A 144,179-nucleotide genomic window follows, 5' to 3' on the forward strand; every position below is an offset into this window, starting at 1 on the left:
CCCACTTGACATTTGTGCCCTTACCATGATATGGTAGTGAGTATCTAGTTATTTTATTTTATTTTTTTTTTTGACTAGTTTGAGAATTTATCTAAAAGGAGGGAGAACTTCTGGTGATTGACATTAGGAAAGCTTTAGAAATGGTATTATGCTGAATTAACTAATCAACATAAGATTTTCCTGTACATTTAATAATTTGTCTAATTCTGTTTTTTAAATTACATAGGTTGATTGGGCTTCCATCGCTACTAAATACCCAAATTCCAGCATGCTACCTGTTGTGACTCACATTTCATGAAAACTATAGTTCCCATCAGTTTATTCTCACTCTTTTTGATCTCCATTAAGTTCTAAATCAGATTCAAGACTTTTCCTTTGTCTTCCTTCTAAGGCTTCTTTTACTTTCGCCTCCTGATATTGCTGTGCTTCTCACCCAACCTTCAGACTATTATGGAACCTTCTCCTGGTGACTTATATTTTCCTTTATTTAATTCTTTTTTTAACTTCATTTTCCTTCGGTTTTCTCTCATCTTTAAAATGGTGGTAACATCAGTTTGAGGATGCAGGATACAAATGTTGGTTTAATTTTTGTTCTATTGGGTTTAATATTAAACGTACAGTTCCATAAATACAAGAAGGTTTGGGGTTGGGGATTTTTTTTTTTTGTTAGTTTTTTTAATTTTGTGACTTCTAATAGTATTATTTTTACTATATTGGGTACTTATAAAAATGCTATTTTTTTAAATATATGATTTTGAAAGGCCTTAGAATCATTCTTAAATGTGATGTTACCATATCAATATGCCATGTTTTGTTTTTTTTTTTTTTTTTACAGTGCAGCAATCTGATTTTATAGTGTAAATCAAAGGACAATTTACTTCACAAAAGTTTCCTTTACAGTAAACTGGAATCCATCTCTTCCAATGAGGGATACTTACAAAATAAAAGCTCACAAATTTAGGCTTCTAAATTTGGTGATGAGAAAACACAGGATATCCTGAGCTTTTTGCTCCTGCCGAGTGTCAAGAGTGGCAGCAGCCAGCATGGGCTGTCCTGATGATAGATAGACATTAGGGGTGATGAATGCCTTCAGCTTTAATTGAGATTCATTTATGATGCAATTTTAATACTATCTAAATAACACTAAGCAAAAATGGTACCATAATTTTTAGAGAACTAACATTTATGAATTTATTTTTGCTGAAAATACTTTGGAGAGGAGCCCGATTTATTTTAGGTGCATTATAACTTCCTTGAAATGAAATTTTAAAAATTCTCATAACTAAAATGTTACTGCATTTTTTAAATGTCTGCTAAAATTTTAGGAATGGTTTTAATATTTTAAGAAAATCATATGATGAGAGAGACCTAATAGAGGCTGAATTCTGCTTAACAGCTCCTGAGCCAAATAAAGGCATAAACATAATATCTGTTGAGCAGCTATTTACAATTTTTTATGATTGAATTAAATGCTTAGTATTGATTGTATTTAGCATTTAATTTAATGCAGTTAAAGCAGTGGCAAGGAGATTTTAGTAATAGGAAATTCATTTGTTATCTTAAATAGGTGATAGAAAGTATTTTGTGAATGTAGCTTCTTAATGGGACCCTGCCAAATTCTAGTATGACTCATATTCTAGGTCATAGATTTAGAATGAAATAGTATCATAGATGCCTTCTAATCTAGCTCACTCATTTTGCTTATGAGGAAATTGAGGCACAGAAAGATGAAGGAGCTTGCTAAAGGTCAAGTAGAGGTAAGTAATAGAGGTAAAATTTAACCAGAGCCCTCTGACTCCAAATCCATTATTTTTTCCACCACATATACAGACACCCTTCTTTATAAAAGCTGCAATAACAATACTTGGCTTAATATGGATCTTCAGGTGCCCATTTATACTCTCATTAGTATTATTAAGCTAAAAGTGAAGAATACTAATTATATATATTATGTCTTATAATACATAGATAGAGGTAAATTATATTTCTAAGCTTAGTATTGGCTATATTGGTGCTAATAAAAATAAATTGGACTAGCTTAAAGATGGTTATCAGGATCAAATTATAATGTGCTCTATAAAACTTTAAAAAGTTTTGTCTATACCTATTGGCTATTGTCTCTACAATAGGTATAATTACCAACAGAATTTCCCTTTCACTGTTTAAATTTACAAATGGAGACATTATTGAAATCCACTGTTGTACATGACAGAAGAGAACCAGTTAATGTGAATTCTATAAGGGGGTTTATGGCTAGTTGTCCAAATTGCAGATTAATACAGCCACTACAACAAACAGTCAAGGTACAGTTGTGAGACTGTAGTTTTTTCCTGGGCTATGCTTGATTTCAAAGTGTCTAAGAATTCAAAGAATTACCCAGAATTCAAGGAGCTATCAACAACAACAACAAAAAAAGGAGCCACATAGTATGAGCCCCTCCTATTTAGTTGGAGTCAAAAGAAGGAACAAAGGCTTGCAACATCTTTCTATGTTTTTAAGTATCCATAGTATTTTTGGTATGATTTATCAATATGAATAACATAAATCTGCCCTACAAACATGGAATACAGTGGGAAAAGATACCAAAGTGAAAATTGTTCCCTGTGTTCCAAGATCCGCCATCCATTTTCATTTATTAAGAGAAGGAAGGGATAACATGCATAGATTTTTTATATGAAAACATTCAGAGTGGATTTAATGTGAGGTGGCACAGTATAGAGTATTAGGTCGACATCTTCCTGGGTTCAATCTCATCTTAGGTAATTATTAGCTGTATGATCCTGGAAAAATCACTTACCTTCTGCCTCAGTTTCCTCAACTATAAGATGAGCTGAAGAAGGAAATTGCAAACCAGTATCTTTGCCAAGAAGAACAAATGGGGTTACAAAAAGACTCAACTGAACAACAAAATCAAGAGTCTAAGTACTGATATTTCTGGAAATTTTCTGTAAAGTACCTCTGTGCCCCTTAGTTGATCTAAAAAAATTTATAAGAATGTCTAGCCTAGGAAAAGTACACATAAAAGTATTCAGCTCAATATATATATATATATCTGTTTAAAATAAGAGCCATATAATAACAACAAAAGACTTCTGGATAGTCTCAGGTGGTCATAAGTAAAAAGACAAAAATTGTTTTTAAAAATAGAGAATTCACAGGTGCCTGGGAACACTTTGTATTTCTAAAACAGGGCAAATTATGCCTTTTTTCCTCAACAACCCAGGAAGGCATCAATAGAAGTTTCTCTTATACAAGATACCAAGCTGGTTGTCCTCAGGGAGCTGAAATGTCTACTATGTGCAAGGCATTCTGTCTTCAAAGTATTTGGTAGGCAGAAATACAACATGAATATAGATAAGTAATACCAGATAATTTGAGGGGGAGAAAGCACAACTTGGGGGAGCCACTAAAGGTTTTTGAGCAGGTAAAGGGTATGGTCAGACCTGTATTTGGGACAGTTATTTTGGCACTTACACAGCATACTGACTGAAAACAAGACAACATTGGCAGAGGTAGGTAGATGGAAGGAGCATTAAAATAGCATTAATAAATACTGAATCTCTACACTGGAGTGATGGCCATGTTATAAAGGATAAATGCAAGAAAAGTGACCAGATTTGGTAACTAATCAGATTATGGCGGGGGATGTAAAATCTAATTCTAGGTATCAAACAACAAACAGAAAAGGTTATAAGGAGCAGGTTTAGAAGGAAGAATGAGTTCTATTTAGAACATGTATATTAGATACCAACAAGACACCTAGGTAGAAACATCCAGAAGATATGATGCTGTTTAACTGGAGTTCTGACAAAAATGGAGCTGGATATATAAATTTGGAGTCATCTACAGTCATAATTGAAATACGATGAGATCACCCAGAGAAGAGTTTCCAGGAATGATTATCTCTTGATAGATTGATGGATGATATAGCAAAGGAATCAGGATCTACCGAGACTAGGATTAGAGGAAGCCAGGGATGAGATAGGGAAATGGGTTTAAGGGATAGGACAAAAGTAAGAGAAGAATATAGCATATGGCTTCTAAAGAATAAACTATTTGACTAGAATGGAGGATCTAGTAGATTGTAAACACTAAACCTTTAGAGGAGAAATTATTCCCCAGATACATACTGCCTAGTCTCATATATAGGACATATAACTCCTTGATGTTTTCATTACTGAGATAAGTGCTGTGATTTCAGCCTACTGGGGCTTCAAGTGATGCCAACTTGCTTTTCTATTTTTGGAAGCCTTCTCTCTCTCTCTCTCTCTCTCTCTCTCTCTCTTTCTCTCTCTCTCTCTCTCTCTGTCTCTGTCTCTGTCTCTCTCTCTCTCTCTATATATATATATATGATATGCATCTTTCCCCTATGACCTGTTTTTGCTGCTCTTGGTGTGTAGGCATCTACAATGTCCTCTCTTTGTTTCTAATTTGATGTACACTTAGAAAAACAGATAAGAGGCTCTAAATGAGGGTGCTGTCCACAAGTGAAAATATATGTTTTTCTGCAGGGTCTTTATGACATTTATTTTTAAAAGTGTGTTTTTAATAAAACATTTACTATCCATGTCATCTTGGCCAAGTCACGAATCAGCCTCAGAATCATAGACTTGTAGAAGTCTATGGAAGGAATTTTTGAGAGCATCTAATCAAATTCTCTTGTTTTACAGATAATACATTGTCTTAAGATGCTTTTCTGGCTTTATTTCTTCTCTGTAATATGCGGATAATACTTGTGCAATCTCACAAGTGAACAAAGAGCTCCTGTAAAAAGTGTAGTATGATAGACTATAAGAATAGCTAAATTAAGGGGTAGTCTGGAAATCTTTTATTGCTTCCTGGTTCTTTTGCATCAGATAGATGGAAGCAAGACTGTATCCAATGAGAGAAGAAAGATAACATCAGCGTCAAAACCATTAATAATTTCAGGGTGTTGGCAGTAGTGTTGAAGAAAAGTAGCTATTAGAGCAGCCATCTACCTGAATGAAGTCCTCAGAGAGATGTGCTGAAGGAAGATCAGAACTTAGTGTCTCAAAGGCATGGGTAAGATTTGGAGAGGTTAGTGGGAAGGAAGTAGGTATTAAAAACCAGAGTAGCTTTGTATCATTAATACAAATTATTTAGTATCTAATTGTCCTTTGTCGTGGGATTTTGGAAATACTTCGGAAAATACATGCAAAATCTTCATATAACCAGGAATAAGTATGAGTCAAAACACTGGGCTTGAAGTTAGAGATACAAAAAAACTATTGGTTTCAAAATAAGCCTTTTCAAATCACATTTATCAAGAGGCTGTACACTCCCGCCACCAAGGTTGTTCTTTCACTAAAACCATCTCGTTACCTTCATTCGTTCCCAACTTTGTGATCTCATTTGAGGCTTTCTCGGCAGATACCGAGTGATTTGCCATTTCGTTATCCAACTCATCTTTACAGATGATAAACTGAAACACACATGCCCAGGGTCGTATAGCTAGTAAGAGGCCAGATTAGAATGCGGGAAATTAAGTCTACTCCAAGCCCTGCACAAAACCATCTCAAAGATGATGCTAATGTAGAAATGTGAGAAGACATACGAAAAACATTTTTTCTTTTGGCGAAATGAGGGGTGGTGGGTGTGAAGTATTGCTTAAGTCCAAATTGTAGGTAGATTGGTTTTGCAGAAGTGCTTCCCTCAATCCCCATTTGTCCCCTCCCGGGGAGGGAAAAGGATGGACATATTCATAAACAAAAGTAAAGACAAAAGATATGTTTAAGAGGTCTTCTTAAAAGGAAACTGCTCCGGGCATGCCGGATTTTAAACCAAACAAACAACAAAAGGAAGGAATCAAAAATATATATATATTCCTTTTAAGAAGGACTAAGCACAGCGGAATTTTCCCACGACTTGGATAGTTCGAGGACTGCAGAACGGAGAAGTTCGAACGGGTGCTGCACGGTACTCTCGGGAACAAGGCTGGCGAGACGCGCGTCTGAGGGGTAGGGGGCGGGCAATTGGGCACGCCACTCGGATCTCCGGAAGCTGGGAGATGCTAGAGAAGGGAGAAACCGAGCAGGGGACCCGATGATGACTACGGACTCCTCCCCATTCCCTCCCAACAAAAGGGCGAGCATGCGCACAGTCCTTCGATGCCACTCCCGGACGCCCAGGGGTACTTCCTGCTCAGCGAGCCTGCGGGGTTCGGGCACAGATGGTCCTCTCGGAGCTGGCTCTGCGCCTCAACTGCACCAGTTACAAGAACTGGGTCAAGGCGGGCCATTGCCTGCTTCTGCTGCGGGGCTGCCTCCAGGGCTTCATCCGCGCCGAGCTGGATGCCTTCCACCAGCGCATTCTGTCGGGGGCCCCTGCCCTGGGCCGCCGCGCCTCCTGCAGCGGAAGCGTGCGCTGCACCCCCCGGGCTCGGCAGGTGAGAAGGGCATCCCGGGGCTGCCCCGCCGTCTCTCCTCTCCCCTTCCCAACCGGGCCGCCTTCTCTTTCCATGCCCACCGTTTGTCCCCAGCTTTTTTGAGCCTCCGCCCGGACAGAGGTAGCCGCGTTGGCGAGAGGAGGCGAGGGACCCGAGGTTCCCACCAGTGACCGAGCTGCTCTTGGAAACAAACTTGTAAAATTTCAGACCCCATCCCCCATTTCCAGGTTTTACGCCGCAGACCACCTACCGTCTCAACCACCTTGATTTCTCATAACTGTACATCTCAGCTCCCGCAGACTTAATTAGATATATCTCACCGTAATGTCTCCCCCAGCCTCCAGGCTCACACCTCGAACTGGACGTCCGGTAGGCATCTCTCCCCGCGCTCCTCCTGCCCCAACCATACTTTCTTCCTAACCTTGCTATTACTGCGGAGGGGACCGCCGTCCTCCCGGTGACTCAGGCTCACTATCCAGATGTCATCTTTGAATCTTTATCACAGATTTGACCCCATCATCCCTGTTCTGTAAATTGCAGCGGCTCCCTGTCACCTTCAGAATAAAATAAAATAAAATAAAAAGCCTGGTCCTCCTCCTGCCTTTCTAGCCACCTTAACACCCGACTCCCGCCACCCACGGTACAGCACTCCGCTCTCCTGGGAGGAGGAGCTCTGTGTTGCTAGACACTGGACACTCCCTCTCCAGAGTAGGCATTTTTTTCTGTGTTCTCCTATGCTTGTAATACCCTTTTTCTTCATCTCTATCGCCTGCCTTCTTTGAAGTCCCTGCTAAAATTCCACCGGGAAACCCTTTCCAATTCCCGGTGATGCTAGCGCTGATGACTCCAATTTCCTGTACCTATCTTATTTGTACTTTTGTATTTAGTTTACATATTGTTGTTACTCCACCTCCCACACCCCGAATATGAGTGAGCTCCTTGGGACGCCCGGTTATCTTCTGCCTTTCTTGATATACTCACGGCTTAGCCGCCATACCTGCCTGTAGCAAAATGCTTTAAAAATGCTTGTCTACTGATTTACCTTGTTAAAGTCTGGAGACAGAGTCCCAGCTCTCCTCATTCTTCTTGGCATGGGCTTGTCAGCTAAGGTAGGTGGCGGGCGCTGCCTCTTTATCCCAAAGGGATGAGATACTTGGGGATTAGGTGGAAATCCTGTGGACTACCTAGTCCAATTTTAAGTGACTGAATTTTTCCCTGAGGCTGCTCTTGTGGGACTTTGTTTTTAATGGATTGAATGTCAGGTGCCGAACTACAGCCAGTCTTCCAACAGCAAACTTCCCCTCAGCTGTTTGCTAAACTAACCTTTAGTGTGGCAAAGGAAGGAGGGGGGAGGGAGCGGAGGCATTTGGGTTCGTATCCAGGCTCTGGCCTTTCCTAGCTGTATAAGCAAGTGACAACCTCTGAGCCTCCTTTTCTTAACTTATAAAATAAGGAAATTAGCCTAGATGACTTCTAAGGTTCTTTGCAATTATAATTATCCTTGTGACCTAAGCTGAAAAGTGATGGCAGACACTTGCTTAAGACCACAGGTATTTATTAATCACTCACTACATGCTGGCTACCATTCCAAGCAAATACTTTTCGTCTGGAGTATCCCATTTCATTTCCTCTCCCTTATCCCTTTTAGTTTCAACCTCAATGTCAGTTGTGTACAGAATGGAAAAAGGAGATTTTGAAACATCACACCAACAGAAATGGAGACATCTACTGGGGAAACTGTAAGCCCGAACGCTGGCCTTGTGATCCCTGGGAACTGGCAAAGGTAATTTCTTGTTAGCTGAGACTTTTTTTCTAGACGGACTTATATTAAAGTAGCCTCTTGGAACAAAGATGTGACCCAGATATAAAGCTGTGAGAGTCCATATATGAAGTATAGGTGGGATTCAACTCAATTCAATCGGTCAATAAACATTTATTAAGCATCTACTAAGTGCCTCCTTTGGTATATAGCCTCTTATGAACCAGGCACTGTGCTGGCTGCTGGGACTATGAAGACAAAAATGGCACAGATCCCAACCCCTCAAGGAACTTACATTCTGCCCCATGGATACTAGTAAGTAACTTAGTAGTCACATGACTGGAGACAGATGAGTACCTAGATACATATGAATACAAAGTAATGAAAAAAGTGAAGGATGCCATTCACTGGAGTATAAGGAAGGTCCTTGAAACTGAGTTGTGAAGGGAGTTTAGTGTTCCAAGGCAAAAGTGAAGAGAACACTCCAGGTGTGGGGGAGAATTTACGAAAAGATGGAATGTTGTCTATGGGTTGATAGGTCCCTCTGGTTGAAATGGGAATGTGTAATTAGCTCGCAAAGACAGGCTGGAATTAGATTATGAGGAGCTTTAAAATCCCACAGAAGTTTGTATTTTGTTCTATAAAATATAGGGAACAGCTAAATCTGAGCAGGGATGTGATCTAAACAAACCTGTGTTTGTCATCGGTGTGGAGGATCAATTAGAGGGTTCTGCAGGCAGGCTAAATGAGAAGCGATGAGGGCCTGGATTATGTTGGTTGTAGTGTGTATAGATGGGGATAGGTGCAAGATTTGTAGAAGGCCAAGGAAACTTGGGTGGCTGAGAGAGTAATGAGGTCTTTACCAACAGAAGTGAAGAAGAGGGAAGAGCTTAGAAAGACAGAGATTGAATTCAGTTTTGGACATGCCGAGTTTGAGGTGATTCTGGGATTCCAGTGACTCAGTGGCACAGGACCAGTAACAGCTCAGAGTTTGGGGGCTTTACAAATGGAAAAAACCTCAGGACTAAGAAGATAATGTGGGTTCTCTCCCACATCCCCAGTTGAGCAGGGACTATAACAGTAACTGGAGTTATTCCACTGACCTAAAAAAGAAACTTCTGGTGTGTTTTATAAAGGCTGATGGGGAAGAAATAAAGAACAGAAGGTAGGGTGAAGGACTTCCAGAATATATTCCATAAATAAAAACTTTAGGTCAAGTCCAATTGGCCAGCACTAACCATTTCTGGGGAGTAGGAGAACAAAATTTACCCTAAGGATTGATTTGATAGTCCTAAGGAGATACAGACTAATTTATACCTGATTAACTTTATATTTCCTGTGGCTTTGTAAAATAATGGTGCTTTTTTTGTAATAGCAAAAAACTAAAAGTGAAAAAAGGGGGTAAATTGGGGAATGGATAAATAGTTTCTCAGTTAGACTCATAAACAGATTGTTTTTGTATCATATTAATAACAAATATAAGGCATTCAGGAAAATGTGGGAAAACTTGTATGAAATGATTCAGAGTAAAATAAACAGAATAAAGGGGTTATTTGATGACCATATAGTATGATCACAAAAATACAAAGAAAAATACAGAGACATCATAATTCAGACCAGTATATTTCAGCTCAATCTTGGTTGATGAGGACTAAAACATATTTCTAGTCTCTCAGTTGAAAGGTGGTAGACTATAGGAACAGAACAAGGTTTGCTGTTAGAAATGGTTAGCGTTTGTTTTAGTTTGCTTTTATTTTCTTTTGTTAATACTAATTTATTATGAAGAGAGGGTTATTAAGTACCAATATCAACTCAGAAACCATTTTGGGTTTTTTTGGGACTCTAATCTCATCCAGCTATGCAAATAACAATCACCACTGTTTATCCTGTGTCCCTTATCCACATTCTTTTAAGAGGTAATACTAGATGATCCTTGAAGTCCTTTCTAGTTCTGTGTCTATTATCCTGTATTCCTCCTGTATATTTTCCATAAACCACTCACCCAAAGTACTGGAGACCTTCACCTAGATCTTCAGTGGAGCTGGTAGGTCATTGAGGATGGCCTGAATTCATGTGAAGGCATCGTTCTATCCAAAAGTTTTTGTAGAGATGGGTTGCAGAGTTAGGATTGCATTTGATCCAGTAGTTATTGCCATTTTCTTAAGTCTCATTTTTCAGTAACTACATGATTTTCTCTCCCAACTATTTATTATCCTCCCTTCCCTCTTTCAGGTATCTTGAAAATTGATCCCTCAATTTTTACCTCTAGCACAGGCCCCTTCTAGGTGTAACATGGACTCACCGAGACATTCTGTCCATGTTGTTTTATTAGTGTCTGTTCTGCTTCTTCACACAGGAGCCAGACATGACATAGCTATACTGCATTATGGAGAAAAAATTTTACTGAAACAGTGTCTTTGTCCTTTTTTTTCCCCCTCCTTTTTTATTGTTAACTGCTTTTCAAATAATCTGGCATAGTTATGGTTCATGCCAAGTTTTTCTATAAATTTGTCCTTCTTTTCACTGTTTCATGAGCTGATAGTGCTCATAATCATCCACCATCTTCCTCTATAAGATTTTACAAGTGTTTATAGTCTGCCAGTATTGCCTTTGGCTGTTCTTTCTCTTCCCTTGGCAAAGAGATCAAGTATTTGCTGTTAAATCAGGTTGAAGTCTCTTTCTTGTGATAATTGATTTACATCAAGTTAAACTTCCATAGGAAAAGCTGATAGTCTGTAAACTCAAAAAGAAACAATAAGACTTAAATACACAATAAAACATTAGTGAATTGGAAAGAAGAAATGAGGAAGAAAAATATGACAATCAAGTCTTAGGACCATGTCTACCATGAACTAGAGAATTTGTGAAATTCAAAGATTTTTCTCTTTTCTATTATATGCAATGTGATTTTAAGAAGGGGAAAAAAATTGATTTATGGAGTGAAGGGGAGAGAAACTAGGCCAGGTTAGTAAGAAACACACTATTTTACCTTGGTCTTGTTTTTTTAGTAACTTATAAGGCACATAAAAAAGTTAAGATCAAGATTAAATTTTCAAAAGTTATGTCACCTTTAGCACAAACATCTTTTGTGTTCTATATGGTCTACTCCAGCCACTCTTTGGATTTTGTTTTCATGAGTAAAATATAGATAGATATAAATATTTGTGTGTATATATGTATAATCTTTTTTAGACATCTATTTTCATTTCTGTGACACTGAATTATGAGCTGTTGTAGGTTGTATTATATAGATGTTTCTTTTACTTATCTAATATCTTTACTTTTCCACTATAGAATGTATCTATTTGGGGCCCCAAATGCTTTACTACTTTAACAGCACAACCACTAGCATTTAAATGAAAAAACCACCTTACTATTAGAACTGTGAAATGCACAGGTTACTAGGAGAAGTTGTAAAATACTCTTAAAGATATTAGAAAATTTCATGGGTTTATCATTTTTACTTGGGGTAAAAAAAAAGTCAGATTGGATAAATTCTTTCCTTTGAGGTTTCTTTCAGAAAGTTCTATGATTATTTAAAATCCTATTGTCCAGCTTGTACTTAGGATTCACCAGAAACCTGATTCAGGCAGATTTCTGTTTGTTATTTGAAGATTAAAAGAACTTTAGTTGTTAACCTTAGAGAAATAGAGTTATGATGAATGATTTGAAGCTTCCTAAATAAAATGAAAATTTTACGGGCTCTGTACTGCAGGCTTTTATGCCCAGGGGATTGGCAGACAAAAAAGGACCTGAAGAATGTGATGCAGTTGCTCTTCTAAGTCTTATCAACTCCTGTGATCACTTCAGAATTGACCGAAAGAAAGTTATAGAGGTAAGCACTTTAGAAAAAGTTCTTAGGTACTTCTAAGCATTTAAATTGTCTGGTATAAAATTTTAAGTCAACCTTAAATGCCAGTGAGCTTGTTAGTTGAGTAGCCATCTTCACTGGAAAATATCAAGTGTAGGAAAAACTTTTCCTATTGAGATCGTCTGATTAATAGAGGAAAAAAAAATGAAGGATTGAAAAAAATAAAGCAACTTAATTCAGTTTCTGATAGGATTGAGGATCAAAAACAGAGTTGTGTGTGTGAGGAACAGAGAAAAGGCCAATGTGGTTAAATCACAAAGGATAATTCAGGAAGTAACTAAGGAAGGGGAAAATAACTATTTACATAGCACCTGCTATCAGCTGGCAGTGAATTTCCCTTTACAAATATGATCTTATTTAATTGTCACAATAACCTTTCAAAGTAGGAAATGTCATTGTCCCTACTTAACAGTTGAGGAAGCTGAAGCAATAAGAGGTTACATTACTTAGTAGTAAGTGCCTGAGGCCAGATTTGAATGTAGGTCTGCCTGACCCCCAGCCCTGTGTAGTATTCACTGAGCAAGCTTGCTGCTTCTCTGAAGGTACCTAAGTGAAACTGGAAAGATAGATTGGGACTAGGTTGTCAAGAGCATAAAGACAGGAGTTTATATTTTATCCTAGAGGCAATAGGGAGTCAGTTGTATAGAAATGAATAGAAAAATATATTTCAGAAGTGATGAGGGCCTGAATTAAGATTGGTAAAGGAGCTAGATCTAGGCAATGCTATGGAGGTAGAAATAGCAAATTCTAGTAACTGATTGGATATGTGCGCTGAGAATAAGGAGTACAGGAAAATGACTATGATGAAAATCTGGAGTACTGGAACAATGGTGGTAACGTTCAACAGAAACAGGCTAGTCTGGAAGAGGGGAAGTTGGGGGAGAGGAGCAAGATAATAAGTTCAAGTTTGTACATGTTATGTTTGAGATGTCTTAATAACAGACATTTTGAAATGTACAGTAGATAATTGGTGATGCAGAGCTAATGTTCAGGGGAAAGGTGCTAAATATACAGATCTCTGAGTAATCTGCATAGATGGGTAATTAAGCCCTTGAAAGCTGAACATTTCATGTGATGATGCTCAAGGATTTCTCTTTGGCTCTCTACTGCTCTTTTTTTTATCAGTAACTTGGAAGAAGAGAAAGGCAGCTGTATCAGATTTATTGATAACACAAAAGTGGAAGAGATTACCTATTGAATGATAGGGGTGGGGGTAACTTTTTAAAGCTACAGTGGACCATATCTAAAAATTTAATACTTATAAATGTCAAGTCCCATATCTGAGTTCAAAAAAATCAACTTTACAAATCAACTTTCCCCAAGATGGGGAAATCTTGGCTAGATAGCTGCTGTTGTTTGTCCTTTGTTCTCGAAGACATGATCTGTAGGACATGATGCTATGACATGAGTTGGATTTAAGTGAGGGAAAACTGTGCAAGGTCACTTGCCTCACTTTCTCCTTCAGCTAACTGAGCTCAGGGGTCTGATATAGATCAGGAGGACTGGAGATGGCCCTGGATGCAGGCAGCAGGATTGGCCTTTTTAAGCTAAAGTCTCTGTTTAACTGAGGCTGCCCCCATTCAGTGATTAAGGCTAGATAGCAATTGAGGCAAAGCAATTAACATGAATAAGACCTTGGGGCTTTGGTAGGTTGAGGTAAGAGTGTAATCTGGCTATCAAAAAAACAAACAAAAACCTAACACAAACTTTAAACTTCTTTAAGAGAGGTGAAGTATTCAGAATAAAAGAAGTAATGGTTCTGTTTTATTTTACTCCACCCAGTTCACATCAAGAATATTCCAGTTTTTGAAGTCATATTTTTAGAGGGATATTGATAAGCTAGAAAGCATACAGAAATCTTATTAAAGTTCATATCTTATTAAAATCAGTTTAAGTCTGGGAATGTTTAACCTTAAGAAGAGAAGGTTTGAGGCGACATTATTTTCTCTTCAATTACATGTAGGGCTAGCACATAGAAAAAGTATTAGGCTTCTTCTGGTTGGTGTAATGACCTGAACTCCGAACACTTGACAAAACTAAAGGAAGCAAGTTCCATCTTCATGTAAGGAAAAAACTTCTTAACAATAGGAATTATTCAGAAATAGAGGGACTGATTTAAGAGATAGTATGTTCCCCAGAATGGTGAGGATGATGCGGAGACATTTTCAGTCGAGTATGAGTTAGATAGGTTTAAAGTTCTATACAAACTTGAAGATTCTGTGATTCCTTTTCATTTTTAGGTGATTAAGTGTCGTAATGAAATCATGCACTCTTCAGAAATGAAAGTCTCTTCTGCATGGCTAGAAGATTTTCAGAAGAAGATTCAAAGTTTTTTGAATGAATTCCGAAATATCCCAGAGATTGCAGCCACAAGTGCCAGAGTAGAACAGGTAAAAACTTATGATAAAAATATGATACATGGAACAGAGAAGAAAATTTTAGAAACATCTGAAGTTTGGATCATATAGGGCTTTAATCTCAATTTTAGGATTTTGATAACAGAAAAAGAGAAGTTCTCCAGATAAGGTCACATACGACCTATACATCCTATATGTAGATGCTTTTTTTCTGTCAAAACAATATCAACACATCCTGAATTAATAGCTTTTAATAATTATAATTCTTGTCGAATGATTTTTTAAATCTATGTTTTGAATGCAAATAAATTAATATATGTTTCTTTTATGTAACCAACTAGCTACTGACATCTGATTGGGCTGTCCATATTCCTGGGGAGGATCAGTTGGATGGAGCTGAAAGTAAAACCAGAATTTATCTCAATGAAAGTGAAATTAATGAAATAGAAATGGAATTATTAAGGGAAAAACTTGAAGAGAGTTATTTTCAAGCAGAGGAGCAAGCAGTATCAGCTGAAGAGGTAAAAAGCACATGTTGTGTATAAAAAAAAATTTTTTTAATCCATTAGGAAATATTATTAGTCTAAGGTGTGCTTATTATGAACATTTCCTATTCTGGTTTATAAATCAAGTACTTACTAGTTATGAACCTCTCACAAATACAAATTACTGTGTATACTTTTAAGTATGAATCCTAGTTGGTATGTCAAAAATATGTCATTCAGGCAACAAACATTTATTAAGTGTCAGCTATATACACTTTGCATAATGTTGGGTATACAAAAGGAGGCAAAAAAAAAAAAAAAAAAAAGGAGGGAATACCTGCCCTCAAGAAATTCACAATCCAATATAGAAACAACAGACAAATATGTTTAAAAAAAAAAAAGTCATATACAGGATAAATGAGAAATAAATGAAAGCAGGCACTAGAATTAAGAAGAGTTGGTGAAGGCTTCTGAATGTAGAAGATGAGATTTTTGTTGGGACTTAAAGGAAGTCAGTTAGCAAAGATAGGAGAGAGAGCATCCCAGGAATAGGGTAATAAGCCCAGTACCAAGAAATGGAATGTCTGGAACAGCCAGGAGATCAAGATCACCAGATTGAAGAATACATGGCAGAGTGTGAGGTATAAGAAGACTGGAAAGGTAGGAGAAGAAAAAGTAGAGGCATCTGTTGTCGATGACCATTTCAAGGAGTTTAGTCACAGAGGGCAAAAGAAATATAGGAAAATAGTGGGGATGAAGAGATAAAAGTGAGGGTTTTTTTTTTTAAATGATAGCTTTTTACTTTTCAAAATTTTTTTTCAAAAAAATAATGCAAAGATAGTTTTTAACATTCACCCTCGCAAAACCTTGGGCTTCAATTTTTTCTCCCTTTCTTACTCCCTATCCCTCTCCTCTAATTAGCAAGTAATCAATAAGTTAAACATGTGCTATTCTTCTTCTAAAAATTCTAAATATCTTCTAAGATAAATATTTCTGTATTTATCTTGCTATGAAAGAAAAATCAAATCAAAAGGGAAAAAATGAGAAAAAAATAAGGAAATAAATAAATAACAAGAAAGGTGAAAATTCTATGCTGTGATCATCACCCCAAACAGAACATATATGGAATATTGTGTTCAGTTTTGAATATCACAGTTTAAGAAAAACATGGATAAGCTAAGGAACATCCAGAGGACAGGAACAGGATAATGGAAGGTTCATACTAAATGGAAAAACACTTACAAGAATAGAGATGGTTAGACTGGAGAAGACTGGTCTGAATTGGAAGGGGGAGAGTAGGATATTGTACTATCTTTCCATTATTGGAAGGACTTTCATATGGAAAAAGTTCCCAGGGGTCAGAATTAGAAGCAATGTATGGATGCTGAGAAGAAGCATGTTTGGGAGATGTTCTCTAAAATCTCCCTAAAATTTCAAGTTGTCCAAAAGAGGAATGGGCTGTCACAAGAAGTAGTGGATCCCTTCCCATTGAAAGTCTTCAGACAGAAGATTGATGACAAATATCCACATCTATTCTAGTGGAGATTTTTTTGCATATGTATCAGACTAGATGCCACTCATTAGAAAGTGAGTTCTTTCTAATCCCAAATTCTATGATTCTTTTCCTGGGTGTAAAAATTTAAATCAAAGGTCTTATTCTGGGGCCCACGAACTTGGATTTTTAAAAATATTTTGATAATAGTATATCAAGAATATTAGTTTTCTTTGGAGCTTTCTGAATTTTATTTTATACATTTCAAACATTATTCTAAGAATTGGTCCCCAGGTTTTATCAGACCACTGAATTATTCCATGATACAAAAATGGTGAAGAATTTCAGCTTTCTCCCCTACTTGAACCCACCATTGCTGTGGAGAGGCAGGGATGAGGGTAGTAGGGCAGCATCAAAACAGTAAATTTTTCAACAGCAAGAAACTCCAATGTTATTCAAAAGCAAAACACAACTTTTTAAAGAAAAGATATTAATATGGAGAGAGAGTTTCTAAGGAGAAGGGGAAGGGAATAAATATTCATATAGTGCCTACTATATACCAAGGACTATGCTAAGCACTTTTACAAATGTCTCATTTGACCCTCACAACAGCCCTGCAGAATGGGTGCAATATAGCTGAGGAAACTGAGACAAAAATTAAATGATTTGCTGCCCAGGGTTACACAGTTACTACTAAATATCCGAGACTGAATTTGAATTCATCTTCCTGATTTCAGGCCCCAAACTATCCATTGGATAATTGCCTCCAAGAAATATATAAGATAAACATGATGGAAAATCTAGAGAGTCGGAGAGATTCTGAAAATAAAAGATTTAAAACTCAAAAATACAGAAAGGAGAAAATTCATTAGGAGAAATACACAAGACAATTTCTGATTAAACACAAGGAAGAGTTCTTAATACTAATTATGTGTTATTCACTTAATGACTACTTATTGACAATAAATATTTAAAATCTTAAAGATTCCCAATTTTATTTTTAGGTCACTGAGATCTCTTTCAGTCTGAAATTCTGTGATCTTGTTAATGAATATTAAATTACTTTAAACTAGGAAGGATTCTTAACCTGGGATCTGTAAACTTGGTTTTTAGAAAATATTTTGATAATTATATCAAGATAATTGGTTTCCTGTGTAGCTTTCTAAATTTTGTTTTTAAACATTTTTATCTTATTTTACATATTTATATTTTAAGAATTTTGAAATATTATTCTGAAGAGTGGTTCAAACTGTAAAAAGTGTTCCATTATACAAAAACAGTGAAGAATCTATTGGAATTTTTTTTTACTTTTTTATGTTTATTTTGTTTTATTGAACTAAATACAAAATAAGAAAAAAACAGAATAGAAAAAAAGAAAAGGAAAATAAAAAACCAAAATAAAACATTGTCATGAGCACAGCAGAACATCAGGGAGGTTTCAAAATATATAACAATAAATTTCCATTTCTAGAAAGCATATATAATAGATTGTTTTCATGACTGTCCATCTTTGCTTCCTTGTAGGTTATTGTTTTTGTTGTTCTCTAATGTGCACTTTTTATTTTATTCGCCTTTCATTCCCTCCCACCTCTCCAAGCAAGCTAGAGTTAAGCACAGATATATTTAAATATATGTGTATATATATATGTATATTCACACCCACCTACACATGTACAAATATCTATACCCACATACATATACCCATATGCATACATACCCACATTTACTGAGACATATATATATATATATATACATATGCTTTTACCTATATGTAAATGTGCATCTAAAATAATATTAATATGGCTGACATATAATGTAGATTTCTCCCATTTGAATTTTTGACTTTGAAGTTCACTCATTACCAGCTCTACTTTTTCTAATAAATTCTCCTGATCCTTGTTGTAGGGTTTATATATTATTTCCTATCCTTGCTAACTCTTGAATTTTTTTGCAAAATTTTTCCTTTGATCTGGGAGTTTCAAAATTTGTCAATAATATTCCTATGTGTTTTCTACAAAAGATTTCTTTGAGGTGATGATTGGTGGATTTTTTCTATTTCTACTTTCCCTTCATTCTCTCATTTCAGGAAAATTTTCTTTATTTCTTGCATTATTGTATCAAGGTCCTTTTTTTTTTTTTTTTTTTTTTTTTTTTTTGGTCACACCTTTCAGGTAGTCCAATTATTTATCTTTTTTCCAGATCTGTTATTTTTTCTTATCAGGTGTTTCACATTTTTTCGGTTTTTTATACTTTGTTATTTTTTGGTCTCATAGCTTGATTGGCTTCCCTTTGTCCAATTCTAATTTTCAAAGAATTGTATTCTTTAAAACGCTATCTCCTTTTTTTTTTTTTCCCCGAATAGTTTTTTATTTTTGTTAGTTTTTCCTCAACCTTTCATTCATTTTTAAAGTCTTTTTTTGAGTTTTTCTAAAATTTTTTCTGGGCAGGTAGTCATTTAACATTACTCTTTCGGTAGAAGCTTTCATTTATACTTAAGTAAACTGAAGATGAACCCCTAACCTTCCCTAGTCCTGTAGTAAGTTTCTATGATTTGGTTCTTTCTTTGCTTATTCATTGTTATTATTGTAATGTATTTTTAGTGAGAACTATTAGTGTAACTACCTCTAATCCTGGGGTGGGGAGAGACCCCAGACCAAAACCTCTGTCCTCCTGCAAGTGTCCTCAGCCAGCAGCATCCCACTGCTTCTGTACCCCCTGTGTGTGCTAATCAGTAAAGGTTCCCTCAGTTTTCTGGGATTTGGACTCTGATTCCCCACATTATTGAGGAGGTGAAAGTTCCTGTGGTTCCTGCTGAGGTTGCAGCCAAATCTGTAGCCCCAGGGTTCCCTGCTTCTTTTTTATGAAGCTAGCCTGGAGGTGTTTACACTTCACAAAGTTTAAACACAGTTCTGTAGTCTTTCTTCTGGCCTTCTCTGGTTGCCCCTAGAGGACCCCTGATGTGCCCCAGGTCATCTTTTTCAGCAGTCTTTGTTCACCCTGAGGAACAAATTTGTTGTTAGTGAGGGAAATCTGGAGAGAGCTTGAAATTTTCTGAGGTACTCTGCTAATCTTCCCAGAGTCCTATCCAAGTTTTTAGAATTTTCTTATTTTTAATCACAAATCATTTTTATCTTCAATTAAAAAGGGATTTGCTATTTACCAAATCTTCTGTTTTTCTAGCACATCTTTAATTCTGCCTTGCTATTTTAAATTGACATTTAAGTCAGCATTTATTTTCCTTTGCTGGAAAGCCCTGATGGCAGATGTGAAAAGTGATACCTTATGTGCTCTCAGCTGTGGAATGCTAGCATTAGAAAAGCCCACGCTGGGACATTCATCTCCACTGCCATCGCCACCATATTTTCTCATTTTTCTTCTCCAACACCTATACCCAATTTCCATGTTCATATGTCTAGAAGAAAATGATGACAGAGCAGAAGATGGGGACACTCCTGAGACACTATAAGGGAAGAGTTTTCCCTTCCCAGATGTTTGCCATTCATTATAGTTAGGGCCCAAAAACTTTTCCCTCTCATACTTAATAATCCAAAGTTTCATTCTTTTCAATACCAATAATAGAAGTGGAATGAATTGGGACTGACTTGAAACAGGTCCATTAGATCCCCTGGAACTTTTAGTATAAATGTTATAGTGGTATGTGAATAGAATGTGTGAAGTCTCCTTAAGGATAGCAAAGGACAGGAGAGCAGCCATAGCTCTTAATCTTCCATTTTTTTATAGTTTTCCTGAGCTCTAACAATACATAAAATTATAAATAAAGGGACTCTATTAAAATAGACAGCACATGTAAACAAATGATTGTAGAAGACTTTCAGCAAAAGAGCCAAATGGGATCAGCAGCTGTTCAGGCTGTTTGAATCAAGTGACAGCTGTCCAAGTGGTATGTTCATCAGAATGCAGCTTCAGGCTTAGTCGAGCACTATGTTGGATTGGGCTGGAGCCATAAGGCATCTTTCACGTGATCTTTCAAAGTGTGAAGATGCTCACCGCTCTTTTTATTATTTAGACTTTTTAATAAATCCTGCTAAAATCCTCTCATAGAAAAATTAAATGCCTTGGTACTCCTGCTCCAATTCAAAGGCACACAGTCTAAGGGTAAGTAAATGAAGGGCAAAGCTAATTTCCCACCAGACAGAAGTGATGGACTAAAAGTGCTCTTAGCCAAGATCTGCCTTGCTTGATTCTGCTTATCTGTTACAAGGGAGAGCATTTAGAGGCTTGGGGTAGAAAGAAAATGAGAGTCTGGGGTATAGTGATGTGATAACCAGAAAGAAAAGAGGATCAATTTTTAAAAAAAAAATTAATTGAATAGAAGAGCAAATTTGGAGGGAAACATAGCTCTAGAATCAACATGTTGAATTAATTATGTTTTATATGTAACAATGTATATTATGTATTATATACTGTAGGATATACTTTAAGACTTTAAGAAGAAGTGTACACAGCAAAATAATGTTTTGGTCATGTATACTTATTGTGTATCTAATTTATATTTTAATGTACTTAACATCTACTGGTCATCCTGCCATCTGGGGGAGGGGGTGGGGGGTAAGAGGTGAAAAATTGGAACAAGAGGTTTGGCAATTGTTAATGCTGTAAAATTACCCATGCATATATCCTGTAAATAAAAGGCTATTAAATAATAAAAAAAAAAGAAGAAGAAGAAGCTGTACATCCGTAATACATTGTTTCATATTGTTCTTGTTTTTGACTTTGAATGGAAAAATGACCATATTTGTTGTGTTTGTCAAGTCAAAAATAGCTAAAAATTAAAATTCAGGAGAAAAAATAGGGTAGGCTTCACCAATAAAAACATTATTCTTTAGCTATTAATATGGGCACAAAAGAAGTCATAATAATTCTATAGTACTTGTACTGGTTGTATCACATTTGGATGATTAAATTCAATACTGATGTATTAAGAGAGATATTGACAAGGAAGACTAGAGGCATGAGAGGAATTGATACCTTGTTATGTGGACATACAAACATAGAGAAAGATAGATGATTATCTGCTAGCACAAGGTAACTTCCCTTACCCCTAGGACTGAGCTTAAAATGAAAAGTTTGTGATTGTAACTTTCAATTTTCATGTTTTATTGAATTTCTCTATTTTAGGTCATAAGAAATGCAGAGGCAATGAAGGTCTTCCTAAGAAACAACAAGGATCTTAGAATTCGTTTTGAAGAAGAAATACAAAAGTTGGAGGATTTTAATCCACAGAATCAAAAAAGCTGTACAATGGAATCGGAGAAGTAAATGCTTTGAACTGCTGGAGGTGAAGGTGAGTTTTAATGCACCTTTCAACTAAGGGACAGGATTCAAATGATGTTTGGATTTAAAGATTTCAGTTGTTTACTACTGCTGGAAGATGACTTTGTAAGCCTGTAGAACAGGCTGTGTCCTTGATTTGTTTCAGATAATGGTTTCTTATGTGAAAAGCAAATTGACATATGACAAAACTTGGCAATTCTTATACAAACTATATTGTAAACAAACAAAACTATTGTTTTACTTTCAAGAGAATTAACTTTATATCCATAATAGATTTAATGGGGGTGGGAGGTTATCTCTGAAATTGCCATGTAATAAAAATGCTTATTTCTTAAGGAAATTGTAAAAAGAAGAATTGAAAATTTTTTTAAATATTTGTTATTATTCTATGAAAACAAACCCAAAAAGTCACCTTTAGTTTTTGCCTGCCCTATCTTTTGAAAAATTAATTTTTAAACCCTTATTCTTTATTCCAGGGACTACTTTAGTGAGAATAAAATACATTACCAAAAGGTCATCTTGATTCCAGTCTCTTTATTGAGGCAGCAAGGTGGAGCCTGGAGATGGATCAACTTGTATTCACATCTGATCTCAGGCACTTACTCGCTGTGTGATTGGACAAGTCACTTAATCTTGTTTGCTTCAGCTTCCTCGACTGTGAAATGGAAATAACAACAGTATCTGCCTTTCAGGATTGTTGTGAAACTCAAATGAGATATTTGTATCATGCTTAACATATAGTAGGTGCTGCATAAATGCTTAGTCCTTCTCCTTCTTCATTATTGGAAACTTTTATTCAAGGAGGAAGAATATCCATAGCAGCAAATCGAAGTATTCCTTATTGTAACAAGAAGGATTTTTCTTCAAGTCTTTTTCTTTATAATTAAAAGTTTGAGTGTTCCATCTTCTCCACAAATCAGTTTTTAGAAGTTCTTATACTCTTAATTTTCTCCTACCTAATAGTTATTTTCTTATGAAAAGTAAAAAGGCTTTTCTTTGGTCTTAAAGAAATCTATAGAAACGTCTTTGCAAAGCTAGTTTTTATATATGTTAAGTTAATGGATTTGTCTACTTCCACAGCATTGCTCTTTCTTACTGCCTTATCCTCACATTCCTAAACTAAGAATTAATCATGGATTAGATACAAAAAACCAGGTTTTAATCTGTGATTAAAATTCAGATATGTCAAGTGGATACTGCTCCCAAAATCAAGCTAAATTGCTTAGTAGGGCAGTAGTAAGGCCTACTAGTGAGAATAAGAATAGCTAGGGAGTTAAAAGGGGGAAAGTAACTACACAAGAAAAAGTAAAGTAAAGTGCCAAACTAGGTAAAGTGTGCTCAGGAGATCTATACAAGTGGCAATACCATTTTGAGGATGCTAAGAGATAAATTCTCAAAATGTCTATAAAAGGGAAAGAGGATCTAACACTTAGGGAAATAGGCCTTATTATAACTCAAAAAAGACAATCAAGAAATTAGCATTAACTTCTAATACATATGCCTCTTTTTGAATCTCAATAAAATTTTTAGAAGAATAGCCTATATATACATTGAAGGAATCCTTGCTGGAGGCTTGAGAAATGAACAAGCAAACATTAGCACAAAATATTCTATAACAAACCAATATTTTTTTTTTATTAAAGGTTTTTATTTTTCAAAACATATGCATAGATAATTTTGCAACATTAGCCCTTGAAAAACCTTATGTTCCAGTTCCCCCCACCATTCTCCCATTCCCCTCCTCTAGATGACAAGTAGTCTAATATATTAATATATTAAACATGGTAGAAATATATTAAATCCAATATATGCATACAATTTATGTAATAATTATCTTGCTATACAAGAAAAATCAAGTCAAACCAGAAAAGAAAATGATGAAGAAAATAAAATGCAAGTAAACAACAATAGAGAGAGTGAGAAGGCTATGTTGTATGGTTCATATTCTGTTCTCACAGTCCTCTCTATGGGTGTAGATGGCTCTCTTCATCACACACAAGTGTAAGTGGTTTGAATTATCTCATTGTTGAAGAGAGCCACTTCTGTCAGAACTGATCTTCGTATAGTCTTCTTGTTACCGTGCATAATGATCTCCTGGTTCTGCTCATTTCACTTTGCATCAGTTCGTGTAAATCTCTCCAAGCCTCTCTATATTCATCCTGCTGGTCATTTCTTACCGAACAATAATATTCCATACATTCACATACCACTATTTATTCAGCCATTCTCCAATTGAGGAGCATCCACTCAGTTTCCAGTTTCTTGCTTCTTTGTAAAGAGGGCTGCCACAAACCTTTTTGCACATGTGGGTCCTTTTCCCTCCTTTAAGGTCTCTTTGGGTTGTAATCCCAGTATAAACACTGCTGGGTCAAAGGATATGCACAATTTGATAACTTTTTGAGCATAGTTCCAAATTGCTCTCCAGAATGGTTGGATCTCTTCACAATTCCACAAACAATGTATCAGTGTCCCAGTTTTCCCATATCCCCTCCAACATTCAGTATTATCTTTTCCTGTCATCCTAGACAATCTGACAAGTGTGTAGTGGTATCTCAAAGTTGTTTTAATTTGCATTTCTCTGATTAATAGTGATTTAGAGCAGCTTTTCATATGACTAGAGATGGTCAAACTACATTTTTAATAGACTGAAGTTGTCTGAAAAGTTACAAAGAAAATAAGATCCCACTCAGCTATTAAAAAAACATATGACTCAATACAGCAAAACACTGCCTTACATATTTCTCCAACAAAATGGGCACTAATGCATATGCTGGGCCTTGGAGTCAGGAAGACCTGAGTTCAAATTTGACTTTATACACAACCTATGTGACCTTAGCCAAGGTCTGTTTTTCTGTTTCTTTAACTGCAAAATGGGGGTGATGATAATAGCACCTACCTACCAGTGTAGTAATGAGGGTCAAATGAGATCTTTGTAAAAGTCCTAGAATAGTGCACATAGTGGGTGCTATATAACTTATAAATATTTAAATTTCTTGGAAAGATGTAACACAAAAGATCCTGTTTAATGGCCCTCTTCTGTTCAGTACTATTGAGCTGTGGAACCCTGATAAATGGAATCCTTGTTCAAATTCATTCCAAAATTTAGCCTAACTACATACACATTGGAAAACCCAAGTAGCTGAGTAATGCCTATTTTCCAAACTATGTTAAAAACCACTCATTAAATCAGTCCATCGATACAATTTTTTGGGGAAAATAAGCTGTATGTAAAAGAAATTCAATTTTGTGTACTTTTTCTATTCTTTTTTTTTTTTTTTTAATAGCCTTTTATTTACAGGATTTATACATGGGTAACTTTACAGCATTAACAATTGCCAAACCTCTCGTTCCAATTTTTCACCTCTTACCCCCCCCCACCCCCTCCCCTAGATAGCAGGATGACCAGTAGATGTTAAATATATTAAAATATAACTTAGATACACAATTACTTTTTCTTTTCTTAATATATGACAGTGTTCATTCTATTGTTTTGTTAAGTTTCAAATACACTCACACAGGTTTCTTGAACACATTGCAAATAAAGAATTGAGCCCAGAATCTGAGGAGGAGAGTTTGCTGGTTTGCCTTGAGGCGATTCCACAAGCTTTTAATAACCCCAAGTTTCTCCCAGAAACAAAGACCTATTTTTTAAACATCAATATTCTTCAGGTGATGTCTTATGGCTGAGTTATGGAAATACCAGACTGAAAAATTAAATTTGGAGGACATCCAAACAGCAATAATGAGAGGTATTGCAGGTGTTGAACTGTAACGTATTACCATCAAGGAACTACATGTATGCAAAAGAGAAATAACATAAAAGATGTCATCAGGAAGATGTATGACCTCATGAGTTGGAAAATAAAACCCCAAGGTGGTATCTGTGGACAACCTCTCTGGTCCTCCTGTACCCATGTAATGTCACAATAACTAGAGAACCCTCCAGCATGCTCGATGGACCCACTTTGTTGAATTTATGGGGAGATATGGATGAGTCGCACAAAATGAAAAAGGTTGGGTTGGGATAACTGCATTGCTGGAGTACTCACATCAGCTGAGGTCATAGATCCTTTGAAGTATGCTATCAGTATTACCTTTTTTTCCCCATCTAAATGAAATCTTATTGCTTTGTTTTATTTTCTTTTGACACATTGAATATGTCCTAACAAATTTCTTAGCACATCTACTTTAACAGAAAGGAGGATTGTGCCCTTTCACTTTGACAATATATTAACTAATATTGATGGCTATATTTCATCATTTTGTTGCAGTCCTGTGCTACCAAAGGCTTAACTAGCATAGGACAAATGAGTCACAGGGTGCTGAAATTGGAGATAGGGAGAAAGAAGGGTAGGGAGCCCTATTCCTCCCCATAGCAAGTGCCATTCTGAGAGCACCCCCCCCTCTTTCCTCCAAAGTATAACTGCTCCCACTGTCCCAGGCCCTGCCTTTCCCTCTATCCCCTATGCATGTGAAATAGTCAGTCTCCTAATAAATTCACACCTTCAATGGGATCCTAATCTAGTGTTCTATTTAAATCCTACTTTCTTCATTCAGCCTCACTTGATACAAGTCTAATTGTGCTTCTCATAATTCTACATATAATAGCTGTACTTAGACTTAAATATTAAAATGTGAAAATACTAGTTGAAGCTAATCCTTGCTATTAGATTCCAAGTGAAAAATTTTAAACATACTCATGGCAAATCAAACCCATCAGAAACAGGAAAACCTTATTGAAACAAAAATAGTTAAAGTTGATAACAAGAATGTGCCTTTTGACTCTTCACAGTTAAGAATGTTAATTTTTTTGTGACTCAAGATGCATTTTCATAGCTTTTCGCTGTATTTGAAACTACTTCCTTAGATCTAAAATATTTTGCATCAAAAATGTCACTTTTTCCAGTCCACAAATATTGCATGCTATTCTGTATATCATATTGCAGGACAAATTTGTTCCTAATTATCCTAATCACAGACTAAATTTCAAGAGCAAAAAGACCAGACTGAATAACAGAAGTATTTTCTTGCCTTCTTAGGACTCTAATTAATCACTATCTTACTTATATCCATTTAGAAACCAACATGAAAATATGGTTCTTGACTCATTTAATTGCCCATAAGTTTATATACCCACAAAATTGAGATAACAGTTTTTAGTCTTTTTTTCTTTTAATAAAAAAGTACATTTTATTATAGAAAATGTCTGGATGTGTATGTTCTCTCTCTGCCTATTTTTCTTCCCACATGCAGCTTGGTCTTTGGTCTTTCACTTCCTTAGAAAGAACTTTCATAGCAAAATATCAAACCTTCTTCAAGTCCACCTACCTAAAAGAATAATAATCTCAGCTTTGGAAAGAGATTTCAGTATCTTGAAGGTCTTGTATTTGATATCCTATTTAATTTCCATACTCCATCCAATTTAGGCCTTAACAAATAAAAGTTTCCATAGCATGTCTTTAGAGATAGCTTAGCCTTTAGACTTTTGAGATATGGGTTCTTTTAAAAATATGCTTGTTGAAAGATTAGAAGGGAAGCAATAAACTGGGAAAATATTTTTACAGTCAAAGGTTCTGATAAAGGCCTCATTTCCAAAATATATAGAGAATTAACTCTAATTTATAAAAAATCAAGCCATTCTCCAATTGAAAAATGGTCAAAGGATATGAACAGACAATTCTCAGATGAAGAAATTGAAACTATTTCTAGTCATATGAAAAGATGCTCCAAGTCATTATTAATCAGAGAAATGCAAATTAAGACAACTCTAAGATACCACTACACACCTGTCAGATTGGCTAAGATGACAGGAAAAAATAATGATGATTGTTGGAGGGGATGTGGGAAAACTGGGACATTGATTCATTGTTGGTGGAGTTGTGAACGAATCCAACCATTTTGGAGAGTAGTTTGGAACTATGCTCAAAAAGTTATCTAACTGTGCATACCCTTTGATCCAGCAGTGTTACTACTAGGCTTATATCCCAAAGAGATTATAAAGAAGGGAAAGGGACCTGTATGTGCACGAATGTTTGTGGCAGCCCTTTTTGTAGTGACTAGAAACTGGAAACTGAATGGATGTCCATCAGTTGGAGAATGGCTGAATAAATTGTGGTATATGAAAATTATGGAATATTACTGTTCTGTAAGAAATGACCAACAGGATGATTTCAGAAAGGCCTGGAGAGACTTACACAATTGATGCTGAGTGAAATGAGCAGGACCAGGAGATCATTATATACTTCAACAACAATACTAGATGATGACCAGTTCTGATGGATCAGGCCATCCTCAGCAACGAGATCAACCAAATCATTTCTAATGGAGCAGTAATGAACTGAACTAGCTATACCAGAAAAGAACTCTGGGAGATGACTAAAACCATTACATTGAATTCTAATCCCTATATTTATGCACACCTGCATTTTTGATTTCCTTCACAAGCTAATTGTACAATAATTCAGAGTCTGATTCTTTTGTACAGCAAAATAATGTTTTAGTCATGTATACTTATTGTGTATCTAAGTTATATTTTAATATATTTAACATCTACTGGTCATCCTGCCATCTAGGGAGGGTGGGGGGTAAGAGGTGAAAAATTGGAACAAGAGGTTTGACAATTGTTAATGCTGTAAAGTTACCCATGTATATATCCTGTAAATAAAAGGCTATTAAATTAAAAAAAAAAAATGCCAGTGGGGGGGGGGGAAATATGCTTGTTGAATAAGCATCTTCACTCTAGCATTCTCAAGTCACTGTCAATATGTCATCATCAGCAACATTAAAATAATCAAACTGAAATAGGAAACAAGAAAAAACAAGAAGCCCTGAAAAAGACTGCAAGGACAAGATGTAGAAAGAAACATCTGGAGAAAATTCAAACTGTACATGTATAATCAGTCTACCCTGGAAAAATTATCATAGCAGTATCTAATCAACAATATTCTAGGGACACTTTTCCATGATTTTAAGAAGAAATGAAGACTGACTTATTGGAAAGGCATTGATTTTGCATTCCTGAGCCAGTCTTTTCCCCCCCAGGGATGTCCCTCACATTTCCTTCAGAAAAGAAAATTTAAAATCTAGAAATCTTACTGATTTCTAGTTTGGAAATTCGGAGAAAATAAGTTGTTTAGTGGTACTGTTCTTCAACTAAGAGTAATTTTTTTCAGTTATTTTCCTTATTAGATAAATTAGGCTTGAAATTCCTAAGATTCCCAATAAGGTTATGCTACAAAAGATAAAATAGCCAAATTCTGGGAAACAATCTGTGTGGATCAGTGGTAGCTGCTTAGGACTTAGACTTATTAGCAACCTAGCAATTTTTAGTTTGTTAAAGGGTATGTAGACCCATTAGCAGCTCATAGCATCTTAACTTCCCCACGAACAGAGGATTTATTTTTTTTTAGGTTTGGGAAAATTGTGTGAGGTTGGCTGTCCAAATAAATAATAAAAACTATCAAATCACTGAATATTAAAAGGTGGTATAGTAAATAAAAAGCCAGACTAGAAGTCAAAGATCTATGTTTAATCCTGTCTCTGATATACTTAATTGATCTTCATCTGTGAAACAGTGGATAGAGCACTGGACTTGAAGTCAGGTTTAAACCCAGGTGCATATGCTGCCTCAAAGAGCAGATGTGAGCAAATGATTTAACTTATCTGTGTTTCAGTTTCTACATCTGTTAATAGAGGGACCTGGAAGAGAGGACCTCTAAGGTTTCCTTCCAGCTCTAAATAAGAGATCCTATTCACTGATGACATATTACACAGGTCTGAACCTAAAATAAATTGAAGGAAGCTGGTAAAGATCAGCAGAACAACAAAGTGCTAAGTCTGTCAAGCATGCTGCAAATTAGAATGCAGTTAAGCATTACAGGTTGTTTTCATTATTTCCATTTATGAGTTTGCCCTCTAAATAAAAAAAACAAAAACAAAAATGACTCCTCCTCATATCCAGACTAATAAAAGCTCACCCATTTTGAAATTATTCTGTAGCCAGTGACCTTTTAATGAAATATAATTCAAATTACTTTTTTTATGAAGCATGCTTCTATGTTCTATGTTCTAAAAAATACATTTTACTTGAGCACTAAAGAAATATATTAATTTCCAGGACCATGACATTTAGCGGAACGGGAGAATGTCCTTGTAGTTTTATATTAAAAATAATCTTGAAATGAGTTGTTTCATAAAGGTTCTGGTCCTCTTAGTACTTTCAAAATGGGTTTTCTGTTCATTGAATTTTAGTTCAAAGTATCTAATATGCTAAGAAGATACTTCTATTTTGTGTCAGTTCATCACACATGCTCATTAGTACCATATATACCAGCTTTGCTCATAAGCATATGGTGTGAAAATTAAGAGGCTCAAAAGAAATTTTATATACTTTTCTTTACACTAATCTTTCTACCCTCCCCAGACTTCAAAATAAACAATAAGCAAAAAAGGTAATGTGCATAATAAAGAACACTGAGTTTGGAACCAGGAGCTGGGTTTTAATCCAGTTCTATTTAACCACTTTTTGGATCTTGGGCCTCCTCATGAGTAAAAAGCAGGGATTGGACTAATTTCCTTCGAAGCTCTCAAATCCTATTATTTTATAATTTATATTAGATCCCAAATATATTAATTACAGAGAGTTTTATGGTCTCTTGGACTAAAGAGATAATTCTTTCAAAAGTTACAAAAGTTACAATAAAAGACCATTTTATAGTGGGTAGTTAAACATTCTAAATTTATCTGCTGAGCTATAATATAAAAGAAACATTTTTTCAATTGTTAATGTAGATTATTTCAACAATATAGGACCTCTGCCCATCACTAGGAAGCAAGTCCCAGAGAGAGAAGACACATCGATGGCAGTAAGAGGTACAAAGGATAGAGTGCTATGCCTATATTCAGGAAAATCTAAGTTTAAATGAAACTTCAGTTACTGTGTTATTGTGGGCAAGTCACTTAAAACTGTCTGCCCCAATTTCTACAACAGTTATATTGATATCATAATAGCAACTACCTCACAAGATTGTTCTGAGGATCAAATGAAATAATATTTGTAAAGTGCTTAGCACATAATAGGTACTTACTAAATGCTTATTCCTCCCCCTCCACCTTTCAACTTCTAATATAGGAGTGAAAGAAAGATCTTGGCAAATAGACTAAATGAGTGAATTACAAAATCAAATATTTGGGCATTATCTCTTTTGCATTATCTTTACCCTTTATTCCCTTTTTTCCCCCTCCAAATTTATGTAGGTCATTTAGAATTGGTTATCATCACTTTTTTAAGTTTTTAAAATGATCTAATATGGGAGTAGAAAAAAGATACTGGTGAGTAGAATGTGTTAGCGAATTACAAAATCAAATATTTAGGCACTATCTGCTTTGTATTACCTTTAACTTTAATTCTTTTTGTTCTCCCCATTAATGTAGGCAATTTATAATTGGGATTTTTAACATAATGTTTATTGTTGTAATAAAAACACATCTTCTTGAAAATAACATGAACTTGAAAACTATCTATCCTTCTTTTCCTCTGAAGTATATAAAAGTTTACTTATCATATTCAAGACGTTGAGACATACAAATATTTTTGAGATTCTTTTGTTTTGTCTTTAAGGTGGACCTGAGGCCTCAGAAAAGTGACCCCTGCCATAGTTTAGGGTTTCAGTTCCAGGAAAACCCCCCTTGTTCATATCCTTGCTTAATCTCACTGTTTTTTAATCTATAGTCCCCCTTCTCATACCTTAGGGTTGGGTAGATTCCTGGGACAGCTGGGCCAAGTTCAGGGTACGAAACACCTGCTCTGTTGCCTATTGGGTCTTACTCTACTAGACTATGCTAGTGGACGTGACGCCCCTTTCCTGCAGGAACTGAATAAACTGCTTTCTGCTTTGGCTCTGAGAAACGTCTTATATGAATCATTTTGGGTTAGTAGTCGTTGTCCCACACATCTTCTTAAAGGTTAAAAGAGTTCAAGCCATTTAATATTTAACAATTTAATTTCTTCACTACCATTGCTCTTGGATTCCTTTTCATCTCAGGATTGCTTTTCGTCTCACATTTCCCAAGAGTTCAGTCTTGGTAAAAAAGTGACATTAATTAGAAATCCTTTCATTTTGGGGACATAATGTGTAGAACTCTCAATTAAGAAATGATTTAACATTACAATGACTGTTGGGTGTAGTGTTCTTCTTTTCTAAAATATAATGGTTCTCTCTGGGAGCAGGTTTCTTGGGAGCTTCTGGAGGCAGCCTTAGCATTATTAGCAGAGTAATAATCACCTCAAATGCAGCCAGCTGTTAAAAGTTCAAATCCTTTATTGTCTCTTCCAAAATAGCCTGGTTAGTTTTCTTAGAGGCCTATTTCCCTCCTTGGTTCCAAGAGCTCTTGCAGCTTGTCCTTTGTCTCTTCCAGCTTCAGCCTCCAGTTCCCTCTGAATCTCCCATTCTACTCACTCCTGACTGAGGCTCGTCCTTTTATATGCTCTTTTAGAGGTGTGAACTCAAAGGTTGATTCTAACTCCGAGAGTGGAATTGTGGGTTCCTAACTTGTGAATCTCTCGAACTTGTGAACTCTAATGTGTGAGCTAATGTGTGAACTCCCAAAGGTGTAAACTTAAGTACATAAGCATTGTTTCTATCAATTCCATTGAGTTAATACCTTGTTTCAAGTTCTGGCCCATAACAGTTGGGTTTTTCTGGAATTGTTCAATCCTGGTTTCTTGATCCATTAAGATGACAACTACAAAATATCTTGGTGATAAACTTGTATCTTACTTATGGGTACAAATGTATGGGGGGAGGGGGAAGCATAGTTATTAGACTGAGGTCCTATTCCAGAGATTCTTTTTTATTAGTATTATTATAGAGATCCTCAATCTTCTATGTGTCATGGATCCCTCTCTGATTGTCTAGAGAAGCCTACAAATCCCTTCTCTGAATAACATTTTTAAATAATTGAAGGAAATGATAAGTTTCAGAAAAGTTAGCAAAAAATAAATATGTTAACTTTTTTCCAAAGTTCACAGATCGCTTCCCTCCAAGATCTGTCCATTGACCCCATTTTGGGAATCCCTGTTCTAATCCACTGACTTCCAAGTGAGTAGTTTTATCTCATCAATAGCCCAAAGGAAGGGTTCAAATTGGCGAAAAACTGAATTGGGATGGTTTATCTTGCTGAAATGACTGTTTATCTTGCTGAAATGACTAAACTAAAATTTACCTAGTAAAAAATCTGGCCCTAGGAAATGCATTAAGAAATCACTGACAAGAACAAAGGGAAGTTTCAAAGTCACAACTTCTGCAGTGGGCAAGATCTTCATATTGATTATACTTATTACATGAAGGATAAACTAGCTCTAAGAGTTCTTATTTAAAAATAATACTCATCCAATGCTCCTATGTTTTGACAGAATACATAAAATAAAAAATGTTTGCTTTTTAAAATACAATTTTTGTTTAGATGTAGAATCTAATTTATTTGTAGGAATAGGGAGTAGAAAAAGTATGGTAATTTTATTTGTACATATTCTAATAATAAATTAATGCCTTTTTCAATTTTTCTTAAAACTGACTTTGGCCTCCAATGCATTAGAAATTTTTAGAAGAAATATCTTCCTCAATCTTATAAAGCCTTGACGATCCAACTTGTTTATATTTCAGACTATTATAGAAAGATAATAGATTTTAATTCTTTTCAGAACTTTGGAGTTCTCTTGTTCCAAAACCAGGCACTCAGGTCCTCTGATTCCAAAGCCGTCCTTCTTATTTTAACAATTCACTCACCACAGAATTTTTGAGAGGAAGGGATTGTAAGATCTTCATCAATTCTGTATTTTTTTTTTTTTTACCATATTTCCTGTTGAAAATACAATGCCTCACACATAAGCAATAAACATTTTAAAAAGAATTAATCCAAGAGGCATTGAGTAAGGCAACAATATAGGCAATGTACTTAGAAATACTTAGATTTTACATAATAGAAACATTCACAGGAAAGAATTGAGGAAAACTAATAAGCAAAAAGGGCTTTTTGTGAAATGTGTGTAATAGTATCCACATATTCCCACTACTAAGGACTACAAAGGATTGTGAACCACAATTTAGCCTATTTATTTATCTATCTTCAAACAGGCCTAAATTTAACCAGATTCTGCAAACTGCTAACCACTCTCCTAAACCAAAAGGAATAATTATTCACCAAAGGATAGTTTACCTCTCAGATTTTGGAGAAGGAAGGAATCTATGGCCAAAGAAGAATTGGAGTACATTATTGAATACAAAATAATTTTGATTATATTAAGTTAAAAAGTTTTTGTACAAACAAAACCAATGTAGATTAGAAGGGAAGAATAAATTGGAGAAAAAATTTCCATTCAAAGGTTCTGATAAAGGCCTCATTTCTAAAATATATAGAAAATTGACTCAAATTTATAAGAATTCGAGCCATTCTCCAATTGATAAATGATCAGAGGATATGAATAGACAATTTTAAGATGAGGAAAGTGAAACAATTTCTAGTCATATGAAAAGGTGCTCTAAATCACTATTGATCAGAGAAATGCAAATTAAGACAACTCTGAGGTACTATTTACACACCTGTCAGATTGGCTAAAATGACAAGAAAAGATAATGAGGAATGTTGGAGGGGATGTGGGAAAACTGGGACACTGGTACATTGTTGGTGTTGTAACCTGATTCAACCTTCTGGACAGCAATATGGAACTATGTCCAAAGGGCCATCAAACTGTGCACACCCTTAGATCCAGCAGTGTTTCTACTAGGTGTGTATCCCAAAGAGATCTTAAAGAATGGAAAGGATCCACATGTGCCAAAATGTTTGTGGCAGCCCTGTTTGTAGTGGCCAGAAGCTGGAAAATGAATGGATGCCCATCAGTTGGAGAATGTCTGAATAAATTGTGGTATAGGAATGTTACGGAATATTATTGTTCTGTAAGAAACAATCAGCAGGATGATTTTAGAGGGGCCTGGAGAGACTTACATGAACTGGTGCTAAGTGAAGCAAGCAGAACCAGGAAATTATTGTACATGGCATTGCTCTCATCAACAATGAGTTGATTCAGTCCATTTCCAATGATCTTATGATGAAGAGAACCATCTGCACCCAGAGAGAGGACTGTGGGGACTGAGTGTGGCTCACAACTTAATATTTTCAGTTTTTTTGTTGTTTGTTTGCTTTTTGTTTCCTTTCTCATTTCCCCCCCTTTGATCTGATTTTTCTTGTGCAGTATGATAATTGTGGAAATATTGTACATGTTTTGCCAAAGTAAACATTGAATTACTTGCCGTCTAAGGAGGGAAGGGAGGGAAAAAATTTGGAATACGAGGTTTTGCAAGCATGAATGTTGAAATTAGGTATGCATATATTTTGAAAATAAAAAACTTTAAAATTAAAAAAGGATGTCCATTTTTTTTCTAACTTTTTTTGTGTCACAGTCCCATTCCCCTCTTGGGCAATCTGGTGAAACCCATGGAACCCTTTCCAAAATATCTAATTCCATCCCTTCAATTCTCAATTTCAAATAATGAAAATTAGGATGCGCTCAGATTCACCACCATTCAAAACCACCAGCCCTATATTAATTCTAGTGTCTTTTTTGGGAAGCCACTCAAAAGCTAATCTAATTCGAATTCTAACCTAATTCTAACCCCAAATCTTTAAAATGTCATTACCTGTTTCATCATCTTAGGCAGACATTTCCTGCCCTGTTTGAGATAATAACGATAACATTTTCAGACCCTATAAATGACCAGGACTCGATTTAGCTTTTCTTTTTTCTTTCTTTCTTTTTAATTAACTAATAACGTGCTTAGGACTGAGAATGAAAGAAAAAAACCTCCTGGGGAAACAAAAGAGATTCTCAGGAGTGAGTTTGGGTTCTTTTTTTAGAGGGGGTGTTTTGCAAAGTCAGTCCCACACAAATTTCTAGTCTTAAAAAAAACACTAAAAAAGCAAACAGGGCGGGGTGTGATTCAGCAGGACGTGACAGCTTCAAAAACAAATCCCCTTTCGCGGGAGGCGCGCGCCCAGGCGGCCACTGCGCCCGCGACGCCGGCCAGGCCTACTTGTGGGCGAGGAAGGGGACGGCGGCGGGCTGGCCGCGGTGGTGGCGCACGTAGCGCCGCGCCTGCATGCTCTGCGCCAGCACGTTGGTGGAGTGGCACGCCAGCAGCAGCCAGTTCCGGGGCTGCACGCGGTAGGCGAAGCGCATGAAGGCCAGCGAGTAGCACATGAGAGCCACCGTCATGCGGCCGCTGATGATCTCGGGCGACGCCCTCATGTCTTTCAAGGCGGCCAGCGGCAGGCCCCAGTTCGCCGCGGGGCCCCAGAAATGCGTGCTCGTCACGTAGTCCTTAAACTCCTTGGTGCGCAGGTATGCCTTCACCTTGCCGAGGATCACTCCCACCACCGCGGTCAGCATCTTTTTTGGTCCTTTCCTTCGCCGCCGCCTTCTCCTCCCCCGCAACTGGGGCGCCCCGGGCCGAGCGATGTGTGCGGGAAGGGAGAACGAGGGCAAGTGGGCGCAGGCTTCGGTTCCTAAGTTCTCGCAACGGCCCCCCTTCTCCTAGGATGCTGGCACCGCCTCAGTCACAGGGCCGTTACTAACTGGAACCTTACAACGGCCGGGAGAACCTCTGCCCCTGGGGAGGAAGAGGAGCGCGAGCGCCCCCTAGTGGGGGAACCACTGCCCTCAGAGGACAAAGGGAGCGCAGGCAGCGGAGCGAACCGCTGCCCCCAGGGAAGAAGAGGAGCGCGAGCGCCCCCTAGTGGGGGAACCACTGCCCTTAGAGCAGAAAGGGAACGCAGGCAGCGGGACGAACCGCTGCCCCCAGGGAAGAAGAGGAGCGCGAGCGCCTCCTAGTGGGGAACCACTGCCCTCAGAGCAGAAAGGGAGCGCGAGCTCCCCCTAGTGGGGGAACCACTGCCCTCAGAGCAGAAAGGGAGCGCAGGCACCGGTTCGCCTGGGGAAGAAGAGGAGCGCGAGCGCCCCCTAGTGGGGGAACCACTGCCCTCGGAGCAGAAAGGGAGCGCAGGCAGCGGTTCGCCTGGGGAAGAAGAGGAGCGCGAGCGCCCCCTAGTGGGGGAACCACTGCCCTCGGAGCAAAAAGGGAGCGCAGGCAGCGGAGCGAACCGCTGCCCCCAGGGAGGAAGAGGAGCGCGAGCTCCCCCTAGTGGGGGAACCACTCCCCTCAGAGCAGAAAGGGAGCGCAGGCAGCGGGCGAACCGCTGCCCCCAGGGAGGAAGGGGAGCGCGAGCTCCCCCTAGTGGGGGGAACTACTGCCCTCAGAGGACAAAGGGAGTGCTGGCAGCGGGCGAATCGCTGCCCCCAGGGAGGAAGAGGAGCGCGAGCGTGAGGCGTGCGGCCCTCGCAGCTTCCAAGCTTTCCCTCTTCCCTCCTTGGGCGTCAGAGAGAGGAGTGCGTGCGCAGGCTCGAAGGCGCCCGTGGTGGGTGGGGGGAAGGGAAGAAGGGTGAGGTTCGCCACACTTGCAGCAAACATTCGCTGGGGAATCTGTCTGGGAACCCCCCGCGCCGCTTTCTTAGAGAGGGCCCCAAGGAGGGAAATAGCGGATGGTGCGGAGAGAGAGAGAAGGGGGGAGGCAAAGGGAGGAGGGAAGAGTTGGAAGTTGCTGAGCACCCAGACTTAAGTCTAACTCAGTTCTCAAAGTATGGTCTAGAGAATCCTGGGGATCTCTGAAACCCTTTTAGAGGGTCTACAAATTCAAAATAGTTCTTATTTCCAATATGTAAATGTCTATAAATATAACCCAGATAAACAAAAACGCTTTGGAGAGATCCTCGATAATTTTTAATAGGATAAAGAGACTGAAAACAAAAGTTTGAGAACCCCTGGCTCTAACTTATCTGAAAGGAATGGAGTTACACGATTTAAATAAAAATTAAAATACAAAAATATATGCACATGTTATGTGCATATATTTATTTAACTATATCTATACAAATATATATCATTGCATATTTAAATAAAAGAGCCAAGCAGGGTGAGAGAGGAATTTTCAGAACAGCCAGACAAAATCCTTGAAGAAATGAATCTTCATAATTTAAAGTTTTTTAATAATTTTATATTAGATCTGTATATGTAATAAAAATATATAAACGTTTTATATAAATATCTTCTAGGTTTTATGTAGATATTTCTCTTTTGTATAAGTTCGTTTTTGTAAATATATTTGTACAAATATAATTATTTTACTTTATATAAATATATAAAAATAAAAGAGCAGAGCAGGCTGGGATTAGAAGACTTAAAGAATACCCAAACTGAATCTTCCCTTGAAGGGATGGATCCTCACAATTTAAATTAAAAAAAAAAAACTTTAAAAATATAAAATGTTTACATAATGTATCATTTAAATGTATTTGTTATTCACCTAAATAGGATTTATATAAATATTTTGCTTACATATATTAATATGTTATTTTAAGTAAATATAAATCATTTTAGCCAATGAGATATTTTAATAAAGTTTCATTTTAAATTTTAAGTTTTTTTAAGTTTTAAAAATAAGTGAGGGGCAGCTAGATGGTGAAATGGATAGAACATGAGCCCTGAAGTCAGGAGGAACTGAATTCAAATATGATCTCAGACACTTCAACACTTCCTAGCTGTGTGACCCTGGGCAAATCACTTAAAACCCCAATTGCTTCAGAAAAAAAATTAAATGAGCAATTTAATTTATGAAATTAAATTAGCTTAATTTTAATTAAATTATCTTCATTTTAATGGCTAAGAGGGAACTGGGAGAAAAATTAATGTTTATTGAGAAAAAAAAAGTTTAAAATTTCACTGCCTCTTGAACTTTTCAAAGTGAATAAACTCCATATGTGCAAAACAGAACTTAATTTTACCCTCTTCAGAACTTCTCCATTACAGCAGAAGGCCCTACTACTTTTCTACCTTAGTATTCTCCTGAATTCTCACTCTTTCAACATGTGTTGCCAGATCTTGTCATTTCTAGCTTCACAACATCTCTTCTATGTTCCTTTTTTTCTATCCACATAATTACCTCTCCAGCAGAGCCTCTCTTGTTTGTTCTCCCCTGATTCAAGACCTCACCACCACTTTTATACATCTTCTATTCAAATACCAAGTAGATTTTTATTAAAGCTGGGTCATTCTCCTACTCAGATGGTTGCACCAGTATATTTGGCATTTAAATATCTTCATAACCTGGTCTTTCCAATTTTCATGACTATATTTATTCCTTTGCACTGACCGTATGCTGGGAAGATTCTGCTCCATTACCTCTGGCTTTTAGTTTCTGTGACTTCATGTCTATGAGTCTTGATGACTCCATTTAGGGTTTTCTTGGCAAAGATACTGGAGTGGTTTGCCATTTACTTCATCTCATCTTATAGATGAGGAAACCTGAAACAGTGTTAAATGACTTTTCCAAGGCCACATAGTAAAAGTTGGTTAGAAAAAAATTTTTCAAATTTAATTCTGATAACTAGCCACTCATGTAGACATATCTTTCCTTGTCTGCTTAGGATTTTCTTCCCAGAATTCCTCCCTTTCCTGCTTCTCATCTTTTCTTGGAATGGTCTTGAATATTGTTGGTTCATTCAAAGAAAGATGGAAATAAAAGAGAATATTCTTTGTCCTAGCCCATTACTCCCACTCATCCTAGAAACTAATCCCCATGAGCTAATTCCAAAAGCTCTGTGATTTCTTCCAGATGGGTACTAAACAATGATCAGAATTCCTCCCAGCCATACCTAGTCATCCCCTTTAAACCCTCATCCATGTCTTTCCATAAAGTCTACTGGAGACCTTACATTTCTCTTGATATTTCAAGATGCCAACAGAACATGTAACTCTCTGTCTCTCTGTCTCTGCCTTTCTCATATTCTGTGTCCAACCCTCCTCTTCATTTATAATCATAATATACTTCTTTGAGGACACTCTTTACTCATCATCTTTTTCGTAACCCTTTATATTATGTTGCAGCTTTCTCAGACCCATGAAGTGCTCTTCTTCGTCACCCTTTGGGGTCATCCTCAATTCCAATTGTATTTGTGCATGGCTCTTAGTTTGCTTATTTGTATACCAATTTCCAGAAATAGCATTTATGTATAACTGTCTTTCATTATGGGGCTTAAATGATGGGGCAAATATGGAATACAGGGTAGCATTATGGGAGCCCTTTCTCTCCCTGTCACTAGTGCCTGAAACCTCAGAAGGGACATGGAATTGACATTAGGGACAGAAGCAGCACGGGAGAAAAGCTGCCACACTAATTTCTCCTCCCCTGCATTCTCTTCAGAGAACAGACATTTACTTGGAAACAACAGAGTAATAGTGGAAAGGGAAGCTGGTGAACATCTTGGGGCCTTTGAAAGGAGGTGACCAGAAATTTTGAAAACGCCTCCATTGCTTATCTCACTTGGTGCAATGAACAAATCTAACATTAGTTTGGACCTGACAAAGTCCAGCAGGTAGAAGTCTTCAGTGTCACTCTAGTGAGCAGAAATATATTTCCAACATCTAAATTCAAATTCTGAATGTATTTTCCCATGGAAAAATCATTGTTATATAGTTATATTTAGGGTCACAGATTTAGAAGTAGAAGGAATCCTAGTTTTATCCCATTTTTCAGAGGAGAAAAAAGCTCAGAGGAGCCCTATAACTTTTTGAACTCGTCTTTTGACCTCATTTCTTTTGTCCATTGTACTGAGAGTGATAAAGTCCTTGAGATATTTGAATAGGGTTTTATGAACAGGCTTTAGAACCTGAGTATTATTTAAACATGTCTACAGGAAAATCCCATTTTATATTCCAAACAAATGATTTAAGATATTTAAAAGACCTCTTGTTGACATACAGTAAATGCTTATTTGTTCACTTATTCATTCACATTTGTCAAATAACCTACTCAGATAAATACTCCAGACATTCAGAAGAGGGAGAATTTTTTTTTTTTTTTTTTTGCTTAGTCAAAGACTTAATTAAGGCTTTATTGAGGAGTCTTAAGACTTAAGACTCAGTTTCCAATGATTCTTTAATGACTTGTAGAACAGCAATTTTATTTATTCCATTCTATTTGATCACATAGTGCTGGACACATAGTAGGAATTTTAAAAATGCCTGTTCATTAATTTTTGGTATTTTCAGTGTCCTTTGATTTTGCATATTAGATTTACATTGCATAAAAGTGAAATATAGGTTTTTGAATTATTTGGTGAACTTTTATTGCGTATTTGGTCAATTAGAAAGGCAACCATGACATTGTGGATAGAGAATTTGTTTTTAGAAAGTTGTTTAAAATTCTGTCTCTGAGAGACTTCCCCATATGCTTGTCTCTATAGACACTTGGTCATATAAGTTTCCAGCATTTTTATTCTACTTGAATGTGATCTCCTAGAATCTAGGAATTACATGTCTGTATTTCTCAGAATGATTACCTGGCACATTTTTAGCACTTAATAAATGCTTGACTGGCAATATAAATATTTGTGCTCTGTTAAAATCTATTTATATTCTGCTTTTTTTTTTTTAAGGGTATAATCCCACAGATTTTTTTATTTTAAATAATTTTAATGATATCTTTTGTTTATGAACTACTTAAAAATTCAGGGGGTCCCCTCTTATCTATTTGTTACCCACTCCCATGGGGTTATTTCATACAACAAGAGTTTTTTTTTTTTTTTTTTGGTTTGTTTTTGGTGAGGCATTTGTGGTTAAATGACTTGTCCAGGGTCACACAGTATTAAGTATCTGAGGTCAAATTTGAACTTAAGTCTTCCTGACTTCATGGTTGATACTTTCTATCCATTTTGACATCTAGCTTCCCCTAACAAAGAATTTTTTTTCTTTTTTAGTTGAACTAAATACAAACTAAGAAAAAACAATAGAAAAGGAAAGAAAAGGAAAATAAAACAAAATATTGTCATATGCACAGAAGAACATCAGGAAGGATTCAAAATATATAATAATTCAATTTCCATTTCAAGAAAGCATATATAATAATAGAAGAGATAATATTCCTAACCATCTTTTCACAAAGAATTTTTTAAAGAAAAAAAGGAATAGAAAAAAATAGCAAAACCAATTAATGCATTGAAAAAACCTGACAATATAAGCAGTGTTTCATGCCTATGAACACCTCCATCTACTGCAGCTGAATTATTAAACCAAGCACATATTTGGGAAGCCCAGCGATTTAAAAAAAAATTTTTTTTTTTGCTTCAGTTCCAAATTCTCTCTTTTTCTACTCCCTACCCAACCCAATGGGAAGACAAGTTAAAAAAAAAAACCTATTTAAAATTTGTATAGTCAGGCAGAACAAATTTTCACATTAGTCATGTCTCTTGCTCTGTCCAAAAAAAAAAAAAATTAGAAGAAAAAAAAATTTCAATCTTCACTCTACAAGACAAGATAGTAAACTATGCTACTGGAAGAACTCAATTTGCCCCCTCTAATACCTAGATAAAATAAATAAGAAGCAAATTAAAGAGATAAGTAGAATTTTAGAAGAGTTAGATATGACAGATCCCTAAAGAATAGTGAAAGAAAATATGAAGGAATATATCTATTTCTCAGTCATGCAAGGCACCTTTAGAAAAACTGACCATTAGAGCATAAAAAGCCTCACAAATATGCAGAAAAGAGAAAACATTAAATGCATCCTTTCTGACCATAATACAATAAAATACATTTAATAAAGGACCTTTAAAGCACAGATTAAAAATTTATTAGAAATTAAATAATCTAATGGTTAAAAAAAGGAAGTGGATTAAAGAAAGGATCAATAATTTTATTCCAGACAATGACAATGAGACAATATATCCAAATTTCTGGGATACAGCCAAAATAGCATTTGGGAGAAATTTTATATATCTAAATGGTTACATCAATGAAAAGAAGGAAAAAACAGATCAACAAACTGGGAATGCAACTAAAGAAAAATAGGGGGAAAAAAGTAACTCCCACCCAATTAAACAACAAAATTGAAATTTTAAAAACCAAAGGGAATGTTAATAAAATTGAAAGTAAAAATAAACAAATAAATTGAATAAATAGAACTCTGAGTTGGTTCTTTGAAGAAAACCAATAAAATTGATCAACTATTGGCTAATTTGATTAAAAATAAAGAAAAAATCCAAACTATCAATATCAAAAATGAAAAACATGAATTTACAACCAATTAAGAGGAAATAATAGCAATTAAGACCTATTTTGCCCAACTATATGCTTTTAAAATTGATAATCTAAATGAAAAAAAAAAAAAGAGGAAGTAGATACTTAAATAATTGTATCTTAGCAAAAGAAATCAAACAAGATATAAATGAGACCCCCTAAGAAAAAATCCAGGATCAGATGAAATTCTACCAAACATTTAAAGTATAATTAATTATGATATTTTACAAACTGTTTGAAAACATAGAATACTATTAAACTCTATGACAGAAGTAAGCTCTTGATACCTAAATCAGGAAAAGCTAAAACAGAGAAAGAAAACTATAGACTAATTTCCCTGATGAATACTGATGCAAAAATTTAAAATAAAAGCCACATTGCCATTTATATTATATTGACTTGGCTAACCCATAAGCAATGAATGGTTCTCCAGTTATTTAAATCACTTTTTATTTGTGTGAAGATTGTTTTGTAATTGTGTTCATATAGTTCCTGTGTGTATCTTGTTTGAATGCTATATTATTTGATAAATCAATGTTCAATATTATTACTTCATTGTTTAGTATATCTTTTAACAAAATGTAGTTTCCTTGTTTATCTCTCTTAATTGGGTTTAATTTTACTTTTGCTTTTGGTATCAGAAATGATTATTATCTCTGCCTTTTTTATTTCAATTGGAGATTCTGCTCCGATATTTTTTTTAACTCTTTGTTGTATCTTTCTATTTTGAGTGTTTCTTGTAAATAATCTATATTGAATTCTGGTTTCTTATCCATATTGCTATTAACTTACATTTTATGGGTGAATTCATCCCATCTACATTCATAGTTATAATGAAAACGGATTCACATTTATACAAATACTTGTTTCCTTCCATCTTTTTTTTTTTTTTTTTACTTTTCTTTCTCTATTTCACCCTGACCCTTCTCAAAAATCTGTTTTACTTTTGACCACTGCCTCGCTTAATAGTCCTCCTTATTTCATGACCCATTTCACCTTTATAACTTTCTTTCTTCCCCAGTAGGTAAGATGAATTTCTGTACCTAGTGTGTGTGTGTGTATATTCTTCCTTCTATGGACCTTTTCAGATAGGAGTAATGTTCAAACATTGCCTGCTCCCCCTCCAAAACTTCTCCCTCCACTGTATAAACTCTCCCTTGACTGCCCCTTTTTATATGAGGTAATTTTCCCCATTTTTCCTATCCCTTCCCCAATCTCCAAGGTCATTCTTCTTCCCCACATTTCCCTTCTTTTGAGGTCATCTCTAAATAATAGAATCATTCTCAAAAACTGTCCAATTAGATTCCCTCTCAGAGCCCTAGTGATGATGTTTTGAGGTGTTATATATTGTGTGTATCCTTTCTCCATATAAGAATGTAAACAGTTTAACCTTGTTTAGTTGCTTTATGAATTTTTTCATAATTACCTCTTTAGGCTTCTTGAGTACTACATTTAAATATCAAATTTTCTATTCAGTTCTGGTCTTTTCCCTCAGGAATGCTTGAAAGTCCTCTATTTCATTAAATATCCTTCCTGCTAGAGGATTATATTTAGTTTTGTTAGGTTTAATCTTAGACCATTTGCTTTCTGGAATATCATATTCCATATCTTCCATTCCTTCATCATAGTAACTGACTAAGTTTTGTGATCCTGACTGTGGCTCTTGGTATTTGAAATTTTTCTTTCTTCCTGCTTATAGTATTTTTTTCTTTGATCTGGGGATTCTGGATTTTGGCTACACTATTCCTGGGAATTTTCATTTTGGAGTCTCCTTCAAGATGTGACTGATATGTTACTACTGGGCTTATATCCCAAAGAGTTATTAGAGAAGGAAAATGGACCCACATGTGCAAAAATGTTTGGGGCAGCTCTTTTTGAAGTGGATAGAAACTGGAAATCGAGTGGATGCCCATCAGTTGGAGAATGGCTGAATAAATTGTGGTATATGAATGTTATGGAATAATATTGTTCTGTAAGAAATAACCAGCAGGAGGATTTCAGAAAGGCCTGGAGAGACTTACATGAACTGATGCTGAGTGAAATGAGCAGAACCAGGAGATCATCATTATAGACTTCAACAACATTATATGAGGATCAATTCTGATGGATATTGCTATCTTCGGCAATGAGAGAATCCAAATCAGTTCCAATTGATCAATGATGAACAAAACTAGCTACACCAAGCTAAAGAACACTGGGAAATGAGTGTGGACCACAACATAGCATTTTCATTCATTCTTTCTTTCTGTTATCATTTGCTTCCATTTTTGTTTTTCTTCTCAGATTATTTTTACCTTCTTTCTAAATCTGATTTTTCTTGTGCAGCAAGATAACTATATAAATATGTATACATATATTGTATTTACCATATACTTTAACATATTTAACATGTATGGGACGACCTGCCATCTAGGGGAGGGGATGGAGGGGAAGGAGGGGAAAAGTTGTAACAGAAATTTTTGCAAGGGTCAATGTTGAAAAATTACCCATGCACGAATCCAACCATTTTGGAGAGTAGTTTGGAACTATGCTCAAAAAGTTATCAAACTGTGCATACCCTTTGATCCAGCAGTGTTACTACTGGGATTATATCCCAAAGAGATTATAAAGAAGGGAAAGGGACCTGTATGTGCACGAATGTTTGTGGCAGCCCTTTTTGTAGTGGCTAGAAACTGGAAACTGAATGGATGTCCATCAGTTGGAGAATGGCTGAATAAATTGTGGTATATGAATATTATGGAATATTATTGTTCTGTAAGAAATGACCAACAGGATGATTTCAGAAAGGCCTGGAGAGACTTACACGAACTGATGCTGAGTGAAATGAGCAGGACCAGGAGATCATTATATACCTTCAACAACAATACTATATGATGACCAGTTCTGATGGACCTGGCCATCCTCAGCAACGAGATCAACCAAATCATTTCTAATGGAGCAGTAATGAACTGAACTAGCTATACCCAGAAAAAGAACTCTGGGAGATGACTAAAAACCATTACATTGAATTCCCAATCCCTATATTTATGCACACATGCATTTTTGATTTCCTTCACAAGCTAATTGTACAATATTTCAGAGTCTGATTCTTTTTGTACAGCAAAATAATGTTTTGGTCATGTATACTTATTGTGTATCTAATTTATATTTTAATGTATTTAACATCTACTGGTCATCTTGCCATCTGAGGGAGGGGGTGGGGGGTAAGAAGTGAAAAATTGGAACAAGAGGTTTGGCAATAGTTAACGCTGTAAAGTTACCCATGCATATAATCTGTAAATAAAAGGCTATTAAATAAAAAAAAAAAAGAAAAGAAAGAAAAATTACCCATGCATATATTTTGTCAATAAAAAGGTATAAAATGAAAAAAAAAAAAAGTAGGAAGATTACCAACACTACTTAAAAAAAAAGATGTGACTGATGGATTCTACTTTGTCTTTTCACTCTAAGATATTTGGGAAGTTTTTCTTTATAATTAAAAAAAATCATGTGTAGGTTCTTATTTTGGTTTTTAAGTAGATCTATGAATCTTAGCTTATCTCTTGATCTTTTTTCTAGATCAGCCATTTTTTTTTCTATGAAATATTTCACATTTTTTCCTATTTTCTCATACGTTTGACGTTTTTATTTTTTTTCCTACGTTTCATAGAGTCATTAGCTTCCATTTGGCCAATTCTAATTTTTTTTTTCCTGAGGCAATTGGGGGTCCCACAGCCAAGAATTGTTAGGTGTCTGAAGTCGGATTTGAACTCGGGTCCTCCTGACTTCAGAACTGGTGCTCTATCCACTACACTAACTAGCTGCCCCTCAATTCTAATTTTTAAGGAGTTATTTTCTTCAAAAAATATTTTGTACTGCTTTTCAAACTGTTAATTCTTTTTAAATAAACTTCTTGGCTAGATATCTTCCTTTTCCTATTTTTTTTCTAATACTTTTATTTGGTTTTAAGAATATTTTTTCTCTTTTTAAAATCTCTCTCTTTTTAAAAAATTCTCCTAAGAATTTGCAGTGTGTCTATGCCCAGTTTGCCCATTTCTCTGAAGCTTTGAGGTATTTATTTACATATCATTCTCTTATGTTTCGAGCTTCCCTGTCACTACAGTAACTTTATGGTGTACTTCTTGTTTTGTTTTCTCTTCTTCTAGCCCACTTCTTGCCTTTGCCTTTGTATGTTTGTATCGGACTTTCCTCTCTTTGGGGGATGGAGAGGCGAAAGCACATCTGGCCGAGCTTGTGCCGCGTTCACAGCTTCGTCTAGGGACCCGCGAGCTTCTGCCAGCTCCTGGTTCACGTTTAGATCCGGTGGATGGTTGAGTGCCAGTGAACTGCGGCCGGACTCAGGTACCGCCAGCCCGCGGGAGGTTGGGCAGGTGCAGAGCCCCCGAACGGCCGGCCCTTTGATCGGGTTCTCCTGCCCAGGTTGTTCGTGCATGGTTAGAAGTGAGTTCTCTCTCTGCTGCTGGGCTCAGAGCCTCGCGGCTGGCTAAGTTGTGTCGTTTATTCCTTTCTCAGGATAAGGGGACTGGCCCGGAACGGTACTCCCGCAGGATGGTACTGGGTCACAGCTGCCAGAGGCGCCCGGTTCGTGTTCCCAGTCCCGGCCCCGGGCTGCCCGCATCTCTCTCTCCTCAGTGCTTCCAGCTCTGGTGACCAGATACAGCTCCTGGCCATCGCCGTTGCTGCAGCTGCCCCTGCTGCTACTCTGGGAAGACAAGTCTCCGTGGAGCTTTCCTAATCACAATGTGGTGTAGTCAGTAGGGTTGTGGAAGAGGGGCGTCGGGGAACTGGGCAAAAATGCTGACTTTCATTTCTCCAGCTTGACTCCATCCTTTTCTCCCTTTTCCCTCAGCCTGTTGTATCAGGTTGTCTATATCACGGGTTGTGTTAATTTTTCTTGGCTCAAGATTTACTCTATTTAAAATTTTACTCTGTGCAATTGTTATGACGGGCGGGGCCTCTGGTTACAACTACTGATGCTTTACGGGATCAGAATAGGTGATGATTACTGACTATAGTTCTTCATGCCCTGGAAAACAAATTTCAACAGAAAGTGTCTAATGTTCATGACCAGCTGTTACTTGATTGACTCATTTTAAGAAAATTTGACTTGGTGAGAGACATTGATAGAGATTTCATTTTGATACATTTTGATTTCTTTTGGTTTTATCTGTAATTGCATTCACATGACCTCCAGAATCTTGCTTCAGAAATAAAGAGAACAAAAAACAAAGAAAACAAAAACCATTGCCAAATTATTTCTGTAAGAATACAGTATAGACAAACACCACTACACAAGGAATATCAAACTTTCCACAAACTATGCCACCATACTATCCCACCAATTTTATATGAATCTTCTCCTTCAGTGTCAGGGGGAGATTATTCCTGTGCAACTGACTTTCCTGCCTCTCACACGAATCCTGACATCATGATTTATGTTCTTGAACAAATTAGGCTTAATTTCAGAGAGGATCATCAGCAACAGGTGTAATAATCTTGGCAGAACATCCATTTTAATTAATTGCCTTCTGATTAATATAGCTGGGAGGATGTTGGTGCCACATATCCTGTAAGGATCAGTGCTGTCGTGTAATTAATTTTTTCTTACCCCTGAACTTAAAATCTCATCAGTTTTAAATTACAAAGGCTTTGGCTTACTTCATATTTCATTACAACAATCTACCTTCTATGGAAATGTTTGCATAAGGAACTTTTAAGAAGAAAAATTAATCTTAACCACATTGCAACATTTTAGATCTCAGCTACCTAACTAGCCTGCTGTATTGTATATAAAAATTAATAGCTGACTCACAAGAATCTAAAATTAAGGGCCTTTGAGAAAAGGTGCGGGAGCTCCATAGAACAGTTTTGTGATAGCTTTTTCTCTTTCCTGTAGAGTTGGAAATCAGATTCATGTACAACTTTGCAACCTGCATTTCCAGCTCTGGATCAGCATGCTTACAAAATACTTGGATAAAAGCAAAACAAAAGGCCTGGATGTCTCTTCTAGTTCTTCTAACCTAGCTTATCCAAAACAAAGTTTATCCTTACTCCTGACCCTTGCCTGTCCTTCTCACTTGACTATGTCTCCTACGGCTCCACCATTCATCCTCTGTTTGAAGAGGGGTTTTCACATTGTTCCTTTGACTATTCGATAGTAGTTTTTTAGGGTGGGATTAATTTTTTTGTTTGCTCATTCTTCCAATCAACTTCCTGACTTCAGACTTGATGTCAAGACTAAAATAGGCACTCTTCTGGAGGGAAGGTCTAGGGCTGGTCCTGCTGCTGCTTTCTTGGGGTACTGAATGTTGTTTTACCTCAGAATCTCAGGAATAGGAACGTGTAACCTTTCAGTGATTCGATCCAGGGAAAGGTCTGATTGCTGCCCTGCTGGTGTGAGTCCCAGTAGTCTCCCCGGGCCCTTAGCAGGAGGTAGGAGACTTCAGGTAGGAGACTCTGCTGGGTCAGAGAGACAGAATTGCAGAGCCTGGGGCTCTGGCCCGGCTATCCCTCTGCAGGCTGAAGATTAGGATTGAAGCTGGAATTGAGGGGTCTGAGCTACCCTGCAGCTGTGGCTGAGTTCTGGACTTCCTCCTCTCCTCCAGGCTATGTCAGTTCTCTTCAGTCCACAGAACGGGGTAGTGAGTGCCAAGGCTGCCAGCTGGTGCCTGTTCCTGCCTCCTGCAAGAGCTTGCAGTGCTCAGGAATGGGTCAGATTTAGGGGTGGGGAGCCTTTGATATGGGCCTAGGGCCTCTTCTTGTCCTGGTGCACAGCCTCCTGGGGGTCTGCCAAACAACTCTTGGGGACCTCTTCTTGTATTTCCTCACCAGCTATTGTTATTCTAGTTATTGTCCTTCATAATTGAAGAGGACTGCATCCCAATGTCAGGGTACAGTGTGCCCACCTGCCGCGGATGGGCCCAGGCACAGATAGCCTACGAACATTTGCAGAGCAGAGTCTCTGGCCCGGATCCCCTTCCTTGTGAGCTGCTGCCATCCCGTTGCTCCTGGAGAGCAGCCCCTGTTTGACACCGGGGTGCCAGGCTGAGGGGCGGGGGAAGGGGAAGGCTGTCTCAGGCTCTCCCGTCTGATAAGTGATTCCAGAGTTTTTCAGAGACACCCTTGAGGGAGCCCTCGGATCGTTTCTTCTGGCCTCTGTGGGGGCGGACCCACCTCTGTTCTTTCTCTGTAAAACTGGCCAGCTCCTCAGCTCTCTGGCTCTGGGTGTCTGCTCCCTCCTCCTGCCGGGCCAGCTTCAGAATCTTCCTGAGACAATTCAGATGGGAGCCCTTCGGCTTCCTGGCCCGGCGCTGGGCCGCGATCCAGACGTCCCAGACCCCAGCAGCTAAGGCAGCAAGGCTCTTAGACCTTCTCTTTATATCTTCCAGCCCACTCTGTCCTTCGGAGCCTCCCAGTGAGAGCGCTCCGGCATCGTCATCACCTTCATCATCCGTGGGCAGCACCCTGCCGAGGTGAAGGAACTCACCTCAGCATTCAGAATATCTCCACTTGCTATATGTAACCCATGGTTCCATATATGGGTGGGGGGTGCTCGCCGGTGGAGAACTCCTGTTATCTTGGGTTAACCGCCAGGCTAAAATCAGCACAAGTGGCAGAGAACTGATCCGTGTGTTAGATTCAATAAAGTGCATCTTTTAGCTCTATTTGGGAGTTTTCAGGGGGAGTTTGCTATAATGAAAAGTATACCCCAAACAAAGCTTATTCTTACTCCCCACCCTTGCCTGCCTTTCTGACTTGACTATGTCTATCTGGCTCCACCATCCATCCTCTGTTTGAAGAGGGGTTTTCACATTGTTCCTTTGACTACTTGATAACTTTGTTTTGGATAAACTAGGTTAGGAGTCCTAGAAGAAACATCCAGGCTTTTTTTTTTTTTTTTGCTTTTATCCGAGTATTTTGTAAGCATGCTGATCCAGAAATGCTTTCTCAGTACTGCTGAAGATTCAAAGTCATTTACAATACAAAAGATCACATTCTCATGTTTTCTCCCTGTGATGCAATGCTCAAATGAATCAAATTATCAATTTGGAATTTTCCTTTCAACAATGTAGACCATAACCATCCTTACTCATATCTGCTCATTCTGTCAGTCATTAAGTATTTATTAAGCGCTTGATGTATGTCAAGCATTGCGCTAAGTCTTGGAGGTACAAAGAAAGAAAAAAATGGTTTAGGTTTTACCAGAGGAGATGATATATAAATACTTAAGTACATATATATATATAATATATGTGGATAGATAATGCAAATGGAAATGTGTATGTGTGTGTGTGTGTGTGTGTGTGTGTGTGTGTGTGAGAGAGTGTGGGTATGTACCTGTCTGTATTACGTGGAAGGTATAAAAGAGAGAAATGTATTAGTAGTGGAGGGAACTGGGAGTAAAAGGTAGAATTGGAACTGGATCTTAAAAGAAGCTAGGGCAATCAAGGAGCAGAATTTAAGAGGAAGAACATTCCAGGTATGGAGATGGAAGACATGGATAAGGCATCGAGTCAGAATCCAGGATCACATAGAAAGAAGTCGGCCAGTTGCCTCTGGGTTATAGCATATATGGAGGGGAGTAAAATGTAAGGAGACTTAGAAAGACGGAGAAGGGCCGAGTTGTGAAGGGCTTTAAAAGTCAAATAGAAGATTTTATATTTGATCCTGGAGGTGATAAAGAGTCACTATAGATGGAGTAGAGAAGTATGGCATGGTCCAAACTCCACTTCAGGAGAATCTCTTTGGAAGCTGAGTAGAGAAAGGTTGGACCATGGTCAAGCTACTTTTCCCTTCTGGACCCGTTTCCTAATGTGTAAAAAATACTAATGCACGGTCTTTAGTAAAACCCAGTGAGCAGGCTGAGCCTGAGCTTGAAAGAGTTCTTGCACCTGGGAACCTCGCCTTCTGCTTGGGCCAGCACCAGATGCTCGCTGATTTAGCTCACCCTATTTCCCAGAGCCATCCATCCCATGGTCACAATGCCCGCCCCATTGTTCCTATTCTGTGCCCTCAAACTTAACAGTGTTTATTTCCATGAGACCCAAAGGATACTTGCTTTATTTCATGAAATGCCAACATGAAAACTGTCTTTAGACCTAAGAGAAATTGTTGTGGTCCAACCCTTTTCCTGTATGTAAGTGGTCCCAACCTTAGCAACATTTAAGTCCCTTTTATAGGAGATGAGGCTTCTATTTGCAAACATCATTTTCCTTACTTGGAAATTAAACTTCTGTTTGTGTCCTGACTCTCAGCCTGCCGTTTGGCCTCTAGTCACCAACAGGTTAGAGGCCAGTTCCAGGTGTTATGATGCTTAGGCTAAACTCCTGTGAATGGTGGTGGGTCTCTTTCAGGAGACTATCTAGTATTTTAGGGCTTGGTGCAATTTGGAAGGATTTCACTATTGTTAGGGAATCCCTCTTTAACTTGGATTCTCTGCTGGATTTTTCTATATAATGGAATTATTTATGAAGTATTATTATAAAAATAAGTAAGACCAAATGAGTAATATTTACAAAGGACAGTGTCTCATACATAGTTGGCACTTGATAAATGCTTGTTCTCTTCCTTTCTCTTATTACAGTGACATACATCTTTGGTTAAGCACATTTTTTCCCTTTTATCACTTTTGGTATGAATTGAAAAGAACTGAACAAGATTCTGTTGCTACATCTTTTAGGTGACAATTCTTTAAATGTAAATAACGACTGGAGTCTCCTCTACATATTTCTGTAAATTATATGTTAAGTACATGTATATATTATATACACATTATTTTTTGGACTCACTTGTGAAAGCCTGCCTTTTCTCTACTAATAAATACCATCAATTTGATGGATCAATGATGATGAAGAGGATATCTTCAGTAATTGTGCTAATGCTTCTCATAATTTTTTTTATAATGGGAAAAATAGAATTGCAGATCAACAATTGTTCTTGTTTCAACATCCTCACAACTGTGTCGTGCATATCCTGTCTACACTTCACTTAACACGTTTCCCCCATCTTTGTTTTCTTTAGTGCCATTTACTCTCTGAAGTATATCCTGAACTCTGATTCTAGAATTAACAAAGAGTGGCTCCACTGTGCTAGATGGAGAAGTTTTTCATTATAGTTTCACAGATCTTTTCCATCCCTCCCCCTCCTTTTGCTGCCCTTCTCCTATTTTATTCTTAAGATCCCTTTAGTATGATTTTGCTTATTTGGATCCCTCAATCAAGCTTTCCTTATCCTAGTTTTATACTTTTTTCTCTTCTCTTTGAAGTACTGATTTATAATCATCCATTCAGTCATCATCATAGATCTAGATCTTAGTGAAAATAAGTCTTACAGAGCAGTTGTAGCATTGTCCGAATTTGGACATATTTCCACTGGACCAGAATTAACCCCATTTACATAACTTCGAATAGTGTTAGTTAGATATATGTAACCACTTCCTTGAATTAATTATTCATAGAAAACGGGACATAATAAATGAGTTGATATTCTAATTCTGTCATTGGTTTCAGTATCTTCCTGCTTGATAGATAGGCCAGCTATTTGCTGCTGGTTTAGTAGTTTTATATTCTCCTTGTAAAATGAATTGATTTGTATCAGTTAAAATTGTGTATGAAATTGTTAGTGTCCTTCCTTTCACTGTAAATTTTATCACGATTTCTTAGAAACAATTGTTACAACTGGATACCACTTATTTTCTTATTTTTATTTTTCTTGCTTTGTGCTCATTTTAATCTTTGTAATAACAAATTGGTAGACTGTACAGAGCTGATTCAGAGTTGACACCCACACATAACAAGGTATAGTCTTGTTAAAACAAAATTTTCATTTTTGTAAAGCTCATCATGTACAGTCTACCAATGTTTTTAAGTATTCAAGACATAGGCATAAACAGCCATTAGCTTCTCATTCCTTATTCCTGATCCTATTTTTTTTCTATTCTCACTATTTTGCTGGATATCAAAATAAATGTTGCATATAAATTTCAAGGTAATTGAGTTGATGAAGTTTCTTTTCCTTCTTTGCAAAAGGTATTTGTAGAGAAACTGAAATTACCCTCATAGTGGCATTTTTGCATATGTATATCATGAGCAATACAAGACCAAATAACTGATAAAATGTTGTTGCATAGGACATACAATAAACCAACCCTGCTAATCCCTGTGTTTCAAGAATTCTGTTGTAATCAAGGACTTGAACACCAAGTGGCCAGTTTCTGTGTATTTAAAAGTAGGCTGGCCCTCAGAAGTTGACTTGTATTATTGCTGAGACAATTGCCACTTCCAGCATAATGGAACTTTACAGTTTGCACTTGACTGACTAACAGTCTTTAAGAATCTAAAGCACTTTCTCGGACACAAGGCTTTATGCATGGTGCCCTTGGCCATCTTTGAGCAAAAATCCAATATGGACAGATGAGACTCCCTGAGGGTAAGCCACAGCTGCACTGAGGTCCGAACACTGAAGGCTAATTATCAAATTGGACAATACTCTATTAGTATATGCTTGGAGAAAGAATAGCCCCACCCACTCTGTGCAAGTTTGATGTGTGTGGAGAATTTGGTGGATGAATGTGAGAGCCAGAGGCACTGCTGGTCCGATTTGTGTCCTTCGTATTGCCATTCCCCTTCACCTCCACAAAGAATAAAGATCAAGGACTTTCACTTATCCTAACTCCTGCTGATTTAAACCGGGTCATCACACCCAGCTATCCAAAGATATTATTCACAATGATATAGCAAAGAAATGTTCAAATGCATAAGTATGTTTCACCTTTTTCAACCATGACAACTTTTTTTTTTCTCAAAAAGCATAAACACTAGATAATAGATTTTTAGGGCACCCATCAGTAAAGTATTAATTGGTGTCTAATGAAAAATAAACTTACACTATTAATTCTTACCTTCAAAGTCTATCTATGCCCATTTGTTTGATCATTTCAGTGTCCGACTCTTCATGGTCCCATTTAGGGTTTTCTTAGCAAAGACCCTGGAGTGGTTTGCCATTTCCTTCCAACTTATTTTACAGATGAGGAAATTGAGGCAAACAGAGTTGAGTGATCTACCTAGGGTCACACGGCTAAAAAGTATCTAATGCTAGATTTGAACTTGGATTTTCCTGAAGCAGGTCTAGTGTTCTCTCCTCTGTATCACCTGCCCCCATTTATTGCTACATTCACTTAAAAAAGATTATTTATATTATGTGTTCAATTAAAAAAATTTTATAAAGAGAACTAAAATACTTTTATTTATACTCATGACAATGTTGCAAATAAAGCAGTGTCGGTACTGAAATGGGCCTGTTTTTCATTATTTTGAATGTTTCTTCTGGTGAAGACCAAAATCCATCATGCTTGCCCATCTTTCCCAAAATCCTCTCCTATAAGGTTTGATATGTGAATCCAGTGTACGAAGGGCCCTAACTTATTTCCTCCTGATATTGCAAGCATACCTGGAACCTAAGGGCTGACCATCACCCTCACTCTCAACCCATCTATCTTAACCTTTTATCACATCTTTGATATAGCAATATTTTTAAAACAGCTCATTTTAAAAGGGCACATGTATTTTCTAAAATGATTAAGACAATTTTTTCTGTAAAACTACTTATTTCATTTCATATACAATTATATATATGTAGTGAATGACTAAGACATATTTGCAATCCTTATCAATTTTTATTTATTTCAGTCACTTATAAGTTTGATACACTGGTTCACATCAAAAAGTAGATTATCCACTTAGCAGTTTGTAGAATGAGATTGTAATATCAACTGTACCAATTAATATAGGAGTTGAAAAACATACATGAAAATAAAAAATGGATTTTCAACTCAAGCCATTCCCAAAAGTACCACCATAATAGAAATGTGTGTTTGAGTGCATAACTTACTGTAAGAATTCACAATACCATATGCTGACAGATGAGAGTATTTCAGAGTTGGCAGGAACCGAAATGACATTTAGTCCAACCCCCTCATTGTACACAAGGGGAAACTGAAGCCCAAAAAGTTTAGTGACTCCTCCAATGTCACACAGCTAGACATGGCATGAAGTGGAATTAGAACCTTGCTCTTCTAGGTCCAATCCAGTCCAGTCAAATATACTCTATATGTTTCCCTTTTGAGGTCTTGCCCATCTCTTAATAGACTATTAAGCTTCCAAAAGAGGTTAAAAAACAGTTATCTTCTGTCTACGGGAATATTTTTCTAAAACTATGTATGTCGGTATTTCTTCCATTTTAGGGCTCTTGTAGATCATAAAAACCTTCATCCAGGAACTGTTCAAGATATTTACATCACCTTAAGACATTTACAAGTAATTCATAATACATAACAATCTAGAGATGATTTCTATCCATACTGTTAAAGGACTTAGCAAAATATTTCTATTATACTTTCAGTGCATTTGTTCCCCAGAGATGAGCAACACAGGCTAACATTTATAAATATTTAAAGTTTTTTCAGTGCACATTTCCAGATTTAAAATGGAATGAAATTATTTTAATGCCACTGTAGTAACATAGCAGAGTGAAGGATTTGTGTCACATTTTCACTTAAATATTACCCACTTTGAAAAATGGTTACAAGTACACACAAAATAGAAAACAAATATTATCTTTTAATACATTTTAAATACAACATTCACTTTAAACCATACCAAAAGACTTATCTTAATATAATATGGATGGTTTCCATATTCTTTTATTAGGGTGACACAGGAAAAAGTTAATCCATTCGGATCTTCTGATTTGTCATCCTATAAATAATACTATCATATCCAGGATCCATGTTCCACAGGCCATAGGAGATGATGATCACAGCTAAGGCTAAGCCCAGCATTATCCAAAGAATTATGTTGAAGATTACGGCGTAATTTATGTCGTATGTATACGCAAGATTGTATGGATTTACCGAATTGCTCTATAGTTAAGGGGGGAAAAAAGAGAGAAAAGATGAACATAGAAAGTTATTTCAATTGTAATCAGAAAAATTATAACAACATGTCAGAAAGGCACAGGGAACATGCTGCTAGGAATGTTAGGTCTTAATTCCCCCCTCCCTCAAATTTCCATTTTCACCCAGTCTAATATATAATCATATTTTACATAAATCAAATTTCATATCTGTCCTAAATAGAAATTTAAATACAATTTGAAAATCTATGATATATTTTCAAACTTCATTCACCAAATACACTTAATTAAAAAAAAAATTAAAGAGAAGAAACTTTCTACATCATAAAGAAGTCTAGTATCATTTGTAAAAGGATTCTATTCCAATTCAACAAAATGCCTGAGGGATGAACTCACAGTACATCTTAAAGAGGCAAGAATGACTTGAAAGGGGATGTGGATTGGAAAGGCAATTTCAGATACAAGGGATCAACCAGAAAGGTCTGGTTTTCCTTTCTAGTTTCCTGAATTGCAAAGACTTTCCTAAGTCACTAGAAAACATGATCTGTAACATTCAAATAACAGGAAGTTTACTATTTAATCTCCTTGATTCAACTTCCCAATAGAATTGATATGGAAGAAACTGTGGTTATACATGAAGAAGACAATGTCTATGGATGAGTATATATATCTAATTTTACTTAAAAGTCACATACATAACAACTCATTGTTTTGAATGACCTACATTACTATTCTTCTAAATGGGTATTTAGAGAATAGTAAAGAAATATGCTAGAGAATATGGGCATTTCAAATTATGATTCTATATTTCAGTCTTAAAAATAAAGGGGTCATATCCAAAAAGTGAGTCAACAAGAAAAATATTTTCACCATTAATTTTTAATACATAATTACATGACAATACAAAATGAGCATCATCTTGTTGATTCTGAACCATTTCCCTTTCATCCCTAATCTGAGGGAAAAATCAAGTGTTTTGCCAACCAAAGTCTGGAAATATGGCTCAAAATTACTAGTATATTACAATTTAACAGCTATACCTGAATGTGATTTCAAATTTTCTCAGTGGGAGTTTAAAAATAACAAAACATATTTTAATTGTAATTATATCTTAGATTTAGTATATTTAGTTTAGCAGTTTGATTTGGTTAGAAAAAAATTTCATCCCTTGATTGTAAAGGAATATACAAAATTAGAACGCTTAGAAAATTAGAACTTACATTCTGTTTTGCCTGAAGAATAGAACGTGTCTTTCTCACAAGGGGGGAGTCAAATGACTTTACCGTTACTACTTCCACTACTGCATTCCCACCATAAAGGTCATACATTTCATCTGCAAACTAAGAAAAAAGTACTTATTTTACTATCAAAGTTAAATAGAAGTTTATGAATTTGAGATTAGGAAAAGGAGAAAAATGGCTTCAGGTGGAAGCACTGGAGGGCATAAGGGTGAAGAAAAGTACAGAAAAGGGAGGCACAAGGAAGAGAGAGAATCAGTTATGACGAAAAATAGGAATGTCAAGAGTTTTTGCTTACAGAGGTTGAAAACTCAATGAAGAGATCCAGGATAATATTTTCTTTATGTGCAGCTAAGGTGGAATAAAGGCATAAGGTCATGAAATTTGAGGATACTGAGGAAGTCAGAGGTTAGAGTTTCAGGGTTTGCCTCAATGTCAATGATAAAGGAAGTTTTTTTTTTTGATAAAAGTTGGTGTGCCATTCAGTACTTAAATATGTTACTATGGACTGAGAGCTGACCTTGAAACCAGGAAGACCCGTGTTCAAGTCTGATCAGTCAATAGACCTTTCACTATTTTAAGCAATTCTTTAAAATTATAAGTTGCAGAGAATTCACTTGAAGGAAAAGTGTCCTATCCAGGAATTCCCTTTATCACAAATCATTTGTTTTACTGAGAGAAGCAGGTTAGTATGATGGGTAGAGAGATGACTCCAAGTCAGAAAAGATATGATTCAAGTGTTACCTCTGGCTTTGTTACTCTGGGCAAATAATTTAATTTCTCATTGCTTTAGGCAATTCCAAGGACTCAAGTAAAAGAGAGAATGCCAATGTACATTGGAAGAATTTCCTGGTAGTTTCCTTTATTAATGAAATCACAGATCCAGTTTAAAAAAAAAAAAAGTTTTATTTTCTATGGCAGAGGGGGCAAAATCAAGATGAGGACTAAGGAGAGTCAGATTCTTTCTCCTTATCAATACAACTCTTCCAACACAACCCAGAAAATGCATCAAAATTAATTTTGACCAAAAATGTCAGGGAAAAGTGAGTCATTTTCCAAACAAAGGAAATCTCAGGAAGGCAGACAAGGAAGAAGAGGATGGGGGCTGCCTGGGACAATAGAGATGACACAAGATTTAGCAGCCACTACCTAAAAGGAAGGAGAGTTTGAAATAGGATATTCTAGGAGGCCAAAGATCTAGGATTACAACAATGATAATCTATCCAACAAAATAAATATAAAATATAATTCTATTGGGGGGGAAGGAAGAGAGAATAAGGAAAAGGAATAATAAGAGTTCAAGCATTCCTGCTGAAGATCAGAGTTGCATAGAAAGTTTGATGTCCAAACACAGGAAACAAGAGAAGCATAAAAAGGTAAATATGAGAAAGAATCATAAGGGACTGAAAAAGATAAAACTTATAATTATATGTAATCCCTTAGGAGCATGCCCCTTACCTAGGAGGACAAAGGGCATAGTTGTAATTCTCTTATGTTGAGAGGACTTCAAAATAAGAATGTAAGGCTGGGAAAAGAGGAATGCATTGGAGAATAAAAAAGGGAGAACTAAAAAATGAGGAAAATTAACCCACATAAAAGGGACATGCAGGGAAGGGCTTATATAATAAAGGGGACAGGAAGAGAAAGTAGATTACTCTTGAACCTCAATTCCATTTAAACTGGTACATGGAAGGAAGAATAAAATGAATTTGAAATTCATCTTATACTACAGGAAATTAGGAGAGAAGGAGGTTAAGAGAAAGAGGGAGAGGGAAATAAGAGGAAAGGTAGGTTTATGAAGACAATAGCTAGAAATAAAACCAATTCTTGAGGAGATGGGTTAAAAAAGCTGGATAAGTTCAAGAAAATAGGATGGAGGAAAATACACAGTTAACAATCATAACTGTGAATGTGAATATAATGAACTTGTCCACAAAATGAAAAAAGAAGATAGCAGAATAGATGAGAAAACCAGAACCCAACAATATGATGTTTTTAAGAAATGCACTTGAAACTAAAAGATACATTGAGTTAAAATAAGGAACTGGAGAAGAATTTTAAGGTTTCAGTTTAAGTAAGAAAGGCAAGGATGGTAAAAATCTCCAAGTAAAAGCAAATGTAAAAATAAAGCTAATTTAAAGGGATAAATAAAATGTATTTTATACTGCACCAAAGAACACGACACCTAAACTCTTAAAGAAAAGGTTAAATGAGTTACAGGAATGAAAGAGACAATAAAATTATAATACTGGGAGTCCAATCTTGGATCTAAATAAATCTACCCATAAAATAAACAAGAAGGAAGTTAAGGAGAGATGTAGAATTTTAGAAAAGTTATATATATATATATATATATATATATATATATATATATATATATATATATATATAATAGGCCTCAGGAGAATACTGGGAAGAATAGGAAAAGAAAGGAGTATATACTATTGCCCAGCATTATGAGGCACCTTTTACAAAATGTTCAATAAAGAACTTTGGAAGAATAGATTTAAAATTTATTGGAAACTAAATAATATTAAAAAATATTAATGAATCAAAGAACACATCACAGAAATAATCAACAATTTCATTCAAGATAATGACAACAATGAGACAAGATATTAAAATTTGTGGGATCCAACCAAAATAATACTTAGGGGAAAATTATATCTCCAGATGCTTCTCATCAATAAAAGAAAGGCTATATCAATGACTGGGCATGCAATTTAGAAAACTAGAGGAACAAAAAAACCTCCAACTAAACATCAAAATAGAAAACCTGAAAAATTAAAGGAATGATGAAGAAAACAGAAATAAACATAAAACTAATAAAATTAAGAGCTTTTTTTTTCTTTTTTTAAAAGAAAACCAATTAAATAAAACACTGGCCAATTTGTTTTTTAAAAAGAAAGAAGATCAAATTACCAGCATCAAAAATTAAAAAGATGAACTAATAACAAAGGAATAAAAATGATTGTTAGGAATTACTTTGCCCAAATATGCCAATAACCTGATAATCTAAATGAAATGGAAGAATGTTTAATTAAAAAATATAAATTTTCTATACTAAAAGAAAAGGAAATAGAATACTTAAATAACCCTATCTTAGAAAAAGAAATCAAACAATTCATAAATGAACTTCATAAGAAAAATAACCCATGACCAGATGGATTTACATTATGTATGGTACTTTAAGCATAAAATATTTTTTAAATAAATAAGAAATTATTTATTTCTCTTGATATTGTCTGGTTTACTAGCAACTCAGTTTTATATATTGGTAAAGTCACCTTTTGTAGACAGTCAGTAAGGATCTGTGAAGCATCTTTGAATTGCTGAGAATCTTCTCCATAGCGTTTTCCAATTTCATCCAAGCCTGCCAGCTCCAGAGAATACAGGTCAGGAGAATGATCTTTGGCTAGATGCTTGTGTCGAGATAACTTAGGAAAAGATTACAGAATGAATAAAATTGCTAATATGTTCACTTAAAATTTATATCAAACTAAATTTTATCTATAACTGGAGTAGGTTGTACACAATTATATTCATGATATTTAGCAACTTTCAAACTAATTCTCTGAGATGATAAAAAGATGAGTATTATATTATAGTCATGACATCAAGAGTTTGATAAAGGTAGTAAGAACTCTTAACTAATTCTAAGGAGAGTAATTCTAATTCCTAGACACATAATAAATATTTTTTGGTTATTTAAATGCTAATTTCTACTGCCATTGCTTGTTTTCTACATTAAAAAAAAAACAACACAACATGTAAAGTAGATTGTTAATAGACATAAAAGTAAACAACTACTAAAAAGCTTTGGAAGCAGATCATTGATTCAAGTGACATAATTATGAAGTTAATTAAAAAACTAATAACAATTAGAGTGAGATATCCTATACAATAAGGTATGTTGAATTTAGCAAGAAATACATTAAGATTTTAATATTTTAAATAACTAGCCTTTCAAATATTATTTCTTCTAAGTTTGTAGCATTTGTATTTCTTCAGTTATTAAAACTTAAAACTGCATTAATATTTTTGGAAGATGCACGTGTACTTCATGATCATTCAAAAGAACAAAACAAGAAGAATACTTGGTAATTTTACTACTAATTTTGCCAATGATTTGCTGTGAAAACATGAGTAAGACTTGGTTTCTCTGCCCTCATGATATCACAGTGTAGTAGAAGGGAAAGTTTGTCTAGCTGTTTAGTAAACTACCTATGTATGTTTAATTGTTGTTAAAATTTTGGGGAAAAGGCAAAGGATCAAAAGCATTAAAACTATTGCTGAAATCAAAGTTGGGGAAATGTATCCCCTCACCTCTGAAAATCTAACAGACCAGCTATTTAATTAAGATGTACACCTAAACACAAAAGTAACACAGCATAGAGTGTACAGGAGCTGACCTCAGCACCCGAGTTTAAGTTCTATCTCTCCATGCATACTGGTTTTATAACCCACATAAAAACACTTTTAATCTCAGTATCTCAGTCACAGTTTAATTCCTAATCAGGAGCTCCTCAGACCAGTGAGATCACAGGTACAGTTAAAAAATACATAAACATATAATATGAATAATTTTTATTAACAACAGGTATAACGCACATATAAATTCTATCCAAACCTATGCTAATTTCAGACATAAAGTCAGTAACAGTTTTGATAGGATTTTTATCTGGTATGTTAAATCATATTTCAATCCATTTTCCTACCTACTCATTCACTACCAGTCTTTTAAGAGAATTTCTTAAAAAACTATATTTTGGAACATGAAATGGAAAACTTGAGCATTTTAAAAAGTTTTCTTTTAATACCAAAGTTGCCTGCTTACCAAATTTGCAATATCATGTAGAACTTGTAACTCAGAAAGAAATAGCAAATCAACCTAGAAGACCAAAATAAAATTATTAGTTTTCATTTTAGCAGAAAATGTGAGAACTGAGATTCATGTTTATTATTTAATAATGAAAATAATTTACTTTGTCTATCTGTAATACAAATTATAGATTGGTAGGTACAGATATAGATATAGATATCCTCAATACACTGTGAATTCTTGTTCTCTAGAACACTGCAAATAACCCAAATTAATAACAACAGCATAATCAAAGCACGGAAGAATCTGTAAAATGATCTTTTACAGAATTTGTCTCTTAAAGATAACTTTTAGGACAGTAAACATTCTAAGTAAAATGAATAATCCAAGTATTAACGATTAAAAATCACATTTTAAAACATTATTAATCACAATTGCACCAAGATACCAAAGCAATATAAATTTTTTTTTTCTTATTACAACATGAGAGACAGTATGTTATAGGGCAGAGAGCTGGCATCAAAGTCAGGAACACATGGGTTCAAATTTTGTTTCTTACACATACTTAGCTGTGTGATCCCAAGTCTCTCAGTACTTTAGGTAACTTTCTAAAAGTGTCTGTAAGCTACATAGAAGGTGCTAATTTGAATTAGAGGGAGAATCTTCTCACCACAGTTCCCTATAAAAGTTAAATCACAGGTTCACTCTATATCTCCATATTACATGCCTGAAGTTTTTGTTTCCCCTTTGCCAATTTTTCTTTAGTTATATGAAGGATGTTGGTCATGTTTAGACCTAAGAGGCATTGTATTCATATGTGAATATAACATGATTGAGGCTTGAGGAAGATGGCTTGGCTGGCTTGATAGATATAAGGAGCTATACTTAGACCGACTCCACTTCTATGATGTCCTGAATGGCCTAGAAAAATATGGCAACTAGGGGCAAGGAAAAATGATGATTACATCCTTACCCCTCCCTTCCCTCAGCGATGGGGGTTAAGTGACTTGCCCAGAGTCACACAACTAGGAAGTGTTAAGTGTCTGAGGCTGGATTTGAACTCTGGTCCTCCTAACTTCAGGGTTGGTGCTCTATCCACTGTGCCACCTAGCTGCCCCTGGTCACGACACATTTAAACTTTTACAATAGACAAGAGGTTTGGCAACTGTTAACACTGTAAAGTTACCCATGCATATAACCTGTAAATAAAAGGCTATTAAATTAAAAAAAAAAACAAAAAAAAAAAAACTTTTACAATAGGTGACAATCTTCATGCCTGAATGCGATCCTAGTTACTATAACAAAGTCACCCCCCACTTTCCTTGTTTGTCCTTAACTCAGCAATGCAAAGGGAGGAAAAACTGAAGAGCACTATTCATCCATCCGCTATCTCAGCAGCACTTACATCATTGTTCCGGCTCAGAGAGTTAAGAGGCAGAGAGCTGAGAATGGAATTATCCTGGAACAGGCGATTCCGCAGCTGCCGCAGAGTGACTGAAAGATCTTCAAATACAGCGTTTGCTTTCCCCACCATATACACTCTCTGAAATAACAACACATTTAAAACTTGTCTACACACTGCATAGTCATTTCAATACAAACGTAGCACAAGTAACAGCAGCTGTTTTTAATTTATAATTAAGTTAGAAAAATCTTGAGATTTCTTAATGATCAAGCATATATTTTTCTCAAACAGATGACAGAAATTTGATTTTTTTTCTATACAAACTTTATACATGGGTCTCTGCTGAGGACTATCAAGTTTATAATTAAAATAATTTTTGAAAAACTGACGATAAAAAGCACATTTGAAAATAGAAGACAATTTTTTATTTTTAGAATATTTTAAAAACTATATTACTTACTTCCTCACTAGGAGCCAACTGCAAAACTACAGGTGTTTCCTCAGAAAAAAATGTGTGGATAGAATTTGCCACACTGTCAAGACTGAAAGGAACTGCCTAGGATATAAGAATAACAATTTATTTTAAAATGTTTACCAAAAGAAAGAAAAAACTTATGATAATAATCTTAAAGGGCTATTATGATGACTATTGCTTTTGCAAAACTTCTACCTATGTAAGCAAGTTTATTATTTATAAAAATTCAAGAGTGAGTCCTAAGCCACTATTTCCTTAGGAAGTTCTATTAAGTCATTAATAGATAATAATGTAATAATATATAATAATGATAATAATAATAATAGATTCAGCACTAGAGAGGTCTTCTGATTCTCTCCTTTTACATGGTCCTGAGAAGATATGTGATATTCACAGAAGAACATAGCTAGTAAGTGTCTGAGGTGAAATATAAATATAGGTCATCTTGACTCCAAATTCAGCTGTTTTATCATTCCGATTAACAAGCAACCACCAAAGGACTAGTGAGTAAATTACTATTCCTCCCAATCCAGTAGACTGAAAAGATCAAAAAAGTTCAAAAGCATATAATCTAGAGGCAAAATATGATACTGATCACAAATGGTCAGTCATCAGTCATTTCTTAATCAAGGGCCACTAAATTTTGTGAGTCTAGACCAGGCTTCTCTCTGCCTTAATGAAGATTACCACCAGAAATTGAAAATGCAGGTCTTGAGCTAAAAGGAACTGTGAAGTCAGCTAGTAAATTTCCTCATTTTACAGATGAGGAAATTAAGGTCTAGAGAACGATTAGATGATTTGTTTCAAGTCAAAGATCAGAGATTTGAATTCAGATCTTCTGACTATTTACATATAAATATGTAAATAAATAAATACTCTTTAGCAATCTATAAATTAGACTTTTATAGAGCTGTCTGAGATTCAAAGAAATAAGTTGACTCCTCCATGGCACACAGTAAATATCAAAGAAATTGAACCTCACTGATTAAGTCTCATTCTATCTACCATGTAATTCTGCATTTATAGGTTTAGTCTCAACCAAAGTATTTTCTCTAAACCAAGGTGCAATATATTTGGATTATTTTATAAGGGGAAGATGAGTGTAAATCTCTTTAAAAAGCATTCAGGTTTGTATTCCTCTTTAAGTTTGGGAGTTCACTCTCTTTAGCAGCTTCTGGAACTTTCTTTTCCTGAAGCTGAAAAAATAACCTAACATATACAAAAATGTATGAAGGCCAAATTCTAACCAAAGTGACTAGAGGACAATGTCCCCCAAACAACAAAATGAATACTTTACCAACTCTTCTCCCTGTCCATACAATGACAGGCTATTCTACTCAGAATGACACAATAAAGATCCAAGAGGTCTAGAGCGCATCAGGTTTATTGACTATTTTTTTCTTTTTGGTAAAGCAATGGGAATTAAGTGACTTGCCCAAGGTCACACAGCTAGTACATTAAATGTCTGAGGCCAGATTTGAATTCAGGTCCTCCTGACTTCAAGGCTGGTGCTCTATTCACTGTGCCACCTAGCTGCCTTAATTTTTTCTTTATGGGGGAAAAAAAAAAGATGACTTCCTCATATTAATCAACTTATTAAAACAAACATAAGGAAATAGCTATATGCTACAAAACTAAAGTACCTTGTGACATTCACAAAATAATATTTTAAAAATCAGTCTTCTGAAATACTCACATTTTCAAGAGGGTATGAAACAACACCATTCTTGAGTAAAGCTAAACTGTCCACTCCCTTCACTGTCACCAAAACAGTAGCTCGAGGACGATGGAATAAGTTGCCCACAGCAAGTCCAGGCCATGAAAGATCCTAAATATTTAAAAGTATAAATTAAGGCTTAATTTTTATTTTAGGCAAATCCCCTCCAAAATATTTTAAAAAGAAAAAATCAGGAGTAACCAGGTTAGCAATGGAAGTGAAATTTTCAGAAAATCCACGAATTTCATTTAATACAATGTGTATTCCAATCACACAAAGCCCTTATGTAATAAGAGATGTTATCTGGGTTTTGACATCACCTTGTTTCTTAATCATCTTCTCTACAAACTAAAATTCAGATGGGGGGGGGGAGGGGGGAGGAGAACCTGTAAGTAGTCCTTCTGGCACCCAACGTGGGGCACAAGAATCGCAAGCTACAGGTCTCAGTTAGACCTCCAGCAGCCACTGGTAGGTGGCTCCCATATCACAACAGGGAAGGAAGGTGGAAGAGGAGGCAATCTGATCTACAAGGTAAAGAAAAATATGCAGACAATAGAGAGATATAAAGTGGTTTTCAAATTCTAAATCATAACCTTATTCTCTTAAATGAAAATATTCTCTTCTCTCTCAAACTAATCTTTTGGTTATTGCTCTCTTCAACAGAACTGGAGTGAGAAGACAGTTGACTAAACAGAATGCTACTGTAATTGTCTGGTGAGATGATGAGAGTCTGCACCAGGTGAAGATGAACTGGAATGAGAAGACATTTGACTAAATAGAATGTTACTGTAATGTCTGGTGGGAGATGATGAGAGTCTGTACCAGGATGGTGCTATGTAATTGGAGAAAAGGGAATGTATCTGAAAGATGCTGTTAAAGTAGAAATGACAAGGCTTAGTAACAAAGTGGAGATGTGGGGTAAGTGCAATTAAGGAGTTGAAGATGACACTAAGTCTGAGAAACTAGATGACAGGTAAAAAGATATTACTCTAGATAGTAATAAGGAAGTCCAGAAGAGGGAAAAGTCTGGGGAGAAATTCAAGTTCTGTTTTGAATTTGAAGGAGATGTCTATGAGACTCAGTATATGGGACCATAGTGTGAGATATCCAAATGCAGCCAGATCTGATTGCACATGGATGCTAACTCAGGGATAAATCCCACATTAATAATAAATAATTTTTCTCCCTATTAATCAAATACATATGACAAAATGTCGTTCCTTAATGAACAAATTTCATTAAATCTTAAAAAATAAGAACAGTTTTTAAAAGAATTGCAAATTTTTAACAACCATCTGAAAGATTGATTTCACTTCAAACCCAGCAAACTAGAAAAGATGTTAAGACAAAGTCAGTGTTCTAGGGACTAAAGAAAAAGATTATTAATATGATCTATTATGTTTAATATAATTATATTTCATAAATATGTTTAACACAATCATTATTAAATATCAAATTTAATAATCATTATAATGATATTAAATAAATCATTAATATGCCTATAACCAGAATTGGAAAACCAAATCAAATTATAAGGCCTACTGATGTTACCATCAGTAAGTCAGATATAGCTTTAAAAAAAACTATTATAAACAACTTTAAAAACAAAACCAGTTAAAAGTACATTCAATTGCAACAATTAAGCATATTACACAGCAAAGTATTGTATATACACAGACAAAATTAAAACATCCATAACTTTAAGCAATTTTGAAAATTAACTTCAACTTCTAAAATTTACCAATTACTCCATATAAACTAAGAATTAAAATAATATTATTTGGCAACAAAGCCAAACTAAGTTTTATAAAATCTCCTTCAAACTGACAAAGGAATATTTCTAAGTGTCTGAACTGAAGCCATATAACCATCTGCCAATTGACTGAATGACTTTAGTAAAAACCAACAAAAGTGATTTATAACAGTTTCAAATACTATTGAAAATACACATACTTCTTCCACAGAAAAGCCCATGGATAATGCAGCCACATCTGGGATTCTATCTCCGGGTATTGGCCATTTTCCATCTCGGAAAACAACAGATTCTGGTGATCTTAACACACTAAACTCATTCCCCAGTACACCTAAAAAAAGAAACAGAAAAAGTTAATTTAATTATAGTTTAAATACTAGCAAATTTCGCACCTCTACTACTAAGGGTAGATTGACGTGGTCAACTTGTGATAGTTACAACAGATGGGCAAATGTGGATTAGCGATAATCTGCATCACTAGAGGAAGTACCCACACACTGATGGGATTATAGACCCTTTCGAGCATTGGAAAGGATCCAGAAAAGTGTTTATTATGCTCACATTATCTACATTCTCAAGCTGTACTCACAGTGACTCACACAAAGACTATTCAGAATGAGAAACCACAAGTGGACTTGCACATACCTCCTTTTCCAGGGAGCTTAGTCAACTATAAGATCTTGCTTATTTATAACTCTATACTGCATTCTTTACTGACACAATTTTTCTTCTTTTCCTATATTCCCTAACTATATCCTCTAAAGGGGAAGAATCCAGGTTATCTTGATTTATCCTCTGCTCCCTTTTCCCAAGTCCTCCAAAGCAGCACACTCTATATATGTATTTTTAAGTATCTGTTACAAAGAGTTACAAAGGAAACAGACACATATCGGGGTAAGGACTGAAGAACAGATGTGTCTACGAGTATATTTTCTAAAAACAACAGATTCCATTCAAAAGAAGGTATTTGGGGAATAAGATGTTTTCCTCAGGTTGAAGTAGAACTACATCATGTATATACACACACAATATAACACAACACAACACAAAACATACACAATGTTTTTGCCATAGTTAAGAATAAGATACGAGATAACAATATTAGGAAATATTTTTCATTTTTATTTAAAATTTATCTGCAGATTTCTTCAAGACTTAATCAGTTCTACCTGGTTTGCTTGTAATATTAGTTTCTACAGAAATCCATTGTAGATGTAACCATGCAAGTACAACTTTGTTCAATTTAGTATCAATAAGCAGAAGAAATGTAAAACACTCATATCAACTATAGATGGATTAAGAGCCACTGAGAGCACTCATAAGCACATGTCTTTGTATGTTCCCCAAATGGACAGTTAACTGGGTTCAAGGCTGAATAAGAGGCAAAAAGCTTAGAAAATGACAATAACAATGATGATGATGATAATTATAACCAACAGTTATATATAGCACTGTTAAATGCTTTATTTTTAAAACTGATTGCTACCTTCAAAGATGCCCAGCTGCTCCCGACTTCAAAAGCTCACTGCCCCCAACCCCCCATCAATAGTTTCCCAATGAGGCTATCTATATATGGAATCCCTGACCCCCAAATGTAATGGGCTGAAGTTTGAGTTGATGCACTGAGTTCTCAAGTACATGAGGCTAAATAGTAATTGGGCTATACTCTATTAATATACATGATTGGATAAAGAATGGTCCCTGCCCACTCTCCGTGCAAGTCCTGATGTGTAGTAGAGGAAATGACGATTTTGGTGGGTGGAGGCAGAGAGAGGAACAGGAAGAGAAGCTGGGAGAGATTGGGCCTGGATTCCTTTTCTCCTAGCTGCTGGTCATGTGGCTGCTGATCCAGCTAGCTTCTTGACTCAGCTGCACACATTGCTATCGTCGATTCTCTTCCACCTCCCATCCTTCTTCACTGAGAATAAAGACTGATGATTTTCCCCTAACCCGAATTTCTGACTCCTGCTGATTTAAAAATACACGGTCTTCACACCCAAAGAATCAGAATTTCAGGTTATATAAAAAAACGATGAAAGGATGACAGGTCCAAATAAGGCCTTATATATTGCCTACTATTACTTGTTCCTAAGGAAATGGTATAAATGACATTATAAGGAGATATATATATATATATATATATATATATATATATATATATCTCCTTATAATGTGTTATATATATATATATATATATATATATAATCAGAAAAGCTAGTTTCCAGAATAAGTAAGAATAGTTTCCAGATATAGAAAGTCAGACTTGAATGCTACAATGGTGTTCAAATTTTTTTTAGTACTGGAAAACTGCTAATAATTTTACATAGCTGATCTGCTCAATACATTAACTGAAAGATAGCCACAAGATTGCAATCCATACATTAATGGAGAAATTACATATCTTAGGCAAACCACATTTCCACTTAAATACCCATTTATCTAACAATGTTTTGTTCATCTACTTTTCTAAGATTTCACTCCATGACTGACTGCCTAGATCTAGCACATTTCTTCATGTCATATTGTAATGAAATGGATTTTACTCTGCAAAACATGTTGTCTAGTGTATATTAATTAATAAATCACAAAAGTTGCTGAGGCAGCTAGGTGATACAGTAAATAGAGTACTAGGCCTTGAATTCAAGAAGGCTTGAATTCAAATCCAGCTTCAGATATACACTAGCTGTGTGATCTTGACCAAATAACTTAACTCCTGTTAGCCTCGGTGGCAATAATAGTATTTACCTCCCAGGGTTATTTTGAATGTCAAATAAGATAATATTTGTAAAATGCTTAGCACAGTACCTGGCACACAGTAGCCATTATGTATTATCATCGGTAAGAACATATCAGAACAACTTCAATCACTACTTTGTTCTATAGAGTTAATCTCTAAACTTCACTTCATTTCTTCCAAAGAAGATTACCCCTGATTAACTCTTAGTAAACTTGTATTTGGAATTTGAAGCTAAACATTGAAATGTTATATGTTATTACATATTTGAGTATAAAAAATTTTCTCTTCCCAAATCTCCAACTGAAAAATTGAAAGACTGGAAAATTTGGGGTACAAATATATTGTATATGAGTAGCAGCTGTCAAACTGTACCAGTCAGTTGATATACTAAATGAAATTATTTTTATCTTTTTGAAAACTTAATATAGTTTTTCCAAGGATGACTTCAAAACAAGAACTAATTTTCATTTGAAAAAAACTCATGCCCATTTTAAGAGTTTTTTTCAGCATAGATCTGTTATGTAATAGAAATATAATCTATTTTGTGTTAAAAAAAGAAATTATGACTATTCTACGTGTAAAGATATCGAATTGGTTCTAAATATTTGCTAGCTATTAAAAGTATACTTTATACCTCAGAGACCATACTCATTCCAACTCATAGCTACAACATTTCCCAAAAGCTGCATCAGTCTTTGCCTTAATACCTTCAATGAGGGAGAATCTACTACCTATCTCAAGATCAATTCATTTCATTTTGGATTGTCCTAATTGTTAGGCAAATTTTCTTAACATCAAGCCTATATGTGTCTCTTTGTGGAGATAAATATATTTATATATACTCTGCTCCTAGTTTTGCTTTCTAGGACCAAGTAAAACAAGTCTAATTCCTTTGAAAGGTTACAGATCTTTAAATATTCAAAAGCTATTGATTGGCACACATCCTCCTCAATCTTTACTTCTCCAGACTAAACATCTCCTATTCCTTCTACTAATTTCCATGTGACTAATTAGCATTTGACATAAGGCCCTAGAAAATCTTGGCTGCCCTCTTCTGGATGTACCCCAGTTTAAAACCATTCCCCAAAATTTGGTACCCAAAACTGAACGACAGGCCTGGCCAATAATCCTCTCCTTATGGTGCTTAAGCTCATTAGCGTTCTTGGCTATCAAAGCACACTACTGACTCAAACTAAGCTTGCAATCCATTAAAACCACAAGATCTTTTCCCCACCCCCAAACAATATCTACCCATATCTCAGCCATTTTGTATTTGAAAAATTGGTAGGTTTTTTTTTTTTAAACAAGTGTTAGATTTAATTTAGTCTTATTAAATTTCATCTTATTCAATTTGACCAATTTGTTCTAGCTGATTAGGATAGTAAACTGTCTAGTGTTAGCAATCTCTCACCTTTATGCAATCTGCAAATACGATAAGTAAGCTATCTATGCATTCACCTGCCAAGTCACTGATAAAAAATGTTGATTACCACGATACTAAGGACGGACATCTATCAGTGAGGATAAAAAACAAATATTTTTTTTCTTTGAGGCCACAATTTCCAATCAGTTCTAAATCCACCTAACCACAGCAATATCTAACTCACATCTCTCTTCATCTTTCCATAAAAAAATAACATGAAATGATAAATAATTGGGGGTGGAATCAAGATGGTAGTATAGCAGGAAGCAGTTGCCACTAGCTTTCCAACTGCCTCACAATGACTGAAACCATAGGCACTAACAGTGGCTCAGACCCAAATCCAGGTGAGAAATTTGTCTGACTCATAACAGAGAGGAAGCAGTCAGATTTTGCCCTGGTTTAACCATTGTGGAAGCCTTGTAAATTTGTTCTTCCCTAGGCTGAACTGTTACTGAAATACTAGAATAACACAACACTCAATACCTCCAAGAAAGCAACAATAAGAAGACTAGCCCTGATTTTTCCCTCCAAAAGTAAACAGAGCCCAGTCCTAACTTCAAGTCTATCATAACAGGAAAATTCAAAACATGAATCTAAAATAATACCTTGCAAGAAAAGCTTCAAAGAAAAAGATAGCTTGGGAACAAAAGAATAACATAACATCTGTAAAGCATTCCAATAAAATGCTCTAGTATAACCTATATCATATTAATTGCCCTGTAGGGAACAGAGGAGGAGAGAAAGAGAGAAAATTTTTGTATTTAAAATCTTTCAAAAAACAAATGCTGAAAATTGCCTTTCCATGTAACTGGAAAAAATAAAAAATAAAAAAATCTTCTTTTCCCCCTTCACTCCCCCTTCTCATGCCTTTGCTAAAATTTTAGGCAATCACTGGCAGTTCAGGCCCATTAACTGGGAGTGTATCTTCAAGACTCCGTCAGTCAATAAAGAGTCTATTAATAAATATTTATGAAGCATTAATAAGTGCCAAGCACTGTGTGCTGACTGCTGGGGATATAAAATGAAGCAAAAGATGGTCCCTGACCTCAAGGAACTCAATCAAATGAGGGGAAAAAACAAACAAGACATATGCAGAATAAACAGGAAATGATTAAAAGAGAAGGGAAAGACATTTTATTAAAGATGTTGGGAAGAACTTTCTATTGAAGAGAGAATTTTAGCCAAGTCTTGAAGCTAAGAGATAGAGATGAGAGCAAAGGCACTGCAGGAATGAAGGATGGCCAGAGAAAACATTTGAAGCTGAGGATAGTATCTCATTCCAGGAAGAGCAAGGAGGCCAGCATTAGGGAGGAGGGAGTAAATTATAAGACTGGAAAGGTAGAAGTGTCTTGGTCACACTGTAAGCAATGCGGGACAGGAGAAGTGTGTCGGGAGAAACCATGGTTGAACAGTTCCTTAGGAAAATCGCTTTGGCCGAATGGGGGATGGACTGAGTGGGAAAAGTGGAGCAGTAGCGGTGGCTACTGCATTTGTCCAGATGTGAAGTAGTGAGGGCCAGCACCAGGATGTTGGTAATATCAGTTAGAAAAAGGAGCATATAAGGCAAAGTTGAGTTCAATAGCTCTTGGCAACAACTGAAGATGACACCTAGATTGAGTCTGAGGGACTGGGAGGATGGTATTAAGCTCTATATTGGAAGGCAGAGGCAGGGGGGAAGGTTTATGGGACAATGTAATGAGTTCAGTTTGGATATACGAGTTTAAGATGTATGTACAACTAATGTACATACTAATGAATGTACAACTCAAGATGGCTAAAAGTCAGTTAGAGATAGAACCTGGATAGAAGTCAGTAAAAAGGTTGCAGCGGCATTATTTGACAAAACTGCTGGGAAAACCAAAAAACAATATGTCAGAAACTAGAAATAGACCAACATTTCACACCATATACCAAGATAAGGTCAAAATGGTACATGATTTACATATAAAGAATATCATAAACAAATTAAGAGAGCATGGAATAATTAATCTGTCAAATTTATGGATAAGGGAAGAATTTAGAATCAAACAAGAGCATAACTAGATATAAAATAAATTAACAAATAGATAAACAAGTTGAGGTACATAATTATAATGAAATATTACTGTTATATGAGCATGAGATTTGTGAAATTATGAGTAGGATGATTTCAGAAAAAACTTGTAAAGACCTACATGAACTGAGGCATAATGAAATGAACAGAACCAGGAAAAAGCTGTACCCAGTAAATTGTTTGATGAAGAACTTTCAATGACATAGCTATTCTCAGCAATACAATAATTCAAGACAATCCTAAAGGCATAATAATGAGGCATACTATTCTCCTCAAGAGAAAGAAATGAGTAATATGGGAATGTTTACTGTCTCAGGGAAGGGAAGAAAGGAGGGGTAGAGACAGAATTTATAATTCAAAATTTTAAATAAAAATGTTAATTTTTTTTTTAAAGGTTGGTATAGGAGAGGTAAATCTGATTATCAGCAAAGAAGTGATAATTAAAGACATAGGAGCTAATGAAATCAGCAAGTGAAGCAGTAAAGAGGATCCAAGGCAGAACCTTAACACGCATTTATGGTTAGGTGATCGATCTGGAGGAGGAACCAGCAAAAGAGGCAGAGAAGTGGTCAGATAGTTACCAGGAGAGAATGGTGTCTTGTAAATTTAGAGAGAAGAGCTTTTCAAGAAGCAGAGAGTTATCAACAGTGTCAAAGGATACAAAGTCAAGGAGAATGAGAATTAAATAAAAGTAAAAAAACTGAATGGATTTGGCAGTCAAGAGATCACTGTTAACTTTTGGAGAATGGTTTCCCAGAATGATAATTATTCTGTAGAGACAACAGAGAAAACTACAGGTACAGTACTATAGTAAATGGCCTTTCCCAGAAATTTAGCCACAAAGGCTAAATGGAAGCAGGATGAAAGGACTGAAGGAGGGGTTTTTAAGAATAGGGCCCTTTCCTCTGTATTACATATTCTTCTTTCATCTGGTCTCCTTTTTCTATTCATACAGTGCTGATAAGTGATTATCCTTTTGTATAGAACTGACCATGTTATTCCCCAGCTCAAACTTTAGTGGTTCCTTATTAACTACCTCTAAGATGAAAAAATCTTATTTGGTATTTATAACCCTAAAAAACCTGACTCCAATCTATCTCTTCAGTTTTAATATGCCTTATTTCACTTTACAAACTCTATGATTTAGCTAAATTGACCATATGGCTACTCCTGATACATTCCACCCACCAAGTTCACACTTTTGTATAGACTATTCCTTATGTTTGGAATGCATTTTCTCCCCATCTCTTAGAAACCTTCAAAGCTCAGGTGAAATACTACCTCCTACAAATTCCTTTCTATTTTATTCATTATGCACTTAACATTATCCCATCCAAAAGATAAACCTGTTGGTTTCATTCTTGTCTTTGTATTGCTAAAGAGTCTATTCACTCCATCAAATATCAACAGCAGCTAACACACTGCCTAACAATGACAATCTGAATTCTACCATTATTCTTAAAATATTATAGAATTCTTTTTTATTCATCCTGTTTCTTGCTCTTGATTCCATCTCCTATTGATTTTTTTTTAAAGAGAAGTTTAGATGGAGAGTTTTCAATGCATCCATTTAAAATATCTATTTAGACAACTCCATATATTTAATAGTCTTTTCTTTCTAAATATATTATAACCAGATTTCTACTCACAACATCCTTAGACAGTATTATGGCCAAAGTATGGCACTTATCCTGGGTCTTTACCAATGGGGGAAAAAAAAAGGAAAATGGCTAAGTTCTTTACACATAGTAAGCACTTTTTCTTCATTACCACCACCATCAATTTTACTGTCTTTCTTTTCAATGTAATTTTCATCACTCATTACCTAGGAAGGGCAACATGTCAAAAAGAAATTCTCTTCCCTACCTTTCACCACTCTTGGAATACACAAGAAATAGAGAGAATTAAATGATGTCACAAACAGACATTTTTATTTATTAGATATTTACTAGATAAATATCTATCTTGATTATTTAGTTTTTTTTTTTTTTTTTAATTCTTTCTTCTATAATTACTAACCTCTATACCTTTCCTGGGGGAACATTTTCATAACTAGATTTCAGGCTCAAATCCTTGCTATTGCATCCACAAATCCCAGAAGTTTATTCTGGTTATGAGTTATACAGAAGATCTTCAGTTTTCAATTTTAACCTTAGAAATTCTTAGAAACATAGAGTCATAATTGAAAAGGATTTTATTAATTACTAAATCTAATTTCCTAATACAGGAAAGAATTCCCTTCTATTATATAGCTGAGTATAAACATCTAGTCTCTACTTTTGGATACCTCTAGTGATAGGAAGCTCACTATACAACAGTCATTGTTGAGACCTACAATTGCTAGAAAGTCATTTCTTAAATTTCTATGAGCTGAAATTCATGTTGGTAATTTTCACCTATCAGATACTTATTCTGGCCTTTAAAGCAACACCAAATTTATCTAATCCCTCTTCCATGTATTATGGCAATTTTCTGATATTTCTTTCTCTTTTCTTCAGACCAAAGAATCTAGTTCTTTCAACTACATCTCTGAACTCTACCTTGTCAGAAAGTACTAGAAGAAAAAAAAAAAAACCATCTTCCCCTCCCCCCCAAACAGGGAAGTTGACCTCCTTAAAGATATTTCTTATTAAAACATGTTCAGTCACCAGGAAAAATAGTATGATTCAGCTGATAAGCACAACCAAAGCAAAAGTGAATTAATCCAGATTCTTGGGCTGTGTGTACTGGTTTAAACTAGTAAGAAAATATCAATGCATTGTCATAAAGGTCAAAATGTATATAAAACACAATTTTATCTTAGGCAATAAAATAGTCTAAGCCAAATTACTCCTACTACAAAAATATGGTACTAATCTTACTGCTAGAATTAGAACAGAGACTTAGAGGAACATTAAAATTCCACTAGTCTGTGATGGAAAAAAAAAATCATCCTGGACCCCAAGAAAGGGCTTCTCTTCTTCCATTTAAACTGTATGACCTTGGGCAAATGACTTTAACTCTTCAGGTTCCCTCATCTATAAAATGAAGGTCCCTAATAAAAAAAATATATATTCCGATTGCTTCAAATTCCATTTCAGTAAACTTAGATATTTATGTTTTCAAAATAAATATCTTTCTGAATAAAAAAAAGCAACAAAAAAATCTAGAATTTTATTAAAAATTCAAATCTGGGAGGAAAAAAGTCTTCTATAGTGTCAGGCCGCAGGTGTTTTTCTTACAAACACGGAATAGGAAGATAATAGGCACTGTATAGTTGGGCGAAAAAAATCACTGATGTTCCCCTGAACCAGGCAATTTTTTCATTCCTGAAGAAAGCTTTAGTTAAGCACCATCCTATACACAAACTGCACTGGGAAAAAAGAGATTTCCTCAATTTCACAGGATGATCAAATTAAGAGTTCCATATTTAAGACACTACACCTCGGATTGCAATGCAGCTGTAATAAGAGGGGTCGAGTAAATCCATTTATCTTCTACATACACTATTTACAGGTTGTCTCCCCAATTACAAAGTGCTCTCTCTGAGGGCAGTGCCCACTAAAAGTCTTTGTCTCCCCAAAGCTTAGTGATTTAAAAATGGCTGATTGACAGACTGGATGGGCTCCCCACAGGACTGCAGAAATGCATGGGGAGGTGAGACATAAACCAGGGATACCTGCCCTAACAGGCAGGTTGAATGAACAGCTCTTCCACAGTGGGGAGACAAGGGGGGAGGGCTACAGATCTGCATTTTTTAAGAGCTGCCTTTTTAAACAGCATCAAGCATCTCCTATTCTCCAGTCATTTAGACATTAATATTCCAGGCGACGTCCGCGATACTCCTCCCCCTCCCTTTCTTCTTCCTCCCCCTCTTTCAGGTGGCTGCACACACTCCCAACCCCCTGAGGAAAGGTTCGTCGTCACCCCTTCCCTCCACGAACTCACGGAATCGAGGCTGGGGACCTGGGGGGGGGGGGAAGGGAATCTGGAATCGAGGCAAGCGACTGGCGTGTGCTTGGGGGGCGGCTAGGTGGTTGGAGGCCGCACGGAGGAGGTCACGAGACTCACTAGGTTCCTCCCCCCCACCCCACCTCATACCCCTCCCAGCGATGACAGCACTGCGGCACCAGAAGGCAGGGCCACTTCCCTCTTTTCCCTCAGCCCAAGGACCAGTGCAATCCTTGCCCCACCCCCACCCTCCGCTCTTCTTCGACAGTCTTATCACCCCCCTCCACAGGTTCCTCTCTTTATGTACACGATCCCCACTCCCACGTCTCTTCACTCAACAACCACCCCTGCCTCCTTCCCAAAGGATTTACCTATGCAATCGCTGCCTTGCCCCCTCCTCTCATCTGCTGTTCTTTCCCGCCCCCTCCCCCTTTCCGTTCCAGGAACTGCGTGAGCCCGGACGTCCAGGGCTACTGCTTGCCCAAGAGCGCCTTCAGCTTCTCCCACAACGACCCGCGACTCCTTACCGGGAAGGAGCAAAGCCAGAAGGGCGAGCGCAGCCATGGTCACAAGCCGCGACGACGGCAGCCACAGCCAGAGCAGTCACCGCAGCCGCAGCCCCGGAGCCCAAGAGGAAAGGGGAATGACGTTTCCTAGGCCCCGCCCCCCGCCTTTCTCTGCATTTTCGCCTCCTCCAACAACTCCCCAGCTGATTCCGCCGCCACCCTCTTCACCAATCAGCCCTAAGAACCCGCCTCCCTGTGGAGGCGTAGCTTCCGTTGGGTCTGGGAATGGGGCGGGACCTCGAATGACTGACGGAGAAGATAAGCCAATGAGAAGAGAGCATCTAATTTTCTGGGGAAGCCACGCCCCTATGCTGATCTGCAGTCACGGGGCCTTGGGTGGTAGAGACGGCCTCTGGGAAGCTGGGGTGGGTGCGAAGAATTGATTATTTCTCGAATGGCTTTCTCCACTGTCTTCTTGTCGCAGCAGACAAGCTCCCTCCCCTCCCCCGTCAGTTGCATTATGTAATTCAGCCAGCAAACGCTAGCCACGTTTAGCTAGATGCGGAGGGATTTAAGCAGTCTAGGTTTTCTCTCTCTGAGGGACGGGGGAGGGGAGGGAGCTGAGCCGAGCTGGTTTGGTGCTTGGTTGCGGAGAGCATTCCATCCTTAATCTACTTAACCTTTAACCTAGCATATGCTCCTTGACCCCTCACACTTCCCCGTCTCAGATCCAATCTGTTGCTTTGCCTTTTTTTCCATTTCACCTCCGTAAGATCTCTTTGATTCCTCCGCCCTCGTTTTCGCCTCTGATATTTGCCCCCATCGCCTCCTGCTGGGACGATCGCAATCGCCCCCGCCTCAGAGAGCGAAAGGATCTTTCTAGGGCGTGGGTCTGACAGTGTCAAATAGCCTCCCGCCCCCAACCCACCCGCTCCGGTAGCTCCCTATATATAATCTCTAGGATCAAATCAATATAAAATCCTGTGAAGTATTCAAAGACCTTTATAATCTTGCCCCCTCATTCCCTCCCATTTGCCTTCTCAGACATTACGCAGCTCCCCTTGGCCTCCCCACGCACTCCGGCCCCGGTGGCCACCGCGCTGTTCTCCCCCTGACACACCCGTCTTCCCACTCTGGGCCTTTTCCCAGCTAGCCTCCATGGCTGCAAAGAGCAGACAGCGCGGGCCCATCCCCGGGAAGAAGCTTTGCGTGCGGCTCCTGGAGCGGTTGATAAAGTGATGGATGGCCACCTCATGGGGGCAATTATAAACCTGCCCGGGGGAATCAAGCACTCCGGCCCTCAGGGACCCCACAGACCCCCGGAAACCGCAGAGAGCCCCCTACTCCACTCGATCCATTCAGGGGAGGCCACCGAGGGCGGGCCACGCAGGGAAAGAGTACAGGGCGCAGGATTTGTGCCCTCCCTTCCCGCAGTTAGCAGGTGCGCTATTGTGCGGAGCACCAAATGGAAACCCTTAGCATTGCCGCCCGTCCCACATAGCTAGCACCGCGTAATACTGAGTCTTCTCCGGCGACACACAGCCCCTGAGCTCGCGGTGGCCCACAGAGAGCTGAACAAAGTTAGGCGCGTCGCCACGGCCGGATCTCAGCTTGTCAGGGGGTAGGGTGAGTGGTACGGGGCTCTCGACCTTGCCAATGATTTTTCCCTATCCCTGGGGCTGAGGTTGGCAGCAGTTTGATTTTTCCTGGGAAGGAGGTTCAAGGTTCTTGAACTTTTGTCTCAGTATCCTTTTATACTATTACAAATTATTGAGGATCTGTCCAAAGTATTAGAAATAAAAGCTAATTTTAATTTGGAGACCTCTGTCACAAGAATAGGAGAAGTTAGGGATTGCAACCACTGTCCAATTCAGTGGTTGTACCCTGTTGTGGTGGGGAAAGGAACACATCTCCCTCACTACACACAAGACCACTTATTCCTCACTCAAGTAGCCCTCCACCTGTCCCCAATCGGCAAATTGTTCTCACGTATTAGGGTAAAAGGTTTAATCTCTGCTGATAAAGAGGTGCATTATTAAGCATTTGACTGTCCAACTCCCCAGAAGCCGTAACCATGACAAACTGATGCTATCATGGAAAGGGGAAGAGCTTCTTTGTCCAGGAAGAATGGATTCCTGAAAAGAATGGATTATTTTAGAATTTTGTTCCAGCTGATCCTCTCCAGCCTTTCTTGTTCTTTCCCCAGCACAGATCCTTGTCCCCTCACTGACTCTGTATACTCTGCAGAAGTAACGCAGGTATCCATCAGTTAGCAGACTTCCTTTCCTTTGGGATGGTTCAAAGAACTCCTTTCTAGGGAACCTTTGGCAGAAAAGATGGCATTGTTGGCAGAAGCCTTGCCTTCTAATATCGTGAGGGAGTTGAAACTCTTGCTATATAACTGGTGAGTATGTTTTTCTTTGGAAGAAAGGGGATGACTCAGTTGAGTTGGTGGCAATTCTGAGTCACTGCACGAGGATGAGGGAGAATCCTTATTTAGCTACTATAAAATAAAGAGGTAATTCCTCCATAGAGGCTTCTAAGGGGGTAAAGATTTTGTGTTATTGTCCTGATGGACCTCTCAAGTAGGGGGAGGTTGATGACTTACTGATGCACTTTCTAGCTGGAAACAAGAAGCATTGAATTTTTATTTTCCAAGTAGCAAGAATTTTTTAAAAATTAATCTATCCTTCTTCCACCCCAAATCAAGCAAGTTAAAAAAAAAAAAAAACACGCTAAAACATTTCTCAATATATAACTACATTGTGTGGCAAAACAAATCCCCATGTTAACCACATCTGAAAATGTATGTCATATCTCTTCTTGCATTTTAGGTTCATCACTTCATCAAGTGGGGAAAGGGAAAGCCAGTGGCATATTTCATCTTCATTCTTTTGTTCTCATGGTTTAGCAGTGCTTTAATCAGAGTTCTAAAGTTTTTCAAAGTTGTTTTCTTCAATAATGCTGTTATAGTATAAGTTGTTTTAATTTTGTTCAGTTTGATTTCATAAATGCCTTTTCAATTTCTTTGAATTTGTCCATTTTATCACTTTTATGTAACAATAATATTCCATTATATTCATATATTACAATTTGTTTGGGGAGAAGGAATGACTTAGTTTCTAATTTTTGGCTACTACAAAAAGAGCTGCTATAAATATTTTTATACATATAGATCCTTTCCCTCTTTCTCTGATTTATTTGAGATAGAGGCCTAGTAGCTAAGTCAAAGGATACTCAGAATTTGATAATTTTCTCAGCAGAGTTCCAAAATGATTCCCAGAAGGATTATATCAATTCATAACTCCATTAACATCTCTGTCATTTATTTCTCTTGTCATCTTTGTTGATCTGATACTTGTGAATAGAAGCTCAAAGTTGCTTTAACTTGCACTTCTCTAATTATTATGATTTAGAACATTTTTCATATGCTGATAAGTTGAATTTCTTCATTTAAAAGCTGCTTGTTAGAACCAGGAGATCATTGTACACAGCAACATCAATATTATATGACAATCAATTCTGATAAACATGGCTTTTTCCAACAATGAGATGATTGATTCCAGTTCCAATAATCTTGTGATGAAGAGAGCCATCTACTCCCAGAGAGACTCGGACTATAGGAATTGAATGTGGATCACAACATAACATTCTCACTCTTTTTGTTGTTCATTCGCATTTTGTTTTCTTACTCATTTTCTTTCCTTTTTGATCTGATTTTTCTTGTGCTACAAGAGAATTGTATAAAATATGTTTATACATATTGGATTCAACATATATTTTAACATGTATAACATAAAAAAATAAAAACTGCTATCATTCTAATGTGATAGAAAAAGATAATGATAAATATTGAAGGGGATGTGGAAAACTGGGACACTTATGCATTGTTGGTGGAGTTGTGAACCGATCCAGCCATTTTGGAGAGCAGTTAGCAATTATGCACAAAGGACTATAAAACTATGCAAACCTTTTGACCCAGCAGTATGACTATTCAGTCTGTATCCCAAAGAGATCATAAAAGAGGGAAAAGAACCCACATGTGTAAAAATGTAGTACCTCTTTTTGGTGGTGTAAGAAACTGGAAATTGAGGGGAAGCCCATCAATTGGAGAATGACTAAATAAGTTATGGTATATGAAGGTAATGGAATACTATTGTTTTATAAGAAATGATGAGCATTCTGAATCCAGAAAAGCCTGGAAAGATTTACATGAACTTGATGCTGAATGAAATAAGCAGAAACAGGAGAACATTGTACAAAGTAACAGGAAGATTATGTGATGATCAACTATGATAGATTTAGGTCTTCTCAATAATTCAGTGATCCAAAGCAATTCCAATAAACTTTGGATGGAAGATGTCATCTGCATCTACATGGAGACTGAATGTGAATTGAAATATACTATTTTTACTTTTTTTCCCCTCATGGTTTTTCCTTTTGTTTCAATTTTTCTTTCCCAACATTAACTAATGTGGAAATATGTTTAAAATTATTATACATGTATAATCTATACCAAATTGTTTGCTGTCTTGGAAAGGGGGGAAAAGAAGATAGGGAAGGAGAAAAATTTTTTACAAATCTTACAAAAATGGATGTTAAAAACTATCTTTATCTGTAATTGGAGAAATAAAATAGTATTAATTAAAAAATCTACCTAATCCTTTGACCATTTATTGATAAGGAATAGATTTTAATCTTAAAAGTTCAAATTAGTCCCTTATCTATCTTGGAAATGAAACCATGTACCACTTAGAAATAGAAAAACAAACTTATCAAAAAAGATAAGAAGGAGTTCAGTGTTTTTTCATCTAGAAAACTTAAATATGATAAATCTCTACCAACTAATCAATGGTACTAACGGAATATTGCTTATATTCAAGTTATACAAGGCACAGGTATAGGTAGCCAAATCTTAAGGGAAAATCTACATCTCGAAAACATTTTTATCAATAAAAGAAAAACTCTTTATATAATTGGACCTGCAATTAAAAAAAACTTAAGGAAAAAAATTTTAAATCACAACCAAAGGCAAAAATTTAAGTTCTGAAAGTCAGAGAAATAAAATAAAAAACAAATAATTATTGAATGATAAATAAAAGTAGGAGGCATGGGGATTAATCAAATATATAAAACATTCAAAATGCTGATATAAAAAATGAAAAAAGGAGAATTCATAGCAAATTATGAAGAAATAAAGGAAATAATGAGAAACTATTTTGCCCAGTTATGTGTAAGCAAAAGTGATAAGTTAAATAGATGAATATCTACAAAGTATTTAAACAGTGATATTAATAGAACAAGAAATAGATAATTTAAATAATCTAACTCCAGAAAAATAAATTTAACAAGTTATAAATGAAAAATCCTCAGGATAAGATATATTTCTACTTTAGTTCTATCAAACATTCAAAGAACAATTCTAATATTACATAAAATATTTGAAAAAAAGAGGAAGAATATTATACCAAGTTCCATCTATAATACAAATATCATCCTGATACTTAAGCCAGCTAGAAATAAAACACAGACATAAAATTTTTGGACCAAATTTCCCAATATTAAAGCAAATTATTAATATAATATTGACAAAAAGCTATAATGATATTAAAAAGAATATATGATAACATAATTTTATATCAGACATTCAGAGTTTATGTGTTACTAAGAAATTCATAAAAATAATAGACCACATTGATAATAAAATATTTTAAATTCCATAATTATGTCAATAGATACATAAAAGACTTTTGAAAATGCAGAAATTATTTCTATTTTAATAGATTAAATTATCTAATAGATAAATTAAAATATTAAAAAGCATGAGAATAAATAGACTATTCTTTAGTATGATTGAAAAAATACCTATATAAACCAAAGAGTTAGGATCTTTGTAATGGTGAAATAGGAAAATTTTCTCCAATAAGACTAGAGGCAAAGCAAATATGTTCATTGTCATTCCAACAATTGACTCAACTTTAGAAATGCTTGCTATAGCAAATAGACTAGGAAAATAATTTGATAATACGGGCAAAAAGGATAGGGGGAATGATTACTTTTTGAAGACTTATAATGGTTTACTTGGAGAACTCTAGAGATTCAACTAAATTAATTGAAACTGAATAATTTCAGCAACATAGCAAGATATAAAATAAATCCACATCAATTTTCAGCTTTCTTATATATTACTAATCCCTTGAATCACTGTTTTGTTGTGATGGAAGGACTTGAGTAGTAAATGAAACTGAGGTATGAGGGTTACCTAAAATGGATAGATCATAGTAAAGAGTTATAGCAAAAGATGATCTACTGGAAAAGGAAATTGAAAACCATTCTAATATCTTTGTCAAGATGTTGTATATCTTGTATAGGAACACATAAAAACTAGCTTGAAGCTTAACATAGAAAATACTTCTGATCTTGGCAACTAGTACCATAACTTTCTGGCAAATAGAGGTAGAAGAAATGGAAGTAGTATCAGATTTTATATTCTTGGGTTCAAAGATCACAGATAGTGATAGCAACCATGAAATTAGAAGATGCTGGCTCTTTAGAAGGAAAGTTGTGGAAAATTTGTTCAGCTACTAAAAAGCAAAAATATGATTTTGCTAATAAAGGTCTGTATCATCAAAATTTTGATTTTTCTAGTAGTAAAACATGGCTTTGAGAGGAAAGCTGAGCACACTCTTGAATTGTAGTGCTGAAGATTTTTGAGATTCATTTGGATAGCAAGAAGGTCAAAACAGTCAATACTTAGAGAAATTAATTTAGGCTATTTATGGAACGTCAAATATGGAAGCTAAAGCTTTAATACTTTGTTCACATAATGAGAAGATATGGGACTCTTTTGACAGTATCCTGATAATGGGAAAGATTGAAGGCAAAAGGAAAAGGGAATGGCAAAGGATGCCATAGATAGATAATGTCATCAAGATAATGATTATGAACTTGGACAGACTTTGAGAGATAGTGGAAGATAGAAGAATCTGTCATGTTATAGTTTACTGGGTCACAAAGAGTCAGACATGACTGAACAACATATATTATCAACAAAACCCAGGAGGAAGAGAGAGATTCCATTCAGAATAATTATAGAATATCTAAAACATCTGCCTACCAAGGCAGCTGGGTGGTGCAGTGGAGAGCATAGATAGGATGTGGCGTCAATAATGCTTCAAACCATTAAAAGCTAGAGAAATGTAAATTTAAACAACTCTGATGTTTTACATCATATTGATATGACATTGACAAAAAAACAAAATGAAAGGTCTTGAAAGGGTTGTTGGAAGACAAGCCTATTAATTGTACTTGTGAACTGTTCCAATTAATTCTGAAGAATAATTTCTAACTGTACTCCAAAAGTCACTAAATTAGTACATATCCTTTACTAATGATGCACTTAATAGTTCAAATTTAATCTCTGACATTCCACTTTCCCCATCTGTAAAATGGGTATAATAATAATAACTATCCTTCAGGGTTGTTGTGAATATAAAATGAGATAATATTTGTAAAGTATCCTAAAGCACTATATAAATGTTAGCCATTTTAAGCTACAATATAATTACAAAACACTTTTTAAAAAGGTGTCAAAATAATTGGAGATATAATTGCTCAGATTGGGCTATGCTAATATAACACAAATGACAATATTTCCTTAAAGTAATTTTTTGATTTAGTGCCATGCCGAACAACAAAAGATCACTTTATAGAACCAGAAGAAAATAATTTCAAATTCATGTGAAAAAACACAAGGTAAAAGAATCTGAAAGGAAAAAAAAAAATTAAAGTAAGAAGAAAGGGAGTATGTTAATCCTAGATTCCAAACTATATTACAAAGCAATAATCATCAAAACTATTTGGTACTGATTTAAAAATAGCAAAGCTGATTAGTAGAACAGATTAGGTATAAAAAAATCCAGAAGTAAATCAACATAATGTTTGATAAGCCTAAAGATCCCAATTACTGGTGTTACATATTCACTATTGAACAAAAATACTAGGAAAACTTGAAAAGAATCTGGCAAAAATTAAGTTAAAATCAACATCTTAGACTGTTTACCATCATAAACTTCAAATGGACATAGGACTTAGAAAAGATCATATTATTAACAACTTAGAAGAGCAAGTAAGGAGATATCCTTTACAACTATTCATAAAGGGAGAACTGTTGACTAAACATGATATAGAGAGGATCACAGGAAATAGAAAAGACAATTTGGGAGGGGCACAAAATTGAAGTTTTTGTTCAGACAAAATAATCAGAAGAGAAAAAGTTAATTGAAAATTATTATCAGCAAAGTCATTATTTGAAAAACATAATAGATGGTCAAAGAATATGATCAATCAGTTTTTAAAACAATAAAGACAAGCTATTAACAATCATATAAAATGCTTCAAACCATTAATAGTTAGAGAAATGTAATCTGATTGATATGACATATTGATATGATATTGACAAAAAAGCAAAATAAAAGGTCTTGGAAGAATTTTTGGAAGACAAGTTTACTAAGGGCTGGTTGGTAGTACTGTGAACTGTTCCAACAATTCTGAGAATAATTTCCAACTGTACTCCAAAAGTCACTAAAATAGTACATATCCTTTATTAATGATGCACTTAAATCAGATTTTATCCCAAAAAAGAAAGAGAAAAAGAAATCATATGTACAATATAGTGATGGTAATGCTTTTCATTTTGGCAAATAATTGAAAACTAAAATGATGTCTATCAATTGGGAAATATGGTATATGAATATAATGTAATATTATTTAGTAAGGAAATGATGAAAGGAAAAATTCATAGTCATCATTAGCCTTCTTGTATATAGATTAGAAAGGTAGAAAGATATTCAACTTGAATGTAAGTTGGGTTTCTAGCATAGTCTATGGCAAGCATTTAACATTCTTAACTGGTGGAGAGGATGTTGATATGATGCTGTATTCCTGTATGAAGGGCATAAGTTATGTGTTTTGGAGAGGAAAGACATTCTTCTTCAGCTGTCTTTGAGAGGATGCATGAGAGAAAAAGGGAGACTTTCAAAATACAGACACAAAGACTCCTCAACATGTTATTATTATCAGCTTGTCTCCCCCCAAATTTGTACACTTTCCCCTTGGATGAGATCATGGCCTTTTTTACTTGGATTAAATTGAGATATCTCACTAAAATTATGAAATGAGCATGAAAGGTTATTTACTCTATTTTCTATTATATTCTAATCTATATAATTTTTCTGATTTCTAGTTATTAATTTATCTGGGAAAATGAGTTTACTTATCATTCAATTTTTGTGATGATCTTTTGTGTAGCTAGCATTTGGAAGGAAAGAAGTCAAATTGGCAAATGTACTAAGAGAGACCATTCCTCCTACCCTTTTAAAGTAGAATGACTTGATAAGTGAGCATCTGCTTTGTTCTGAACCAAATATTCCCCTAAATCGCCAGTATTTAGGGGAACTGAGAGATAATTCCCATTCTAGTAACCCCTCTCAAATTAGAAGTTACCTTATTGCCCTCAAGTCAGGAATTTTAGTCTGCCTTGGAAAGTGAACAACATTCCAGAGATCCTATCAATGCCTCTCCTTGAACATTCTATATGGATATACACTTTGCATAAAATAACTCCAGAATATATACCATAGTCAATATTTATTAAATACTTACAATGTGCTTAAGCACCTTTTCTTTTTTTTTTTAATTTTTTAATAGCTTTTTTATTTACAAGTTATATGCATGGGTAATTTTACAACATTGACAATTGCCAAACCTTTGTTCCAATTTTTCCCCTCTTTTCCCCACCCCCTTGGCATGGGTGGGGAATGGCAGGATGGCAGGATGACCAATACATGTTAAATATATTAAAGTATAAATTAAATACAAAATAAGTATACATGACCAAATTGTTATTTTGTTGTACAAAAAGAATCGGACTCTGAAATATTGTACAATTAGCCTGTGAAGGAAATAAAAAATGCAGGGGGGCAAAAATATGGGGATTGGGAATTCAATGTAATGGTTCTTAGTCATCTCCCAGAGTTCTTTCTCTGGACATAGCTGGTTCAGTTCATTACTATTCTATTGGAACTGATTTGGTTGATCTCCTTGCTGAAGATGGCCAGGTCCATCAGAATTGATCATCATATAGTATTGTTGTTGAAGTATATAATGATCTCCTGGTCCTGCTCATTTCACTCAGCATCAGTTCGTGTCTCTCTCCAGGTCTTTCTGAAATCATCCTGTTGGTCATTTCTTACCGAACAATAATATTCCATAATATTCATATACCACAATTCATTCAGCCATTCTCCAATTGATGGGCATCTACTCAGTTTCCAATTTCTGGCCATTAAGCACCTTATCTAAGAAAAAAAAAAAGACAGCTTCTGCCCTTAAGGAACCCACAGTTTAATGAGTTTAATATGGGGAAATGTGTGCCAGAGAGTAACCAACACAAGGGCATGATGTTTGTGAAATCCAAACCAAGCCAAGTCACTGGTGGGAAATGAAGAGATGGTTGAGATTCTAAGTTCTCTATAAAGGGAAGCTTTGGAGAATTTTTTGCTCCACCCTCCATCCTCCCAATTGATTTATGTTTTCCTCTTGGTGGTGCTTTCTGGTCTAAATTTGAAGAGCTAGCTCTTGCTTGAACCCAGAAGAGCTTTCTTTTTGCCAAAGGGCACTGAGCTGCAGCCCTTCTAGCTGTTTAGCTCTGCAATTTGACTTCTGACCTTATTACTCAATTTTCTTTAAAGTTACTAGCAATCTTTTAATTGTCAAATTGGATGGTCTTTTCTCAGTCCTAATCATTTTCAACCTATCTGTTGCATATGATACTGTTGACTACCTGCTTCTGCATACTGTACTTTCCCTTCTGGATTTTACTATTATTACTTTTCCCTGATGAGCTTCCTATATGTCTTATGGCTCCTTCTCAGTCTCTTTTTCTGACTCATGACCACTCATGATCCTAAACTATAGGCTTTCTCCAATGTCCTTTCCTGGGCTCTCTTCTCTTATAATTTCACTGTCTTGTAAACCTCATGTGTTTCCATAGATTTAATTGTCATGTCTATGTAAATGACTTAAAGATATGGACAGACAGTTCCAGTCTCTTCCTCAAAGTTCAGTCCTGGATCATCATTTGTCTGTTGGACATTTCAAACTGGAAATTCTGGAGATATTTTAAATTCAACATGCCTAAAACTTATCCCATTTGCTTTCTTCCTAAATCCTTCCCTCTCCTATATTTCCCTTTCTGTCAAAGATATCATTCCACTGTCTCACATTCATATCCTTGTCAACATCCTGGGAACTCTTCATTTACTTTCTTCTTACATATCCACTCAGTTGCCCAATCTTGCTATTTCTAACTTCACAACATTTCTTGAATCAGATTCCTGATTCCTGCTCACACAGCTGCTTAGATTAAGACCTCACCTCTCATTTAGATTCTTGCAACAGCCTGTAATTAGTCTTCCTCATTGCATTCCATGTCACACAGCTGGCGAAGTAAATTTCTTTAAGTATAGATGTAAATATCTGACTCTACTTCTCATTTGTTGCCTGTGAGATAAAATTTAAATTCCTTTGATTAGCATTTAAAATATTACATCACCTGGCTCTAAGCTACATTTCTAAACTCATTGGTCTTTATCCTCTATATGATCATAAAAAACTGGAAAGGGATGGACGTTAATTGAGGAACTTCAGAATTGCTTTAATTTGCATTTCTTCTTGTAGTGATTAGGAGCATTTTTTTTTTCATATGGTTATGAATAGTTTGGGGTTCTTCTTTGGAGCACCACCTATTTCTATCTTAAGACTATCAAGAATTCCCTATCAATTGGGAAATGACTCTTTTAAATTTGAATTTTAAAAAACATATTGTGGAAATTAGACTTTTGCCATAGAAACTTGCTGCAAAGATTTCCCTCAGTTAATGGTTTCCTTTTTGATCTTAATTTACTGGATTTATTTTGTATAACTTTTTCTAATTTAATATAATCAAAATTACCCACTTTATTTTATATGATTCTCTCTGTCTTTTGTTTGGTCATGATCTTTTTGTCTATTCATAGCTCTGGTAAGCATTTTTTTCCATTCCCTTTAACTCAGCTATACTACTTCTGGGCCTATATCTCTTGAAGAACAAAGAAATAAGAAATAGTCCCATATGTACTAAAATATTTATAACAGCTTCTTTTGTGGTGGCAAAAAACTCCAAATTAAAGGTAAGCTACCCTCACTTACAAGGTAGGAGATCCAGAAGCCTCTTGTTAGGCAGTCTAGATGTGTTGCAAAAACCCCCTCAAATTCACCTTCATGTAAGATGAACTGGGTATGTTTTCATTCTAATTTGGGGTGTATTGGTTTTGTTTGTGCAAACCCTTTTAAATTTCATGTAATCAGAATTTTCCATTTTTCCTCCTTAGCTCTTGTTTGGCCATAATAGTTTGCTTTATTCACAAATCTGAGAAATAGTTTTTTTCTCCCCTATTTGCTTTTGATATCATCTTTTATGTGTAAATCAGTTACTCATTTTAATTGTATTTTGGTAGAGCTGTGAGATGTTACTCTATGCCTAGTTCTGCCAAACTTCTTCCCAGTATTTCCAGAAGTTCTTTTTACAAGTTTTATATTTTTACCCCCCAAACTTGAATCTTTTGGTTCATCAAACACTAGATTACTGTAGTCATTTCTCTATTTTTTAGTAAGTATCAAATTCTTTTGGTGATTACTACTTTATAATATAATTTTAAATATGGTACTTTTTCACATTAAAAAAAAATTGATTCCTTGATATTCATTACCTTTTGTTCTTCCAGGTATCCAGATAAATTTCATTATTATGTTTTTTAGCTCTGTAAACATAATTCTTTCATAGTTTGGTATGGCACTAAATAAATAAATTAATTTAGGTAGAATTGTCATTTTTATTACATTAGCTCAGCCTATGAACATTTAATATTATCTTCAATTGTTTAAATTTGTCTTTGTGTGAAAAAGTGGTTTATAATTGTGTTCATATAATTTCTGTGTTTATCTTGGCAGATAGACTTCAAAATATTTAATTAGAATTTATCTTATTTTGGCTAGATTTTGTTGGTAATATATAGAAATTACAAAAATAAACTTTATTTTATAGCTTGTAATTTTGCTTAAGATGTTCATTGTTTCAACTAGTTTTCCTGGAGTTCTCTAAATAAACCATCATTTGCAAAAATGACAGTTATTTAAAACTTTTTGTCCATTTTTATTCTTTCAATTTCTTTTTCTGGTCTTCTAGCTATAGCTAGCATTTAAAATATAATATTCAACAACAGTAGTGGCAATGGGCATCCTTGTTTCATCCATGATCTTATTGTGAAGGCATCTACTTTATCCTTATTACAGATAATTCTTGCTCTTGATTTTAGAAAAATAATGCTTATTATTTTAAGAAATGCTCTATGGATTATGTTTTCTTGTGTTTTCTATTTATCAGTTCTTTCTCTAGGTGTGGATAGTATCTTCCTTCATAAGTCCTTTGTAGTTGATTTGAAAATTTATAATAGTCAAAAAAACTTAGTCTTTCAAAGTTTTTCTTAGAATAATATTCTTGTTACTGTATACAACTTTTTCTTATTTTTACTATTTCATTTCATTATTGCATGTAAATCTTTCCATTTTTTTTCTAAAATCAATCAGCTCATCATTTCTTATAGCACAGTAGTATTCTATCATAATCAAATATCACGACTTATTTAGCCATTCCCCAACTGACAGGCAACACCTACCTCACTTTCCAGTTTTTTACCATCACAAAGGAAGTTGGTTGCTATAAATATTTTACAATCTATAAGTTCTTTTTCTTTTTCTCTTAATTGCCTTAGGAAACAGACCTAATAATTGTATTGCTGAGTCAAAGAGTATACAAAATTTTTGACTCTTTGGACATGATTTCAGATTGTTCTCCAAAATATCTGCATCAGTTTGCAATCCCAATAAAACTGAATTAGTGTCCTAATTTTTCCACATTCCCTTCAACATTTATAATTTTCCCTTTCTATCATCTTAGTCACTCTGATAGGTATCAAATGATATCTCGACATTGTTTTAATTTGCATTTCTCTAATCAATAGTGATTTAGAGCATTTTTCACATAACTATAGATAATTTTTATTTCTTCATCAAAAAACTTCCTATTCATTTTCTTTGATCTTTTATTGATTGGGGAATGATTTCTATTTTTATACAAAGTTCTTCATATATTTGAGAGACTCTCTATAAAAATTTTCTCCCAATTTCCTATTTTCCTTTTATTCTTGGCCATTCTAGATTTATTTGTACAACCCCCTTTTAATTTAATGTAATTGAAATTATCTATTTTACAACTCACAATGCTCCCTGTCTCTTGTTAATTTATAAATTGTAATCCTATCCATACGTCTGATTGGTAAATGTTCCATGTTCTTCTAATTTTTTAAATGATATCTTCATTTATATTTAGGTCATATATCCATTTTGACCTTATCTTGGCAAATGGTCTAAAATATTAGTTTATGCCCAATTTCTGCCAGACTGCTTTCCAGCTTTCCCAGCAATTTTTTAAAAACCAAATAATGAATTCTTACCCCAAAAGTTTAAATCTTAGCATTGTCAACCACAAGGTTATTATAATCATTTGCTTATGTATTGTTGCATGTTTTACTTCTGATCTTATTGGGAAGAATTCTAGTTTATCCTCATCACAAATAATTTTTGCTGATGATTTTAGGTAGATGCTTCTTGTCATTTTTAAGGAACCCTATTATATTTATGCTTTCTAGTGTTTTTTCTTTTTTAAAATTTATTTTAACAGTATATTATTTCCCAATGACATGTAAAGATGGTTTTCAATATTCATTTTTTAAGATTTGAAGTTCCAATTTTTCTCCTCCTTCTGTCTTTTACCTTCCCCTTCCTTAAGCTAGCAAGCAATATGATACAAGACTATATGTGTACATTCATTTTTAACATATTTCCATATTAGTCATGCTGGGAAAGAAAAACCAGAGCAAAAAAGAAAAACCATGAGGAAGAAAATCAAAACTAAACAAAAAGGTGAAAACAGTATGTCTTGATCTTTGTTCAGGCTTCATAGTTTTTTCTCTGTATGTGGATGGCATTTTCCATCCAAAGTTTATTAAAATTGCCTTGGATTATTGTCTTGCTGAGAAGAGCTAAGGCTATCATAGTTGGTCATCACACAATTTGCTGTTACTATATACAGTGTTCTCCTGGTTCTGCTCACTTCATGCAGCATCAGTTCATGTAAGTCTTTTTAAGCTTTTCTGAAATCAGCTTGCTCATCATTTTTTACAGAACAATAATATTCCATTATATTTATACCATAACATATTCAGTCATTCCCCAATTGATGGGCCTTGACTAAATTTCCAAACCTTGACACCATAAAAAGAGCTTCTACAAACATTTGTGAGTTTTTTTTTTTCTCTTTTAAGATGTCTTTGGGATACAGACCCAGTAATGGCACTACTGGATGAAAAGGTATGCACAATTTTATAGCCTTTTGGGCAGTGTTGCAGATTGCTCTCCAATCCCGCTCTATCTACAATGCATTATTAGTGCATTGTAGTTTTTCTCACATCTCCTCCAACATTTATCATTATCATTTCCAGTCATGTTAGCTAATTTATGAAATGATACCTCAGAGTTGTTTTAATTTTCATTTCTTTAATCAATAGTGATTCAAAGCATTTTTCCATATCACCATAGATGGTTTTAATTTCTTCATCTGAAAATTGCCTGTTCATAAACTTTGACCATTTGTCAGTTGGGGAATGATGTATTCTTTTAATTTGACTCAGTTCTTCATATATTTTAGAAATGGGGCCTTTATTAGAAATATTGACTGTAAAAAAATGTTTCCTAGCTTTCTGTATTCCTTCTAATCTTGGCTGCATTGATTTTGTTTGTGTAAAAACTTTTAAATTTAATGTAATCACAATTATCCATTTTGTGCTTCATAATAGTCTTTATTTCTTGTTTGGTTAAAAATTTCTCCCTTTTCCAAAGATTTGACAGATAAATTATCCCTTGCTCTCCTAATTTGTTCATAGTATTATCCTTTATGTTTAAATCATGGACCCATTTTGACCTTATCTTGGTATAGAATGTGAGATGTTAGTCTGTGTCTAGTTCTTGCCATACTGTTTTCCAATTTTCCCAACAATTTTTGTTAAATAGTGAGTTTTTATTCAGAAGGTAGAATCTTTGAATTTATCAAACAGTAGTACTGTTCTGTAATTCTTCTCCTCCACCCTCCCATCTTTGCACAACTCAAATACCCACTACAATTGCCTCTTGAAGGATAACTCAGAAAAAGGTGTAGTTAAAGTCTTGAGCTGATGATACAGAATTTCAGCCAGAATATCTGCAAATTTTTATTTTTTTGCTGAAAATGGGTACTAGATCCTGCTGCCTTTAAAAAAACACACATATACACACAAATCAATATTGTCCTCAGAGATAATGTACCACACATTTAATTATATAAGGAAAACATGGAACTTTGATATTTTCTAATCCATATTGCTAGAATGCAATCCTTCATAAATATCTTCCTTTATAAGTCCTTTGTAGTTGATTTGAATATTTATAATAATATAAGCATATCTGTGAAAAACAGTGAATTTTATATGTGTAGCATTTTATAATAAGGTTACATTTTATTCCAAAGACAAATATTTTCCATAAATATAAATACATGTCTAATCCTATTACTATAAATATCTAAGAACTTTATATGTAAAATAAATATATATAAATTATATAATTAATACATAATATATTATGTTGTTATATAACACATAATTAATATATTATTTAAATAATAATAAATATATATAAAGAAAATAAAAATATATAAAATAAATAAATACACAATTACAATACGTTAACAAATAAATACACAAATACAAAATAAATAAATATATATACAGAGTGAGGTGGACCATGGACAGAGTGCTGGGTCTTGGTATCAGGACAACTGATCTTCCTGAGTTCAAATCTGGCCTTAGATAACTTTCTGCTTGTTTCACTCAACATCAGTTTGTGTAAATCTTCCCAGGCCTTTCTAAAATCAGCTTGTTCATCAATCCTGGTCCTTCTCAGCAGCAAGGATAAAGAGCTGCTGGGTTTGTTCCATGATGACTTTCGCAGTTTTGCATATCTGTCCTGTTGGGCAGAATGCCCAGGAAGGACAGGAACCTTCTGGGGTTCACAAAAAGCAGGTTATATTCTATCCCACAAATGTGCCTCACTCTTTGTGACCAAATTGCTAGTTAAGGTGTGTGAAATGTAGTATATCTGTCCTTGAGAATCAGTACTTGAGCTTCTACCTCTGACAATTCCACCTCTTCCCTGAGCTTTTTTATATTTTATGAAGCTATGACTATATGACTTTGTTGTAATGCAGTTGGCTTCTTGCATGGACAAAACCTTTTTAACTGCATCAGATATTTTACTTTTGGCATAGGATCAATAAAAGCAATTAACCAAAACCTAATAACAATAAAACGATCCACAATAAAACATTTATTCCTCAGCTTATATTGAGGGATTCTCCGTACTCTAGAATTCTTCTTCTGTACTCCAGACATTTTCAGACACTACACAAAGTGTTTGACCTGGAACTGGGAAATGCTTGCTTTATTTTTCTGAGCCTATGGGGCCACTCCTGTATGCAGTCAAGGAAGTGCAGACATTATAGCACTTGTAAGGGGGATGATGTGTGCTGTGTTGTTTTGTGTATGAAGGTTGTGTATCTACATGGATCTGTCTAGATGTAGCTCACAGGGAGGTGAGAATAGATAACTCACCACCCTTGTGCAAGAGAGACTTTGAATCCTGACAAGAGGGAAAGCAGGAGATTAGGGCCAGAAGATGACTATTCTGCTTTCTTTAGAGAGAGGGGTACTGGGATAAAATTATGCCTATCTGCTCCCTTAAATATTGGTACACTAGGAGAAGTAATTTCTAGATGTATATCAAAATCCTTATCACTATCCCTTAATGTGAAAGGAAAACCCCAAGCTATATATCCAGGGCTTGACTCCCTTCTCACTAAATGCCAGTTCCACAATGAACATACATAGGAAACAGCAAGGAAAGTGATTTACTCAAGTCATTAGTGAAACAGAAATCAGAGAAAATGCACATATGAAAACATGCCAGATAAAATAAATTGAATGGGCTCTCCCACTGGAAGTAAAATAATTCAATTTAGTAGAGAAAAAGGAAAAAGAGAAAGAGACAGAGACAGAGAGACAGAGACACAAGAGACAGAGAGAAAGAGAAATAGAGACAGAGACAGAGAGAAAAATTCAGAGAGACAGAGAGAAAGAGAAGGAGAGAGAAAATACACACAGAGAGAAAGACAGAGAGAGAGAGAGAAAGAGAGAGAGAGAGAGAGAGAGAGAGAGAGAGAGAGAAAGGAAGGAAGGAAAGAATGAGGGAGGGAGAAAGGAAGGGAGAGAGGGAAAGTCTCAGATTTCACCCCAAAAGAAATTCTCTGAAATGTCTCATATAGCAAGCTGAGAATAATGACATGATCAAAGTATCAGTTCTTATTTCTTTCCCTTCAGGTACCTTCTCTCTTGAAGATGAAAGCATGAAAAATAGATCTCTCTTCTCTCCAGCTCTGTCCCATCCCTCCTTCACATTGAATAAACAGTTTCCACTAATGAAGAAAATTTTATGCAGTTGTCTTTAAAGTCAAAGGTTTAATTCAATTACTAGACGATGTTCTACTGATACTTCCAGGAGGTCTAGGCATTAGGGTCTCAGGAAGGAAGAAGGAAGGTTGTAAGGCATGAGGGGAGTGGGTAAGGGTACTCAAAAATAGTGCTACACATAGATGGCATTGGCAGAAGATTCTTGGGAAATTTTTGTCAGCTGGTAGCAATAGTCTTATCCATACATAAGCTGGTGTCCAAAAGAAAGTAGACGCAAGATCATTCAGGTCAGGATGATATAATGGAAATATGAATGATTTTGTAATGAATTTCACACCAAAATACTTAAAGACCCTTTAGAAATTTTCAAATACCTTACGTGTAAGTAAGGCCAGTTCATTCTCATTAAAAAAAATTTATGGTTTCCTTTTCTTGGCTTATTAATATCTAAATTTACCAGTCCCATGGGGAAATATATTATTGATATTTTCATTAACATAGTAAGCCTGTAATTTGAGTTTCCTGATTTTAGGAGAAAATCATTTCAGCAATGTTCATACCAGCATGACTTTTTTTTTTATCTAGAATTATGATTTTATCAGTGTAGAATACTTTCACTAAGGAAATTCCCTCAATCAATGCAGATCAGCAAATTTCCACAAACTAAAATAATTTTAGAGAATTGCTTAGAGTATTTAGAGATCAAGTGACTAGTATATAGTCACCCAGCCAGTATTCAGAGAAAAAACTTAAACACCATATATGCTACCTATTTTGATGAATGGAACATGACTTTATTTTGTTATTATGTACACCATGACTTTTAAGTGGCATCTATTCTGACTTCCAGAGTGAGTCAGTGAGCATCTTAGGATGCTTCCAAGGAAAATCAAGCAGGATACCCACTGCTGTAATAAAGATGGGATAACTTTAATGTGTAGAGAATTTTGACTTGTCCAAGAACACATAGTAAATGGCAGATCTGGGATTTAAGCACAAATTGATTCTAAAATCAGTCTGCTTTCCACACACTAAATCTTCCAGTTAAATAATCATGATTTCAAGTCACTTGGTTACTTGAACAAATTTTTAGGGATTTCAAGTCATTGTCTTCCTCCACATTTCCTCATTCAATCCCTTAGAAGAGTATAAAATGTCATGTTGACCTTCCCAGATATAGCGATACTATTGCAACAATTGATTAGGAAGAATTGCTTAAAGCAAAGTCATTGAGTTCAAAATTATTGATGTTATTATCCTTGTTAACTTTGCTTTGTTTCATGAGGACAGAGGGTTTCTAGTCATCATCCAGATACCTAATGAGTACATGGGGACAGGGATGCCTCAGTGTAAACCTGTAAATATTCTATGAGATGTCCTCTTCCAGGCAGCCTAGTAATAATAATTATTTGCACAATCACAGCAATATTATTTTCAGTCTGTTTTGCTCTTTCCTCTCAAAATCACAAGAGATGATGCTTCTAACTGTGACAGTTTTCACAATGGAATACATATATCTAAGTTAAAGACTTAAGTACTAGCAGAATTCTTAGTGAAGTAAAATAACATAGCTACTTTTTGTTTTTTGTTAATGATACTGGCATAAAAAGGACTCCTAGCATCTTAGATAGTGTATATACTTCATGCTAGCCTTGAAAACAGGATTATAATTCAGAAACTATGAATCATAAGACTAAAGACTTAGACAAATATTATGTGAACCCTGGACAAGGTTTTTGTTGATTTAAAATGGGGACAATTAAACCTTCCAGGAATTAGGGCAAATATCAATTATTCAAAGAATCAGAATCTTAGAAAAGGAAGAGACTGCAATGGTCAGCTAATTGAAACCTACCAGAAAGGAGTCTCCACTGCAACATCCCCATTGAATTCTCAGTTATTTAGTCTTTGCTTAAGACTTCTATGAACTGGAGCCTATCACCCTGCACCCAGATAGCCCATTAGGTACCCCTTAAGGTATTAAGGCAATTCAGATTGTTCTGATTTTATATCTGTTTCTTAAATGGAAGAGAAGTTACTCAGTTACTGAAACCAGCCTTTTGTTGCATGCTCATTATGTACAAATCCTTACCTTACTGTAAGGAAAAGTGAGTAATAAACCAGTTCTAATGGTCTTGTGATGAAGAGTGTCATCTGCACCCAGAGAGAGGACTGTTGGGATTGAGTGTGGATCACAAAATAGTATTTTTACCATTTTTGTTGTTTGCGTGCTTTTTGTTTTCTTTCTCATTTTTTTCCCTTTTTGATCTGATTTTTCTTGTACAGCATGATAATTGTGGAAATACATATAGAAGAATTGCACATGTTTAACATATATTGGATTACTTGCTATCTAAGGGAGGAGTGGTGGAAAGGAAGGAGAAAAAATTTGGAACACAAGGTTTTGCAAGGGTGAATGTTGAAAACTATCCTATGTATACATTTTGAAAAAAAAACTTTAATAATAATAATAAAATAAAAGCACCATAGACAATGATAAAAACTGAAAATCCTATAAGTAACATGTAATTTTTAAAAGGTAAAATTTATAATTTAAATCTTGAAACTCTCATTTGGGAAAATGCTCTTAATAGTAATTAATGAGGAGATAATTGAAAAGAGTAGTTAATATAGTTTTAATAGTAATGGGAGGAGATTGAAAATGCAATGAAAATACAAGAAAATGAACGATGAACTACTTGCTACAGTTGAATTAGTAAGTAAAACAAATTTTGTTTAAAACTTAGGTTCATCATTATATAAAGTAATAACAATATTGTATGATTAATTGTGAATGACTTGGCTACTCTCAACAATGCAATGATTCAAGATACTTCTGAAAAATACTATCCATCTCACAAGAAAGAACTGATAAGAGTCTGCTTTCAAATCTGAGCTTACTTTCCTTTACTTCATTTTGCTTGGATTTGTTTGTCTATGTTTTCTTTCATAACAAGACTACATGTTTTCTTTCACAACATAACTAACATGAAAATGTTTTAGATGACTGCACATGTATAACCTTTATCAAATTGCTTGCCTTCTAAATAGTGGGAGAGAGAGAAGGGAAGGAGAAAGCAAGAATTTAGAACTCAATTTTTTTTAAAAAACAAATATTAAAAATTGTTTTTACATGTAATTGGGAAAAAATAATATATTAAATTAAGAAAAACTTAAGTTCGTGATAATTTAAGTCAAAAGAAATAGGATAATGTGAATGTAGAGGATGTTGGCAATGTGGAGAAAGCAGAAATGAAAACCACAAAATCCACTTCATCTTGATTAGCTATTAACTTTTTTTTTTTGGACTCCTCAGTAGACACTCAACATTCTTCTACCTCCATCTTGTGGTCAAATGTAAAATTGCAGCATATCTAGTGTTCTTTTTCTTTGAATTTCCAGAGAATGCATCATTTCCAGTCTTTCCTCATCCTCCCATGATGAGAAGAACATATAATTTAATTAAATTCAGCATTAACCATTTGCTAAGTGTCTATAATGAACTGGGCAGTTTGGTTTGCAGAGAAATAAAATCAGGTCAATTTTTCCTGATTTAAATTGGTGAATTCAGGTCCTAGATCTTCTTTGTGAAGGAATCTGTGAAACTTTTCACTCTCCTTTCCCCTAGTTCAGGAGTGCATTAAGGCATAACTAGTAAGAATGCAACAGTGATGAATGAAAATGCATTCCTTGAGCCCCTCTTTCCTTTGTGAATGCTATTTTTCTGCTGTTGTCTACAAGCATCATTCCATCAGTGCTGTTGACATATTGCTCCAGTACTTCTCCGAAGGAATATTATGTATATTCTCCAAGTCAATAAAATAATTTATTAATTACTTCAATCAACAAAAATTTATTAAGTGGTGCAGGACATTCTGCTGGATACCATTAGGGTAGATAAAAAAAATTAAATAAAATAAACTTTCTCTTAGCGTTTATCCTCTAGTAGGGTTATGAGGACCAAAACACAGAATATTGTAACATCCATTCCTTCATGAATGCATTAGAGGGTTAGCAAAACAAAGTACCATGCAAAGTTTGAGAGAGAAGGTCCTTCCAGGAACAAGGAAGACTTTGTGGATGTGGTGGCTTGGGGATTGGATCTCAGAGGAATGGTAGGTAAAGAGAGAATGGGAAGACATTCTAAGTAGACAGAACAGCGTGAGTAAAGTCATACTTTTTGGTTGATCATTTCCCAATTATATTTTTAGAATATTTATTTTTAATTTGTATTTTCAGTTCCAAATTTATCTCTCTCCTTCCACCCCTCCCCCACCTACTGAGAAGGCAAGAAATATTTATTATACATATGAAGCCCTGAAAAACTTATTTCCACTTGGGGGAGATAGTGTTGGACAGGTCTGAGATGCACGAAGGCAGCGGTCATTTTCATTCACCAGAGGCAGACGGGAAAGCTGTGATCAGAATGTTGGGCATGTCTGATTGCTGGTGAATTTTCTCCTGGCTGAAAATTCAGGTGGTTGGAGAAGTATGTCTTTCTTCCCCGCATCCCTCTTTCCTTTTCCTTTCCATTTGATAAGGTAGATATTTTAAAAATCCAGAACTTTTCTGTTCTTTCAAGTTTGTATTGCCAATTTAAATAGTCCTTTAAGGACAGTTTTTTTTTTTTTTCCTAGATAAAAATAAGATCGATTTCAGGTATTTTTGATGCATATATGTACATACAGGTAAAGAAATGGGAATACCAGGGACTATCTACAAATGAACAAAATTTAATAAATCTGAATCTTTTAATATTAGGGATTATCCTCATTGGGAGCTTGATGAGCTATGTATGTGGGAATGGATCTAATGGTGATAATTTTTAATTTTTTTTATTCATTTTAAACTTAAATGATGAAAATAAGAAAAAAAATAAGATGAGGACATTTCATGTACATAGCATAAAGAAAGGATTCAATATAAAACATAAATTTCCTTTTCAGACTGTTTACTTAAAAAAAAAAAAAAACTATGGAAATGTTCACAAAGCTACCCAGCTTTTCTGAGCTTCCTTCTAAGTTTTCTTTTATTCTCTGCTGTGAACTTTTAATTTTTTTCTGCCCTTCTTTCCCCACTTTATCATGGAGAAGGCTACAATCAAACACAAGAATATATCTATCTATCTATATTTGTGTGTATATATGTGTGTGTGTGTGTGTATGTGTATACATGAATATCTATATTCACACATATACATATTTGCAAGACATTACTATATATATTTCTACTTGTCAATTCTTTCCCTGGAGGTAGATATCCTCTTCCTTCAGAGGTTCAAGCTTTTCCATATTTTTCTAAAATCAAGCAGCTCATTATTACTTCTATCATACATAGTTGGATTCTATTACAATCATATAAGACATTTCCCAAATGACCAAACTATTTTTTTATTCTATTGTAGGTGTAAGATGATATATGAAAGTTACTTAAATTTGCATTTCTCTAATAAATACTGATTTAGTATATTTTATATGAATGTATATACATATGCAGAAACATATATCTATCTATTTATCTATATCTATGTCTATATATCTATATATACATATGGGCCAGGGAGGGAGAGAGTTTTGATTGCTTCATTGAAAAACTGTTCAAACTTTTAAATTGTTTGTTTATTGGGGAATGATTTGTATTCTTATAAATTTGACAAAGTTATTTATATATTTGAGAAATGAGACTTTTATCTGAGAGACTATTTATGAAAATTTCCCCCAATTTTCAGCTTTTCTCCTAATTTTGGCTACACTGGTAGAAGAATTTTTTTAAATTTAATATATCCATTTTATATCTCACAATGCTCTGTATCTCTTGTTTCTTTATGAAAACTATGAATCTATCTATGAATCTGATAGGTAATATGCTTCATATTCTTTTAATTTTTTGTGCTATCTCCCTTTGTATCTAGTTTATGTATACATTTTGAACTTACCTTGGTATATAATTTAAGATATTAATCTAGGTCCAATTTACACTAGATTGCTTTCCAGATTTCCTAAAAACTTTTATCTAATAATGAGTTTTTATCCCCAAATTTAAATCTTTATATTTGTCAAACATAAGATTACTATAGTTATTTGCTACTGTGTATCACATGTCTACTTTGTTCCACTGATCTACCTTTCTGTTTCTTAACCTATAGCAGATAGTTTTGATATTTAGTGCTTCATTATGTAGTTTGGGGTCTGGGACTGTTGGGGGTCTGGGACCTTTCTCTTTTACATATTTTTCATTAGTTTCTCTGAAATTAGTTTCTCTGAAATTTTTGACCTTCCCCCCCCCCCAAGAATTATTATTTTTCCTAATTCAGTAATATAATTTTTAATAATTCAATTAGGATGACATTGAATAAATAGATTAGTTAGGTAAAATTGCCATTTTTATTATATTGGCTCTGCCTACCCATGAAAAATTAATATTTAAATATAACTTTATTTGTAAAAAGATCATTTTATAATTATGTTCATGTAGTTCCAGGGTCTGTTTTGGCAGGTTAATGGGATAAACTGAGAGAAGACCTTTTCTAAGAATGTGGCCTTAATCTGTTCTCTGATTGTGACTGGAGACATTGCAATAACAAGTTGATCTGTAACTAAAGGCTGTAGATGTTCGATTATCTTAAATAAATAAACATTCCCTCTCTCTTTTCATTAGTATTTAAATATCCAATACAGTAAAGGGTGTGCTATTGACTAGGTTTCTTTGTTTCTGGGCTTTGGGTAAATTAGAATTCCTCAGACATTGGGAGAAATGGTCAGAGGGCAGGGTGGGGGGCTTCTGGTTATATAATCTGTGTTTTGCAGTTTGCACTTTGCACTCCTCTACTGATACCTTGTCTGTTGGGAATTGCCCTTTCTCTTGAGATACCCTTTTTTGCTTTTTATCTTGAGTCTCTGATTTTAATTTGGGTATGGGTCATTGTCCTACACAGAACGTAATTCTTAGGTATTTTATACTGCCTACACTTATTTTATTTTATTTTATTATTTATTTATTTATTTTTTGCTGAGGCATTTGGGGGTTAAGTGACTTGCCCAAGGTCACACAGCCAGGAAGTGTGAAGTATCTGAGGTCACATTTGAATTCGGGTCCTCCTGACTTCAGGGCTGGTGCTCTATCCGCTGCACCATCTATATAGCTGCCCCTGCCTACAGTTATTTTAAATGAACCCACAGCATTGTTTCTCTGTTTTTCTCTTTTAATTAAATCTATTTTAGCTTTAATTTTGAATCATGATTGCTACTTTTACTTTTTTGCTTTTATATCAGCTGAAGCACAATAAATTCTTCTCTAGCCCTTTATTTTAACTCTGTGTGCATCTCTCATCTTTCATTATGTTTCTTGTAAGCAACATATCATTGAATTTAGATCTGTAATCCATTTTGCTATCCGTTTTCATTTTATGAGTAAATTCATGTCTTTGCATTCACATTGTAATTACTGGTTGTATTTTTCAGTCCATTCTAGTTTTCCTCAATATCCCTCTCATCCTATTTATCCTGCTCTTCCTCAGGCATTTAATTCACTACTAACCACTATTCCTTAATCGGCCTATTCCTCTAAGAGTCCCTCTCTTATTTTATCCCCTTGCCCTCTTATTTCTTTATAAATTTAGAAGACTTTTATACACTTCTAGATGTATATGTTGTATCTGTCTATATTTTCTCTTTAACCCGTTTGTGATATGAGTAAGGTTCCAGCACTACCAGATCTCCACTCTCACATACTTCTGTATCAATTGTTCCTACATGTCTCATTTGTATGATATAATACTCCTTTTCACCTATCCCTACCCAGTTCTATTTTTAAAAGAATCATCTCATTATATTCAGTTTGACCCAAGCCTTTTTTTTCAAATTACCCAAGTAATGATGACAGTCATAAGAATACTAATAGCAGTTTCACATATGAGAAGTAAACATATAAAAAATATGAAGTAAAAGACTTCACTGAGTTACTTATAATTGGTCCTTAACGTTTACTTTATATTTCTCCTAGCTCTTATATGTTGAATTTTCCATTAATTCTAGTCTTTTTTTTTGTCACAAATACTTAAAAATCTTTCAATGTTCATTTTCCCCCCAATTCAGGATGATATTTAACTTTGTTAGATAACTTATTTTTGGTTGCAATCCCAGCTCTTTTGCTCTTCAAAATATAATGTTTTAAAGACCTATGGTCTTTTAATTTTGAAGCTGCTAAGTCTTGTGTGATCCTCATTGCAGCTGCACACACTCTTTAAACTGATTTTTTTTTTGTTACTTATAATTTTTTTCTTAACCTGAGAGCTTTGAAATTTGGCTACAATATTCCTGTCAGTTTTCCTCCTAGAATCTCTTTCAGGTGGTGATTGGTAGATTTTTTTTTTTTTTTTTTTTTGGTCTTTTTTCTTTGCCTTCTTGTTCTAGAACTTTAGGACAACTTTCCTTAATAATTTCTTTTAATATTATATTTATTCACATTCACTTTTATTTTTCATTCTTTTGATTTTATTATTTCTTGTTGCCTTGTCTTAGTCTTGTTATTAACTTCACCTTGCCCAAGTCTAGTTTTCAAGGAGTTGTTTTCTTTATTAATTTTTTTAAAAATCTTTTCCCATTTGGTTGATTTTTTAAATTTATTTTTCTGATTTTATTTATTGCAGCTCTTTTTATGGTGATTAAGAATTAGAAATTTAAAGGAAGCTCCTCAATTGAGTTTTAAACAAGATAAACAAGTTATAGTATATGATTGTAATGGAATATTATTATGTTATAAAAAAATGACAAATAGTATGATTTCAGAAAAGCCTGGGGAAAATTACATGAAGTGACGCACAGTGAAATGAGCAGAACCAGGAAAACATTGTATCCTGTAACAGCAATATCATATAATGAAAAATCATGAACGACTTAGCTATTCTCAGCAATGCAATGATCCAAGACAATCCCAGAGGACTAATGATGAAGTATAGTACCACATCCAGAGAAAGAACTGACATTGTCTGAATACAGATTAAAACATGCTATTTTTCATTTTCTTTCTTTCTTTTTTTTTAAAAAAATTTGTATAAATTCTTGTACAAAATAACTAATATTTTAATGTTTTACATAATTGTACATATATAACTATCTCTGATTGCTTACCATCTCAGGACAGAGGATGAGGGGAGGAGAGAGAAATAGAGTTTGGAACTCAAAACTTAAGTATTTTGACATATAATTGGAAAAGAATAAAATATTGCATATTTAAATTTTTTCCTGGCTTTCTTGGATTGCTTTTATTTTTTTTTTCCTATTTTTTTCTTTGATTTCTTTCATTAGATTTTGAAGTCTTTTTAAAGTACTTCCAAGAATTTTTTTTTGGGGGGTGGAGCTTGTGACCATTTAACATTTCTCTTTGAAAAAGAAGTGGCTTTTAAAAATTCACTATTTTCCTCTGAATGTGAACCCAGATTTTCTCTATTCTCATAGTAATTTTCTTTGTTGAGTCTTTCTCTTTAGCTTACTCATTTTTACTTTTATTTTATTTTTAGCAGTTTATTATTATAATCAGGTTCCAATTCTGAGGTGTGGGGAATGGTATCTCCACCAAGATTCAGGTTTTTCTTATGGTTATTTTCTGAGCTCTGCCTGTAGGGTCCAACTTCAGGTATTCCTTTCCACCTCTAAGCCATGAGTAGGGCCTCCCAACCCAGTCACACTGTCCCTCAAATGCTCTTGCTCCCTGCAGCCCTTCTGATGGCTGCAAATTTGAGCTCTTCCCTTTACCCTGCAATCAAAACCAGGGCCTCAGCTTTCTTGCAAATACTCACAGCCAGCAGCAGGGTTCAGCCTTTTTGCTACTGCACTTCCCAGAGCCTGGTGTGGAGGAAATTTAGAGAGTCTAGAAGTTTCTGTTTTCTATCATCTTCCCAGAATCCTCTCTTAGTGATAATTTTTAATGAATAATTTTGATAAAATTTCTGAATATTAAAGTTTAAATTGTATCTGGGACTTTTCTTTTATTCCTGGACCAAAGAAGTTCTCTGTCACAAGCCAGGACTGATTTCTCTGAATGTTGGAGCCTCAGGCAAAGTTCTTACTGCTAATAACTAGAGCTCAGCTTCTTAAACTATGAGTGGCAACCTCATCTGGGGTCCCATAACTGTGGGGATTGTGATTATTATCAGCAAGTGCTTGATTTGTATAGCTATTTTATATATCTATAATCCAGGGTCCCGTAAAAATTTATCAGGTGAAGAGGGATGTGAATAGAAAAAGTTTAAGAAAACCTGGACTTGAGTGGGTGGGGAGTATGAGAGGAGAATCAAAGAAAAGCTTGTCACTTGTCACCACATGGCCCTGGGGGGAAAAAAAGCCTCAATTGGAAAGGATCAAGTCCTCCAATTTCCTATTGGGAGGAGGGAAAGCTCTTCTCCACTAAACTTTATTTACTACCTCTTATTTAATAATAAAAAATATTATTCTGGTAGCAATATAAAGGACAAGTTTTGGGAAAAAAGATCTGTTAATAATCTTTAATAAGCTATTGCAATAGGTAGGTATTACTTGAATATCCTCTGGGCTAGGATGATGGTGTGTGCGTAGGTAGACTGATAGATGTAATAGAGATGCAATTGACAGGTCTTGGCAATTGGATTGGGGCAGGTAAGTGATATAGAGCAAAGCTTCTAAAAATGTAGGTCGCAATCCCATGTGGGGTCATGAAATTGAATGTGGAAGTTGTGAAAAATTTGGCAACAGCAAAAGGAATCAAATATTCTGGCAAGATTTAATTCTTTATGTAAAAATAAATAAACACTTCCTTCTCATTGATATGTAAATTTGCCTTCGTGTTTAATAAATGGTAAAATTACACATATACCAAAGATTGTTTTAAAATAAATTTCTTTATGATTTGATTCAGTAAATGTTTGATTTGTATACCTATTTTATATACCTTTATATTTGGGGCTGTGCAAAAATTTCTCAGGCAAAAAAGAATCACAAGTGGAAAAAAGTTTAAGAAGCTGGTATAAAATGCTGGACTTGGCATTAGGAAGACCTGAATGCAAATGTTGCCTTGATATTTACTACCAATGTGTCTGACTCTAGAAGAGTCATTTAATCTTTGTAAAGCCTTAGTTTTCTCTCTGTGAAACAGGAATGATAATAGCACCTATCTTTTAAGGTTGTTTTGAAGATCATATATGTTAAAGCCCTTTGTGAACATTTAAATGTTTGCTACTATAATTATTATAGGAATAGTAAGAGGAAGAGTCAAGCTAATCTTCAAATAACAAATATGGGAGACAGAGTAAATTAAAGTACCACACAGAAATTTTTTTTAAAAGTCATAATGAGAACGGATTTAGAGAAAAACATGTTTGGTTTTGAACATGTGAAGGTTGAGGTGCCATAGTGAAACCTCTATGCAGATTTTTATCTGGGGATAGGATATACAGATTTGGGTACCATCTACCTGGAAGTGTTAGGTGAAACCTTGAGAATGAGTAGGATTCAATTTAATTCAATACAACAAATTTATGAAGCAACTAAGGGAAGAATATTAAAAAGGGAGGGAAGTAGAGGGCAAAGGACAAAAGATAAGGAACCAATGAAAGAGGTGAATAAGAGAAGTAGGAGGAGAGCAAATTCAGTGTGTTGTCTAAGAGGTCAAGTAAGAAGAGAATATCCAGTAGGAGGTGGTAGTCAACTATTGCAGTATGGTTAAGGAAGATGATAATTGATTAAGAAGTCTTTTAATTTGTGATTAGAAAGTCATCGGGAAGCTTAAAGAAAGTAGTCTCTCTATAGTGATGGAGGAGTGGGGAGAGGCAAAGCCAAATTTCAGGGAAGTAAAGAGGAAGTAGGAAATGGGAAAATGAACCTATTTGAGTGATTATTCCAAAAATTATATATGTTCAAAGTAAATCTGATGAACAATTTAATTCCTATTGCATATTAACAAGTATTTAGATGAAATAGATATCTATAGGATAACACATTTTAAACATTTAGGAGTTATAAGCATGGTCAAATTTTTTTTTACTTAAACTAAGTTAATATAATTAATTGCATTTTTTTCCTTTGGCCAATTCAACAAGCATTTTAAAGCATCTGCTTCATTAGCCTTTAAGGAAACAAATAAAACACTTCTTTTTCTTCCTGGGATGAGGAAACATGTGCCTGCAAAATTAAACACAAAAAACATACCAAACACTTTATCCAGGTGAAAGGCGATGCTCTTAATATGAAGAGCAGTTTGTTAATAATAGAATGGAAGTTCCAGAGGGCACAATGAAAAGCTAAATGGAATTAGAAAAATGGGAACAATGATGCTGACATAAATGTGTATGAGAGAATTGAGGTGGTAGTCTGAAAGAGAGCTTCAACCTAGTTTCCTTTCAACCCAGAATCCCAGGAATTGTGAGTCAAGCTACAGGGAAGTAAAAATGATCTTTTCATTAACAGTAGCAGAATGACATGCCAAAGAAAGTGATACTTGCATCTAGGACTATGATCTACATCTGGTCACTGGACCCAGATAGCTCTGGAGGAGAGAGGTAAGCTGGTGACCTTGTCCAGTCTTTTCTCATTTAAATCCAGTTCACTTACAAGCCATGATATCACCTCTCTGATGTCATGGTACACTTCCAAAAAAAAGGACAAACAATGTATAAGCCTTGAGAGCAGATAACTTTATTAAAAACTCAAGCTAGGAGAGCTTGTTTAGAGAGAAGAACCATGATTAAATAGTGGAATAGGTTTAGAGGGGTGAGAACAGGTTTTCCAGAATTAGGAAGATTTAGAATGTTTAAGTAGTCAGTGGCAAGGGAGAAATTGAGATGAACCAAAGAGAGAATGGCAGTTCAGGAAAATTATGGAAGAGGCAGGGAAAGCAATCAAGGCCACTGATAGATAGATTAGCCTTGGAAGGAATCAGGAAACTCCAGTGACATAGAGAAAAAGGAGAATGTGAGTGAAAGAAAATGTTTTGAAAAATGAGGAAGGTCATATCAGATGGCTTCAACCTCAGTGAAAAAGGGGGCTAAGTGATCTGCAATAAATGTTGCAAGTTGGGGTGCATTTGGGATTGAAAAGAGAAGAGAAATAGGTTGGAAATGTTGCTAGGAGGAATGAATTAAGGGTCTGATAGAAGGTTTGTCAAGGGCAGAAAGGTTTGTCAGGCAACAGCAAGAATTCAGCTGAGGCATGAATTTGTAGGAGATGCAATCAATTTGATGTCCTGACTTTCTCTGGCAATACTTAACAGTCTTGGAGCAGGAGTGGAATAATTGGATCGTGGTGTTTATCCAGGAATAAGGCTTTGCAGGTCAGGATTTTTGGATAGCAGAGAGGCAAGGGATTCTGGGGAAATAGCTAGAGAAATATTGAAGTGAGACCCTGGGGTCAAGAAAATACTGGAACAAATGAAGCTAGAATAAGAGGACTAATAGTAGATAAAAGAATTAAGACACAGTGTTAAGCACTTAAAGCTTCAGAGTAGGGAGAGACGTTGGTGTTCACTTATTCCAATCCCTTCATTTTACAAGAGAGAAAGGAAGTTAACCTTTGAGGTAACAATGCCTTGTCCAAGGTCACACAGAGTTAGAATTTGAATTTAGGTCTTGTGATTCCACAACCAGAGTTTCTTCCATTATAGCACATTGTCTCTTAACATTAGAGGAATATTTATTAAATAAAAGTTAATTGATATGACATACTTGGTGGGTACAATTCAGATTTGGAGAAGGAAATAGCAAACCATTCTAGTATCTTTACCAAGAAGAGTCCATAAACAATAGGGTTCACAGGGTCATAAAGACTGAACAAGTCAGATTAATGTTAGACCCCAAAATTACCCTCAAATATTATATTAGAGACTTTGACAAATTATGTAGTAAAGTAAACTTTCAGAAACATTTAGACTTGAGTCCCAGAGAGTTCAAAGGACTTGCTTAAAATACTTATGCTTACAATCATATTTTATGGCAAACCACTAAGCTTGACCATTAAAGAAGAATATTTAGAAACCCTTGAATATGCCTAAGTCAGATTTTGTTGCAAACAAGTAGTCCAATTTCCCTTTGTTCAGTTGTTTTTCAGTTGTATCCCACACTTTGGATTTGGGAGTTTGTTGGCAAAGGTTTGCCATTTTAGATGAGTTTGATGAGGAAACTGAGCCAAACAAAGTTAAGTGACTTGTCCCGAGTCACATAGCTGGGAAGTGTCTGAGGCTAGATTTGAACTTGTCTTTCTGATTCCAGCTCTGGGGCTCTATTCACCAGATGCCATTTAACTTCCCTAAGCAAATGGGTATGTGAGCATCAGTAGTTATGAGTTTAAATTCTAAAGGAGTTCTTGAAAATGATGAGAGGGATTAAAAAAAAAACTGCCTTGGAATAATTACTGAGCTGGATAACATAGAGAGTATTAAGGGAAGGGTTGTTAATGATTGTTATCATCTGAGCCTATTTGATATTATCACAGATTATAGTCACAAATGATGAGGTTTTAATGCTTATGTCCTGTGATCCCTGTAAGAGGTCACAAGTGAAAAAGACGTGATTGACTGAAAAAATAAGATAGCTCACACTCTTGGGGTCTTGAAATTGATGAAGTTCAATAGTATGAATTTAAATTTAGGAACTAAAAGCATTGGTGGAAGGAAACCCCAGTGCTTAAGCCAGAGAACAGTAAGGATGAGGAGAGGGATGTTAGCCCTTTAAGTAAAGGGACACAATTAATTTACACCTATTTGTGTGTTGGTTTCAAATCTCTCTTGAGACCCAAAGTTCCCTTGACATCAGACAACATCCCTGGCAGTGACCATGTAATTGGGAGATGGGCAAGGAGGCATCTGGATTCAAAAGCCATTTGTAAAGCAAACAAGCTAATCACAAGGCAAATTGAGGGCCAGCCAGCTATCCCAGTGAACCAAACAACTGTTTCACTGACAGACAAAGGATGTAGTTGCTAAAAGGCAGTCCTTTGGGGTCACTCTGCACAAAGGCTGGCCAGGTTTTATGGGCCATTGGTGAACCGGCATGAATGCTGCCATGAACATTTCTAACAAAGGGGCCCTTTAAGGAAAAGAAGTTTTATGGTCTTCAACAATAATTTTGAATGTGTTCCCTGACTTTGAGTAGGAAAAGTAAGAGAGGATTTACAGCTGATGGAGTGTTATCCCCCTACTGTGAAATTCTAAGGGTTAACATCTGTACAGAATGGTCTCAAAAAGCCAGCAGGTCAGTCTACTGGGAGTAGCTTAGGGCTAGACATTAAGAGTTTTGAGGGACTAGGATTATTCAGCCTGGAGAAATAAGATTCCTTTTTTAAGTAAATAAATCATCTCCTTAAACTATAAAGAGCACTGAAATAAAAGTTGTGCTTCTTTCCTAATAAAAAGAAGAAAAAATGAAGAAATGAATTTAAATGACAATATGAAGGACTGGGAATAGATCAGTGAAGAAGAAACTAAAAGATTTTGATGTTGAAATGCATTGTCAGGGAAGGGTATGGATCTCCCTAGGTCTATTTTCATGGTCTTGCTCTGGTTTGCATCTGTGATTTCATCAACGAAGTGTGAAAATTGCCTCCAAAGACGCAAATCAGTCACTTATGGAAAGATTGAGAGGTTAGGAGACTTGTCCATTGTTGTGTTGCTAAAATGTGTTCCAGGCAAAACTTAGAGTCAGATCTGTCTGACTCCCAGGTCAGCCCTATAGCTCTCCACCATGCTTCTTCTCACCTAGCTTTAAAAATAGACTAGATTTTCATCTGTCTGAGATATTTTAACTGTGACTTGACTGAAGTAATAAATGGATTCTAAATGGCTTACAATACCCTTTCATTTCTAGGTTACATTAGGATTGTTAGAGGGGAGAAACCATGTAAAGAATGACCACTAGGTTAGCAATGGACTTTTACTGCAAGCACAATTTTGGTAACTTTGGGGACATATTCCAAATTGCTTTCCATAATGTCACTTTTAGTCAACACTGAACACCTAATCCAAATGAAGACAAACTAGAAAACGATATGGGTGAATTCTCTTACTCCCTGAGCAAGTTTCATTGTAAAGACAGAAGCAGAGTTATCTCAAGTGAGGTTGGGACTTGACTCCTTTTCCATGTGAACAGCTCAGATCATAGAATCAAATTAAGCCGTTGGAAGACTTAGAAGGGATTTTTGAGATTTTCTGATCCAACCTTGCAGTGACTGTTTGCCTTTCCTGTTAACGTTTCTAGTAAGAAGGAGATTGAGGAAGTTAGCGGTGATTTAGCCCATGATTTGGATGTCTTAAGAAGAATAAGGACTCTGGAACAAAAAAATGTTGGGTAGTACATATACCAATCTGGAGGTTTCAGAAAAAGAAACCTATTTCACAGAACTGAGGAAGGATAGATGCTTTGCTGATAGATAATTCTTTAAGAAAACAGAGTGGTTTATGCAAAACTGTGCCTAATACTCAGTAAATTCTTGATGCAGTATAGCCTTTTAAAAATGTATACTTTCCTCCTCTGTGGTTCAGTGAAACACTAGATTTACTAAAAATGCTGTAATTACCACTTAATTCCCATTTTACATTAGTATTGCAAGTACTTGCAACAACTTTATTTTCTTGCTTTATTTATACTAGTGAAAGGGCACTTAAAAGCAAATTATGCTTGTCTCCATATATCTCCCTACCTGTTTAGCTCCATGTTTATGTGGTGCCTATCACCATGGTATCTAAGTACTTAGGCAGTCACATTAGATCAAATTCATTACCTAAGAGAGGAAGAAAAACATACTCCTCCTCAATTCCCTCAGCTGAAGCTCTTAGTTAAATAGCAACAGCTAAATGAGACCTGCTATACTCACAATTTTTTTTTTTCAGTTTCCAGAGCAAAGAGTGGAAAATTTTTGGCAAAGAGGTGACTTCCTTCCTGGAGATAGGGATGGATGGCTCAAAAATTAATTTAGAATATCTATCAAAGGGTGGGTCTAGATGTGCTAAGTGTTTAAAATTGGAAAAGAATTCAATTTCATTGCACTCCAAATATCAAATGGAAACCATTTTTCATGAATGCAACATTGTGCTCTGAGCATCTTTCATCTGAAGACTTCAGCTACTAATTCATCACTCATCAAAAGGGGAATAGAGGAGAAAAATGGCAAGTATTAATATTCCCATGTTATAGACGGGGAAATGGAGGCATGGAGTTTTAACTAGATAGTCTCTTATTTTCAGACTAAGTGGTAGGTTATCTGGCAAAGTCTTAATCTTCTTGGTTTCTTCTAGACATCTTTGTTTTAAACACCAGGATTTCTATAGAATTTCATAGATTGATAAACTGTTGTCATATGAGGTCAGAGTAAATAATGAGGTTTGACATTGAGTTGTCTTGGGGCTTTCTTTAACTTTGGTGATTTTTTTCCTTGGAATTCCCAGATTCACATCTAACCTAGTCACCTTATTGTCACCTTATTGTCTTGCCTGGTCTGGTATACTTATTATCTCTCAACTATTGTGTCTGTGCCAGAAATCTTTTGGGCAAGTATCAGAAAGAGGACTCTCCTTAGTATACATCCAACTCTGGCATTTAAAAGAAAATAGCAGGACACTCAGGAACTGTCTTTTTCGAGAACCTCAGAATTTGTAAGTGGAAAAACCCTCCAAGCATTTCTGTCAAGTTGGGGTAGGAGAGTGAATTTGTACAGTGTCTTTTTCTTTATCTGCCCACTTTGGGGATTATTTTGGAGAAGTGAAGAAATCTAGTAATGGATATCCTGCATATATTGAGTAAGATCAATCTATTTGATTTATTTCTATTAATTCTGATGAAAAATTTTTATTCAGTTAAATACACATACAATCCACAAAGATCACATTTGTAGTCAATAAAATAGTTGCAGCAGCTAGACTTTTAAGTATAACTCTGAGGATGAGAAGTTTGTGGACGAAGTCTCTTCCATCTATAGCCACAGCAACCATGACAAAGGTCAGTGTGGATTTGCAAGGGAAAAAGAGTAGGAGTGGAATGCTTATAATTTGAGCATCTTCCCTGCTGCAACAGGAATGATGGACAGGGCTGAGCATTCACCCTGGTCCCTTTCAGAGGACTCAATGTGCCTCTTTGTTCAAAGACATACAAGCTACAGCTAGAGGTTGATTTCCATGTGTGTCTGTGCCTGGGACCTGTGTCAAAGATGATTGGCAGATGAACCAGAAAGAATCATCTTCTCAGTAGTAGACTATATAAAGAATGCAAAAAGTTCCCATATCTCTCTCTTCTCTTATTTCAAGCATGTCATTCTGGGACTAAAGTAGCCTTTCCCTTAGATTTTCAACTGAGGGAGAGGAAAGGAGGATTTCTGTCCCTCTCCTCTCCAGCAAAAATGGCAGCTACATGCACATGGTAGCAAGAATACATTCATGCCTCGGTGAGCTTGAGACTTGGACCTTAAGTCCCTGAGGTTGCTTTTTCTGATTTTTGTCTGTTCCTCAGTCCAAGTCAGTGAACAACACTTAGTACTGGACTTTTTCAGACTTATTAGTGACCTCATACATTCAAGAGAAGAGATGATTTTTGCAACCCTTTCTCAGAAGAGATGACCATCACCGAAAGGAAGCTGTAACTGAAAGGACTAGGAAAACCCCAACTGTGCTGTGGCTTTCTAAGATATCTGGGCTTGTGAATTATCCAGATAATACAGATCTCAGGCAAAAGGGAAATATCTGTTGAGTTGTCTTATGAAATTGTCTTTACCTCCCATATATAATAGAAATAATATGTTACTGTTTCATGTTTTAAATACTTTTCAGGGTAAACTTATGAGTAGTTTGTGTGTTGAGTATCTTTTGACGTAAAAGAAGCAAATAAATAGCTGTTCTATACCTCTACTTATACCAATGTACTTTGTACATCGAGTAGGCTTTTCTAGGAAAGACCTGATTAATCCCTTTTTGAATCTGCCCTAGATATGTGTCATAACTAAGTTTTGTTTAAGGCAGCTAAGAGGTGTAGTGGATAGAGCACTGAACTTGGTGTAAGGAAGATCTGAGTTTAAAATCTGACTCAGATACGTAGTAATTCAATGATCCTCATGGAAAAACTTCTCTCAACCTCAGTTTCTTCATCTGTAAAACATCGATAATAATAACACTTACCTTACAGAATTAAAGAGATTTTATCCAGAATCCCAAGGTAGGGACATCTTGATTCAGAGTGTACAAGAAATAGTCTTATCTCTCCCCACTTTTTTTAATTCTAGGTCCCTTCAAGACTGAACCTAGACCACATGAGTTCTAAGCTAGAGTTCTACCTTTTGAAAAAAGTCCCATGGTCCCTGGGTTAATGAAGGCAACACAGGGAAGAACTCTTCAAGCCTGGCATTGCATCAGCCCTGGTCCATGTGGCAAATACTTGTTTGTCCAGGTCAGGAATGGTATTCAATGTTTCCCTCTAACATGCAGGCGCTGGAAATTTGACTTCTATGCTACAAAACTGATGCCATTGTAAATCTCTCTGAACAGACCAAATAGGGGATCTAAGAGGAGGGAATGTAATTAGTTTGATGAATCTTCTTTTTAAGTCATTTTTTACACAGAGCTATCATGGAATTGTTGGCTCAGTGATATATTCCCCAAGTTTCATGAATCCTTAAACATGAGCCATTTTTCAAAAGAGTTGAGCTAGAAATCATAATTTATTGGTAAAAGGATCAAGTGCTGCATTGATGGTCCTTAGGACACATTCCTCTGTGGCTGGGGCAAGGATACTTGCAAAGATATCTGAGCATTAGGCAGGGATTGAATTCAATATGTTTCTCTGTTCATCTTGTTATCACTATGGTGTACCCATATAGACGCTTACCAAGTCTATCTAGCCAGCCTTCTTTGGCCCATACTTAGAATAGTTTGTCTGAAACAGAAAAAGAATTTATATATTAACAATAGCACTGTGAAGAAAAAAACTTTGAAAGGCTTAAGAACTCCTATTAAAACAATGACTAATCAGTACTGCAGAGGACTAATGCTACTTCTGCCCACCTCTTTTTTTCTCATCTAAAACTTTCCTCTCCCCTTTCTCTCTCCCTCCAGAAAGGTAATGGATTCAAGATGAAGAATGAGAAATATATTTTTGGCTTCAGCCAGTGTGAAAATTTGATTATGTGGGATTTGGCTATGAATATTTGTTAAAAGGGATTTTTTTCCATTGGGAGTGGGAGGGGAGAAAGGCTAATGATGTGAAGAAAGAAGGAAGAAAGAAAAGAAGGAAAGAAGGAAGGAAGGAAGGAAGGAAGGAAGGAAGGAAGGAAGGAAGGAAGGAAGGAAGGAAGGAAAGAAAAGAAAAAGAAAAAAGAAAGAAGAAAGGAAGAAAAAGGAAAGAAAGAAAAAGAGAGGGAAGGAAGAAGGAAAAAAGGAAGGAAAGAAGGAAAGAAGAGAAAAAAAGAAGGAAGGAAGTATAGAAGAGAATAGGATAAGAGCCAGAAAGAATCAGATAAGCAGGACAACTTTAAAAAATTAAATGTTGAATTTATTTTATATTTCAAAAGAAAAGCAAACTGTCTGTACTAGAGTTTGGGTCATAATTTTCTTTTTTGTGTTTTACTCTTCATTGTTTGATATTTTTCAAGTTTAGATCTTTTTTAAATTCTAAAAAACTAAAAAAATAGAATAGCTAGTTATTTTACAGATGATATAATGCATACTGTCCAGTAGAATGGTGAATTTTATCTACATTGTCTTGTTCTCTGACTTTTCCCAAAAAAGTCTTAAATAGGATAAATATGCAGTCAGATAAATAAGCTGTTTGCTTATAAGCATTTCATATGCATTTTCAAAGCTTTTCTAAGTTTTAGGGTAATTTTCCTCATGAAGCTCTAGTCTTGAAACGAAGGGGAAATGGTAAGAAATAGAAAGAGATAGGAGTGTTTTCCTCTAATATCAAAAGGTCTCAGTGGATAATGTTTAGCTATTGGCATTGAAGAGATACTATTTGAGAGATATGAATAGGAAGAAGAGGTTGAATTCAGGAGGCACTACATTACCAAAAGTAAGAAGCAGGTGCCTGAAGAAAGAATAAGGGGTCTTTGCAATAGGTCCTGATTAGGTCCTCTTTTATGTATACCTGGTTCACATGTATGAGCAGAAAAAGGGGAAAATGTGTCAAGTGGTTCTTCAGCCTTTTAGTCCTGGCCTTATCTGAAACTTAGAGATATGTAAAAACAAAAAATAAAAACAACAAAAAACAAAAATTCAAATCCAGAGGCAAAGCCTGTCGGATTTTATTCTGAAAGAGTGATTCACTTTGCTTATGTAACTCAGCTTCCCCCCAAGCCTGAGGGGGTTTGAGAAGGATAGCCCTGTGCTGTTAAATTCAGTGGAGGGACATGCATAAAATTCTGAATTGGGAGAGAGAATTCTGAGTATGACTGTATTATGTCCTTAAAGGGATTTGCTTCAGTTGGTTCTAGACATTCTCCTAGAAAGATCTATAGTTAAAAATCTCCTGAGAGGTGGTTGAAATAGAGATCTTGGAATGAGGGACTACAGTCCTTTGAATAATAAATATAGGGAACTATGGACATACATGGGAGCCAGTCCCCATTACATTCCTGACTTCCAAGGCTTGTAATTCTAGGGACAGAAGAGAGAAGAGAAGAGAAACTGAGAGAAGATTTCCCTTTTTCTCTCTTTCTTAGTTTGAGCTAAGATCTCATCTCACTCCTAGCTGAAGAGTTCATTTACTCTTGTATATTTTGGTATATGCTTTTGTATATATTCTGATCCATTGAATTTTAATTTCAATTTTTTGTTTTCTTGGATAAATGAATTTATTTTCTATTCATTATTTGTGATGGAGGTGGTAAAAGACTGGCAAATGTTGGCTAAGGGCTACCTTTCTCCTTAAGAATGATCAGGGAACCAGCTTTCCCCCACCCTGAACCCTGATGAAAGATGCTTGAGGAGTAGCAAAGAGTTATAACTGTAGCCGGTTACTTTCTTAGAGATTTGCTGCTTTAGTCATCTCATAATTTGCCTGCCTCTCCTCCCAGCTAGTATATTGGTGCTGTAGATATGGTTCTTCTCCTACTCTTTTCAGAAGTGGACAGACTTTAGACCATATCTATCCATGTATTATCATTATCACTTATGTATCTATATATTAACATAGGGCAGTAATTTTGTACCTGCACATCCTCCCTAAGTGCCCCACAAATACATCTTTACTTAAGAAGAGAAATGCCGAGAAACCTGTACAAAAAGCATAGAAGGAGAGAGGAAGATAAAGAGATAAAAACTTGCTCAATGGGCATTAAAAATGAAGCAGTGGAATGCTGAAGAAAGGGAAAAAATCAGCAGAAAATCAAACTGATGATGTGAGGAAGGGACAATTGAGGAAAAAGGAAGCACAAATTGCAATGAAGAGGATTAAATCTGGACTGTATTCCTTTCTGGACTGTGCAGATCCAGGGAGTTGGTATTTTAATGAATTTCCAAGTTCTTTCTCAGTGTATCAGTGGGCCTCACCCAGGATAAGAAGGATGAAATATTTAGGTCAAAGCCAGACCAGGGGAGGGTTGTTTAACTAGGAACCTTAAGTTCTTTCTTCAAATAGTGGTGAAAAGGCAAGGGGAAAACAGTTTTCTTGCCCCTCTATGAGGATTAGCAAGCCTTTTTCATATTCTCTTTGTAACATTAAATAAACCTGTTCATAATAGCAAAAAACTGGTACAAGCTTGGAAACAAAGTGAATACCCACTGACTAGAAAATGCTGAGCAAATTGTGACCTGTGAAGATAATTGGATGTTATTATTCTCTAAAAACAATGACTATAATATGGGAAGACTTCTACAAAATGATACAAAGAAAAGTAAGCAAAACTAGCATGATAATGTCTAGTGTGACTATTATAATGTAAATGAGAATACTAAAAGTTTAATACTGTCAGTATAAGGACTAATTTTAATGATTAGAAAAGAGATGTGCAAGCACCTGCCTCCTTTTGGTAGAAAGATAGAGATTTCTGGGTACAAACTGGTGCCTATACTTTTAGAAGCTTAATTATGTCATTTGGTTTTGTTTAATTGTTTTTTTTAAATTATAAGTCAGGACTCATTTATTGGTGGTAAAGATGCATATTCTGAATATATGACATAAAAACAAAAGGTATCCATAAAATTTTTGTAAACAAAACTCATTCTTTATTTGATCTGTTGAGTATTTGCAAGGGGAGTTGCTGGTATCCTTTTGGGGGAAATGCTATATGCTGATGTTCCTCATTTGCTTCTATATGTGATTTCTCCCCCATGAGAATATGAGTTCTATGAGAGTCAATCTTGCTTTCTATTTGTATCTCCAGTGCCCAGCAGAAAGTAAGTGCCTAATAAATGCTTTTTCATCCATTTATTTTGTGGAAAGGAAAGTTATCTATTTGAATTTTCATGCTGATTAATAAGGCAAAACTCAGGACAAAGAGAATTAAATTAATTTATTACAACTATGTCAAAATAGCAATATGTAGATGGGCTGATCCCTGGAGATCAGTAATGTCTTCAAGGTGGGGCCAGCTTTTATTGACAGTGTTTATAGTGAGATGAAGATAATTCAGGTAAGTTGATATCAGTAAAAGAAGCTGGGCCTTTGCATCTCAATTCCTCCTCAAGCTAACAAATGTATGCAAGTGGGAATTCTGTGACAAAGAGCAGGTAATGTAAAAAGCTGCAGATTCAGTGTGATCTTCTCCAAACAGAGCCTCCCCTAACACTGATTGACAAGCAGGCAACTGATTCAATATAAGTTTCAATAATTTCCAAATATCATCTGAATTGTTACAGTGATGATGAAGTAGGATACATTGAAAAGATTTTGGAGCCAGAGGACTCAAGTTTGAATTCTTGCTCTGGATTTGGATTTCAGTTTTCTAATCTATTTTTTTTTAAAAGAGGAAGTTGTTCTACATAACCTTTAAAGCCTCTTCTACCTTTGCACCTATCTTTGCACCTATAAATTTCCCAGTGTTATCCTTCAAACACAGAGATTTTTCTGGTGATGATACAAAAAAAGCCCCCAAAACAAGCAAACCTGAGGGTCAATTGACCAGTTCACAGAAGATGGCCCAGATAAAGAAGTGTCAAACTAATCCTGAAATGCAATGGCCATGACAGTTGATCCCTTTATGAGGTTTGAATTACTCCCTTGAGTGAATCGAAAAGGGACCAATGAAATAGGATGAAGAATGATAGACTAAGCCTCAGGGTGACCTTTAAAAGTCAGTTCACTGAGTCTATGAGACAGAGTCCAAGAGGAAGCAAGTGCCTGATGGGGTGAATGGAACCAAAAAAAGAGAAGTTGTAAGAAATCACATGAAGCCATGAAAAGGAAGTTGCAAGAAGCTATGTGGAAATAAGAGAGCCAAATATTAAAAGGCACAAAGAAAGGGGCAAAGATTCTGAGAGTAAGTCTGCTTGGGATTTTTGGGCATGAGGTATATTGATGCAGAATCTGTTTTGTTGAACCCCTGTCCCTAGACTACATATCTCAAGGCAGTAATATTGTATTTATATCTCTCCCTTAAATTTCTGCATGATGGAGAATTTTATTTGTTTTTCTTTGCTTTAAAAGTATGTCTTTATAAATAGCAGTAACCTCTAGCAATTGCTAGGTGGAATTATATTTATTGGGAAAAACTAACTTTAATTTGGAAGGAAATATTTCTAGAGAAGGAATCTAAATGTATCAAAGATACATCTAATGCTGAGGTACTTTGCCAGAAGTTCTGTTTCTGGCTGGGGGCTTCAAGCTAACAAACTAAGGAGCTAACAAAAATATAAGGAGATCCTTTTGATAAATATTTATTTTGATACAACTTAGAGTGAAAAAGGTATACTTATTCTGATGAAAACCCATTTGGGCAATGAGTCAGCAGTAGGTCGAGGAACAAATAGATGTAGTTGAACATCTTTAAGCATAACATCACCTTCCTCAACAGTGCTGCACAAAAGTCTTTCAAAATATTCCTAGGCAGTAATGAATGTGTGATGTATCTATGAGTGTTAGCTTCATCCTATCTGGACATACTTTTTTATATGAGATAAAAATAATGGGATAGAAGAGGTCCCCACCTCAGCATATCTCGGGTAGTGGTGTCCATTAAGAATATTCCCTCCCCTCTTCCACTTTGCTCTTAGGCCTGATACTTTGAAAGTCTCACTAACTGAATTGATTAAGGGACTTGACTTAGAGAATTCTGATCTTTACCTTTGATCTCTGAGTTTTCTATGGAAACTCAGTGGTCAGTTATTGTCACCCTCCATGTCATTTATAGGTCCCAAGAGACCAACAGATCCAATTTTTAAAAATCTGGAATGAATTTGGCCCAGAATTTGTACTTTAAAAAAATCTTTCTTTTTAAATAAATGTTTATTGATATTTTATTATATCATTATAGTTATCTCAAGTATCTTTCCTCTTCCCCCTTCCAGAGATTCTTCCATATGACAAATAGTAGTTTTAGAGAGAGAGAAAAATCAGCACAACTGAATGATACATTGAAAACAATCTGAAAACGTACAATGTGTTACACCTGTGGACTTCCTACCTCCATAAAAAGAGTGTGTTTGAATGTCCTCTTATATCTCTTCAGGAACTATCTTTTTTACTTCTAATTAAAGGTCAATAAAGAGAAATAAGTGTCATTATTCCTTCTATTCTTTTATTACAAAATGACTGTTCTTCCTAGCCACTGGCCATATAACATAACTGCAATACACAACAGCTATTTTCTACCTGGAGTCAAATTCATAACAAATTCTTTTTTGGAATAGATTATTTTGTTCATCCTTTAGCATTGGAAGAATTAAAAAGTTATTGGAATTCAGGCATAGTTTTCCTGCCCTGAAGCCATATTTATTTTCCAATAGTTGAGGGGAGAGGAGGATAGCTGCGGAACTCTTAGCCAATTAGAATCCACTGGCTTGCAAACAAATTTTCCCATTAAGTTCCTGTGAGAAATGTACAGATTTGGTTGGTAAGCACTGGCCTGGGGCCCAGGGCTCCCAGTCCTCTTCTGCAAAGGAGTCCTGGCCAAGAGCCACATTCTCACATTTCACAAGTGTGGGAGAAAAAAAACTCGGACCCTGGGGAGAATGCTGGCTGCAGTCTGGCCTTGCAACTCACATGCTGTGTGAGGGAGGCTCCCATTGATGTTCCAAACCCCAGGGTTGGCATTTGAATGGAAAACATCAGAAGCCAGACAGAGCCAGTTCTAGTGGGGCTGCTGGCTCTGGGTGAGCTTATCAGAATAAATGCATTAGAGTCATAAGATCAGAGGCATCTAATAAAGTAAGAGGCTGCTAGATTTTAAGAGGGATCATAAAAACGCATGCCTTTCCTTGAGTTCTCATTATCTAATTGGCTCATAGTAACTATGAAGATGTTATATGTTTGCATATCTGGAACCCAATGGACTTTTGTAGGGGAGGAAGAAAAGAATAAGGAGAAAGATAACTAGTTATAAAGCATTGGGGCAAGATTTCAGGCTGGGAATATGGATCCCTTCAGCATTTCCCTCAGTTCTGTACCTCCTCTTTTTCCTCTAAGCCACTCATTTTCCTAAATGATCTTCCTTAAGTATATATCTGAGCATGTCATCTTCTCTTCCCCACATTTAATAAAATCCAGTAACTTTCTTTTATCTCTAGGATCAATTATAAAATCTTCTGTTTAGCTTTTAAAGCCCTTCACAAACTTTCCCTTTATATTTTATTCCTCCCTATATTCTTTACAATCCAGAGTCAAAGGCTTCTTTGCTGTTCTTCACATATTTCCCTCTCCCTGCTCTGAGGACTTTCATTGGCCATTCATTATATATGGAATGCTCTCCTGCTTCATCTCTATCTTTTGGTTTTTCTGGATTCCATCAAAACACAGCTTAAATAGCACCTTCTGCAAGAAGCCTTTCCCAATGCCCTCTCCACTAGTGTCATCCATTTGCATAGAATTATTAGAAACATATTGTTGACGCTGAGAATCAGATATCGAGGAAAATTTATTAAAGAAGAATCTTTAAGTTTCTGGCCAGAAGTGGACTCCACTCTTCTTTGAGAAGAAGGAACCCTGCTTGACCCACACCTAATACCACATACTAAGATAAGATCTAAATGGGTTCATGATTTAGACATAAAGAATGATATTATAAGCAAATTAGAGGAACATAGGATAGTTTGCCTCTCAGATCTGTGAAGAAAGAAGGAATTTATATCCAAAGAAGAATTGGAACTCATAACTGAATACCAGATAGATAATTTTGGTTATATTAAGTTAAAAAGGTTTTGTACAAATAAAACTAATAGTAAAAAAATTGGGAAATCATTTTACATTTAAGGGTTCTGATAGAGGCCTCATTTCTAAAATATATGGATAATTGACTTAAATTTATATTTCAATTGATTTTTCAATTGATTTTTTCAATTGATTGAAAAATTGACCATTTTTCAATTGATAAATGGTCAAAGGATAGGAACAGACAGTTTTCAGATGAAGAAATTAAAACTATTTCTAATCATATGAGAAGGTGATCTAAATCACTATTGATCAATGAAATGCAAATTAAGACAACTCTGAGATACCACTACACACCTCTCAGATTGGCTAAAATGATAGGAAAAGATAATGACAAATGTTGGAGAAACACTGGGACACTAATACATTATTGGTGGAGTTGTGAATGGATCCAGCCATTCTGGAGAATGATTTGGAACTATGTTCAAAAAGTTATCAAACTGTGCATGCCCTTTGACTTAGCAGAGTTTCTATTGGGCCTATATCCCAAAGAGATTTTAAAGGAGGGAAAGGGACCTGCATGTGCAAAAATGTTTGTGGCAGCCCTTTCTGTAGTGGCCAGAAACTGGAAACTGAGTGGAGGAGAATGGCTGAATAAGTGAATATGAATATTATGAAATATTATTGTTATATAAGAAATGACCAACAGGAAGATTTCAGAGAGACTTGGAGAGACTTACATTAACTGATGCTAAGTGAAATGAGCAGAACTAGTAGATCATGGTATGCGGCAACATCAATTATTATACTATGATCAATTCTGATCAATGTGACCTTTTCCAACAATGAGATGATTAATTCCAGTTCCAATGATCTTGTGATGAAGAGAGCCATCTACACATAGAGAGAAGACTGTAGGAACTGAATATCGATCACAACATAACATTCTCACTCTTTGTTATTTTTCACTTGTGTTTTGTTTTCTTACTCATTTACTTTCTTTATTTGATCTGATTTCTTTTATGCAGCAAGAGAATTGTATAAATATGTTTATACATATGTTTTAACATGTTTAACATATACTTAATTTCTTGCCATCTAGGGGAGGTGGGAGGGAGAAGGAGGAGAAAATCTGAAACACAAGGCTATGCAAGGCCAATGTTTTCAAGTTATCCGTGCTTATGTTTTGAAAATAAAAAGCTTTATAAAAAACAAAAACAAAAACAAACAAGCAAACAAACAACAACAACAACAATAAAAAAAAAAAAAGAGAAGAAGCCCTGAGCACAGAAGCAAGAGAAACTTTATACTTATTAGTTTGGCACAGTCCCTCCCTTCAATGAATAGATTGGTCCCTTAGTTATAATCTTTCTTATATGTATATGTATTATATATTTCCCCCTAAATATGTATAAACATGTTCCCCTTCCCTTGTCATATATCCCATGTTCAAAAATGGTGGAAAACTCTTCTTACAGGGTATGCTGTTTAATATTCAATTAGTCTGTTAAGCAGGCACAATAGTGATTTGATCAAGTCAGGTCATTGCCCCAATTAGTTTGGGGTGAATCAGATTTTATCTTAATTTTGTGATTTTCTCAAAACCATAAGATACTTTGACTGACTGAATTTACCTGTGCTTTCCTAACCCCCAATTTCTTGTTTGCTCAAGGCTTCTATTAATCACTTCGTTGTTCTGTAGAATCTTAACCTTCCTTAATCTCTTCTGAAAAATCTCTTGGTCATTGCTAACCACTGTCTTACACTACCTGGAAGCTTGCAACATTCTGTGGAAATCGAATTTTTAAGTATTTTACACAGTATGTACAGTTACTTGCATCTTATCTCCCCTATGAAAACATGAGCTATTGAAGAAAAAAATATGTTCTTTTTCTTTCTTTGTGTCCCCAGTGCTTAGTATACCACCTGGCACAAATGAATTTATAAATCCCTTTTTATCAGTCAACAAACATTTATTAGATGCTTACATGTACCAGGTACTGGGTTAAGTAAGAAAGGAAAATATAGCAAGAAAGATACTTCTCAAGAAGCTCACATTCTAATGGAAGAGACAATATGCAAATTCAAGATATAGACAGTATATGGGAGGTAATCTCATAGGGAAGGCACTGATGGGAAAGCCTCTTTAAAAAGATAGGATTTTAGTTGGATCTTAAAGGAAGTTAGGAACTTAAGGAGATAGAGATGAGAAGAAAATATACACCAATCTTGGTCTATGAAAAAGCATGAGTCAAGAGCAGGGACCAAGACCAAAAGAAGACCAATGTCTCTGGATTGTGATTAACTTTGTCCTAGAGATACTAGGATAGGAACTCATTAAAGACAATGATTGTCAGAATGGGTAGCCTAAGACTCACCCAGGGTTAAACTCAGTCCACAACTGCAGTGAATGAGAAAGAATATGGAAAGATGAATATCTCAGTCCCTATGGGCTCAGTCAAACAGCCCATTTTACATATAACATCTCAATGCTGGCATCTTGTCACTCCTCAATTTCAACTCCCTCAGGTCCCAGATTGATCTAGGAACTCCTCCAATGGTATTCCCTGCCTCTCTTGACATTTGATTTTCTTTCCTTGGAAAAATGTTACTCATCTTACAATGAAATCACAAGAGCCAACATTTCCAACTCTTATTAGTCAGGCTGATAACCTTGCCTAGCTTTGAAGGCAGCTGGGAAGACTTGACTCATCAATTCCATCTATTAGTCTCTAGCCCCTACTCCTAGATGAGTTAGGTCAATTGAATTCCATTCACCTCCTCCTTACCAGAGTACAGTTTGTCCTTCCCACCCCCTCTTCCTAATTGCTCTTACTTCTAGCCCAACACTTCTAATGATCTTTCCATTTTGCATTGTCAACATAAACATCTGTGATAGGCAAATTACCCAGAAGTTCAGAGAAGTTTCAGCAAAACTCAACATTTTTGTTACAAATGCACAGGATGATATTTCTCTTTTTTTAATAATAGCTTCTGATTTTCAAAATACATGCAAAGATAGTTTGCAGCATTCACCACTTAAAAACGTTGTCTTCTGAATTTTTCTCCCTCCTTTCCCCCCTTCCCTTAGACAGCAATTAAATTCAATATATGTTACATATTTGCTATTCTATACATATTTCCACTTTTATCATGCTGCACAAGAAAAATCAGATCAAAAAGGAAAAAAAAATGAGAAAGAAAAGAAAACAAAAAGCAATCAAAAAACAACAAAAAAGGTGAAGATACCATGTTATGATCCACATTCAGTCCCCACACTCTTCTTTCTGGATGCAGATAGCTTTCTCCATCTATTAGAATTTCTCTGAATCACCTTATTGTTGAAAGGAGTCTTGCCCATCAGAGTTGATCATTACATAATTTTGTTGTTGCTGTGTACAATGTTCTCTTGGCTCTATTCACTTCACTTAGCATCAGTTCATTTAAGTCTCTCCAGGCCTCTCTGAAATCATCCTGCTGGTCATTTCTTACAGAACAATAATATTCCATAACATTTATTTACCACAATTTATTCAGCCATTCTCCATTTGATGGGCATCCACTCAGTTTCCAGCTTCTAGCCACTACAAAAAGAGCTGCCACAAACATTTTTGCACATGTGAGTGACCTCTTGGTTTTTCAAAACACAGTTTCCCTTAACTAGAATAGAAAGCCAGTAGATTTAGAATGCTTCTAAATAGAAGCTAAATGAAGACCATTAGGAAATATTTGGGAAATATTAATAATATTTTGGTAATAAATAATACTTGTGATGCTATTTGTTTCAGGCTCCTCAGAAGAAAAAATGCAACTGTGATACGTTTAATATCATAAAATTAAAAAAAAAAAAACTTGTCTCCACACAGGATTTATATTATGTTTCTGTTTGACAAAAACCAGGAACATAAATGGGTTAGTAAGTATAGTTTGGTTTTGAATAGATAACATGTTAATGACAGATACTAAGTAGCCAAACTCATCCAACTCAGCCCACTATGGTCCACCAATCCAAATAAAACTTTTTGATTGGCAGCCTCTCCTAACCCTTTGGCTATATTCCAAATAAAGTTTCTGTATGTGAACTCAGATAAGTGGGGGTTGCTGTTGGTAGAAACATTATCTAAATGTGAACGGTTATTTTTATTATTTTTAGTTAAATTTAGCAAGCATTTATTGACTTACTATGTGACTGATACTGTCATAAGAACTGGTAAACTAGCGACCAAAAAGCAATCCTTGTTCTATAGGAACTTACATTTTATTTAGGAAAGAAGATATATCCAAATAACTGTGTACAAAACAAACAGAGCCAAGTCCTCTTCTGTTTCTCATTATCTCACATCATCCAGATATCTTCTACCACTGTCTCCTCCCTTACTTCTGCTTCTAAGTGTCCAATTCCTATGTGTACAAGTGACCCCATTTCATCCCATCTCTAGCAGTTTGCTATCTCTATCATCTTGCCTCCCCCATCCCGCCTCTCACTTATCTTTGGTTTCTCTCTATAGGCTAGAAACTTATTTTTATTTTAGAAATATTAAAAGTTCAATTCCAGATCATTTCGATAAAGTGAATACATGAATTTTTTGGTTTCCCAGTGCATGTAAAAGTTATGTTTATATATACTGTAGTCTATTAAATGTGCAATAGTATTATGTCTTAAAAATATAGATATCTTAATTATAGATTAGATTAAAAAAAAACACTAGCCATCACCTGAGCCTTCAGTGAATCATAATCTTTTTGCTGGTGAGGATCTTGCTTTGATGTTGATGGTTGATGACTGATCAGGGTGGTGGTTGCTGAAGGTTGCGGTGACTGTGGCAATCTTAAAATAAGCCAAAAATGAAGTTTGCCTCTTCCTTTAAACTTTGACGTTTCCTTTGATTTGAACATTTAGGGACCATTGTAGGGTTAATAGACCTGATTTCAGTATTGTTGGGTCTCAGGGAATAAGGATGCCTAAAGAAAGGGATAAAGACTGTCCAATGGCTGATTGGTGGAGCAGACAGAAGATATACTTTTGTATTTTTGACATTTATTGACTAAGTTTGCAGTCTTAATAGATATGGTTTGTGGCACCCCCAAAAATGATAATAGTAACTAAAATCAAAGATCACCGATCACAGATCACTATACAGATATAATAATAATGAAAAACTTTGAAATATTATAAGAATTACCAAAAAATGACACAGAGACACAATGTGAGCATATGCTATTGGAAAAATGGTGGATAGACCGGTTTGAGATAAAGTGGCCAGAAAACTTCAATTTGTTTAAAAAAAAAAAAAAAAAAAAAGCAGTATCTGTGAAGCATAATAAAGCAAATTGCAATAGATGAAATTTGTCTGTACTCCCTTATGGTCTACAAATGTGTCTCCCCTATCTCAAAAAAAACTTTCATTTGATCAATTCATGTGTTGACTATTGCCCCATATCTCTCCTTTTGTATCTAAATTCCTTCAGAAGGCTATCTATAATAAAGTGTCTTCACTTTGCCCCCTTTTATCATCTCATAATTCTCTACATAGGGAAGCTAGGTAGCACAATATAGAATGCTAATTGGGTCAGGAAACTTATATACAAATCTGATCTTAGACACTTACTAGCTGTATGATATTGGGAAAATCACTTTACCTTGTTTTCCTCAGTTTCCTCATCTGTAAAGTGAGTTGGAAAAGGAAATGACAAACCATTATCACACCTTTACCAAGAAAACACCAAATGGGGTCACAAAGAGTTGGACACTATTGAAACAACTGAACAACATAGCCCTATAATCTGACTTCCAATCTCATCATTCAACTGAAACTACTCCAAGGTAACAAGTTAAAGTAACCAGTTTTAATTATGAAATCTAATGGCCTTTCTCAGTCATCATCCTTCTTGACTTCTCTGTAGTCTGTGACACTGTCTATATCGATCACTCTCTTCTCTTTAGGTTTTTGTGACATTACTCTCTGCTAGTTCTCCTTCTAAATGACCATTTCTTCTGATGCTCTTTTGCTGGATCATCAACTGTGGCTATCCCACCTAGCCTTATCCCAGGATCTTCTATATTCTCTTTTTATTCTATTTCACTTGGTAGTCTCATCACCTCCAGCAGATTCAATTATCATCTCTGTTGATAATTCACAAATCTATTTATCCAACTCTAACTACACTGCTGACCTCCTCAACTGTCCATTAGACAATTAGGACTGGGTGTCCTGTAGACAACTTAAATTCAACATCTAAAACTGAACTCATTATCTTTCACCCAAAGTCCTCTTCTCTTCCAAGCTTTCGTATTACTATTGAGACCCACCATCTTCCAAGCTCTCCAAGTTCTCAGTCTACATGTCATCCTGAATTCCTTACTTTCTCTACCCATCTTCTATACTGCCATATCCATTCTATTGTCAAATTCTGATTTTTATCATTCTAATATTAAATATACCACAATACTAGTACAGATCCTAATCCCTTCATGCCTCACTAATGCAAAAGCCTGCTGATTGATTTCCTTACCCCATTCTCTCCCCACTTTAGTTTATTCTCTAATCAGCCATCAAAGTGATTTTCTTCTAAAATAAGGTCCAGCTATGTCACTCCCAATACTCAATAAATTCCAGTAACTATCACCTCCATGATCAAATTCCATTTTGGCACTTTGGCATTCAAAACCCTTCATGACTAGGTTTTCCCTAACTTTTCAGTCTTTTTTCACCTTTAACCCTCCCATATAGTCCATGATCCAATATAAGGCTCCTGACTGTGGGCATGGAGTGTTCTCCTTTGGTATCTCTGCTTCCTAACTTGTTTCAAGTTCTAGATAAAATCCCACTTTCTACAATAGCCTTTCTAAGCTTCTGTTAATTCTAGTGCCTTCCCTCTTTTATTTACATTTTTACATTATTTACTTTCTTTTTTTTTTTTTTTTTACAATTTATCCTATCTATAGTTTTCTTGTACAGAGCTACATCCATAATATTTCCCCATTAGACTGTGAACTCCTTCAGAAAAGATACTATTTCTTGCCTTTCTTTGTATCCCTAAGGCCTAACAGTGTCTGTCACATAGTAGGAGCTTAATAAATATTTATTAACTGATTAATAAATACCAAATGATTTTGGAGGAATTAACATATAGTAGGATCAGAAGTGCTTTTTGTCAGAGGTGGTATTTAATCTGTACTTCGGAAGCACAAAGAGTCTAAGCTTCTACAGACCTGATATGATCTTGGGTAATATGGATGGACCTTACAATATGAATTATTATTTTTTTTAATTTAATAGCCTTTTATTTACAGGATATATACATGGGTAACTTTACAGCATTAACAATTGCCAAACCTCTTGTTCCAATTTTTCACCCTCTTACCCCCCCCCCTCCCCTAAATGGCAGGATGACCAGTAGATGTTAAATATATTAAAATATAACTTAGATACACAATAAGTATACATGACCAAAACATTATTTTGCTGTACAAAAAGAATCATACTCTGAATTATTGTACAATTAGCTTGTGAAGGAAATCAAAAATGCATGTGTGCATAAATATAGGGATTGGGAATTCAATGTAATGGTTTTTAGTCATCTCCCAGAGTTCTTTTTCTGGGTATAGCTAGTTCAGTTCATTACTACTCCATTAGAAATGATTTGGTTGATCTCGTTGGTGAGGATGGCCTGATCCATCAGAACTGGTCATCATCTAGTATTGTTGTTGAAGTATATAATGATCTCCTGGTCCTGCTCATTTCACTCAGCATCAGTTCGTGTAAGTCTCTCCAGGCCTTTCTGAAATCATCCTGTTGGTCATTTCTTACAGAACAGTAATATTCCATAATTTTCATATACCACAATTTATTCAGCCATTCTCCAACTGATGGACATCCATTCAGTTTCCAGTTTCTAGCTACTACAAAAAGGGCTGCCACAAACATTCGTGCACATACAGGTCCCTTTCCCTTCTTTATAATCTCTTTGGGATATAATCCCAATAGGAACACTGCTGGATCAAAGGGTATGCACAGTTTGATAACTTTTTGAGCATAGTTCCAAACTACTCTCCAAAATGGTTGGATTCGTTCACAACTCCACCAACAATGAATCAATGTCCCAGTTTTCCCACATCCCCTCCAACAATCATCATTATTTTTTCTTGTCATCTTAGCCAATCTGACAGGTGTGTAGTGGTATCTTAGAGTTGTCTTAATTTGCATTTCTCTGATTAATAATGACTTGGAGCATCTTTTCATATGACTAGAAATAGTTTCAATTTCTTCATCTGAGAATTGTCTGTTCATATCCTTTGACCATTTTTCAATTGGAGAATGGCTTGATTTTTTATAAATTAGAGTTAATTCTCTATATTACAATATGAATTATTATTAACTTGTTCCCATTGTTTTCAATGGATTTTAGATAGACACAACTCAAGGACAAGTCACTTTCCTGCTACTATTCTTTTATATTTCATGTTTTGCTGACTATTGCACATGTACAAATGAACCACAGCAACAACATATACAGTAACTACAGTGATGTAAATGAAAAGAACAATCATACACCCCCAAAAAATATATAATGCAATTACTAAGATCAAAGAGGGCTCAGAATAAAAATATATATGAGAACACACCTCAGCCTACCCTTCATGGAGGTGCAAGTCCACGGGTCTTATATATTGCACATGTTTTTGAATTTTTCATTGTATCAGTCAGTTGTGCCAACTTCTTTTTTTCCTCTTCAAAAAAAATACTATTTGTTATATAGGAGGAGGAGATGCATAGGGTACTATGAGATATAAGAAGTGATAAAAATCAATAAAAACTTCAAAAATTTTTTGTAAAAATTAAAGCTCAGGGGCAACAAGGTGGTACAGTTTTAAATTGAGGGAAATAATTATTTCACTCACAGTAATAACTAATTATTGAAAAAGAACCAAGGTTTTTCCCTTTTTCTACTTCATCATCCAGAAATCAACCAGTGTGGGAAATCTTTGTGAAAGACTTACACAGCCAGGATGTGTGGGATCTAATTAAAGATTAGTAAAAGAAATTCTAAGTTTGGGATAATGTGAAGATTCCTGCTCATTGTGTTTACTCAAGTCTGGGTCTGAGAAAGTGTTGATTCTCCCTTTTGTGTGATATGAAAATTGTTAAGTCTTCTTGACCAAGATTTGGGTCATCCAAGTCATGTATCCCAAGATCCTCACTCTAATATGTCCCAGCCTCTCATTGTTAATATTCATTTTATCATTAATTGTTAACCAGAGTTGCTTGCCACTCTTGGGAACAATTATTCTCCCAAGAGCATTTAAATTGTGAGCATACCACCATGAGGAGCCTTTGGTTGGCAGAGACAACCAACTGACTATCTTCATTAATAAACATGCTGGAATTATAAATAAAATGATTAAATTACCCAGAAATCATGTCTCTCAGACTTTTAAAATATCACAAAATAAAGGACATTTTTTCACTATGCTTTGATAATTCTGATACATTTGCACTTATGACTAAGCTATGAGTGTAGGACTGAGCCAGTCCTTGTGATAACAATATAGACATTGTATGTATGAGAGTGTTGTGAGTACTGTTTAATAATCACTGAATCAATAGCAACTTGTTCTTTATACCCCTGGGACTTTGGGGTATACCCTTTTTGCAATTTGGACAGTGTTTTTTTCCTTAAAAGTGTTTATATATATATAGTGATATGAACTGTGAATGATTTGACTAAAGTAAGTGGCATCCTCATCTTGGTGATAATGCCTTCTGTAAAGAATGATGAAATCAGGCTTTTATCAGAGAGACAGCTAGTAAAATCCTACACTTTTAATTCCTGTGCCTCTATAAAACATTTACAGCAACAATTACAGCTCTTTTCTAGATCTGCTACTTTTTCCAGTTTTGTAGAAAAGTAAACTTTCATTTAACCTCCACATCTCTCTCCCCCACCTTATAACTACATTCATCATATTAATGACATAAAAACTTCATGTTTCATGTTTGTATGGAAGATTTTTATTTGCAACTTGCTTTCCATTGTGGTGTTCTTTTCACAACTATGTTGCATTCAAGTCAAATCAACAGTCATTTATTAAGTATCTATTATGTGCCAGAAACTGTGATCTCAATACCCCCCCCCCCCATGTCCATTGATAGTGTGGAGTGTATGTGTTAACACTGGCCCCTTGCCTAGCCTGACAAGCATTCCTATACCAAAGAAACATGATAAATGAATCCATGACTGACTGGGAGTTCTATTTTGGCATTTCACAAAGCACATTAGTTAACAAGCATTTATTATGTATTTATTTTGTATGTATGAGACATTGTGCTAAGCACTGGGGATACAAAAAAAAAGGCAAAAAACAGCCTTAGCTTTTAAGGACCTCAGTCTAATCAAGGAGACAATATACAAACAACTAAGGAAAAACAAGATAGATATGAAATAAATTGTTGATAAATGTGAGAATTGAATGGGTTTGGTTTCCACAGAGTTATGAAAATTGAATTAGAGAAATACAGAGAAATTAAATTTAAACTAGAAAAATAAAATTGAAACCCAAGAAATGGAGGTTAGGAGTTGGAACAAGGAAATAAAAGAATATAATTAGGGATGGGAGTTTTAGAATAAGAAATACTTATTAGATGTGATTAGAGGTGGAAAGGTATGTGGGAGCAGATGGGATGATGATCAGAGGAAGAGACTTAGATTCACATGGATGGAGTTAGACTCTTCAGATAGAATTGTATTTAGCAAATAGGGAATCATGGGAAAAAGTGAACTACTTCTTAATAAGGTGAGTGCCAAGGGAGGAGTAAAGATGTAATCAGGGGTAGAGATTCACACTGACATGGGGGAATTACTTCATTCCCCATAAACTGTGACCTCTGGTGCTCAGTCAAAAGGGCATCAAGGGAGAGAACAAGAATTGATTCTAGCATTCTTATTATACAGGATATCACATTTGTAGTTGTGAAATTAAAGACTTTTAACTTCATCCCTCCCAAGCCCAATGGAGTTATTTCTCACATAACCAAAACAAGAGATGTATTAGTATTAAGGGGGAATGAAGCTGGAATTAAAGTTGGAACTTGAAGAAAGTGAGGGAAAAGGTGGAGATAAGGAGAAAGAGAATATATAAAATATATGCATACTCAAGAATTTTCTATATTCTCTTTGGGGTGTTTTTTTCTCCTCTAATTTCTTTGTTTCTCAAGTTTCTTTAGTATCACTTGATAGATAGTAAATTGTTTATTTTGTTCTTCATGCTGTTTGTATCACCTTTAATTTTTTTCTTTGTCAATTACTGATTAAGTATCAAGCATTTCTGATATATCTTGTTTTTCATATTTCATTCTATATATTTCTTTTTTATCATATTGAATTGAGCAAAGTAATACTCATTTTTTCTACTGTCTATGGTATAATTGTAGTTTTCCACATCTTTCTGCAATGTCTTTAATAGTTTTCTCAAGCTGCTCTTTCCTTGGTGCCTTGGAGTGCCACCTTGATGCCTATGGTCTTTATTATCACAATATCTGCAGCATATACTGCTTTGTGTATGTCCTGAAATATTTTTTAGATTGTCATGTTGTGAGAGGATGTATTCATTCATGATATTTAAAATTTTAAATGTCAATTTAAAAAATTAATTTGCTTTTGTATAATTGTTTTATTAGATGCATGTTATAATATGCAAATTTTTCCTTTTAGAACTTCAGAACTCCCATCTTAAACATGCCCACCTTCTATTAAAAACCATTTGAGACTAGTATTTTTTTTTATCCATTTCATTATTAGATGGTATGTTGGGAGTTAGTGTTAAATAGAGCTTTTCAATGTCTTCAGATTCTTAGCTCTTCCCCATCAATGTTTAAAGAAACGTCTAAATTTCTACTCTTACCTCATCGACTCTGGATTTAGGAATGATTGCCTTACATGTAATAGCAATACATTATTTTGTGATTTGAAACTGAAGATATTGTTGATAAAAAAAAGCAGTATAAAGTCCTTGCCTATAACTGATTAAATTAGGTATTATTTTTTTCTTGAATTTATATTAATATTATATTAATTTCCTTGGTAACAATATTGGAATGGTTTGCCATTTTCTTTTCCAGTTCATTTTGTGGATGGAGAAACTGAGTCAAACAGGGTTACTTAACCCTGGATCACAAAGCTATTACATGTCAAATGTCAGATTGGAACTCTGGATGATGAATTTTTCTGACTCCAAGCTCAGTACTTATCCACTTAGTCACCTAATAATGTAGTACTGGCTTATAATAATAATAATAATAAAAAAAAACACCCATCTTTGGGATGTTTTTAGGAGTACAATTTTATGCAGTCATGGTTTGTCCATTTTACTGATTAGTGCATTCTGCACCAAATTATTTCTGCCAATGGGGCATTGCTATTTCTGATGTAGTACAGCATATATCACCTCCTTGTGCTAACAAAAAACACAAAGGAGTGCCACCTGATCCCTTTTACATCTTATCAAAATGATCCTTTTCTCCTGCAAACATATACTCACCACTTCTTAGCTCAAAGAAGCAATAACATCACATTGGCTGGAATGATAACTTGATAATTTGAGAGTATTATTAGGCATCAACTAGCCATTGTCTGGGGGATTCCTACCAGGCTTTCACAGCTACCCTAGAGGTCTTAAGGCACCACAATCTCCCCATCTTCATTCCTTCATTACTTTGCTTTCTATGCTCCTCCCTTTATTAACCTCTCCTCCCAATTTGGAGGATGGATGGGGTTTTGAGGGGACCCTTCTGGAAAAAATGTTCTCTTCATTTTACTCAATGGAGTTCAAACAAAAAAGCAACCTGGAGACAAATTGCTATCTTGCTATTATTCTTAGCTTGCCGTTTAGCTGGGCTATTGCACAAGATTCCTGGCAGTTGAAGGCCAAGTAAACAACTTTTAGTTAGGCCCCCTGACACTGAATTTAACAGGAGATTTTGAGGGGGACATGTTGCTTTAGAGCCAGAGAAGTCTCAAGTTTATTTCTGATGTCGATTTAATTTCCCATGGTGTAAAAGTACAAGATTAAAGAGAGTTGTGTACAAAGAACTCAAGTTTGTTTGAAATTTTAAATATTAATGGAGTGCTGACTTCTGCCAAGAGCCTTACCTCATTTTTCTAATTAATTCATTCCCCAGCATTAATCTGAATGCATAGAAACAAAACACATGTCAAGGCAAAGATTAGGAGATGTCTTAAAATATCGCTATTTTCAGCCAAAAAGCATGTAAGGGTTTTGTTTACTTCATTAATTTTCTTTGTCTGAGTCAGCCTTGTTTCTTGATAAAAGGGGAGCCTGAATAAAGACTAAGCAGCAGACATTTTGTAGGCTTTCATTTGACTCTCAATATCTTTAGATTCTTTTAAAAAAATCATTTTTTAAAGAATAAAAACTTTTCCATCAGGTAATGAACTATATGACTTTAAATTTTGTGTGTGTGTGTGTATGAGTTTGTGCATATGGAAATGTGGTGAAATTATTTGAGGATGCTCTTTAGTCTGTCAGTTTGTTCTTAGTCCTGTGGTTAGTTCAGAGACTAATATCTTCAAGCTTCCCCTAAAAATGTAAAGTAAGTATGTCAGTTCTTCTAGATGAGAAGGGAGTAATAAGCATGGGTTTAACAGGACCAAAATCTGCCAGAATTCCCCCTCCCTACTTTAACATGAGTTAGACCCTAATACAAAGGCAAGACTTGATTGGCCTTTCAAAGAAAGGATCAAACTTTATCTTCTTGATGCTTCTTCCTGATGGTCTGTGGCTATGATAATATGGCATCTTGATCACATAGGGGCATTTCTACCCATGTGGAATATATGTGCTCTTCAGTGGATACCAAAAACTTGCCATACTTTTCCCTGCTGACCAGACAAGTTTCCACAGGAAAATAAAGGTGCTAATCACTACGGTATCCTTGCTGAATATATTTTCTATGTTAGTGCTAAATAAATCTTTTTGGGGGACTGCTAGGTAGTGCAGTGGATAGACTAATACTGCTGAAATAAAAGGACCTGAGTTCTTGGACACTTATTAGCTGGGAGACTTTGGACAAGTCACTTAACCCTGATTGCCTCAAAACCAAACCAAAACAAACCCAAAAGCACACTATTAATTATTCAATGATCTAAGAGTGCCTCAGTTCATTCCAACATCAGAATTGGACTTTGGCTTTTCTGGAGAAGTTACTTGAAAAAACAAAAACAAAACTAAGATCTATTATGAAAATACAAGTCAGTACCTAACTGTGGTCTAATCTCTTTCTAAGTGTTACCTTTTGCCATTGGCAATATTCATAGATATCTCAGTTGATATAAAGGAATTTTTCCTAGAGTCATGTTTTTTAGGAATGCTACTACCCAAGCCAAATTTTGTCAAAGACCATTTTAGGAATAAGCCAAACTCTGAGAAGGTTGTCACATTTACATAGACAGAGAGAACTGTGTGTTCTCTTGCTTGCTAAGAACTCCACCTTTATAAATGTAGACTATGTGTATTTACTGTATAGGTTAGGTACATTTCCAAATGGATTGTCTAAATGAGGCTTTTGGGGAGGCATGAGTAGATACCTCTGAAATTCCCTCTTCTCCTCTTCAGGGAAACTGATTATTGCCTGGGAAAAAATCCCCAAAAGAACCATGATGTTGACATCTCTGCTCTTCTCAGAGACAATGTACCAGACCATGATTATATCTACCTGTTCCCCTAAATATTGTTGGTCTAGGAGAATGATTTTTTTTAATTGAAGCTTTTTATTTTCAAAACATATGCAAGGATAATTTTTCACCATTGATCCTTGCAAAACTTTGTGTTCTAATTTCTCCCCTTACCTTCACTCCCTCTCCTAGATCAAGTAATCCAATATATGTTAAACATGGTAAAATATATGTAAATCCAATATAGGCATATGTATTTATGCAATTGTCTTATTCACAAGAAGAATCAGATCAAAAAGGAAAAAAACAAAATTCAAGCAAACAACAATAAAAGAGTGAAAATGCTATGTTGTAATCCACTCAGTTCCCACAGTTCTCTCTCTGGGTGTAGATGATTCTCATCATCACAAGGTTATTGAAACTGGCCTGAATTGTCTCATTGTTGAGAAGAAAGATTTTTTCTAAGCTTCTTTCTCTTAAAAGGATAAGGTACCCCAACCTTAAATTTGAAAGCTCTATTCCTTTCTATCAAAAGCTAGTTACACAAAGGACCATCATAAAACTTGATTATCGTAAGTAGATGTCCAACAGAAATCAAGAAAGTTACACTGATTAGAATATACCAAGGGAAAAAAAGAGTAAATGTGCTCTCCCACTGGGAACAAGCTATCTAAACTCAGCCTAGAAAGATTCTCAATCTTCTCCAAAGGGAAATTCTCTAAAGTCTCTAGAGAGGCAAGTTGGAAACCAGGGACATATCGAACAGCTGGTTTTCCCTTCATGTCTGCCTTCATAAGTCTGTTTCTCTTTCTATACAATTCTCCCTCAAAAGACAATCAAAGAAAAAGAAAAAGAACCTATATGTTTGAAAATGCTTATAGCAACTCTCTTTGTGGTGGCAAAGAACTAGAAATTGCAGGGATGTCCATCAACTGGGAAGTGGAAAAACTAATTGTGGTATATGATTGTGATCGAATACTATTATACTATAAGAAATAATGAACTCAGCAATTTTAGACAAACATGGAAAGACTTGCATGATAAAATAAAGAGTGAAATGAGCAAAACCAAGAGGACATTATATATAATAATAGCAATATTGTTTCAAGAATGACTTTGAATGAGTAAATTAATTAGTTTATTATGAATATCCAAATTAACTAAAGGACATATGAAGAAAGATGCTGTCTGCATCCTGAGGAAGAACTGATAAGTAGAAAAAATGTATAGAATAACATTACATGTATATACATATATAAACATACATATAAATAAAGATATCAATATCTATGTATATGTGTGTGTGCCTATTCATGTCTAATGGTAGTCATCTCTAGGGGGAGAGGGAGGGAAGGAAAAAATAAAAAATGTATATAATAATTTTGTTGCATATTTGAAAGGAATAGCAAATTGTGATAGAAATGTTTGTTTTATTCCATAAATTTAAAAAAAGGCTGTCTGAAACTACTTAGGTTGTTTCTTGAAGGAAGAAGAAAAATGAACGTCTCATCTCCAAAACTTTCACACCAATTGGTCTCTTCACACAAACATGTAATATGGAGTTATTTTTCTCTCTACTAATGAGAACAATCTTATGCAAATACTCCAGGCTTAAGACCTGATTTGGATTATTATTTGTTATAAGGATGGAGATTGATTCCATCTGTAAAATCATCCCACTCATCTTCAGGTGTTAGAATGCTAGACTTGATACCTTAATCAGATAGGAAGACTTTTCTCTATTGAATCAATCAATCACAGTTTTTAGACTAAGCACAAAAATTTTTTTAAATCAATTTATGTGTGATTTGGAATGACATTGAATATTGGGTGAGGAAACTTGGTCATACCATGTGGGTTATCTATAAAATAGCAGACCAATTCAACCCCCCATCCCCCACCTCCCCAAAATTGAGCATTTGGCCTCAAGGGAGGAAATCTGAAGGCAAGACCCTTGAGAAAGAATCACTTAGAGCAGAGGTGTGGAACTTTTTTTCTGGCAAGGGCCACCTGAATATTTATAACATCATTTGTTGGCCATATAAAGTAATAAACACATAGAGCTTAAGCATGGAGATTGCTGTACTTTGCTTTCAGTTCATCACTGAAAAAGTTATTATATATGAATGTAATTGATATTGTTATATTATAAGAAATCATAAGAGGGATGGTTTCAGAGAAACCTGGGGAAAATATGGATTTATGAAGAATGAAATGAGTGGAACTAGGAGAAAAATTTTATAATAATGACAATATTATAAAAAATAACTTTGGAAGACTTAAAAGTTCTGATCAGTGTAATGACCACCAAAATTCCAGCGTGCCAAATAAGAAGGCATGCTACATAATTTTTTACAGAGAGGTGATAGATTCAGGATGCAAATTGAGACATATCATTTTTGAACATCATCAATGAAGGAATTATCTTGAGTGTGCATTTTATTACAGAAGGTTTTTTTCCCTCTCAATGGAAGATGAGAAGGAAAGAGAGGGGGGAAGGAAGGAGGGAATTGAGAGGGAGGGAGGGAAGAAGGATTGAGAGGGAGAGATTGGTTTTTGTCATATGAAAAAGTTTAATTTAATTTAAAAAGACTAACAGGAATTGAGTAGAAAAGCTATTCTACGCATAACTGGAATATCTTGAGATCTTCAGCCAAAGAATTTCCAGGAAATGTAAGTTTCCCCTTTGTCATGCATGTTTTCTTAGGCCTACTTTCCCTGGGACTCTGTATATACTGGTTGGAAAATGTGTCACAGATTTTTAGGGGAATATTTTGTACAATCTGTTCTTACATTTTAGTAACTAAGCTTCTCCAAAAGCTAATTATGTCTGGATGACTAATTTATTTCAACAGATAATCAGAAAGCACACTAGTGGAGCTGTAGTATTAAAATGATACACCCTAACCCCTTAATCAATCAATCAATCAATATTTATTAAGAGACTACTATGTGCTAGACACTGTGCTAATCACTCAGTGCTACCCCTAAAACTCTGGGGCAAGATGTAACTTCACTCTGGGAACCCAATCTGCCAGAATTAGGATTGGGGGAAGGCCATATTTTATATCTTCTTTAGTGTTGGTCCTGGAGTTGGAGGGCAATGTGATGTGTTTTAAGCTTCACTCGTGTTCTGGATGTCATAGTCTTGGCTCTGCCCCTGATTGTGACATTGGGTGAGTAATTTTCCTATTCTGGATCTCACTTCTTTATCCTAAACAAAAGAATAGGACTAGATGGTCCTATGGTGTTCTCCACATCTAATAATAACTATAAATTGCTTAGCACAGTGCCTGGCACATAATAAGTGATATTCTCTGATTCTAAGATGAATCAGAGATGTGAGTCAAACAATGAATGGTTCTAGTTAGTCAAGAGGAGGAGCTGGAAAATACTTTGAGGAAGTTGACCTAAGAAGTAGGGACAACTGTACAGGGTTGTAACAGTCAGAAAAATACTAACATTTTCTGCCCCTCAACCCTGTACCAAATCTGCTGTCAAGTCCTATGGATTTTAACTTACAATTTCTCTAGTTTATGGACTCCCTCTCCTTTGATGCTACTGCAAGCACTCATAACCACATACTGGGACCTTTGCAGTGGGCTTCTGATTGCCCTCTACATATCAATTCTCTCCCCACTCCTTTCTATCTTTCATTCAGTTGTCAAACTTTATCTTCTTAAAGCATGGGTCTGATCATGTCACTCACCCTTACTCAATAAGCTCCAGTGGCTCCTTATCACCATCAGGATTAAATACAAAATCCTCTGTTTGGTTTTTTAAATACTTCATAACCTGGACCTTTCCTATCTTTCCAGTCTTCTTATATTTTATTCCTCTATGAATAATCTGCTCTGGTGACACTGGCTTCCTTGCTGTTACTTGCAAAAGACACTTCATCTCTAGACTATAGGCATTTCATTTCCATACCTGGAATAATCACCTTACACCTGTCCACCCCCTGGTTTCCTTAAAGTCTTAGCTAAAACCCTTCCTTCTACAACAATTTTTTCCCTTTTATTCCTTAATGGTAGTGCCTTCTTTCAGAGAGTAGCACCAAACATTCCCTCTGTGAATTTTGTTTGTACACAGTTGTTTGAATTTCTCCCCAATTAGATCGATTGCTATTGTTTGTCCTTTGTTCTTTTTGTAATAATAGCTTTTTATTTTCAAAATATATGCAAAAATAATTTTCAGCATTCACCCCTGCAAAACCTTGTGTTCCAAATTTTTCTCCTTCCTTTCCCTTTACCCCTGCCTAGACAGCAAGTAATTCAATATATGTTAAACATGTGATTCTACTATACATATTTCCACATTTATCAGAGCAAAAAGTAAAAAAAAAAATGAGAAAGAAAAAAAGCAAGCCAAAATAACCCAAAAATGTTGAAAACACTGTGTTGAGATCTACATTCAGTCTCCATAGTTCTCTTTGTGGGTGGAGATGGCTCTCTCCATCAAAAGTCTATTGGAATTGGTCCAAATTACCTTATTGTTGAAAAGAGTCATGCTCATCAGAGTTGATCATCACATAATTTTATTGCTGTGTACAATGTTCTCTTGGCTCTACTCACTTCACTTATTATCAGTTCATGTAAATCTCTTCAGGCCTTTCTGAAATCGTTCTGCAGATTTTATAGAACTGCTTTTGTAGAACAATATTGTTCCATAACATTCACATAGCAAAATTTATTCAGTCATTTCCCAACTGATG

The 144,179-nt window shown here is 35.5% G+C and overlaps 3 protein-coding genes across 4 annotated transcripts; 1 reads left to right on the forward strand and 2 right to left on the reverse strand.

Moving 5' to 3' along the window:
- The first annotated feature begins 6,099 nt into the window (after window positions 1–6,099).
- Window positions 6,100–23,325, forward strand: C3HXorf38 (chromosome 3 CXorf38 homolog). Of its 2 annotated transcripts, none has more exons than XM_031959415.1 (7): window positions 6,100–6,406; window positions 8,055–8,189; window positions 11,881–12,000; window positions 14,277–14,426; window positions 14,735–14,914; window positions 21,510–21,675; window positions 22,142–23,325. In XM_031959415.1, exons 1-6 carry the CDS (start codon window positions 6,191–6,193, stop codon window positions 21,648–21,650), a joined length of 942 nt encoding a protein of 313 aa, XP_031815275.1. In that variant the 5' UTR covers window positions 6,100–6,190; the 3' UTR covers window positions 21,651–21,675; window positions 22,142–23,325. The 2 variants fall into 2 exon arrangements, with proteins under 2 accessions (XP_031815275.1, XP_031815276.1); XM_031959416.1 differs by lacking the exon at window positions 6,100–6,406 and adding an exon at window positions 6,445–6,775.
- A 12,111-nt stretch (window positions 23,326–35,436) lies between these two features.
- On the reverse strand, window positions 35,437–36,565 carry MPC1L (mitochondrial pyruvate carrier 1 like). The gene has a single exon (XM_031959417.1). The coding sequence runs from the start codon at window positions 36,106–36,108 to the stop codon at window positions 35,749–35,751; it is 360 nt and encodes a 119-aa protein (XP_031815277.1). The 5' UTR covers window positions 36,109–36,565; the 3' UTR covers window positions 35,437–35,748.
- An 18,935-nt stretch (window positions 36,566–55,500) lies between these two features.
- Window positions 55,501–79,103, reverse strand: ATP6AP2 (ATPase H+ transporting accessory protein 2). The gene is made up of 9 exons (XM_003763458.2): window positions 78,839–79,103; window positions 68,369–68,499; window positions 66,395–66,526; window positions 64,684–64,779; window positions 64,224–64,361; window positions 62,834–62,887; window positions 61,284–61,433; window positions 57,979–58,098; window positions 55,501–56,765 (listed from the first exon to the last, which is right to left on the reverse strand). The coding sequence occupies exons 1-9, from the start codon at window positions 78,873–78,875 to the stop codon at window positions 56,571–56,573; spliced, it is 1,053 nt and encodes a 350-aa protein (XP_003763506.1). The 5' UTR covers window positions 78,876–79,103; the 3' UTR covers window positions 55,501–56,570.
- Window positions 79,104–144,179: the final 65,076 nt, after the last annotated feature.

The sequence above is a fragment of the Sarcophilus harrisii genome, chromosome 3, assembly GCF_902635505.1.
Source record: "Sarcophilus harrisii chromosome 3, mSarHar1.11, whole genome shotgun sequence".
NCBI lineage: Eukaryota > Metazoa > Chordata > Mammalia > Dasyuromorphia > Dasyuridae > Sarcophilus > Sarcophilus harrisii.

Coding starts and splice junctions, on each gene's coding strand:
- C3HXorf38 (XM_031959415.1), top strand. CDS start 6,191: ATGGTCCTCTCGGAGCTGGCTCTGCGCCTCAACTGCACCAGTTACAAG. Junction 6,407..8,054: donor GCACCCCCCGGGCTCGGCAG/GTGAGAAGGGCA, acceptor TATCCCTTTTAG/TTTCAACCTCAATGTCAGTT. Junction 14,427..14,734: donor CAAGTGCCAGAGTAGAACAG/GTAAAAACTTAT, acceptor GTAACCAACTAG/CTACTGACATCTGATTGGGC.
- ATP6AP2 (XM_003763458.2), bottom strand. CDS start 78,875: ATGGCTGCGCTCGCCCTTCTGGCTTTGCTCCTTCCCG. Junction 58,099..61,283: donor TTACTGACTGTCTACAAAAG/GTGACTTTACCA, acceptor CTTTTTTCTTAG/TTTGCAGATGAAATGTATGA. Junction 56,766..57,978: donor TTCTTCAGGCAAAACAGAAT/GTAAGTTCTAAT, acceptor CCTTAACTATAG/AGCAATTCGGTAAATCCATA.
- MPC1L (XM_031959417.1), bottom strand. CDS start 36,108: ATGCTGACCGCGGTGGTGGGAGTGATCCTCGGCAAGGTGAAGGCATAC.